This window comes from Equus caballus, chromosome 9 (assembly GCF_041296265.1).
Source record: "Equus caballus isolate H_3958 breed thoroughbred chromosome 9, TB-T2T, whole genome shotgun sequence".
In the NCBI taxonomy this organism is placed as follows: Eukaryota; Metazoa; Chordata; class Mammalia; order Perissodactyla; family Equidae; genus Equus; species Equus caballus.
The window spans coordinates 30,835,100-30,979,278 of NC_091692.1; positions in this window are offsets into that span (position 1 = coordinate 30,835,100).

The window sequence follows — 144,179 nt, forward strand, 5'->3', positions numbered from 1 at the left end:
CAGAAAATTAAGGATAGATCCACCATATGATCCAGCTATTCCACTGCTGGGTATTTATCCAAAGAACTTGAAAACACAAAGGCATAAAGATGCTTGCACCCCTATGCTCATTGCAGCATTATACACAATAGCCAAGACATGGAAGCAACCTAGGTGACCATCAAGGGACAAATGGATAAAGAAGATGTGGTATTTATACACTATGGACTACCACTCAGCCATAAGAAATGATGAAATCCAGCCATTTGTGACAACATGGATGGACCTTGAGGGTATTATGCTGAGTGAAATAAGTCAGAGGGAGAAGGTCAAATACCTTATGATCTCACTCATAAGTAGAAGATAAAAACAACAACAACAGAAAAACACATAGCATTGGAGATTGGACTGGTGGTTACCATTGGGGAAGGGGGAAGGGCAAAAGGGGTGATTAGGCTCACATGTGAGGGGATGGAGAATAATTAGTGTTCGGGTGGTGAACATGATGTAATGTATACAGAATTCAAAATATGATGTACATCTGAAAAAAATAAATATTAAAAAAAATCTGGAAAAAAAAGAATATTGGTTCAGTAAATGAAAGGCATTGACAGCTGGTATAAAAATGCTTTTAAGAAGCAGCCAAATATTTTCAAAAAGTGTTAAAACATGTTGAATTGTTGAGTCTTTAAATGATTTTAACATTAATATTAAAATAAAAACTCAGTCTTAGAATTCACTAACATAAGCTCCCTAATGCGTGGGCATAGAAAGAACTCAAAATCACCAAGTGCATTAAAGCTAGGAAGAAGAAAGCAATTGGGATGATTCTCTACAATAGAAGGTTTCAGGAATTTGTTTCCAGGAAAATATTCTAAAATTAATTAAAGATTATTAAAAAATATAATAAAGGAAGACAATGTTTTGCAGTAAAGAGAACATGCCCTTGGAGCAGGAGACCTATATTTCAATCCTGATTTTGCCGCTGATTGGCTATATGACCTTGAGATAATCTTTCACAACTTTGCATTCATGTTAGACTTCTAGTCAAATAATCAATTTTAAAGAGAATTTCTTCCCTTAGGAGGAAGCAAAGAGTTTCAAGGACGATTCTGAAAGTTCTAAATTCCAGTCACAAGTTTCTTCGTAAGTAAGCTAGGGAATGAGATACGAATTACAGCAAATCCAAACCAATTGCAGTTTGAGCAAAAGAAATGGCCTCAATGGAAACCATAATTGCTATGAAAACCTTCTATTAAGTAAATATGCCACTATGTCAAAATAATACTGCAAGAGGATTTAAATATTTTTCTCTCATCTTTTATTTTGAAATCTCATAGTTAAAAAAAAATTCAAAACATTACCAGATGGATTACTGAATATCCATTCTCTGAAGAAGCTGACATTTCATCAATCTGATGAAAATTTGAGCTCCTATGTATAGTTCTTAACTGAGATAATAACGGGCATTTTAAGAAGAAAGCTTAGCTAGGAAGTTTGATAGAAAGTTTGGCTGTGAAAGAAATTGTTTTTGTACAATTAACTTTCTTCATATTAAAAATGTTCTGTCTGCTAATGTGATTCAGGAACTCCTAACTAAAAAACAACTAATGTTTGCCGAAGTTCTTTGAAAAGACAGTTTTGGATGTGAAAGATAGTTTATTCTAGAAAATGTGCTAATAATGGTTATATACATGTAAAACTCACAAAAACCTAACCATTTGTATAAACAATGTTAACTTTTTTTTAAAAGAACGTATCTAGAAATTACATGATTAAGGAAAAATAGATAAACAAAAATTGAGAAGTTGTATCAGTCAGTATTTTTGGTTGCAAGATCCAGCAATGGATTCTGGCTAACTTCAAAATTTATTGGAAGAACATTTTGTTTGGCTTACAGAATCAAGCATAGGGCAAGGAATGAGGATGAGAAGGAAGACTAGAGCAAGGGAGGTTCGGCAGTAAGGCTCAGAGCCAAGGACAAAGCGCTGGGAACCATCCTGAAGGTCATGAACTCTCTCCTTGCATCTCATCAAACTGCATTCTGTTAAAATACTTAGCAAAATGAGAAAAAAAATTTTGTTTCCCTTCAACCTGCTTTTATGACTTTATTCCAATATTTTTCAGAATACTTGATTAAAGCATGTTCTGGTTGATCCAAAAATCATTAGGTGTTAGCTTCTTTTCTCATCAGTGTCAATGGTGACTATAGCTAACAATATAGTAACTATGGTGGCTATAGTTAACAATACTGTATTATATACTTGAAAGTTACTAAGAGAGTAAATCTTAAATGTTCTCACCACACGCGTGCGTTCACACACACACACACACACAGGTAATTGCATGAGGGGATGGATGTGTTAAGTAACGTTATTATGATAATCATTTTGCAATATATGAGTGTATCAAATCATCATATTGTATACCTTAAAGCTACACATTCTTGTATGTCAACTATATCTTAATAAGGCTAGGGGAAAAAGCTGTAATCTTAAAGAAATGATCCACTCTTTGATACTGTGGTTCTAATAATATTTGCAAATTAGGATGAATATTATTTGAAAAATCAGCCTCTTTTGCTTTGTGTGTTATGTAGATTCCTAACATCACCTAAGAATATGAGTCTCTAGAAAATTGTAGCATAGAATTAAGTAACAATAAGTTTTCTGACTACTGTGCTCCATCTAAAAGAAAACAATCATGTAGGCTCATATTTTCAACACACTCATCTAAAAATAGTTGTGTTCTCAGCAAAACAAAGCATGTTATGGAAATTAATAAACAGAAACCTCATTAAATTGGAGTCAAGAAGCCAAAAGGGGGAGCTCTCAAGCCTTATGATAATTACAGAGTCCAACAGGAAGTAGAAAGACTTCCTTTTCTTGACCAGGAAGAAGCTCAGCCAATGAGAAACTGTCACAATCAGCCAATGAGAAGCCTCAAACTCTTTGCTTACAATAGCCCTCCCAAATTCCTCCTCCTCTTTATAAATCCTCATGGTTACCTGCAGGAAATTCCTTTCGGTAATGCCGAATTCTTGTGGTTTACTGATGTTTTTTATTTAAAAGGTGACAAAGGCAAATATTGTGCTGCGTATACTTTCTCAACTGCTTGATATCATTGAGGCAGCACCTTTTTACTTACTGGGCTCCTTTGGCCCAACAGCCTGAATTATATGCTCTTACTTGGGCTTGTACTTTAGCCAAGGGCAAAACTGCCACTATTTATACTGATAGTAGATATGCTTTCAGAGTAACTCATGATTTTCGAATATTGTGGAAACAACATGGTTATTTTACTTCCAGTGAAAATAAAATTTAAAATGTCCCCTATGTTTAGGAATTATTAGATGCTATTTTAATATTGCCTGCTGCTCTCACTATTCTTAAGATCCCAGGGCATTCTAAAGTTGACTCTCTGGAAGCTAAAGTAAATAACCTTGCTGACATTTATGCAAGGAATGAAGCCATTAAAGGAACCAACAATAGCCAAGCCTCTGTCATGGTCCAAAGGGATATTTCCCCAAATGATAACTTTGAAAAATTGTCTATAGAAGATAAAAAAACTGGTCTCAGAAAAGGAAAAACAAGATTGGAAATTCAATAATTGTTGGTTTAATAAAAAGAGAAAGCTCTGGTTTGGACCAAATAACAACCTGGTCCTACTGGGGACTTTAAAATTCCCATGTATTACAATTGTACGTGCATTAAACTATTGGTCTACAAAATGATAACATTTATAAATCAATATTGGTGGGGAAATATTAACAAGGCCACAAAAAGTACCTACCTCACTTGTCCCACTTGTCGAAAATACAGTTCAGGGAAGCCTGTTTGTATGGTTCCTTGATGTTTTAAACTGTCTAATGGACCATTCAAGATTTGGCAAATGAGTTTCAAACAACTTCCCCTGTCTCATGGATATAAATATATTTTAGTTACAGTTTGTATGTTTTCTCACTGGGTTGAAGCCTTCCTTTGCAGACAGGCTACAACCTCTTCTGTGGCCAAATCATTTTGGAAACGATCATCCCTACCTGAGGAATTCCTCTCAAGCTTCACAGCAACCAAGAAACCTACTTTACCGGTCAGGTACTTCAACAAGTCTGTGCTATTTGGCTGGTTTTACATTTTCACTATGCTTACGACTTTCAGTATTTTGGTTTAGTTGAAAACAGCAATGGCATTATTAAGACTCAGTTGGCAAATTTTGTAGAGACCTTCCAAATATCTTGGCCAAAAGCATTGCCACTAGTCTTTCTAAATCTCAAATACACCCCCTTTGGAACTCATAAACTCTCACTTTTTGAGATAGTCACAGGATACCCAATGCATTTGGCTCCTGCCTCTTTTGACACAGACCCAACAAAAGCAGATATACTCCAATATTGCAAAGACCTAATTCTTTTTGTTAAAAATAACCATGTTTTGATAGAACAATCTTTTCACAGTGCACTCCAGACAGACAAAGACCTTAAGCATCACATCTTGCAACCTAGAGATTTTTCTATTGGAAAAGACACCTCCAGATGGACTTTCTTCAAACTGACTGGAAAGGCCCCTAACAGATACTGCTAACTAAACCTTGTACCACAAAACTACAGGGAATAGACTCTTGTTTTCATGGGACAAACCTAAAGAAAGCACCAAATCCTGACTGGACCTGCACTTCATCTGGTGACATAAAAGTAAAGATTTCCCACAATTGAAGCAGATGACATCTGATGAGACATCTTTCTCAAGATGTCCAGAGCAGGCATGCTAGAAGTTTGTCTGCCAAACCTTTGCTAATGACTTAATGCTTCAGATGATCTCCCATGCCTATAATCTTGATAACATATGGACTTTAGAAAAGAAAAAAGCCTGAGAATTCTCCCTTCTACCCCTCCTTATTACTCAAATGTGGTCATAATAGATTTTAAATCTGTGGAATTTCCCTTTGATGTCAGGCATGACATCCAGGAAAAGGTCCTTCCTGGCACTGAGGGACAAAAGGCCAAGGAAACCAGAAAAAGCTAACTCTTGATTAGTGATGTTTTCAGAGAAAGATCTCAATCAAAGTGGAAAATGTCAAAATTAATAAACAGAAACCTCATTAAACTGAGGTTGGGAGGCCAAAAGGAGGAGCTCTCACACCGTATGGCAATTGCAGAACTCAACAGGAGGAAGAAAGACTTCCCCTTCTTGAGTGGAAAGAAGCTCAGCCAGTGAGAGACTGTCACAATTCAGTCAATGAAAAGCCACTCTGCCTCATACTCTTTGTTTTCATTAGCCCTCACAACGTCCTCTTTTCCTCTTTCCTTCATTGCTGCTAGAGGAATTGCATGTGGTTCACCATTGTTGCAGACCCCAAATTGCAATTGTTTTGCTGATCCAAAATAAACCCATTTTTGCTGGAGAAATAACTAGCTATCTATTTGTCTAGGGTCATTAAGGTTAAACAAACTACATTATACTTCTTGCAAATACAAGAGCCTAATAAGTATCTTGAGGTTTCATTCTCTAGAACTACTCCATTTCATCTGGCATTCTAGGACTTTTAGAGTCCAGAGAACTTCAGTCAGCAGGAAAAAATGTTTACCCTTCCTCACCTTCACTTCAAGTTTCTAGTTTCTTATATCCTTATGGATAGACAGTTCATTCTTATATAAGAGAATTAGTATCCTCACATAAAAGAAGTCTGGGTAATTTTAGCAAATGACCAAATTCCATCAAATTCAGAGATCACTCCTAAAACCCCAATGTTATGTAACACAGAAAGATACTATATTAGTCAGGATTCTTTGGAGAAACAGACTCAATAGATAGATAGATAGGTAGATAGATAGATAGATAGATAGATAGATAGATGGATAGATAAAGAGGAAATTTATTATAGGCATTGGCTCAAATGGTTATGGAAGCAGTGAAGTCCCATGATCTGCTCTCTGCAAGTTGGAGAACCAGGAATGTCAATGGTATAAGTCCAAGTCCAAAGGCAAAAAAATTAGGAGGTGAGGGGGGTGATGACATAAGTCTAGATATGAGTCTGAAGGCCTCAGAGCCAAGAATGTCTGAAGATGACAGAAGAGGGATGTCTCAGCTCAAAGAGAGTAAGTTTGCCCTTCCTCTTCTTTTTTTGCTATATTCAAGCCCTCAGTAGATTGGATGATGCTTACCCCCATTGGTGAAGTTCATCTTTTTTACTCAGTCTACCAATTCAAATGCTAATCTCTTTCAGAGACACCCTCACAGACATACCCAGACATAATGTTTTACCAGCTATCTGTGCATCTCTTAACCCAGTTAAGTTGACATATAAAATTAATCATCACAGATACTCATGTTAAATTTCTATTTGTGCAAGGCATGTGTGTCCCTCATCCATCACAGCTTAAGACTGACCCAGGAGAGCATAATGTGATCACATCAATTGGAGACAAACAAGGTCCCATTGCCATTGCTGAAAAATACTTTTGAAAGTAATCTGAGGAGATAGGCATAGCTACACTCCAGAGGACAGCTTAACACACATGGCATGAGGCCTCTTGAGTGGGTGGGGTGGCTACCTTGGGTACCAGGGGCAGGGAGCACACAGTGTAAGAATGCCCACTCCCCTTGGGTGTTGTCAAGAGGTGGCCTTATGGTGAAACACAGATAGATAGAGTAATGCATGGGCCCATACATGACTCAAACCCCAGGGTAGGAATTGGATCATTACTAGCAAGTAGTCCAGAGATCTAGATTCATCCTCTGTCTGATATGAGAGTCACCTAAAATCAGCATATTATTACTATTCTGGTGGCCCTATCTTGCATGAATATGCAAAAGAAATGCCATACTAGCCAAGGCACCCTCCAGGAACTAGGGCTTAGCAACAGGGTTCCAGACGTCCTCATAGGTATGCTTCCTGAAACTCCTCAAGCATCTGGTCAATCTCCACACAGTAGATTGAAAATCCTTCTAAAGGAGAGAAACAGACAACAGGACCCACACTGGTCCTAGGCTGGGCTTAGTGAGCCTCACAGAGATGGTACTGTAAGTACAGACTAATCCCATATATCAGAGGAATATAATGAAAACACTCTAAAGTGGGAGAGGGGTTTGCATGGGGGTAGGGAAGGGGATCAGAGACTCTCTTGCTTAGGTCTAAGGGTGATATTGGAGGTAGACATCCAACCAAAGCAGTTAGACTCCAGAGAATGTTGTTTTTCCTACTACCCTACTGAGTTATTTGACAAAGAAAATAGTTTCTTGATAAGTGGCTCATTCCCCAGTTTATGTGGGTGGCTGGCTCTGGTTACTTGCAGTATATTTTCTTAAGTGTTCATATCTGTATTCACATTAGAAGCTAGAAAATTTGTTTCTTCCTATTTCTTTGTACTCTGCTTGGAAGTGAATTTTTCTTTTTTATATAAATAATTCTTAAGGTCAATCAGAATGGCAATCAATTCTATTATCTGTATTATGAACCATGAGCAAGCAGAAAGTTTTATATTTTAAGAAACAAACAGCATAAGAAATATTTTACATTTTAGAATATCTAGAATGTAAAAAAGTCCTCAACAAAATATTAGAATATCTAGAATGTTCTGAGGTTTCCATATTGCTCAAAAAACATTGCTCTTAGTGTGGTACAAAGGCCTGTCACAAATGGCCCCAAATCAGTAGAAGTAAGGAAATAATAAAAATCAGAGAAGAAATAAAAGAAAGAGAGACTAAGAAAATAATAGAAAAAATCAATGAAACCAAGAACTGGTTCTTTGAAAAGATAAACAAAATTGACAAACGCTTAGCTAGATTCCCCAACAAAAAAAAGAGAGAAGGCTCAAATAATAAAATCAGAAATGAAAGAGGAGAAATTATAATAGACACTTCAGAAATACAAAAGATTATAAGAGAATACTATGAAAAGCTATATGCCAACAAATTGGATAATCTAGAAGAAATGGATAAATTCTTAGAAACATATAACCTTCCAAAACTGAATCAAGAAGACATAGAGAATTTGAATAGACCAATCACCAGAAAGGAGATCGAAACAGTAATCAAAAACTTTCCCAAAATATAAGTCCAGGATCAGACAACTTTCCTGGTGAATTTTATCAAAGATTCAAAGAAGACTTCATACTTATCCTTGTCAAACTCTTCCGAAAAATTGAAGAGCAGAGGAAGCTCCCTAACTCATTCCACAAAGCCAACATTACACTGACACCAAAGCCAGGCAAGTTCAACACAAACAAAGAAAATTATAGGGCAATATCACTGATGAACATCTAAGCAAAAATCCTCAACAAAATACTAGCAAATTGAATACAAGAATACATTGAAAAGATCACACACCATGATGAAGTGGGATTTCTTCCAGGGGTACAGGGAGGGCTCAACAACCGCAAATCAATCAACATGATACACCACATTAACAAAATGAAAAATAAAAATCACACGATCATATCAATAGATGCAGAGAAAGCATTTGACAAGATACAGCATCCATTTATGAAAAAAATTCTGAATAAAATGGCTATAGAAGGAAAGTAGCTCAACATAATAAAGGCCACATATGATAAACCCACAGCTGATATCATTCTCAATGGAGAAAAACTGAAAGCTGTCCCTCTAAGAACAGGAGATACACAAGGATGCCCACTTTCACCATTGTTATTTAATATAGTATTGAAAGTCTCAGCTAGAGCAATGAGGCAAGAAAAAGGAATAAAAGACATGCAAGCTGGACAGGAAGAAGTAAAACTGTTGCTAATTGCAAATGACATGATTTTATATACAGAAAAACCGAAATAATCCACCAAAAAACTTTTAGAAATAACAAATGAATATGTCCAAGTTGCAGCATACAAAATCAACATAAAAGTCAGTTTTTATACATTAACAACAAAGTAGCAGAAAGAGAAATTAAGAAAAAATGCCATTTATAGTCACAACAAAAAGAATAAAATAACTAGGAATAAATTTAAGCAAAGAGGTGAAAGACTTGTACGCTGAAAATTATAAAACATTGTTGAAAGAAATTGAAGAATATACAAAGAAATGGAAAGATATTCTGTGCTCTTGGATTGGAAGAACTAACATAATTAAAATGTCCAGACTTCCTAAAGCAATCTAAAGATTCAAGGCAATCCCTATCAAAGTTCCAACAACATTTTTCACAGAAATAGAACAAAGAATCCTAAAATTTAGATGGAACAACAAAGACCCTGAATAGCCAAAGGAATCCTGAGAAAAAAGAACACAGCTGGAGTTATCACACTCTCTGATCTCAAAACATACTACAAAACTATAGCAACCAAAATGTCACGGTAGTGGCACAAAAACTGATACACAGATCAATGGAACAGAATCGAGAGCCCAGAAATAAAGCCACACATCTATGGACAGCTAATTTTTAACAAGGGAGACATGAACATACAATGGAAAAAAGAAAGTCTCTTCAATAAATGGTGTCGGGAAAACTGAACAGCCACATTCAAAAGAAAGAAAGTAGACCATTATCTTACAACATACCTGAAAATTGACTCAAAATGGATTAAAGACTTGAATGTAAGACCTGAACCACTAAACTTCTAGAAAAAAACATCGGCAGTACACTCTTCGACATTGGTCTTAGCAGCTTATTTTCAAGTCCCATGTCTGACCAGGCAACGGAAACAATAGAAAAAAATAAACAAATGGGGCTACATCAAAATGAAAACCTTATGCACAGAAAGGAAACCATCAACAAGACAAAAAGACAACCTAATAACTGGGAGAAGATATTTGCAAACCGTATATCTGATAAGGGGTTAATATCCAAAATATACAAAGAACTCAGACGTCTCAACAACAAAAAACTAACAAACCAATTAAAAAATGGGCAAAAGACCTGAGCAGACATTTCTCCTAAGAAGATACACAGTTGGCCAACAGGCAGATGAAAAGATGTTCAACATTAACTATCAGGGAAATGCAAGTCAAAAGTACAATGAGATATCATGTCACTCCTGTCAGAATGGCTATAATTGACAAGTCAGGAAACAATAAGTGCTGGAGAGGCTGTGGAGAGAAGGGAAGCCTCATACACTGTTGGTGGCAGTGCTAACTGGTGCAGCCACTATGGGAAGCAGTATGGAGAAAATTAAGAATAGAACTACCATATGATCCAGCTATTCCACTGCTGGGTATTTTTCCAAAGAACATGAAAACACGAATGCGTAAAGATACCTGCACCTCTATGTTCACTGCAGCATTATTCACAATAGCCAAGACTCAGAAGCAACCTAGATGCCCATCAAGGGATGAATGGATAAAGAAGATGTGCTATATATACACACAATGGAATACTACTCAACCATAAGAAATGGTGAAATCCAGCCATTTGTGACAACATGGATGGATCCTGAGGATATTATGCTAAGCAGAATAAGTCAGAGGGAGAAAGTCAAATACCATATGATCTCACTCATAAGTAGAAGATGAAAACAGTGACAAAGAAACACATAGAGATTGGATTGGTGGTTACCAGAGTGGAAGGGAGGAGGCAGGAGGGGGAAAGAGGTGATTAAGCACATAGATTGTAATTAGTCTTTGGGTGGTGAACATGATATAACCTACACAGAAATAAAAATATATAATGATGTACACCTGAAGTTTATATAATGTTATAAACTCATGTTACTGTGATTTAAAAAAAAAAGATTTTAAGTTTATTGATTTATGAGTTAATAAAAAAGGAGATTATCCCGAGTGGCTTTGACTTAATCAGATGACGGTCCTAAGATGAGAGACTGGACTTTCTCTGAGATCAGAGTTTAACACCTGCTTGTCTCAAAGAAGAAAGCTGTCTTGAGTTCTACGAGCCTAAGAAAATCAATTCTGCCAACAACTAGATGAGCTTGGAAGTGGAATCATCCCCAGCTGAGCCTCCAGATGAAAACATGATTCAGATAACACTTTGTTTCCAGCCTTGTGAGTTGTAGAGGACACAGCTATGTTCTACCCAGGCTGCTGGCACATGGACACTGAGAGATAATAAATACAGGTGTGTTTAGTTTTAAGCAAAAAAAAAATACTGTCATTTGTCACTAATGTAATTCTATATCCATGGCGTTAGCAGTTTTAGCCAAAAGGATTAAGCTCCATGTGTATTAGCTAATAGAGAAGCCCAGTGGAGGAAATGGAGATGACTTATGCTTATGTTATTGTTAATTTCAGGTGTATAATGGAAGATTTGATCTGTCTTGTCAAGTTCTTAATGGCTAATTCCACTGTCTTTATCAAAGAATTCTTAGCACACACAAAGGGAATTTGATCAGACTACCAAAAAATAGTGAAAAGTATTGAAGTATAACAGAAAGAGCATTGGACTTTGAGTCTGATGATGTGGGTATTATTTTAAAAACCTCAGTTTTCTGGGTTATAAAATGAGAGAATTTAACAACATGCTGTCTGTTATCCATTCAAGCTGTGAAATTTTAACTTCTTTGTTGACCTTGTAGTAATCAGAAGCATATTATTCCATTGGCTTCCATGGCCCACAAAGACTGCTATCAAGCTTATCTATAATGCACTAGTTTGTTGGTGTTTGACATTTGCTAGTTGGTTGACATTGGACTACACACATTTATATAACTTTTCTCACAGGTAAGTAAATTATAAAGTATTGCTATCCTTAGTTAAATTACTTAGATAGTGCCAGATCTCCATTTCACCCAGGGCTATGAGTTATACTCAAGCTCATTCTGTGATTAGTTAACATCTATGACATATTGATGACCGATTTCCACAAAATTGGACATATTACATAATGGAAACGTGATTAATTGCATCATTGTTCAGTATGTTTCACTTACGTAAATGATCTTCAAGAATAATCACTCAAAAGTTAATCTTGCTTTGATTGTACCTTCAGCTTCTTTCATAGCTGCATACTGTTGAACTCCTTCAATTCTATTTTGCTAAAAAATGATGATTAAGGTAACTTAATGTACATATCAGCAGTGTGGTGGTTAATTTTGTGTGTCACTTTGGCTAGGCTATGGAGACTAGTTGTTGGTCAAACACTAGGCTAAAAGTTGCTGAGAAGATATTTTGTACATGTGATTACTATCTACAATCACTTGACTTTAAGGAAATTGCCATCCATGATAGGGATGGGCTCCAGCCAATCAGCTGAAGGCCTTAGGCGCAAAAACTGAAGTTTCTGGAAGAAGGAATTTTACTTCAAGACTGTAAAATAGAAAAATTCTGCCTGAGTTTATAGCTTGCCAGCTTGCCCTATCAATTTATACTTGCCATCCCCCACAACTGTGTGAGCTGATCCCTTAAAATAAATCTCTCTCTTTCTCATATGTGTATGTGATATGAGATATACACATTTCTCCAGAGACATAGAAGCCATAGGATATACACATATAAATAAATACGTGTATGAGTGGAATCTATATGTATTATATATATCCTATTGGTTCTATGTCTCTGGAGAATGCTGACTGATACAAGTATTAATGTAAACTCAAATGAAAAACAAAATGCATATATTCAATACATTAAGACTGTGTAATACGATTGATATGTCTGTGAAGAAACCAAGACAGATCAAGAAAGAGTTTAAGTGGCTAATTGTCAAATTAATTTTGTCAAAGTAATCTTCAGGAATTTTTCCTATGAAATTTTCCCACTGCATGGTGACATAGTCGCAAAAGTTATTTCCAACTTTATCACGTAGTTTTCATTTTCTTAGGTTATATTTTCTTAGACATTGGAGACTTTGCAATTATCATCATCTTTTTTTTTTTTTGAATTCTGGTAGAATAGAATAGAATATATGTGATTCTGGTTCAATACATTATAAATGGTGAGTTTAGTTTCGAGCTGAGGTCCTAAATCTTCCTGGCACTCCACTTGTTATCACTAAAGATTTGTGGGAATTTCCTGGACCAGAGTTCATTGATTTCATCCCTGTATGTTGGCAAATTAATAGGGAAATGGATGGATACATTGGTTGCCATCACCCTGGGGTAGGCCTTTGGAAAAACTACACAATGTCCTATTCAGAAGAGAAAATATCACTACTATCAACAGATTATAATGAGATAACTGGCCCACTTTTCATTTGGATTAAATAAAAGACAATGGTTTTTCATATATGCAAAGAGACCTGGCTATCTTTAGATAGACTATTTAGGTGGGAAGAATTACGGTGATTATTCTCTGGAGCAAATACGTTACCCAGCAGTAGTTGTTATCCCACTGTTGACCGTTAGCAGATAGAGATGAGTCTAAAAGCCTTTTGTGCAAATGAAATTTTTTCAGTGACTTGGCATAGGCAGTAGCAGGAGGTAAGAAATACCCAGGCACACAGGTCTGTGTGTGGAGTGAAACCTTGCCTTTGAGTCCATGCTGTCGTCATCTTTCTGGGAGATCCTGGACAAGTTGTCTGTTGAGTTTTATTTTCAGTAAAACCCAGGTTTGGACTAGATGATCTTCCACTTCCTTTCCAGCTATAACATTTCTGTGATTCTCTTTGCATGAGTTTCCCCTCTCTTGTGCTTAGAAAAAAGATTATTCATGTTTTTAACTCCTGAACTTTCCTCCTAAGTTATGCCTTCTCAATGACTAACCACATGCGTAATACACAAAGACTTCTTTATTTGCCATCTATTTTCTTCTTCCAAAGCCTCTTCTTCAAAGTCTTTCAAACATTGTAATTTGAGAGAAACAATTGCAGCAATGGCCGCAACAACTTAAACTCCAGCAAACACTGCTTTTATTCTTATGTATTTATACACCTGGAAAAAATTAATCTGACAGTTGACCACTTAAACTCTCTCTTGATCTGTCTTAGTTTCTTCACAGACATAATAATGCATATATACAATTTTAATGTATTGAATGCATATATTTTGTTTTTCGCTTGAGTTTGCATTAATACTTGTATCAGCCAGCATTCTCCAGATAAACAGAATAGGATATCTATATAGATTTCCCAGCAAGAGTAGACAGCAAGGACTCAAACCCAGAATTTTACTCCTTGTACAGATATAGATATCCTACTGCTTCTATTTGTCTAGTGAAATATGTATATTTCACATGTGTGTATGTGTGTGCATATATTTATCTATTTATTTATTTTAAGGAATCACCTCATGGTATTGTGAGCGCTGGCCAATCTAACATTAATAGGGCAGGCCAGCAACCTGGAAACTTGAACAGATTTTTTTCTCTTTTATAGTCTTGAAGCAGAATTCCTTCTTCCAGAAACCTTTTTTCTGTCCTAGACACTTTTTTTCTTTCTGTTCCAGAAACCTTGTTTACGCCTTATTAGGGAATCAATTTCCATTTTATGACTATGTTGATAACTGAGTGTTGGCCTTATAACTTCCAAGTACTGAATGATCTGTGGCTCACTGACAAATTCATCCACAAGTTCGTTAGGACTTTGATATTTGATTTTATAAAAAATAATTCTTCCTAAATCAATCAACAAATTTAAGGTGACACCAATAAAAATGGTGTTAGGTATTTTTGGAACTCAACAAGCTGTTTTTAAAGTTTATTTGAAAAAATAAACATGCAAGAAGAGGCATAAAACTCCTTAAATAGAAGAGCTACGAGAGGATTAATGCCAATAGATACTAACATTTGTCAAAACCTGTAGTGAAATATATCAATTTCCTATTGCTGTTATTACAAATTACCCAAACTTAGTGACTTAAAACAATAAAAATTTATTGTCTTACAGTTCTGGATGTCAAAAGCCCAAAATGGGCCTCCAGCCTTTTGGAGGCTGTAGGGATGAATCTGTTTTCTTGCCTTTTCGAGTTTCTAGAGGTTGCCTTCATTTGTTGGCTTGTGACCCTTTCCCCCTTCTTAAAGCCAGCAGCAAAGCATCTTCCAATCTCCTCCCTCTTTGATTTCTGCTCTGTCATCTCCTTCTATGACTCTGATGCTCCTACCTCCCTCTTTTCCTTATAAGAACCCTTGTGATCACAGTGGGCCCACCTGCATCATCCAGGTAAATCTCCCCATCTCAAAATCTTCAACTTAGTCACATCTGCAAAATGCCTTTTGCCATATAAGTAACAGATCCACAGATTCTGGGAATTAAGATATGGACATTTTGGGGGAACATTATTCTGTCTACCATGCAAAATCATTTTGATCCTTACATATTGATAAATAAATCAGTGAAATAAATACAAAGCTTAGAAATGTACTAAAAACCATGTGGCACTTTAGGGTGTAATAAATGTGATGCTTAATGTAAAGGGGAGAAACTAGATCATTCAATAAAGTGCTAAAAGAAAAGTCCACCAAAATCGATTCCAAATGGATCAATGATTTAAATAAAAGATAAAAACTTAAAAAACTGTGAGATAATGTGAGGGAAATTATTTTCATGAACTTAGAGACAAGAAGGCTCTTCTATGCAAGACACAAAATACAGAAGCCATTTATAAAGCCACTGAAAATCTAGAGAAAGAAAAATTTGGCATAAAAAGTAAAGTAAAATAATCAACAGAAAATTATTTGTAATATTTTTGAGGACATGCTTTTTTTTTTTTGAGAGAGAGAGAGAGAGATTAGCCCTGAGCTAACATCTGCTGCCAATCCTCCTCTTTTTGACTAAGACTGGCTCTGAACTAACATCCATGCCCATCTCCCTCTACTTCATATGTGGGACGCCTGCCACAGCATGGCTTGACAATCAGCGCACACGTCCGTACCTGGGATCCAAACCGGTGAACTACGAGCCGCCGAAGTGAAACAAGTGAACTTAACTGCTGTGCCACCAGGCTGGCCCCAGAACATACTTATTTTTAATATAAAATATTCATAGAAAAATTAAGAGATAGACAAATGACTCAATTTAAAAAGTAGACAAAGGAATGAAGAGCTCACACAAAAATAAATACAAGTGACTTATAAGCATTTGAAAAGAGGCCATTAAAAAATTGTAATTTAATTAACTCTGAAGTACCACTTTAACCTATAATATTGGCAGAAATGTTTACTGAAGCATTATTTACAATAGTCAAGATGTGGAAACAATCCAGTGTCCATTAACAGACAAGTGGATAAAGAAAATGAGGTGTATACATACAATGGAATATTAAAAATGAAGAAAATTCTACCATTTGAAACAACATGGATGGACTTAGAAGACATTATGCTAAGTGAAATGTCAGTCACAGGAAGACAAATACTGCATGATTCCACTTATTTGATCTATCTAAAATAATAGAAGGAAAAACATAGAAGCAGAAAACAGGTTGGTGGTTGCCAGCAGAGCGGAAGTGGGGGAAATGGAGAATTGATGTACAATAGGTATAAAATTTCAGTTATACGTGATGAATAAGTTCTAGAGATCTGCTGTACAACGTGGTACCTATAGTTAACAATATGGCATTATGCACTCCAAAACTTGTTAAGAGCGTAGAGCTCACGCTGAGTGTTCTTATCACACACAAAAAAGCAAAGGGACACAAAGAATCTTTTGGAGGTTAATGGATATATTTATTTCCATGACTGCGGTGATCGTGGCAATGGTATCACAGGTGCATGCATATGTCTAAACTCATCAAACTGTACATATTAAATATATGCAGTTTTTTGTGTATCAATTATAATTCAATAATGCTAAAGGAAGTATTTTTAAAATACATGCTCTTAGCCAAAAAGTGGATAAACAGAAATTTACATATATTTTTGGCTAGAGGATAAATCAGTACAATCTTTTAGAAGAGAAACTTGTCAGCATCTTTCAAACTAAATTTCAGATACTCTTTTGACTTAGCACTTCAACTATGTTATAAAAGGCTCTTTGGAATTCCTCAAAAGGGGTCTGACTTTCTAAGTGGAATCTTCACCAATCAACAAAGAATTCAGGATTCTCAGAGCTCCACGGTGGCATTCAGAACACTCCTTGGCGACAGACTGGAGGCTTTGAGCAAACTGTAGCTGGTTATCACCATGATGGACAGGCTTGCAGTAGGTTGCACTGTTACGACGCACTCTTAGGAACTGGGCGTTTTGCGGCCACTGTTGGTGCACATGTATCAGATATGTGACATAATCTTGCTTGGCCTGGTATCCCAGTGTGTACACTTTATCAGCTGGGTTTGTGGGGGCCCTGTGGAGCACAGAAAGCTGGTGGTACTGCCAGCAGCTCACCCTGAGAAGAAAGCCCATTACATGGACTGCTTCTTCTTCCATAGCTCCAGGATGTATTTATAAACACTCATCTTGGCTTAGCTGATGGCTGCTGCCAGACAGAAAAGATGTTTTTGACTTTTTGAAGAATGTCCATACTGTTTTCCATGATTGTACCAATTTACACTCCCATCAACTGTGCACCAGAGTTCCCTTTTCTCCACATCCTTGCCAACACTTATCTCTTATCTTTTATCTGTTTGAAAACAGTCTTCCTAACAGGTGTGAGGTGATATCTCATTGTGGTTTTCATTTGCATTTCCCTGATTAGTCATGTGGGCATCTTTTCACATGCCTGTTGTCCATTTGTATGCCTTCTTTGGAAAAATGTCTGATAAGATCCTTTGCCCATGATTCAATGGAGTTGCTTGTTCTTTGTTATTGAGTTGAATGAGTTCCTTATACATTTTTGATATTAACCCCTTATCAGATATATGATTTGCAAATATCTTCTCCCAATCCACTGCTTTCCTTTCCGTTTTATCGATTATTTTCTTTGCTGTGCAGAAGCTTTCTAGTTTAATGCAGTCCCATTTGTTGATTTTTGCTTTTGTTGCTTGTGCTTTTGGTATCATATCCAAAAAAGTCATTGCCAAGGCTAGTGTCACAGAACTTTTTATCCTTCTTTTCTTCTAGGATTTTGACAGTTTCAGGTCTTACATTTGAGATTTTGATCTATTTTGAGTTGATTTTTTTTGTGGTATAAGGTAAGAGTTCAGTTCCATTTTCTTGCGTGGAATTATCCAGTTTTCCCAACATCATTTATTGAAGAGACTATCCTTTCTTGTGTATTTTTGGTATCCTTGTCAAAATCAATTGACTACATATGCATGGGTGTATTTTTAGGCTTTTAGCTCTGTTCCATTGGTCAATGTGCTTATTTTTATGCCAATACCAGATTGTTTTGATTACTATAGCTTTGTAATATCATTTGAAATCAGGAAATGTGATGTCTCCAATTTTGTTCTTTCTCAAGAGTGCTTTGGCTACTCAGGGTACTTTGTGGTTCCACACACATTTTGGGGTTGTTTGACCTATTTCTGTGAAAAATGCCATTGGCATCAGATAAGGATTGCATTGAATTTATAGATTGCTTTGGGTAGTATGGACATTTTAACAATATTAATTCTTCCAATCCATGAACATGGAATGCTTTTCCATTTTTTGTGTCTTCAATTTCTTTCATGAATATTTTCTAGTTTTCAGAGTACAGATTTTTTTATCTCTTTGATTAAATTCTTAAGTGTTTTATTCTTTTTGATGCTGTTGTAAATAAGATTGTTTTCTTACATTTTTTTTTTCAGATAGTTCATTAACATATAGAAATGCAATAGATTTTTCTATGTTGATTTTGTATCCTGAAACTTTATTAAATTCATTTATTAATTCTAACAGGTTTTTTGTGGAGTTATTAGAGTTTTCTCTATATAGGATTGTGCCACCTGTAAACAGAGATAATTTTACTTCTCACTTTCTTATTTGGATGCCTTTTATTTGTTTTTCTTGTCTGATTGCTCTTGCTACTACTCCAGTACTGTGTTGAATGTAAATAATGAGAATGGACATCCTTGCTGTGCACTGGATTGTAGAGGAAAAGTTTTCAGTTTTCCCCCACTGATTATGATGTTAGCTGGGGTTTTTCATAAATAGACAAAAAAGGTCACTTTTCCACATGGCTTTCACTTTTACTGGTAATTTCTTATCTCAGCTTAAACCTATTTTCTGGAAAGGACATTTTTAGCTCTTCTCCCTTCTATGAAGAAAAAAATTGTATTTGTTCTTTATTCAATGAAATACTTTCAGAAAAATATTTGATTAAACTATTTAATATTGATATAACAGGGAAAGTATTAGATGTTATGCTGGAATCTACCTGGTTATTTCCTGAGAAGAGATGAATGGAATTTATGATTAAGACTTTATCTTAGAGAGTATTCAGTTCTGAGCAACAGCAACATTGCAAACCATAACATCTTCAGAATTTAGTCAAAATCAGGAGAATAGGCATGATTCCTGAATATATGATAAATTTTGCCTCATTCTTTTCATTCTACTAAGGAAAAATGTTAAACCGCCTGCACTAAATGCTTCACAACAGAATGACTAAAATAGGACTTTTTCCATTCTTCTTTCCTGATATATCACCCAAGGACTGGCTCTCGATAAACATTTGTGGGATGAATGAATGTATTTGCTCATCTACCTTAAATCCTAGGGTGTGTTATCTGAAAGCAGAGTGAGAAAATGCACAAGGCCAAGAATATATGTGGACAACAAGAAATAGCAGTGGGGTGGAACTGGTACAACTCAAACCAAAACTTCTTCAAGAGAAACTGTGCAATGCAAATTTAAACAGGGATTAAGGACCTGAATGCTTGGAGTTTACATGCAGTGTCTCATTTTATAAATATAGTCAGATCAGCTCACCAAGATTGCAAATATACAGATATAGATATAGAGATATAGAGAGAAACAGATATATGTTATTTTTTTTGCCCAAAAGAACAGACTTACTGACCACATTGAGATGGTTGTAATCAAAAGTTATTACTTAACTCTTTGGACCAAAGAATCTTGTTAATTAGCCAATTTTTCATTTGACGTTCCTTAAATATATTCAAGCAAAGCAAAAAACAAGTGATGGAACCATTTATTAAAAATAAAACAAATTTCTGTTGACCTCAGCAAATGCCATATTAATAGCTTAACAACCCTTAACTATGACAAGGCTATAGTTCAATAAAGAGGCACCTAGACTGGCGTGCCAAGACAAGGCAATGTACCTGCTTGCTTTTAATAGATGTATTCCAGCTGTATATTTACCCGTTTTCTAGCCATTTTTTTTCCAGATATCATCATATCCAGTAACATATCAACTGATGTGGCTATAGTATGTTCATTTGGACTTTATCTGCATAACTCAACCAAATTATTTTTTGGCAATAATATATCTTATTGGTTGAGAATAATTTGAATTAATTATAAATTGTGTATTGAATTGTACAAATGCATCAGGTTTAAGCCTAACATTTTAATGGCCAATAAAACCAAAAATTATTTCCATATTAGTTTAAGGTAATGCTTAACTTTCAGAGAAAAATGTAATAAGTAATTTTGATTATCTCTGAAACAGAAGTATAATTTATATTGTGGTGGAGAGTTTGTCCTTCTTACAATCAGTGCAACTTCAGTTAAATGTCTTTATCTCACATCTATTTTCTTCTCATCACCACCCCATCAAACATCAAAACAAAGATTACACTTATTAGTAGTTTTATTTAAAAGTTCATGAATGCATTTTTTTTCCCAGTGATAATTTCTCTGTAGATCAACAAAAAGATTCAGATTGCAAAATCATCCTCTTTTCCATGGAAGCTACCACCTCTTTTCATAGGTATAATAATGAGAAATTGCCTTGGCAACATCTCTGTGGATTTAGATTAAATTTGTTGGTGTCCTTAGAATGTTAATATTATTACACAGGGCACAGTACATCACAAAAAAATATTTGGTGCTTCTCTTTGTGTCCAGGAATCTACTCTCTCTTAATGAGAAATTTGCGAAAAATGAACTTACTCAAAAATGTACCTTTTTGCTGAGAAGAGAGATTGGTAATAAAATATGAAAGAGCTAGTGTCAAAATAACATTTTAATTATCTCTCCCCTGCAAGACTAAATTATATATTCTGTTCTTTATAGGAATGAAATCTATCCTTATTTTTAAGACGTGTTTTTAAAAATCTGACGCTACTAAAGAATTAATTCTATTTTCCAATGATGCTTAAGACATGGTCATGAATTGCTTTCTTCTCTTGGAAACAACTAAAAAAATATAATAAAACAAGAAGGCTTTTTTAAAAAACTAGAAAATACTTGAAATCCTGAAATAAAATTGGAAAGGTGGTATGTATAGTATGGAAAGATGTGACAACTGCATCATAGATTTTGAAACAAAGTGATGAAGTTTGCACCCAAGAAGAGGGATATACACTAAAGTGAAAACTCAACATCTCTTGTTCGTAAAAATCAGAACAGTGTATTCTTTTGGACATACTTTGGCTCCAAGAAGCAGAGGAAGATTAGGATGCATGTAAACAATCACATAGTCAATTCATGTTTGAAGGAATCATCTGTTTGTCCTGATGAGAAAGGTGAAGGGCATTACAGAGCTGTCTATTTCCATTAGCTATGGAGAATCAAACGTTAAAAGAGAACACCTATAGCCCATGAAAAACTTACCTCATTCAAAGATGAATTGTCAAAAAAGGAAATGCCACAATATCTATTAAAATTATGAGAATTAAAAAAAAGAGAGAGAGAAAGGAACTGGAACATGAGAATGATGAACAAAGAACACTCACCAGAAAAAAGAAATGTCATTGAAGCAAATCCATTGCCATTGAAGCAGGTAAGAATTTGATAAGCCATTTGCAATAAATTTTGTTAAAACCAACAATTTGGAAAAAGCCTCTTTCAAAAAATATCAAAAAGTCAGAAAAGAAATGGCAAAACCACACAAAAAAATAAAATAAGAGTTGGCAGAACTCAGGGAAAATTGGAAGCAAAAAGTGATCACAGAAATAAAGACAAAATTGAAAGCTGTGAATAATAGAGTATAAACACCACAGAAAACAAAGAAGATGGGCACGATTAGAGTGAACAAAATAGAACAAAAGTGAAAAGCTAAATAATCAGAGAGAAAATAATACAGAAGCAAGAGAAGCAAAGGAGACTAAAAATGTACATTATTGGATCCCTCTACTAAAAAAAATAAATCATAAATAATGGAACAGAAAATTGTTGGAAGATATAACTCAATAAAACTTTCAAGCAATAAACAAATACATGAAACATCAGATTTAAAGGAAATGATACAAAGACATGAATCAACAGATTTAAAGGAAATAATCTCTTCCAGGAAAAATTATACCAAGTGTTCTACAATAGGACATGTTGAAGTAAAATTTCTTAACATCAAAAATAAAGAGATAGCTGGAAATCAGGCAAAAACATTATTATGCTCAAAAGAGGAAAAATATTCTCCACAACCCCATTCACTAGAATATTGAAAGAGATGAGCAAAGGATTGAAGAATACAAGATTCCCCAAATTTTATACCCATCTAAACCGTCATTCAAATGTGAAAGTGAGGCACAAAACATTCAATAGTATTAAAAAAGAGAGATAGAGACTATCTCATGCATCCATCTTGAAAGACCATAGAACAAATGTCAGCCCACTAGGGAACAAATGGGAAAACTGTGCTGTTATGCACTGTATAATGACATCTTGGTCAAAGACAGACTGCATATACAAAAGTGGTCGCATAAGATTAGTACCATATAGCCTAGGTGTGTAGTAGGCTATACCATCTAGCTCTGCGTAAGTATGTTCTGTGATGTTAGCATAATGATGAAATTGCCTAACAATGCATTTCTCAGAACATATCCTTTTGTTAGACAACACATGACTATACAGGGGCTGGCAGTAAGCCCTGAATTTCATTAATTGTATATACTAGATTAAAACAAATGGAGAGCTAGAGAATATCATGTAAATGTAAATATCCCAAATCAATATTTTGAAGAGGTAGGGGAAGGCAACGTGGGAGGTGATATAGATATGCTAATTTCATTATTTTTTATAATTGAGGTACAAATGACATTATTTAAATCTGGTAAAATGGAGGACAGAAGTAAAGGAATATTTAGCAGTACAAAACAATTCAATTTAACAGTACAAAAATAATTAAATAAAATGGATAATGGGAAAATATAAAGTACATGTGTTAACCACTTGGAAGAAATGGAGATGATTGTCATAAACCCAACCAACTCTTCTTCCCTACCACACACACACATATCTAAAATATCATCACCAAGTCTTAATAGATACAGGTGCAGAGTGAAACACTACCAAAATCTTTAGGAACTGATGGTTCTAATGCTATTTAAACTATTTTAGAGGACTAAAAGTATATTTTCTAAATTCTTAATGAAATTAGGATAATAATAAACTGGAAATTCAACAAGAAAACATGCACACACATTGCAGATTGAAAATAGAATTCAACAACAAATTTAAAAAATAAAATACCAAGAATAACTAAGCTATATTTCAAAGATGTTGAGATATTTCCATATTAAAAATCTATTAATAATATTTACTATATTATTAAATCAACAGGAAAAATATGTAGAATTCCACATTGAAATATATTTTTAAAATTTAGTATCTACTTTAATTAGAATTTTTTAATAACACGAATATTTGGAAACTTTTAAAATCTGATAATGGATTATTAAATATTGTACATAATGGGGAAACACTAGAAACAATCTCTTTAAAGTCAGAATCAAGATAAAGTTTTTTGCCAACATTTAATATTATTTAGTCTTGCATATTATTTACAAATAAATTAATAACATACTCTAAAATCCCAATAAAATCAAGCAAAAACTTTTGCAAATAACATGACAATCATATAATAAATTTTAAGCAAATACTTTATTTACAATATCTACAAAGGTAACAAAATACTTAGAAATAAACTTAAGGATAAATAAAATACTTAGGGATAAACAACAGATGTGTAAGATCTATAGGAAGAAAAGTGTAAATGTGCCCAAGAGACAAAAATGGAGACTTAAACAAATGAAAAGGCAGACTACGTTTTTGGAGAGAAAGATTCAACTGATAGAGCTCTTATTTCTCCCTAATTAATCTATGAATTTAGCATGGAATTTGACTCCTGTTTCCTCCACTCCCAGCTTCTAGCCCCTAACCTCTCCTGTGCAGGAGGCTACTGATAAGCCTAGGCTGACCATGTGTAGATGGGACCTCAAGCTCTGTTTAGAGACATAGCAAGGAGCCCAGGGGTGATGGTGCGATACTGGGAAGTCTCAGAAAAAGCTTGGTGTTTACTGCTTTGAGAACCCTAAGGGGAAGAAGTTTGCTGTTGACTGGTGTCATTGTGCTAAATCAAAATCAACATGACCTTCAAAGGACCAGGAGGAAAGGGATTGGGAGGCTGAATCTTTCCTACACTGAAGGCTTGCTGACAGGTGTTCCACCAGAGCCTCAGGAGGCTGCAGTCACATGTGTGATACTCCTTTGTCTTTCAGAACCTGTGAAATCCCCATGATCCAGGATGTCCAGCACCCAGACCTGAGCCCAAAAGCCAACAGAAGGAAACCGCTTCTTCTTTTTGTTTTTTCTTTTTTTGAGGAAGATTAGCCCTGAGCTAACATTTGCTGCCAATCCTCCTCTTTTTGATGAGGAAGACTGGCCCTGAGCTAACATCCGTGCCCATCTTCCTCTACTTTATATGTGGGACTCCTACCACCGCTTGCCAAGCAGTGCCATGTCCCCACCCGGGATCCGAACTGGTGAACCCTGGGCAGCCAAAGTGGAATGTGTGCACTTAACCACTGCACCACTGGGCCAGCCCCAGGAAATCGCCTCTTATCTGAGTGGTCCCTGCAGCCAGAGAGAGAAGGCTTAGATTGAACACATACCCTGGAGGGAGGAAGGTACTTTTAAATATAACTGAAATCTCAGAAACCGTAAAAGAAAATACTAATTGATTTGACCCCAGATAACAATGAAGCAATTCTGGTGGTGATGGGGAACACCGTAAAAAATTGAGAAGACTTGAGAAACACAAAATATTTCAGTGAGAAAAGTGAAAGTGTGGAAAATATTTTAATCCTATATCTCAGGCAAAAGACTATAAAAATAGTCCCATGTGGTAGTCCTAAAAATCAATGAAGATCAATAACCCAGTAGAAAACAAGGCAAAAGTAATGACCAATCACAGACATGGGATTAGAAATGGTTCCTCAATATATGAAAAGATGCTCAATTTTTCGATTAAATAATAAGATAAATACATATGAAAATTGCATTGAGATACTATTTCTCACATAGATTGCAAAGATCAAATATTTGGCAACCTGCATTTTTGATAAAAAAGGAAAGGAAGCACTCTCCTTTCCTCCAAGCAGAGGTGGTCCCAGACCAGGATGCTTTTCTGGGGTCATAAGCCAAGGGCTGGACGTCCACTTGTGGGTCCTTGACTGGATGTCCAATGCAGTGAACAGCTGGCACAGCTATAGGCAGTGGCCCTGATGGCACCCAGTGAGCATTCAGAGAGTGTGAACTGTGGCTTCAGCACTCTCAAATTTTAGCAATAGGCTGTGCCATAGCTACTCTATCAATTAAATAGGTAATTCAACCGGGAACCATAAATCAACCAGGAACCTTCATGAGAAAAGTGTGTTTAAAGTTCCAAGCAAGTGACAAAAAATTAGACCAGAAACCATTAATAAATCAGGACCTAGTTCTACTTTATGTGACTTCACAAAGTTTCTCTGCAGCTTCTAGTCACAGAGCACATAAGTAATAAGGCTAAGGGCACATAGTAAAAGACTGAGGCAGGATTCAAACACAGACTTTTTTTTCATGCATATTCCACTATATCTGTGGTTCTCAGAGGACCCACAAACAGAGATCTTAAAAGCACAAATCCCACGCTTCACCCCCTATTTTCCACACCACACTTCAGACACCAAATGCCTGAGTTTTTTCCCCACACCAATTCTCCAACTCTGATACCAGCTGAGTGTCCTACAATTCAATTCAATTCTGACACTAACTATCTGGAATTAGAGCAAACTGCACAGGCTAAGGGCTCAGTCCTACAAGACAACTCCCACTTCAGACACCAATCACAAGTCTTGGGACTCCTTTACTTCTTTATAAATCGGAAGTTCCCACGACCTCCCCTCAGATTTGAATATTTGCTAGAATGGCTCAAAGAACTCAGAAAAAGTGGTTTACTTACTAAAACTGGTTTATTATAAATGATACAACTCAGAAAAGAGATGCCTAGGACAAGGCATAGGGGAAGGAGTCTGGAGTTGCCATGCTCTCTCTGAGCACGCTGCCCTCCCGATACCTCAATGTATTAACTCACTGGAAACTTGGAACCTGTTGTTTAGTGTTTTCATGGAGGTTCCATTATGTAAGCATGATTGATTGAATTACCTCAATCTGTAGTCCCTCTCCCCTTCCTGGAGGAGATTTTGGGGGGAGAGCTGAACGTTCCAAACCTAATCACACAGTTAGCTCTTCTGGCAACCGGCAGCCTTCCCAAAGTTAACCTAGAGCACCCCAGCCACCAATCATCTTGTTAGCAAACAAAAGTCACTCATCACTCCAGAGGTTCCAAGCATTTTAGAAACTCTGTGTCAGGAACTGGGGATAAGACAAAGCATATATTTATTTTCTTTTTAAAATATTTCTATGTTATTTAATTGCAGTGCACTCTTGATGTACCAATATTGCTCAGTTATTTAATCCAAGTTACTGCTATTTGTTTTTTGTGGGGTTTTCTTGCTGAGAAAGTTTTGCCCTGAGCTATCATCTGTTGCCAATCTTCCTTTTTTTTTAAGTATGCTTTTTTTTTTTGTATCTGGGATGCCACCACAGCATGGCTTGATGAGCGGTATGTAGGGCCATGCCAGGGATCCAAACCTGCAAATCCTGGGCTGTCAAAGTGGAGCACACAAATTTAACCACTACCACTGGGCCGGCCCCTAATCTTCCTTTTTTCACTTGAGGAAGATTTACTCTGAGCCAACGTCTTTGCCAATCTTCTTCTATTTTTGTGTGTGGGTCACCACCACAGCATGACCACCAACAAATGGTGTAGGTCCACACCCAGGAACTGAACTCAGGCCACCAAAGAAGAGTGCACTGAACTTAACCACTAGGCCATGGGGACAGCCCAAGTTACTGTTATTTGAAGTAATGCTTGTTCCAGGGTACATTAGAAGGCAAACGCTAGTGATATAGTACACTAATTCGAATTTTTGCATCATATTGGTGGGTTAATTTTTTTCCCCACCTTTACTGAGATAGAATTGACATATAGCATTTTGTGAGATTAAGCTGTACAAGGTAATGATTGGATACAAGTGTATATTGTGAAATGTTTACCGCAATAAGGTTAGTTAACACATCCTTCACTTCACATAATTACTATTTTGTTGTTGTTATGATGAGAACATTAAAGCTCCACTCTCATAGCAACAGTCAAGTATATGATATAGTATTATTGATGATAGTTGCTGCACTGTACACTAGATCCCTAGACTTATTCATCTTATAACTGAAACTTGTACTCTTTGACTCTCCCCATTTCTCCCACCCCTCAGCCTCTGGCAACCACCTTTTTACTGTCTGTTTCTGTGAATTCCATGGTTTTAGATTCCATATATAAGTGAGATCATACAGCATCTATTTCTCTGTCTGACTTTTTGCACTTAGCATGAAGTCCTTAAGGCCCATCTATGTTGTTTTAAATGACAGAATTTCCTTCTTTTTTATGGCTGAATAATATTCCATCATATATATCAATCACATTTTCTTTATCCATTCATTTATCCCAGCAGGGTTCATTTTTCTCCAGATCCTTTCCAGCATTTGTTATCTCTTGTTTTTTGGTAACAGCTGTGCTAACAGGTGTGAGGTGATATCTCATTGTGGTTTTTATATGAATTTCTCTGATGACTACTGATACTGGGCACCTTTTCATATACCTGTTGGGCATTTTTATGTTTTCTTCAAAAAATGTCTGTTTAGGTGCTCTGCCCTTTTTCAAATCCAATTGTTTGGTTTTTTGCTATTAAGTTGTTTTTATTTTTTGAATATTAACCCCTTATCAAATATACGGTTTGAAATTGTTTTTTACTATTCCATAGGTTGCTTTTTCATTTTGTTGATTGCTTCTTTTGTTGTGCAGAAACTTTTTAGCTTGATGTAGTCCCACTTGTGGATTTTTGTTTAATTGCTCGTACTTTTGTTATCCTAGCCAAAAGAATCATTGCCAAGACTGATGTCAAGGATATTTTTATCTGTGTTTCCTTCTAGAAGTTTGACATGTTCAATTCTTATGTTTACATCTGTAATTCATTTTAGTTAACTTTTGTGGGTGGTAAAAGATAGGGGCCCAATTTCATTCTTTTGCATGTGATTATCCAGTTTTCCCATACCATTTATTGAAGAGACTATCCTTTCCCCATTGAGTGTTCTTAGCTCCCTTGTCAAATGTTAATTGACCATATATGTGGGGGGTTATTTCTGGGCTCCTGATTCCGTTCCATTGGTCCATGTGTCTGTTTTAATGCCAGTACCATACTATTTTGATTACTGTGGCTTTGTAATATAGTTTGAAATAAAAACACATAATCCTTCCAGCTTTCTTCCTTTCTCAAGATTGCTTTGGCTATTTGGGGTCTTTTGTGGCTCTGTACGAATTTTAGAACTTTTTTTTTCGATTTCTGTGTAAAATGGCATTGGAATTTTGATAGGGATTGCGTTGAGTCTATAGTGGCTTTGGGTAGTAGGGACGTTTAATAATATCAACCCTTCTGATCTACGAACACAGGATAGCTTTCCATTTATTTATGTCTTCTTCAATTTCTTTCATCAATGTCTTATAGTTTTCAGTGTATAAATCTTCCATTAGCTTAGCTAAATTTATTCCAAAGGACTTTATTGTTTTTGATGCTATCTTAAATGAAATTTTCTTTTTTTTTTTTCAGTTAGTTCACTGCTAGTGTATAGAAATGCAACTGATTTTTCTATGTTGATTTTGTATCCAGAAACTTTACTGAATTCATTTATTAGGTCTAACAATTTTTTGGTAAAGTTTTTAGGGTTTTCTATACATATGATAATGTCATCAAAAAACAGGAATTTTCCTTCTCCCTTTTCAATTTTGATACTGGAGTCTGATACTCTGTTCTCTTGATGACACCACTCTAAATATATATTTCTTGTTGCATCACAACCCCCGTATCATCTTACACAGCAGGTTAGGGGCTGGGATTCTATAATCTTTCAGTATATATAATCTCCAGGTGACTTTGAACAAGTGTATTTAGGGGGACCACTGCACCATCCCACAGTGCCTCTGTCACAAATATCTTATAGTCCCTGATTTCAAAGAGCTGTTCTACTGAAGGAAACATGTGGACTACCTTCTATAGTGGTAAGTACTAACAGTGAGAAGTGCACAGAAGAGAAGTCTTGTTGTATAAAATGAAAAAAATATGACTAGTTGAATAACAATGGCTAGAAAGCTGTAGTTTTATCTCCATGCTTCTTTTCTTTCCTCAAGCCATTGTCATCTATTACATGGTCTACTTACAAAGGTCTAAAATAAAGTCAATAAAAAATATTGGTATTAAATAATTGAGCATCCAATAATTATAATTTTAAATATATAACATTTTTATGGTTTTTTGGCAGTAAGGTAATAGTTTCTTTTTATTATTTGTTTCCCCAGTGTCTGAGTAGATCAATTATTGTGACAGTATTTAAACTAGATTCATGGGATCACATTCCATAGTACCATCTTCCCAAAATACACTGTTACAAGGAAATTTAGATTTCATAGTGTCATTATAAACCCTTTGGCATGGTCAAGAGCATTGTGACAGCATTAGCCATGGAGTCAAATTCTTTGTATCAATGCAAACTTACGAAATATTCAGGATAGGCAAAATTGCAATATTTGCAGATTTAGCTCTCTAAAATTTTTCTAAAATCAAATTAGTTTTAATAGCTCAAGAAAAGATGCCTTCTAATGACTATCTCTCCGGGATATTTAATCTCTGCTATGACACAGAGTGGAGACTGAAATTTACACACTCAATGGGTCAGCTGCTTCAAAAATAATAAACCTCCCCGTGCTCAGGTGATTTGATTTTTCATCCCCAAAATTGTGCTCAGTCATGCCTTATGTCTGAACAAATTGGTAAAATCTTAAAAAAAAGAAAATAATTTAGAATTGGCTTAGTTAATTATTATCTGGAGACCCTTGCATTTTGAATACTCTCTGGTATAGTTTAACCTGCTGGCTTGAATGCTCTTGTAATATGACAAGACAGATAACATTAAATGAATTAACATAAAGATTATTAATACTTATAAAATTGTGATTCATAGAAGAATATACAGGATATTTTCCTCCAAGTATTTTATCACATCTAGAATTGTCTTGATGAATAGTACTCAAAAAAGCATAAAATTAAGTTGTCATATTCATATCATGGTTAATTTCTTATAAAAGAAACAACACATAATGAACAGAAAAGAGAATTTTAAAGTCTGTCATAAAAAGAATTTCAACTAAGTGAAATCAGATTGTTGACCTTAAGCCTCCCCTTTTTTGAGTGTTATACTAATGGAAACATTATTAGGTCTTTTCTGCAGATTTACTATTCTTGGTCATATTGTTCTAGTACATTTTTGTGATAGGGACTATGTAGTAGGTAACAACCTTCTTAAGTATTTTTGTGGACATAATTTGGTGGCTAAATGTCAGGGAAAATTGTTCATAATCACAAACCTCCTCTCCAGTGAGATTAAGTGGATTCATTATTCTTGGCAGAATCACAGTGCTCAGCTACACAGTGGAGTCACTTCAGATGTTGCTTGGAGGCAGGTAGAACTGGTAGTTTCTCACAATTATGCCCATACTCAGCAGCTGGCAGATGTTCACACATGCCTCCTAAGAAAGATATTTTCTTAACAATCCAACTCTCCTCTCCCAGCTATCTGTGCGTGTTGGAGCCCTGGATATCTGTTGGGTTCCGTCCATCTATGAACTACTCATGTCTCTGTACCTACAATGTTAGCAGGAACCAGAATCTCTGGACTACTCATGTCTCTGTACCTACAATGTTAGCAGGAACCAGACTCTCTGGAATAAAGCCTTGAGATGAGAATCATAAAGACAAATGATTAAGGAATGCTGGAAATGCAAAGTTGCATTGTGAAACTCCAGTTTTGAGAGTGAATGTCATAGCTAACTGTATTTCCATTACCACCCATTCTCAGGGGCCTCACTCTACCCTGGGTTATGGTGACAGTAAAAATAAAAACCCATAGACCACAGCCCAGATCGACTTTATCTATTTTTATTTTATCCAATTCCATTAAAAAATATTATTCAGCAATTACAAATTGCAAGTTCCCTGTTGGGAACAGTCTCAATTTCAATTGTATTACCATACTGTCCCCAGAAAACATAAAGATACATTAGAATTTCCCCTGACTTATCTCTCAAATTGCCTCTGAGTCCCAAAGTGAAAATATGCTTTTTGTCAAGACAAGAGCTTCAATTTTTGAATTAGAATCTATGGTCATTGCTATTGGATGGGAACAACAGAAAGTCATAAAGTGACAAAAAGACCAAGAAGACCAAGGCTGCCCTCCCTCAGGCTTTGATTTCTCAACTAGCGTTTAAATTTTGTGTGCGTATGATCAGTGGTTAGTGATCTACAAAGAACCATCTGCTTATTTGAAAACTCTAGATAATAAGAATGCATATATGATCTGTGTTTGTTCTCAGGAAGGGCAAGACAAATCCACATGAAACAACACTTTATATAAGGTACAGACTGATTCATTAAAGATACAGACTGTGAGTAATTTTTTTTGTTCAGAAGAGTGAAAGATATTATGAGGGTTGAAATAAACATTAAGTAGTTAGAATTTCACCCAAATCTCATATCCAACTGTGCCTAAGAAGAGACAGAGGACACCTCATATGGTATTGGAGACAGAACCAGTTTCTGTAACTGATAAGGATTTTTGCTGGTCAGAGCCTCTATAAAAGGAAGGCAGCATGCAAAATCTTCCCTGTGGAGGAAGCTTCATCTTCCGCTCCACTGCCTGAAGCAAAACAGCAGACTCAATGGGATCCTCAATTCACAGAGTTCCCCCTAAAGGCCTGAGATTGGTATACTGATGTTAAGCTTAGCTGAATCCTCTTGGTGAATGCTGTGGCTGTCCAGCACTGTCAAATGGAAAGCAGGCATATTTGCTCTGCTTAGCCTCCTGGACTGTTGCAGGTTAAGGACAGCCCTTTCTGGACTGTGAACTGTGGAAGCGGATTGTGGTTTCCTGTCAAACTGTATGGATCACTCATGCAGATGCCCACAGAAAGGCCTCATTCTCTCAGGAGACCATCTGGAATCAGCTCCTTGAAAGAGTCTAGACCATTATCTATCACCACGTTGCCACCTACGTCTGTCCCTGTACTGCACAGGGAAACAAGCCCCCCACCACAGGCTGAGCTCAAAGGGAAAGACTTGGAGTTTCTGACACAGGCTACCGCTGCATGCCAGACCCTGACAAATGATGCCTATTCACCTCTTCCCTGGGGAAAACACATGACATGGAGCATGTTCCCTGGCCCACTCTGCCCCCTCCCAGGGTTATCTGGGCTCTCTCATCACCTTGACTCTGGCTGTGGATTATATGACTTACCATACTGACCTGATTCTTAAAGTAATCTATGATGGTATTGAATCTTGCCTTATCCTTGTGCTTCTGAAAGACAGTGATGATCAAGAAACCCCCTCTCTTTTATGTTGGAAGAAACAGCCTACTGCAAAGGACTACCCTTCCCTGTATCATCCACTAAGTCTCATGGATATCCTCTTGTTTTCCTATGACAAGGCAGACACAGCTTCTTGAAATGCCCATGTGTTGCCTCATTAATGATTAGCTGAATAGCTTGACCCCCAGCCCAATGCAGATGGACAAAATGCCTACAAACTTGACTTTTTCAATCTTTAGTCAGACATCTCTCCTTCTCTCAGGTCTCTGAATGTTGGTCTATGTTGAGCACTGAACAGAGAACAACCCCTCTTTAATGGCTGACTTCAGGGAAAAACGTTTCCTGAACAATTGTCCATCAGGCCTCCCACTCATCCCACTGGACACTCCCAGTTCTTTCTAGCCTTGCTTACTCTTGCCTAAAAAAGAAAAATCTCTCTTCTATCTGCTCTTTAGATGCTTGCAGATCCTATTGTTGGAGCATTCTCCCTATTGCAATAGGTTCCCTTCTCTCCCTCATTGAAGTCTCCCTTGCCCAAGTCTGGCTTTGCTTTCATTTCACATCTGTGTGGTGTGCTCAGCTTTCTCGACCAGATGTAGTTTGATAATGACGTACCTTTATGGCAGAAACTACTAAATACTGCGCTGATGGTCTGACTACTTACCTCACCTTCTTCTGGTGCACGCATCTTAGTAAGACAGTTCAATGATCAAATGCAGTGGTTGACCCCAGAAAGGAAAAGTCTCCTCTAGGCTTCTTACTGGGTCATGGTCAGTATGAAAGGTGTGGTGGGTGATACAGACTTACTTGGAAAATGCTGAAAATACAGGATTCTCCCTGACTATTACTGGACATGATGTGTTATTCTTTCTCTTAACAACAACTCAAGACCATACAAGTTGTCATGCCTGCAGGATGACAACCTGCCAGAAAAGGAGCTTAGGGAATACAGACTTAATTCTGACAGTTTTTTGTTTTGTTTTACTTTTTTAACAGACTATTTTTTAGAGGAGCTTTAGGTTTACAGAAAAATTGAGTAGAAACTACAGAGTGCCAATGTACTCCCTGCCCCTGTTACTGAACCCAAATACTAGTTCTTTTACTTGTCTCATGGTAGGGCCAATAAAGAAAAAAAATTGAACCACGAGGCTTGTGGCAAGGAAAGAAGCAGAAAAATGAGGAGATGGGAGTTAGAACTCAGATCTACCTCCTCAAAGGAAAAAGGCTAAGGGTTTTTATCCAGGCTTTTAGATAGGGCAGGGAGAGTATGTACTGGGGTTTTACGTAGGGGAGGAGGAGCATGTGGCCTTGCTGGTTGGCACCTTCTCACCACCCTGTGTTTGGCCTTGAAGACTGAATCTTGGCATTTGGACCCTGCATTTCTGAGAAAGACAGCTCACGCATATATTAAGGAAGGACAGAATGATCTGGTTAGCTTTGAACAACAGTTGATGATATACAGCTGCAGTTAGCAAAGCTTACCTCAAAGTTCTTGCTCTAGGGAATATTTTTTAACCTTAGTTCTTGGTTTCAATCTCCCACTGTCAGTTGTTTATTCCACAATCTTGTGGGATTAAGGGCATTGTCTCAAATCTGGCTACTTCCTGCTGAATGGGGGCATCTTAAGGGGGCCATGGAATGGAACAACTTGATCTGTCTGGTAAAATGACTTTTAGTGTTCTATTCAGTATGGGTTTTATAAGGCATTGTAGGAACATATCCTGTAAATTCATGTATCAGTTGCAACAATAGTAGACATCATGACACAGTCAAATACCAACAAAGATGATAGTAATCAGAATTGCCAGTAACTTTTACTCACTAGGTCATCCCTGAACCCCCAAAGCAGGAAGTTCTGATGAAGTCACTGGGTGCTCAGGTATCTTTTGAGTGGCTTACATATATCAAGTTGTCCAGCTTCAGTTTGCAGGGCTTCAGGAACAAGGGTAGTTTCAGTTGTTAATGATTTCAAATGAAAATAACAGAAAAAAATGGAAAATGTTGATGTGGAGATCTGGATATCTGAGGAAACTAGAAGAATTCCAGGATCCAATCCAGTTGACAGATAGAAAACAAAAACTTCGAGGACAATTAACAGAACCAGAATCCAACATACGTAAATAGTTTCTATTGAAACACAATTTTTCTCTCTAAAATCACCCTCATTTTTACCAAAGATAGCCAAATTAAGACTCATTGATTTGAAAAGTAAGTCTAGTTTCCCTTAACTTGGCCCAATTGTTTACATGAGTTCATCAAGAATAGCAACTAATCATATAGGCTCTTTTAAATCTACTTTGCTGGAACTTTTTATAAGGAATATCAGATTGGCATTTAAAGGCCTCTCAAGGGCAGTAAAGTCAAGCTAATGACTTGTCATCAGACTCTGTTTGTGGTACCTACAGATTTTGGTGAATTAATCTCTTCTCTTGAGGTCCCCCAAATATCCTGATGCTCTTGCACCTGCCATGGAAGTGACATCCCTTACTTACCTGCTAAGGTCACTGGGAACCCAGTAAGAAAGGAACCAGGCCAATATTTCCAAGTGGCTTTCCTTCTTAAAGTCAACTTTTGTTCCTCAAAAGCTGTATTGTCATATCTGAGTTTATGTATGTTTCTCTCAAATATGACATTCCAGTCAAAGCACTGGTAATATAACCAGTGTTTCCAGTTATGTCCTATTATAAGGAGAACAGATTCTTATTTAACATATGCAAATAACTACATTGTCATGAATATAGAAACACTCACTAAGAGTTTCCAAATTATGGAGAGATCAGATAGGAGCAAAAAGATAAATGTTTCAATTTTGTTTACAAATTGGTATAAGACATAGTTCCTTAAAAGAAAAGAGAAAAAGATTTCCTCAAATCTGGGAAAAACAAAATATTTAAAAAATCAGCAATATTTTAAACAAAAATTCATAAAAATCCTAATTATCCTCATCAATTTACTCAGTCTCATGATATCAACTTTTGATCTTCTGTTAAGAGTTTTATGAGGGGATCAGTTTTTCCATTACATTTCTACAATTTCTTTTTTTAATGATTTTTTAAAATTTGAATTCATATAGTTTACATCACTGTGAAATTTCAGTTGCACGTCATTTCTTGTCTGTGACCACATAAGTGCTCCCCTTCACCCACTGTGCCCACACCCACGCCTCTTCCCCTGGAAACCACTGAACTGTTTTCTTTGTCCATGTGCTTGTTTATATTCCACATATGAGTGAAATCAGCTGGTGTTTGTCTTTTTCAGTCTTGCTTATTTTGCTTAGCATAATTCTCTCCAGGCCCATCCATATTGTTGCAAATGGAATTATTTTGTCTTTTTTGATGGCTGAGTAGTATTCCACTCTATCTATCTATCTATCTATTTATCTCTCTATCTATCTATCACATCTCCTTTATCTAATCATCAGTCAGTGGGCACTTGGACTGTTTCCATGTCTTGACAATTGTGAATAGTGCTACAATGAATGTAGGGGTAAATATGTTACTTTGGATTGTTGATTCCACATGTTTGGGTAGATACCCAGTAGTGGGATAGCTAGGTCATAGGGTAATTCTATTTTCAGCTTTTTGAGGAATCTCTATACTGTTTTCCATAATGGCTGCACCAGTTTGCATTCCCACCAGCAATGTATGAGGGTTCCCTTCTCGCCACACCCTCTCCAACATTTGCTTTTTAGTGTTAGTGATTATAGCCATTTTAACAGGCATAAGATGGTATCTTAGTGTAGTTTTGATTTGCATTTCCCTGATGATTAATGATGTTGAACATCTTTTCATGTGTTTGTTAGCCATCTGTATATCTTTGGAGAAATGTTTGTTCATATCCTCTACCCATTTATTGAGTGGGCTGTTTGGTTTTTTGTTGTACAGCTGTGTGTGTTCCTTATATATTATGGAGATTAACCTCTTATCAGATACATTATTTGCAAATATTTTCTCCCAATTGGTGGGTTGTCTTTTTGTTTTGATCCTAGTTTCTTTTGCTTTGCAGAAGTTCTTTAGTCTGATGAACTCCCACTTCTTTATGGTTTCTTTTGTTTCCATTGTCTGAGAAGACATGGTATTCAAAAAGATCCCTTTAAGTTCAATGTCAAAGAGTGTATACTACCTATATTATCTTCCAGGAGTTTTATAGTTTCAGGACTTACGTTGAAGTCTTTGATCCATTTTCAGTTTATTTTTGTGAATGGTGTGAGACACTGGTGTACTTTCATTCTTTCGTATGTGGCTGTCCAGTTTTCCCAACACCATTTATTGAAGAGACTGTCATTTCTCCATTGTATGTTTTTGGGACCTCAGTCAAAGATTAGCTGACTGTAGATGTGTGGTTTTATTTCTGGACTTTCAGTTCTGATCCATTGGTCTGTGTGTCTGTTTTTGTACCTGTACCATGCTGTTTTGATCAATATGGCTTTGTAGTATATTTTGAAGTCAGGGATTGTGATGCCTCCAGCTTTGTTATTTTTTCTCAACATTGCTTTAGCAATTTGGCGTCTTTGTTTGCCCCATATGAACTTAGGATTCTTTGTCCTATTTCCATGAAGAATGTCCTTGGGATTCTGATTGGGATTGCATTGAATCTGTAGATTGCTTTGGGTAATACGGACATTTTAAATATGTTTACTCTTCCAACCCACGTGCATGGAATCTCTTTCCACCTCTTCATGTCATTATCTTTTTCTTTCAATAATGTCTTATAGTTATCATTGTATCAGTCCTTCACCTCCTTAGTTAAATTTATTCCTAAGTGCTTTATTCTCTTTGCTGTGATTGTAAATGGAATTGTATTCTTGAGTTCTCTTTCTGTAAGTTCGTTATTGGGGTACAGAAGTGCAACTGATTTTTGTAAGTTGAATTTTTACCCTGCCACTTTACCGTAGCTGTTAATTATTTCTAATAGTTTTCCAATGGATTCTTTAAGGTTTTCCATATATAAGATCATGTCATCTGCAAACAGTGAGAGTTTCACTTCTGCCCTCCCTATTTGGATTCTCTTTATTCCTTTCTCTTGCCTAATTGCTCTGGCCAAAACCTCCAGTACTATGTTGAATAAGAGTGGTGAGAGTGGGCATCCTTGTCTTGTTCCTGTTCTCAGAGGGATGTTGTTCAGCTTTTCCCCACTAAGTATGATTTTGGCTGTGGGTTTGTCATACATGGCTTTTATAATGTTGAGGTAATTTCATTCTATCCCCGTTTTAAGAGTTTTTATCACAAATGGCTGTTGGATCTTGTCAAATGCTTTCTATGCATCTATTGAGATGATCATGTGGGTTTTGTTCCTCATTTTGTTAACGTGATGTATCACACTGATTGATTTGCAGATGTTGAATCTTCCATGTGTCTCTAGTATAAATCCCACTTGATCGTGATGTATGATCCTTTTGATGTATTGCTGTATTCAGGTTGCCAATATTTTCTTGAGGACTTTTGCATCTGTGGTCATCAGTGATATTGGCCTTTAGTTTTCTTTTTTTGTGTTGTCCTTGCTAGGATTTGATATCAGAGTGGTGTTGGCCTCGTAGAATGTGTTAGGAAGCATTCCACCCTCCCCAATTTTTTAGGAATAGCTTCAGAAGGATAGGTATTAAATCTTCTCTGAAAGTTTAGTAGAAATCCCCAGGGAAGCCATCTGGTCCTAGGCTTTTATTCTTTGGGATGGTTTTGATTACTATTTAAATCTCGTTACTTGTGTTGATCTATTCAGATTCTCTATTTCCTCATGATTCATCTTTGGGAGCTTGTAGGAGCCTAAGAATTTATCTATTTCCTCTAGATTGTCCATGTTGTTGGCATATAGTTTTTCATAGTATTCTCTTATACTCCATTGTATTTCTGTGGTGTCCATTTTTATTTCTCCTCTTTCATTTCTAATTTTATTTATCTGGGTTTCTCTCCTTTTTTCATTTTCTTTGTACATCTGGCTAGGATTTTGTCAATTTTATTTATCTTCTCAAACAACCAGACCTTCCTTCATTGATCCTTTCTACTGTCTTTTTTGTTTCAATTTCATTTATTTCTCCTCTGATTTTTATTATTTCTTTCCTTTTGCCTTTGGGCTTTGTTTATTCTTCTTTTTCTAATTCAATTATGTGTAGTTTGAGATTGCTTACTTGGGATTTTTCCTGTTTATTAGGGTGACCCTGTATTGTAATGAATTTCCCTCTTAATACTGCTTTTGCTGTGTTCCATTCAATTTGGTATGATATGTTTTCATTTTAATGTGTCTCCAGATGTTTTTTGACTTATCCTTTAATTTCTTCAATGATCTATTGCTTGTTCAATAGCTTGTTGTTTGGTCTCCACATCTTTGTCTCTTTCTCAAATTTTTTCTTGTAATTAATTTCCAGCTTTACAGCATTGTGATCAGAAATGATGCTTGTTATTATTTTACACTTCTTAAATTTATTTAGGCTTTCCTTGTTTCCCAACACAAGGGCTATCCTTGAGAATGTTCCACGTGCACTTGAGAAAAATGTGTATTCAGCTGTTTTTTGACAGAGTGTTCTATATATATCTATTAAGTCCAACTGGTCTAGCTTTTCATTAATTCCACTGTTTCCTTGTTGATTTTCTGCTTGGATGATCTATCCCTTGAAGGGAGTGGTGTGTTGAGCTCCCCTATTATTATTGTGTTATTATTAATGTCTTCTTTTAGGTCTGTTAATAGTTGCTTTATGTACTTTGGTGCTCCTATGTTGGGTGTATAGATATTTATGTGTTATTTCTTCTTGATGGAATGTCCCTTTGATCATTCTATACTACCCCCTTTGTCTTTCTTTACCTGTCTTATCTTGAAGTCTACTTTGTTGATATAAATATGGCAACACCTGCTTTCTTTTGTATGCCATTAGCTTGGAGTATCATCCTCCCTCCCTTCACCTTGAGCCTATGTTTGTTATTGGAACTGAGATGTGTTTCCTAGACACAGCATATTGTTGGGTATTGTTCTTTAATCCATCTCACCATTCTGTGTCTTTTTATTAGAGAATTCAATCCATTTACATTTAGGGTTATTATGGATATGTGAGGGCTTAATGCTGCCACTTTGTCACTCATTTTGTGGTTCTCCTGCTTTTCTTTTGTTTTTTGTACTGTGTAATTTTGTCTACAAATTGAATTATGTCGTTTTTTATATTGTGATTCTGTGTTTTCTCCTTATTTATTACTTGTATCTTTGCTCTGCTTACTTGTTTAGTGGTTACTGTGAGGTTTGTATTCAAAATCTCATAGATAAGATAATCCCTTTTCTGACGGCCTCTTATTTCCTTAGACAGAATCAATTCAGTCCCTTTCCTCTTTCCCTCCTAAGTTGTTTTTCCTCACATCTTATTCCATCTTGTGCTATGAGTTTGTGGTTAAACGGAGGATTATCTTTGTTTTTGGTGTTTTTTTCCCTTTGTCTTTAAGGCTATACTTGAGTATTTGCTATCTTGCTCTGATTCTGTCTACCTATTTATCTCCTTACTCCATATTTTGTAACTCCTTTCTTCCTTTTTTTTCAGATATGAGGGCCTTCTTGAGGATTTCTTGTGGGATGGGGGTCTTGTGGCTATGAACTCCCTTAGCTTATGTTTGTTTAGGAAAGTTTTTATTTCTCCATCATATCTGAAGGATATTGTTACTGGAGAGAGTATTCTTGGCTGAAAACTTTTGTCCTTCAAAGATTTGAATATGTCATTCCAATCTCTCTTAGCCTGTAAGGTGTATGCAGAGAAATCTACTGAAAGCCTGATAGGGGTTCCTTTGTAGGTTATTTTCTTCTGCCTTCCTGCCCTTAGTATTCTTTGTCATTCACTTTTGCCAGTTTCACTACTATATGCCTTGCAGTAGGTCTTTCTACTTTGACATATTTAGGAAATCTGGTAGCCTCCTCCACATGGATTTCCATCTCCTTCCCTATGTTTGGGAAGTTCTCTGCCATTATTTCTTTGAACAAGCATTCTACTCCATTTTCCTTCTCTTCTTCTTCTGGAACATCTATAATTCTTACTTTGCCTTTCCTAATTGAGTGGGATATTTCTTGGAGACATTCTTTTTTTATTTTTAGTCTTAGTTCTCTCTCCTCCTCTATCTGGAGCACTTCAATATGTCTGTCATCGATTATCCTGATATGCTCCTCTATGATGTCCATTTGAGCTTTCAGGGAATCCATATTTTGTTTTATTTCTTCCATCCCTAATATTTCTGACTGATTCTTCTTGGTGGTTTCAATCACTTTTGTGAAATAGCTCCTGAATTCGTTGAATTGTTCCTCTACATTCTCTTTTAACTTGTTGAGTTTTGCGGTGATAGCTATTTTGGATACTGTGTCATTTAGATTATATATTTTTGTGTCCTCAGGACTGATTTCTGGATACTTGTCATTTTCTCTCTGGTCTGGAGATCTAATATAGTGTTTGATACTGCTAGAGGGAGTGGCTCTGTTTTTTCACATCCTGGTGTTATTTGGTCACAGTAACCAACTATTGCTGCCCAGTGAGGGTCAAGAGCTTTGTATTCTGAGCCTTCTGACTTCAGCCAAGATCTCAGGTGCTGGAGCTGGCATTCAGTGAGTGAGTGGAGGGGCGCATCCTCCTGTGTGCTCTTGGGATTTTCTCCCTCTGCTCTCACTATCTTCTCTCTTGGGATGTTGGCTTGATAAGGTCATCCCCCCATGAAAGCTTTCACCCTGGTAGAGGGCTTTCCTCTAGGCATACAGGGCCGTTGGGGAATCCTTGATGTTCCTGTGAATGAAAGTTCCCTCTCCCATTTCCTTCCCTCTCAGAGACTGCCCAAGTTCCCAGATTTCAGTCTTCAGGGGAGGGAGTGAAGTTTTCTCTTATCACATTCCACCTCCTTCAAGGGGGTTCCAACCTTTCTGCCCTCTGTTTTATGGCTGCATGGGTCTCTCTGACATTTTTTTTTGTTGTTGTGTTGGGATGTCCTCTGTTGGAGTAGGAATGTGCTTTTCATTGTATGTTGGAGGAAGAGATTGCTGGGAAAACTCACTCCACCATGATGCTGACGTCACTCCCCCAGTTCTTCATTTCTTACTAAGCTCAGAATCATAATCTGAAAATTTATCAGAAAGCTGCATTGCAGAGAAAATGCCAGAATCCTTTCCATGAATCTCTCTGAAGATGAAACACTTATAAAAACATCAGAGTAAAACAACAACTGTCTGTAAATGACAAAACATTCAAAAATGGCAGTTGAGAGAGACACTTGGTTATTTTTGTGACATATAACATTTTGGCATAATAAGTAGAATTATAACTGACAACCAGGACAGATCAGAAATTTTGGAATGTTATATAGGTTTTAAAAAAATTTTATTTTTGTTTTTGGGTCAAGAATATTTTCCTTGATGGTGCTGGCCCAGTGGCACAGGGGTTAAGTTCACACATTCTGCTTCAGTGGCCTGGGGTTCACCAGTTCAGATCCCAGGTATAGACATGGCACCACTTGGCAAACCATGCTGTGGTAGGTATCCCACATATAAAATAGAGGAAGATGGGCATGGCTGTTAGCTCAGGGCCAGTCTTCCTCAGCAAAAAGAGGAGGATTGGCCACAGATGTTAGCTCAGAGCTAATCTTCCTCAAAAAAAAAGAAAAAAGTAAAAAAAAAAAGAATATTGTCCCTAAGCTAACATCTGTTGCCAATTTTCCTCAATGTTGTATGTGATACTCATCTCAGTTGTGCTGAGTCTGAAGGATGCTTATAGCAGTAACATGCTCCCACTTAGGTCCCCACTTCTCCAGGGAATGCTGAGTACCTTAGGGTGGCTCCCACCTGGCTGGCTGTGAAGCTCTGCTGCTTGTGTAGTGGCTCTTTTCTTTCTAGAAGGAATTTCTGCCTCTTACCCTTCTGTGATGCATGTCCCTTGTTGTGGGGTTTCTTGATCAGTGTGAAAATGCTTTAGGGACTTACTCCCACAGCCTTAGCACAGGCCCTGCCAGAGAGTATGTGCTCAGTTGCAGGTTTTATAATTACTATAAGGCATGAAAATTCATAACAGATTGATGTATAAATGAGAATGACTGTTATTAACTTAGAGTGGTTAGAAATATTTGCTCTTAATCACCATCTAAGACAATTCTTTTCCTTGAATAGCTAGGAAACTGAATTTATTATCCAAAAGTTGCTAAATGAGCAGGAATATAGAGCAAAAATAATCAGATTGTCTTAAAGATTTATCCATTCAGGGCATTAAAAAATATGGTGAATTATGCTTATCTCATCACAGATGAAACTTGTGACCAGACTGTTCACGCTTCTCAGATCTGAAATCTTTTTGCAGATAGTATTTAATAAGCATTATCTAGGTAATTTACAAAGATATTTCCTTAATCCTAACAATGATGCTGTGTTCAAATGCCTGCGTTACAGAGGAGCAAATGGAGAGTCTGCGATATTAAATAATTGGCCCATGGCCACATCCCTAGTAACATAATATAAATAACATTTGTTATTTTTTGTCTTGGTAATTATAGGCATTCTGACAGGTGTAAGGTGACTTATCATGATAGTTTTGATTTGCATTTCCCTAATAATTAGTGATGTTAAACATTGTTTCATGTGTTTATTGGCCATTTGTACATCTTCTTTGGAAAAATATCTGTTCATATCCTCTGCCCATTTTTTGATCGGGTTCTTTGGTTTTCGGTGGTGAGCTGTATGAGTTCTTTATATGTTTAGGAAATTAACCCCTTATTGGATGTATGATTTGCAAATATTTTCTCCCAGTTGGTGGGTTGTCTTTTTGTTTTGCTCATGGTTTGCCTTGCAGAAGCTTTTTAGTCTGATATAGTCCTATTTGTTAATTTTTTCTTTTGTTTCCCTTACCTGAGTAAAAATGGTATTGGAAAAATACTGCTAAGACTGATGTCAAAGAGTGTACTGCCTATATTTTCTTCTAGGAGTTTTACCGTTCCAAGTCTGACATTCATACTTTAATCTATTTTAAGTTAATTTTTGTGTATGATGCAAGAGAATGGTCTACTTTCATTCTTTTGCCTGTGGCAGTCCAGTTTTCCCAACACCATTTATTGAAGAAAGTTTCCTTTCTCCATTGTATGTTCTTGGATCCTTTGCAGAAGATTAACTGTCCATAGATGTGTGGTTTTATTTCTGGGATTTCAGTTCTGTTCCATTGATCTGTGTGTCTGTTTTGTGCTGTTTTGCTTACTTTGCTTACTATAACTTTGTAGTATATTTTGAAGTCTGGGACTGTGGTGCATCCTGCGTTGTTTTTTCTTCTCAGGATTGCTTTGGCTATTCAAGGTCTTTTGCTGTTCCGTATAACTTTTAGGATTCTTCTATTTCCGTGAAGAATGTCATTGGGATTCCGATAGGGATTGCATTTGAATCTATAGATTGCTTTTTGTAGTATGGACATCTTAACTATGTTTATTCTTCCAATCCATAATTATGGAATATCTTTCCATTTCTTTATATCTTCTATTTCTTTCAATAAAATCTCATAGTTTTGAGTGTATAGGTCTTTCACCTCTTTGGTTAAATTTATTCTGAGATATTTTATTCTTTTTGTGAAAGTGTAAATGGGATTGTATTCTTGAGTTCTCTTTTTATTAGTTTGTTATTAGTGTATAGTAATGCAACTGATTTTTGTAAGTTGTTTTTGTACCCTGCAACTTTTCTGTAGTTGTTGATTATTTCTAATAGTTTTCTGCTGGCTTCTTTAGGATTTTCTGTATATACACAGAATCGTACCACCCACAAACAGCAAGAGTTTTACTTCTTCCTTCCCAATTTGGATACCTTTTATTTCTTTTTCTTGCCTAATTGCTCTGGCCCAAACCTCCAGTACTATGTTAAATGGAGTAGTGAGAACAGGCACCCTTGTCTTGTTCCTGTTCTCAGAGGGATGACTTTCAGTTTTTCACCATTAAGTATGATGTTGGCTGTGGGTTTGTCATATGTGGCCTTTATTATGTTGAGGTAATTTCCTTCTATACCCATTTTATTCAGAGATTTTGTCATAAATGGATGTTGAATCTTATCAAGTTATTTCTCTGCATCTATTGAGATGATCATGTGATTTTTATTCTTCATTTTCTTAATATGAAGTATTGTATTAACTTATTTGCAGATATTGAACCACCCGTGTCCCTGGTATAAATCCCTGGTATAAACTTGATCATGGTGTATGATCCTTTCAGTGTATTACTGTATTCAGTTTACCAACGTTTTGCTGATAAATCTTGCATCTGTAATTCATCAGCAATAGTGGCCTATAATTTTCCTACTTTTGCTGTCCTTGTCTGGCTTTGGTATCAGGATAATGTTGGCCTCATAGAACAAGTTAGGAAGTGTTCCATCTTCTTCAATTTTTGGAATAGTTTGAGAAGGATAGGCATTAAGTCTTCTGTGAATGTTTGCTAGAATTCACCAGGGAATTCTGGTGCTGGACTTCTGGTTTTTGGTAGATTCTTGATTACTGTTTTAATCTTTTTACTTGTGGTTGGCCTATTCTGATTCTCTATTTCTTCTTGATCCCATTTTGGAGGTTATATGAGTCTAAGAATTGACCCATTCCTTCCAGGTACTTCAATTTGTGGGCATATAGGCTTTCATCATATTCTCTTATAATCCTTTGTGTTTCTGCAGTACCCATTGCAATTTCTCCTCTTTGTTTTCTAATTTTATTTATTTGGACCTTCTCTCTTTTTTTGTTAATGAGTCTGGCTAAGGGTTTGTCAATTTTGTTTATCTTCTCAAACAACCAGTTCTTAGTTTCATTGATCCTTTCTACTGTTTTTTTTTAGTTTCTATTTAATTTATTTCTAATTTTTATTATTTCTCTCTTTCTGTTAACTTTGGGCTTTATTTGTTCTTTTTCTAGTTCTGTTAGGTATAGTTTAAGATTACTTATTTGATACTTTTCTTGTTTATTGAGGTGGGCCTGTATTGCTGTAAATTACTCTCTTATAACCTCTTTTGCTACATCCCACAAAAGTTGGAATGTTGTATTTTCATTTTCATTTGTCTCTGGGTATTTTTTAACTTCTTTTATTTCTTCACTGATCCAGTGGTTGTTCAGTGGCACGTTGTTTAGTCGCCACACATTTGTGACTTTCTCAGCTTTTTTCTTGTAGTTGGTTTCTAGTTTCATAGCATTGTGGTCAGAAAAGTTGCTTGATATGATTTCAATCTTCTTAAATTTATTGAAGCTTGCCTTGTTTCCCAAAACATGGTCTATCTTTGAGAATGTTCCATGTCTACTTGAGAAGAATGTGTATTTTACTGTCTTGGGATGGAATGCTCTATATGAACCTCTTAATTCCGCCTCATCAAGGGTTTCATTTAAATCCACTGCTTCCTTCTTCACTTTCTGTCTAGATGATCGATCGATTGATGTAAGTGAGTTGGTGAGGTCCCCTACTATTATTGTGTTGCTGTTAATTTCTCCATTTGGGTCTGTTAATAGTTGCTTCTTATACTTTGGTGTTCCTGTTTTGGGTGTGTATTTATTTATAGTTGTTATGTGCTCTTGGTGGAGAGTCTTTTATCATTATATATAGCTCCTCTTTGGTTCTCATTGTCATTTTTATTTTGAAGTCAGCTGTGTCTGTGTAAGTATGGCAACACCTGTTTTCTTTCATTTGCCATTTGATTGAAGTAATATCTTCCATCCTTTCACTCTGAGTCTATGTTTGTCTTTAGAGCTGAGATGTGTTTCCTAGAGGCAGCATATTTTTGGGTCTTTTTCCCTAATCCATCGAGCTACTCTGTGTCTTTTGATTGGAGAATTCAATCCATTTACATTTAAATTGATTATTGATATTTGAAGGCTTAATACTGCCATTTTGTCTCTTGTTTCCAAGTTATTCTATATTTCCATTGTTCTCATTCTTTGTATTTCTGATTGTCATTTCAGTTTGGCGGTTTTCTGTGAAAGTTTTCTCAGTTTTCTCTTTTTTATGAATTATGGCTCTGCTCTGATTTTTTGTTTAGTGGTTACCATGAGGTTTTTACAAAAGATCTCATAGATGAGATAGTCCATTTTCTGATAGCCTCTTATCTCCATTAACCTAAGCAGGTTTCATCCCTTACCTCTTCCCCTTCAGAAATTTGTTGTCACAAATTGTTCTGTTTTGTATTATGAGCTGTGACTAAATTGAAGTGTTTGTAGTTAATCTTGATGCTTCCTTCCTTTTATGTTTTAAGTTATAATTTAGCTTCTATTACCCTATTCTGAAAGAGAGCTGCAGTTTTCTGATTTTGTCTGTCTATTTATTTACTTGCTCAAAGCTTTGTAGACCTTTGCCTTTTTGTTTCAGGTATGAAAGAATTCTTAATCACTCTTGTAAGGGATGTCTAGTGGTGATGAACTCTCTTAGCTTTTGTTTATCTAGGAAAGCTCTTATTTCTCCATTGTTTCTGAAGGATATTTTTTATGGATAGAGTATTCTTAGGGGGAAATTTTTGTCTTTCAGTATTTTCAATATATCATTCCATTCTTTCCTAGTCTGTAGGGTTTTTGCCAAGAAATCTGCTGAAAACCTGATAGGGGATCCTTTGTAGGTCATCTTCTTCTTTCTTGCTGCCCTTAATATTTTTTCCTTTGCCTTTGACTTTTGCAGTTTTTACTATTATATGCCTTGGAGAAGGTCTTTTAGCATTGATGTAATTAGGAGTTCTATTGGATTCATATATTTGTAAGTCTGGTTACTTGCCTAGGTTTCAGAGTTTCTCAGCTATCGTTTCATTGCACAAGCTCTCTTCTCCTTTCTCTCTATCTTTTCCCTCTCTGATACCTACAATCCTTATGTTGCTTTTCCTAACTGAGTTGGATATTCCTCAAAGAATTCCTTCATTTTTTAAAAAAACTTAGTTCTCTCTCCTTCTTCACCTGCAGTACTTCTATATTTCTTATTCTTTCCCCCATCATGTCAGCTCTATTTTTTAAGGATTCTAGGTTATCTTTTTATCCCATTGACTGTGTTCTTCATATTAGAATTTCTGCTCTTTTTTTTGTTTATAGTTTCAATCTCTTTAGTGACGTATTCCTTCTGTTCATTAATTTCATCCCTGAACTCATTGAACTATCTTTCTCAGTTTTCTTGTAATTCATTGAGTTTCTTTATGATAGCTATTTTAAATTTTCTAACATTTATATTGTAAATTTCTGTGACTTCATGGTTGATTTCTGGAGATTTGTAGTTTTCCTTCTGCTCTGGATTATTGCTGTAGTTTCTCATGGTGTTTGATGAACTAATCTTTTGCCACTGCATTGTGGTAGTGTCAGGTCAGAGATTCCACCTACTACCATTGGGTGGAAGCAAGAGCTGTGTTTCTTATCTCACCCCATCCACTGGAAGTTGTGCAGGTACAGTGGGTGCTCCCAAGAGTCGGGAAAGTGTTCACATGTAGGCTCAGAGCTTCCTCTTCACTCAGGTGCATTCTCACTTGTGGGGCTGCAGAGGTACTATGGGTGCTCAAACCAGTTTGGAAAGCATTTGCAAATGCTTGTAGATCTGCCATCACCTCTTCTTAAGGTTGTGCCAACTCCTGTGCTTGTTGAGCAGGGATTCCTCATGGGCTCAGAGCTTGGGTCCCTCATTGGGACTGGAGCCATATGGTGGGCTCTCCCACTGGCCAAGAACCTTTGCACCTAAGTGTGTTCCCACTTATGGGGCTCAGTGGCACTATGGATACTCACACCAGGCAGGAAAGTATTTGCATATGCTCATAGGTCTGCCACTGCCTCTTCTGGGGATTGCACCAGCTGCTGTGTTTGGTGGGCAGGGCTTCTTTGTGGTATCAGAGCCTGAGCCACTCATTGGGACTGCAGCAATACTATGGGTTCTCCTCCTGACCAGGAAAGCATTTGCACATGGGCCCAGTGCTGCTGCTGCCCCTTCCCACACTTGCACCAAGGCGTATTCCTACTTTCAGGGCCACAATGGCACTATTGTTGCTCACGCCCACTGGGAAAGCATTCAAGTGTGTACATAGGACTTCTAGGGAAGGATAGGGGAGTTCTCACCTATCTCTAACACTTCCTAGGGGTCCAATCCCATCCACCTTCAGGTGTATAGTTGTGTGGTTCTCTCAGGCATCCTGTTGTGCTGTGTGGGTATACTCCACTGGTCAATGATTATCCATTTAGTTTTAGTTCAAAGAGGTAGAGATAAAGGGAACAGATCATTCTGCCATATTGCTGACTCACTCTTCATAAATTATATGTTTTAAGAAAAATAACTTTTTTCAAAAAAGGAATTAGTAAATAGTGGCACTGTTTTATTTTATATTTGTGGAAATCTCTTTAATGCCTGGTATAATGGAAGACAGCCAGGATCTCATATTTGCTTCTGCATTCTACCTGTTGAAATATTTTGTTTTGGTTGAAGTGTATGAAGGAAATACTTAAGAGAATTATAGAACATTGAGGCACCAAGAACTTATTAGTTTTAAGATTGCTTTCCTCTGGAATGGATGCAAACATCAGGTCTAAACATCTCTATGGGAAAAAGCATGGAAAAAAGGGAAAATGTGCCTTGATGAAAAAGAATGAATCCTATGACAAATTTAACTTTTTCACAAATCTTCCTTGAGATTGCCCCACCTCAAATGCTGTCAAGATCATCATCTATTTCTTCTTATTATTATTTTTTGAATATCGCAGTTCTTGTGCACTCTTACTCTTTGCAGCTAACTCTATCATAACACATAGTACTCCAGTAAAATTATTGTTTGCTTATTGTTGTCTCAACCCAGTCGAATTAGACTGTAAATTGGACAAGAACAGGAACTATATCACTCGAATATATAATCTAGCTTCTAGACCAGTGCCAAGCACTGAAAATATACTGTGTAGGCAATTGTTTGAACAAAGTGCTGAATGAATAATGTGTACCTAACTCAAATCAATCTCATCTCTACCTAAAATAAAACCCACTTCGCATTTCCAGCTTCTCAGTTACTCTTATTGCTACACTATTCTCCTACCGAGATGTTCTTAATTGGTCATGGTCCTCCACAGCCAGTTCCACAATCTCTTTCTGTAGTCTCCACAAGGCCCTCTGAGGGAACCTTAGAGACCCTCAATCTATTCTTCTCCATGAACAAATCTACCATCATCCATTTTAAGCAAATAAGTCAATTATCCATGGGATTCTAATAGTAGTAATAATAATATCATACAAAGCAGAATTTTCTGATTTGAGTTTAGATTTCCTCCACAAATGGGATCTTGTGAGAAGAGCTATAAACAAAATGTGCTTTCTTTAAAATAAGATTGCCCTAAATAATTCCATTTGATTAAATAATTCAATTTGATACTAAATCCTTAATGAGTCAGGAGCGTGTTTCATCTCCAGGGCACCCCAGAGTCACTGAGATTGGAGAGCTGCCCATTGATGTCCCCATTGGCCCCACATCCCCTTCAGTTCTTTCCAGGACACCTTGTCATTGCCAGCAGAAAGCTGTCAGCTTTTCCAAGATCTTGTGTGTGTGTGACTTATAGATATGTGAATATAAACACATTCACAATCACACTTTGAAAGGCTTAACTCAGAAAAAAATCAAAATTACTTGTGTAAGTAAAATTATAAAATACAATAAAGCAAAACGACTTTTATCCAAACTGCTTTAATACTTAATGAAAAACTTATGTTCCTCCTTTTATTTTTTGGGGTTTTTTTTTGTCCTGTGTGTATCTGTTCTCTATTTTTGTGATCAATACCTAATCACTCAGATAAACAAAAAGTGAAGGAAAGAACTGGCAATGTGCCAGCAATCCTGGGTGGTAAACATGCCAATTTGAAGATTTCAGCCAATGATAAGTTTTCCTTAGAGTTTTTCATCCTGGTTATTTATCCTCTTCAGAGAGCAGTGGTAGAAATAATGGAGAGAATTTCTATCTGGTTGTGAGCACTCAAGATAATTTTTACTTATTTCTAAGAGCTGTGGAAAATACAAAACTTGAAATATTAAAGGGTAAATATTCATTTCTTCAGTCAATCTCATCAGTCAGCAGTAGCAATTGGTTTGTAATTTGTTTTTTGCCCAGTTGTCTGGAATCCTGCTGTTAGACCTCAGGCTCTGGCCTTCAGTTCCTCTAAAATGTGGCTTTGGCTTTCTCCCTACATCACACAGATAAAGACTTTCAATTTCCTCCTCTGTTTTCCAGTAGAAAGTTGGTCCTCTCTCATTAGAATAACAGCCTGTAGTCCCCTTTACATTTCCCTCCCGTCCTTGACTAATCTTCAGTGCAGACTGCACAGCACAGAAATTACAAGGACTTTTCGGATTTCAGTGTGCCTGATCAAAGGGCAGGAAAGGCTGTTCCTACAGCTCAGCTTGTTAATGGGATTTGGACTCTTCAAGCTGGACAATAATGTAGCACTTTGTAAAATTATCATAGGTAGTACCAGTAATAATAAAAAATAATTTTTGAAAACCAACAAACCACATAAATCTCAATCAAGTTAATTATTGTACAAAAAAGGCACATCAGAAATGAGATCACTGCAAAACGCTTTAGTGTTTTTTACTACACCAGGTTATGAAAGTAAAAAAACAACTGGCAGGCTTTTGGCTACTATGTCTATATATGGTAGACCTCATTGGAGGACTGTGTTTTTTTGTCACTCCTGTCTTTTTTGTCACTGCAGGTGAGTTATAGTGAAGCCATATGAAGAAAAGAAAGACAATCAGGTGGTTAAGAAGCCAGGTTTTCCTTTACGGAGTTCTGTATAAAGTAATATAATCAAGTTTATGTAATCAGAGTAATTCTGCAGACAGCACACCCAGAAAGCCCTGGGAGGTCTTACATAGAGGACAAGAACAGCAACTTGGGAAGAGAAAAAATGAAAGCCCCCATTCAGTAGCGAGGATTCATTAAACCATGACAACATGATCATGTGTTCAAAGATAACATGATTATTTTGTTCACACAACAATACGCCAAACTAAGGACACCTTAAGTCATTCAATGAATGACCAGTGAGGAGGAAGACTACGTAAAGTACTTCATCTTTGACTGAGTTCCATTTATCTCCTGCTGTTAGCTATCCTTTCGATCTCAACTAAACAGCATTTCTTCAGTGAGGCCTTCTCTGACACCTGAAAATCCATCCCCACATTCTTTCTCATATAAAACTTAAATTTGTTTTTGTTATATATTAAATACTGAGTTTATTTACTTCCTATCTCCCCCAAGTGACCTGCAAATTACATGAGAGCACAGGAATCAATAAATATTTATTCTTGAAAGAAAGAATGAATAAATGAGTAGTGAGTAAATACTTTACCTGCTATTTAAAAAAATTAATTGTTTTCATACTCTCTGATCAGATTCCCTTTCCCTCAGTCTTCATAGAAATGACGTTAAAAGTGTCCTGAGAATTCCCAGAAAAAGTAGTCCCCATAAAAATGCCACATGGTTTATAATGAGTATTGGACTGTGCAGAGGCATGAGCTCTAATTCCCACTCTGCGAATAATCCTGATACAACCTTGGGTTTTAACAGCTTCTCTTGGTCTTTGTGATCTCATCTACTACTGTATGGTCAATAATTATGGCAAAAAAAGGCTTAACTAAATAACTTAGATCAATAACTCACATAATTATTTTCCCAGGTCTAACACCCTGCTTTCTATGTTTTTGTATTAATGTGAACGAATGAGCTTCTTGCCAGAGTTCAGCTATTAATTACCCTAAAAGCTGCACATATATTTAATTTTTATAATATGAATTCTAACTCCCTCTGATATTACATTATGTTTCAGAGAAACTGTACACAGTTATATCACTCTTTAATTGGCAGGAATTGCTGATGCTTTAGCTTTAAGTTTGTTGGCCTAAATCTCTGACATTAATGTCAAGTAATTCATAATCAACTGAAGATTAAAAAGGAAATAAAAATGAATTAAAAGAAAAGAAAAGCAGAAGAGGAGCCACAATTAAAGGAATTCTGAATTTCAATGTGTAATATTTATAATGTAAATTTTGTAATATGAATAATGTTTAATTAATTGATTTGGAAGCTTTGGGTTTTCAAGGGCTTTTTTAAAAATCTATCCCACATATAGTATTTATTATGTATTATCTCTATAACCTAGGTATCGTATGGTAATGATTTTTTTATCTTATTGTGCTTATTCACTTGATTGTAAATTCTGTAGCTTCTATAAGCACAAAGAATCCTGTGAGTAATCAATAATTACTTTAATAATAATTTTGTTCTCATTTATGAAAATAATGTTTTAAAAAATTTTGTTTAATAGTATTTTCTGTACAACAATGCACTCTAAAAGTTCATTGATTTGAGGAGAATAGTGGCATGGTTAGCCAAAATTTTCACTGTTTTTCCATGTCAAATTTTTCTAATATTTCTCTTTCTTTGTTGTTGCGCATTTATTTTATTCTAACATTAAAGAAAAGCCCATGAAACTCAAAAAATCATCGATACTCAAAAAATGATTTTTAAAAATTACTTTAAAATTTAATTAGTTTGGGAGGTATCAATGAAACAGTAGAATAAGGACTTCTGAAAATTCTGTGCTGTATAAAAGCAATTAGAAAATGGCCAGTAATTATCAGAAGCCACTTTTTCAGAACTCTAGAAATTAATCAAAGCTTCCAGTAGTCCTAGAAGAATTTATCCAAGAAAGTGATTGACTTTTGTGACATTTTAACTTACCAGATTCAAACACTCCCTCCTCCACCTTCAGAGTAGTCTCAAAGACTAACAGCCACAATCATGATGAAAAACAGCAGTCTGGCAGTCAACAGAGGGTACAGGACATATTTGGAGCTCATTCAAGGCCTCATTAGTCTCCAAATGGTCATATTTTTAACCTGTCTAATGATTCTCTAGAAGATTCTACTTGTAAGCCTGTCTTTTTAATCTGACTCAGAACTTTCCCAGTGAAAAACAGCCTTTTCCCTGGGAGCATTTGTTGAGAGAAGGGGAAAAAAGAGGCAATTGATGAATTTATTGGCTTCTGGAGATGGTGAATGACAATTTGAGCAGACAATAGATGAACCAAAAAGCTTAAAAGGAAAAGGTAGGAAACAAGATGTCCATAGTGGTTTTTAAAATCTCCAACATGTTCCTAGGAATTTAGAAAACTGCTCACATGTATAGGGCTGAGCACATGTCCAGGACTGTGAGCATACTCAAGACACACCCAAGTAGGCCTTAAGATCTCACTTTGGGCTGACCCTGATGCTCTGCACAGGCAAGAAATGAAGGCTAAGGTAGAGTTGTCAACTGCTTGGCTGAGTATTGAAGCTGTATCTCAACAAACACATAGAGATCCGCAGCAAAGACTAGAAGTCTTCTTGTCCTGGGAGTTTAAGGAAATCTCTGTCCATCATTAGTTAACCACTACACTAACTGAGAAGAAACTTCAGTTGATGTGCACAACAAATAACAAAAACTTTACAGTATTAGATCAGATTAGTCACTGAATAAATGAATAACAACAACAATAAACAGCAACAACAACAAAGGTTGGGGAGAGGTGAGAATCTGATTAACAATGTTGCCACATAATATGAAAAATGTCCACTTTTATGAAGGGATGGAAAAAGTCACTCCATGCGAATGGCAATGAAAGGAAGATTGGGGCAGCAACACTTGTATCAGGCAAAACAGATTTTTAAAACAAAAACAGTAACAAGAGACAAAGAAGGACACTGCGTAATATTAAGGGAACTATCCAACCGAAGGATATAACACTTGTAAATATCTATGCACCCAATATAAAAGCACCTAAATATATATAGCAATTATTAACAGATGTACAAAGAGAAATAGAGAGTAACACAGTAATAGTAGGGGAGTATAACACGTCACTTACATCAATGGATAAATCATCCAAACAGTACATTGGTAAGGAATCATTGGCCTTAAATGACACATTTGACCAGATGGACTTAGATATATATAGAACATTCCATCACATTCTTTTCAAATTCATATGGAACATTTTACAGGATAGATCACATATTAGACTACAAAACAAGTCTCAATATATTTAAGAAGACTGAAATATGCCAAGCATCTTTTCTGATGACAATGTTATGAAAGTAGAAATCAACTATCAGAAAAAAGCTGGTAAAGTCACAAATACATGGAGAATAAACAACATGCTACTGAACAACCATTGGATCAATGAATAAATCAAAGGAGAAGTAAAAATAAATCTGCAGACAAATGAAAGTGAAAATACAACATTCCAACTTTTGTGGGATGCAGCAAAAGCAGTTATAGGAGGGAAATTCATAGCAATACAGGGCAACCTCAACAAATAAGAAAAATCTCAAATAAGTAATCCTAAGCTACACCTAACAGAACTAGAAAAAGAAGAACAAACAAAGCCCAAAATCAGGAGTAGAAAGGAAATAATAAAAATCAGATTGGAAATAGAGACTAAGAATACAATAGAAAAAATCAATGAAACCAAGAACTTGTTCTTTGAAAAGATAAATAAAATTGACAAACCTTTAGCTAGACTCACCAAGGAAAAGAAGGCATCTCAAATTAACAAAATCAGAAATGAAAGAGGAAATGTTACAACAGACACCTGAGAAACACAAAGGATTATGAGAGAATAAACTATACACCAACAAAATGGATAATCTAGAAGAAATGAATAAATTCGTAGAATGATACAACATTCCAAAACTGAATCAAGAAGAAATAGAGAATTTGAATAGACCAATAACCAATAAGGATATTGAAACAGTAATCAAAAACCCTCTAAAAAACAAAAGTCCAGGACCAGTTAGCTTCCCTGGTGAATTCTACAAAACATTCAAAGGAGACTTAATACCTATCCTTCTCAAATTCTTCTGAAATATTGAATGGGAGAGGAAGCTTTCTAACTTATTCTACAAGGCCAAAATTACCCTGATACCAAAGACAAGGGCAATACAAAAAAAGAAAATTACAGGCCAATATTGCTGATGAACTAGATGCAAAAGACCTTGACAAACTACTACCTAACCAAATACAACAAAACATTTAAAAAATTATACATCATGATCAAGTGATGCATCCAAGGAGGCAGGGAAGGTTCACCATCTACAAACCAATCAACATGATACACACTAACAAAATGAATAAAAATCACATGATCATCTCAATAGATGCAGAGAAAACATTTCACTACATACAGCATCCATTTATGACAAAAATTCTGAATAAATGGGTGTAGAAGGAAAGTATCTCAACATAATAAAGAACACATATTACAAAACCACAATTAATATCATACTCAATGGTGAAAGAGTGAAAACTATCCCTTTAGGAACAGGACACAGACAAGGATGCCCACGTTTGCCATTCTTATTAACATAGTATTGGAAGTCCTAGCCAGAGCAATCAGGCAAGAAAAAGAAATAAAAGGGATCCAAATTGGAAAGGAAGAAGTAAAACTGCCACTATTTGCAGATGATATGATTTTAAACATAGAAAACTCTAAAGAATCCACGAAAAAAACTATTAGAAATAATAAATGAATACAGTAAAGCTGCAGAATACAAAATCAGCATACAAAAATCAGTTGCATTTCTATAAATTAATGACAAACTAGCAGAAAGAGAAATTAAGACTACAATCCCATTTAAAATTACAACAAAAAGAATGAAACAACTAGGAATAAATTTAACCAAAGAGGTGAAAGACCTATACACTGAAAACTACAAAGCATTGTTGAAAGAAATCAAAGAAGACACGAAGACATGGAGAGATATTCTGTACTCTTGGATTGGGAAAATTAACAAAGTTAAAATGTCTATACTTCCTAAAGAAATCTACAGATTCAATGCAACTCTGATCAAATTTTCAACAATGTTTTTCACAGAAATATAACAAAGAATCTTAAAATTTATATGGGAAAACAAAGACCCCGAATAGCAAAAGGAGTCCTAAGAAAAAAAACAAAGCTGTAAATATCACTCTTTTATTTCAAAATATGTTGAAACACAGCATAGTTAACATTGAAAAACAAAGACAAATAGAGAATCTTGAAAGTAGAAGAGAAAAATAACATCATATGTAAAGAATCCTCAATAAAATTAACAGCTAACTTTCCCTCAGAAACCATGGAGGCCAGAAGGCAATGGGATGACATATTTCAAAATGCTGAAAGAATAAGTGTCAGTCAAAATCCTATATCCAGCAAAATTATTCTTCAAAAATGAAGGCGAAATTGAGACATTCCCAAATAAAAGCAGAGAGTTCATCACTTGTAAACTGTCTTACAAGAAATACTAAGGGATGAAATGAAAGGAGACTAGGCAGTAACTCAAATCCACACAAAGAATATGGATCACCAATAAAGCTAATGACATAGGTAAATATAAAACAACAAAAGACAGTATAAATATATTTTTGTTTGTAACCTTTTTTATTCTCCTATCTGATTTAAAAGACAACTACATAATGTAATAATCAAATAACTGTTGATGAGATTTTACTATATTAAGATGTAATTTGTATGACAGTAATAGCACAAAGGAGGGGGGAAAGAATAGAGTAATATAAAGGAAAGTTTTGGTATTCTGTTTAAATTAAGCTGTTGCTAATCTGAACTATATTTTCATAAATTAAGATGTTAATTGTAATCCTCAGGGAAATCACTAAGAAAAAAGTTAAAGAAAGATAATGAAAGAAATGACAAGAAAATTAAAACAGCATACTAGAAAATATCTATTTAACACAAAATAAGGTAGAAATACAACAATAGAGGAACAAAACAGATATAAGATATATAGACAACAAATAGAATGGCAGATAAAATTCTACCTTATCAATAATTACATTAAATATAAATGGATTAAACACCCTAATTAAAAAATATGTTTTAGCAGACAAATAACAAACATGAGCCAACCATATGCTGTCTACAAGAGACATGCTTTAGAATTAAAGATACAAAAGGATTGAAAGTAAAGGGAAGAAAAAAAGATATACCATGCAAACCTTAACCAAAAGAGAGCTGGAGTAGCTATATTAATAACAGGAAAAATACACATTATGACAAAAATTGTTACTAGAAACAAAAAAGGACATATTATAATCATAAATGGTCAATCAAGAGAGTATACCAGCAGATACAAGCATATATGCACTTAACTGAGCCACCACATACGTGAAGCAAAAACTGGCAGAACTGAAGGGCAAAATAAACAATTTAACAATAATAGTTGAGCCTTTGAATATCCCATTTTCAATAATATAGAAAAAGTAGATGAAGATCAATGAGGAAATAGAAGATGAACAAAATTATAATCCAACTAGACCTACTAGGGATGTATGGAACATTCCATCCAATAATACAATACATATTTTTCTCAAGTGCTCATGGAACATTTTCCATGATAGACCATATGTTAGGCAATAAAACAAATCTCAGTAAATTTTAAAGTGTTGAAATTATATGAAGATAGTTTCTGACCAGAGAGGATTAAGTTAGAAATGAGCAGTAGCAGGAAATTGGAAAGTTCACAAATAGGTGGAAATTAAGTAACACACTCTTAAACAACCAATGAATCAAAGGAAAATCACAAGGAAAACTAGAAAATAGTTTGATATGAATGAAATGAAAACACAATATACCAAAACTTATGTGAAAGTAGTGCTTAGATGGAAATTTATAGCCTAAAATGTCTACACAAAAAGAAAGTTCCCAAATTTGATAACCTAAAATGTCCCCTTAAGACACTACAAAAAGAAGACCAAGTTAAACCAAAGCAAACAGAAAGAAAGAAATAATAAAATTTAGAGAGGAGATAAATGAAATAAAGAATAGAAAATGTTGGAAAAGGCAGCCTTGTGTACCCAGTCTTTAAACCCCTGATAAGGCATGTAAGGAGTCTTAGACCTGGAACACTAGCTTACCAAGAGATAGAGTCCTTACAGCCTGTGTTGGGCTTATTGCCTTGCATAGAAATCTCTTTCCCCGTTTCAGACTTAATGCATGTTTCTTTGCTCTGTTGCAACTCAATGTCCATGGCACTCAAGCATGCCTCTAGCTTTCTGTATTTCAAACCCCACTGGGGAGGGTTTGAAGTCCTTCCAGGGAAGCACAAAGTGGGGTATGTCCAGCTAAATTGCCCTCATCAACTGCAATGTGAATCGTCTGGCTGTAGGGGCACTGACACATTGCAAGGGGCCAGCTCTTGTGCATTATCTCTTCTCTCTTGCTGTAAGTAAACACTGTACCACTTGAGCCTGATATATGTTCTACCTGCTGTAAATGACCTTGAATCATGCACTGGTCTCTTCCCTGGCTAGCACTTATCTGTCTTTTAACCTTGGCTGCACAGCCTTGTCACCCAATGAATGAATGGTGAAACTGAAAAATACTACAGAAGAAATATTTGTATTTTTGAACAGCAACAAATTTGGCAAAAGTTTAGCTACACTGGCCAAGGAAAAAAGAGAAAATATTCAAATTACTAAAATCAGGAATGAAAGAGGAGACATTAATACCCATCTTATAGAAATAAAAAGGATTATAAGGGAAGCTTATGAAAAATTGTATGTTAGGAAATTAGATAACTTAGATGAAATGGTTAAACTCCTATAAAGATATAATCTATTGAAATTGACTAAAAAAAGAAATAGAAAATCTGAACAGACACCTAACAAGTAAAGAGAATAAATTAGTAACGAAAACATTTTGCACTAAGTAAAGCCCAGGGTGAGACAGCTTCATCATTGAATTCTACCAAATGTTTAAAGCAAAATTAATGCCAATCCTTCATAAACTATTCCAAAAAAGAGAAGAGAAGACAACACTTCCCAATTCATTCTATGAGGTTTTGTTACAAAACCAGACAAAGATACCACAAGAAAAAAAAGACTATAAACCAAAATCCCTTGTGAATATGGACAAAAATACTCACCAGAATACCAGCAAAACAAAACTTTTGCATGATAAAATCCTTAACAAACTGAGAACAGAATAGAATTTTCTCAAGATGATAAAGGGTATTTACAAAAACAGTAGCTAGGATTCTGCTCAATGGTGAAAGACTAAAAGTTATCTAACTTCGGGAACAAAACAAGGATGTGCATTCCCACCATTTCTAATCAACACTGTAGTAGAGTTTCTAGTCAGAGCAATTAGGCAAGAAAAAGAAATAACGTGCACCCAGATTGGAGAGGAAGAAGTAAACTATCTCTATTTGTAGATGATATTACCTTATGTAGAGAAAATCCTAAGAAATTGACTACAAACCTATTAAAACTAATAGATGTGTGCAGCAAAGTTGCAGTGTATCAATTGCGTTTTGATACAGTGGTAATGAACAATCTAAAAATCAAATTAGAACAATTCTATTTACAACTGCATCAATAAGAGTAAGATACTTAGGAATTAGTCAGTGCTTAATGGGTAAGGAGTTTAATTTTTCAATGATGAAAATGTTTTAAAACTAGATAGAGGTTGCAGTTGCACAATATTAGAAATGAATTAAATGCTGCTGAATTGTTTACTTTAAAATGAATAATTTTACCTTAATAATGGAATTTCAACTCAATAAAAAAAGAGAAATTCTTAGGAATAAATTTAACCAAGAAGTGTGAGACATGTACAATGAAAACTATAAAATATCATTGAAAGAAATTAAGCAAGGCCTTAATAAATGGAAAGTCATCCTTTGTCATGGTTTGGAAGACAATATTATTAAAATGGAAAAAACAGCCAAATTGACCTACATTTTCAATGTAATCCCTATTAAAATCCCAGCTGACTGTTTTTGCAGAACGACAAGTTAATCCTAAAGTTCATACAGAAATGCAAGTGGCTCAGAACATCCAAAAATCTTAAAGAAGAAAAAGAAAGTTCGGGGACTTATAGGACTCATACTTCTCAATTTCAAAACTTACCATAAATCTACAGTAATCAAAACAGTGTAGTACTGGCATAAAGTTATACACATAGATAAATGTAATAGAGTTTAGATTCTAGAAATGTCAATAGACTTAAGGTCAATTGATTTTCAACAAGGGTGATAAGATCATTTAATGAGAAATGAGAAAGAATAGTCTCCTCAATAAATGATGCTGGGACAACAGCGTACTGACATGAAAAGAATGAAGTTGAATCCCTATCTTACACAATCTTCAAAAAGTAAGTGAAAATGCACCAAAGATCTAAATATAAGAGATAAAAATATAAATCTCTTAGAAGAAGACATAGATGTAAATCTTTATGACCTTGAATTAGGCAATAGTTTCTTAGATATGACAACAAAAGCACAAATAACCAAATAAAAAAGTAGATAAATTGCACTTAATCAAAGTTACGAATTTTTGTGCTGAAAAGGATATTATAGAGAAAGTAAAAAGATGATCCACAGAATGGGAGAATACATCTGATAAGAGTCTTATATCAAGAATATTTAAATAACTTTTACACCTCAAAAATAAAAAGATAAATAACCCAATTTAACAAGCAGGCAAAGGACTTGAAGAGGCAATCGCCAAAGAACATATCTAACTAACTACTAATAAACACATTAAAAGATGCACAACATCATTAGACGCAAAATGCAAGAGAAAACCACAGTGAGATACCATTTAATATTTGCTAGGATGACTATAATCAAAAAGACAGACAATCACAAGTATTGAGAAGGATGTGGAAAACTTTTAACACTGATACATTGCTAGTGAAAATGTAAGATGGTGAAGCTGCTACGGAAAACAGTTTAGCATTTCCTAGAAAAGTTAAACATATGGTTACCATATGACTCAGAAATTCTCCTCCCAGGTGTATATACCCAAGGAGTTCACACAAAAACTTGTATTTGCAATAGCCAAAAAGTAGAAACAACCCAAACGTTCATCTCCACTGAAGAATGGATATATCAAATGTGGTCTAGCTATGAAATGGAATATATTTCAGCTATAAAAAGAAATGAAATATTGATACATGCTCTAAATTCTATGCACCTTGAAAATATTATGCTGAAAAAAATGTGGAAAGCAGAGTGATGTCAGGATTGTGGTGATATAAGACATCCTTTGTTTTCCTTTCCCTCTTCAACAACAAAATTTCAGCATCCATTCATGAACAAAAGTGCCACTGTGGGAGTTTGGGGATCCAATACCACATACCAAGAAACCCTGGAGGAGTCTCACACACTGGAAATTGGGCAATAGGGAAAGAGACTTCAGTATGGGCTTTGGAACTGGGAGGAGACTGTGAACTGTCTGCAGCTCATCTTGGTCACAGTCCAGGCACACCTGGAGGTCATAAACTTGGGGAGACATCCATGGATGAGAAAGCCTTTGTGGAAGTTCAGGTTCCCAGAATAATGGTTCCAGCATTCCATTGGAGTGGAAAAAATGCATTTTGATGCATTGGAGTGAGTAAAAAGAACAATTTGACTTTCCCAGCATCACCTCTCTCTCACTGCAGCATGGGATAGAGCTAAACTAGCTGGCCAATTTTCTCTCCCATGAGGGAAGGAGAGAGTGGTGAGTGCCTGGCTTCCCTAGATGTGGGAGATGCTGCTAAAGAAACTCATTTCTCTTCCCCAGCATCCAGAATATTAAACGTGGGCTCCATGACTGGGGAGAAGGAAGATATTGAGAAAGAGGCAAAATAGAGGGCATTATAGGGATGCAGTTTCCGAAGAATTCATTCTAGACTCCAGAAGAAAGCCCACTTTCTCCACTGGGAAAACCTTGCTCAAGGATCTCCCGAATTTGCCCATGGGATCCCCCAATGCCCTGAGTTCCAAATCCACACCTTCCCTACAACTCTGTGGCCAACTCCCTGTGTGTGATCTTCAGTAAGGCAGGAAGAGTGAACTCAAGCAGACAGGGAGCATGTGCAGTAAACAATCCAGGGTCTGCAGGCAAGGTAGAAACTACAAACTTGAACAGTAGCATAACATTTGGGAAAACAAAGGAGAGGTTATCATCAGTCAGCTTGATGTGTTGTAGGATCCAGAGAAGATATACAAGGTTAAGAAATGTCACAAAAGGGAGAAAGAAGTGTGGAACAAGTGTATCCATACAAGGTCAGAGAAAGCCCCAGAATCTAAAGCGGGTCCAAAGAAAGGCATTTCTCACCCAAAGGTAGTTAGTAAAGATTGGAGGAGATGACTGCTACTTCAAGTGTGTAAAGAGCAATGCAAAACTTCAAGTAACATGAAAAATCAAGGAAACATGACATCACCAAAAGATCAAAATAACTACTTGTAACCAAACCCAAAGGCATGGAGATCTGTATTTACCTGATAAAGAATTCAAAATAGCTGTTTTAAGGAAACTGAATGACTTACAAGAAAACACAGAAAGACAATTCACCAAATCCAGGAAAACAATACACAAACAAAACAAGAAATTTAGCAAAGAGATACAAATCATAAAAAAGAACCAAGCAGAAATTCAGGATCAAGAATTCAATGAATGAAATGAAAAAAAAAAAAAAACCAATAGAGAGTATCAACAGGAAAAGAGATCAAACAGAAGAAAGAAGCAGTGATTTAGAGGATGGGAACTTTGAAATAAACCAATCAGAGGAGAACAAAGAAAAAAGATAAAAAAGAGCAAAACAATCTATGTGATCTATGGGACACCATCATTGGAGTTCCAGAAGGAGAAGAGGGAGAAGGGGGAAAATGATTATTTAAAGAAATCATGACTGAAAACTTTCCAAACCTGGGAGAGATTTAGACATTCAAGCACATGATGCTAATAGATAACTCCATTATTTTAATCAAAAATGATCTTCTTCAGGACATATTTTAATAAAACTGTCAAAAATCAAAGATGAAGATAGAGAATTCTAAAAGCAGCAAGAGAAAAAAAGATTGTAAGCTACAAAGGAACCCCCGTTAGGCTATCAGCAGATTTCTAAGCAAAAACCTTACAGGCCAGAGAGAGTGGAATGATGTATTTGAAGTGATGAAAAAATAAATTGCCAGCCAAGAATACTCTATATGGCAAAGTCATCTTTCAGAAAGGAAGGCAAAATAAAGATTTTTCCAGACGAGCAAAAGCTGAGAGAGTTTATCACCACTAGACCTGCCTTATGAGAGATGCTGAAAGGGGTTCTTCAAGCTGAAGTAAAAGATGCTAATTAGTAATATGAAAATATAAAATACAGTGGGAAAAGTAAATATATAGTCAAATTTGGAAAACTCTAATACTATAATATGATAGTATATTAACCACTTAACTATCATACAAAGGTTAAAGGATAAGAGTATTAAAAATAACCGTAGCTATTATAATTTCTTAACAATTACACAATATAAAAAGAAGTAAATTGTAACATTAAAACATAAAATGGAGGAGAATTAAAGGGTGGAGGTGTGGAAAAGAAGTTAAGCTGCTATCAGAGTAAAATAGACTGTTACGTCCATAGGATGTTTTATGGAAGCCTCCTGTTATCACAAAGGAAAAATTTATAATAAACTTACAAAAGATAAAAAAGAATGAATTCAGAGCATACCACCATGGAAAATCACCAATTTAAAGAAAGGCAGCAAAAGAGGGAATTTATAAAACAACCAGAAAGCAATCAACAAAATGGCATTAGTAAGTCCTTACATATCAATAATTACTCTAAATATGAATGGACTGGATTATCCAATCAAAAGGCACAGAATGGCTGGATGGATAAAAACTAGACCCCCAACTATATGCTGCCTAGAAGAGACTCACTTTAGCTTTAACCATACACATAGGCTCAAAGTGAAGTGATGGAAAAAGATATTTATGCAAGTGGAAAGCAAAAGAGAGCAGGAATAGCTATATTTATTTCAGACAAAAGAGACTTTAAGCCAAAACAGTAATAAGAGGCAAAGAAGGTTAATATAATGAAAAAGGGGTCAACTCATCAACAGGATATAGCAATTGTAAATATATATGTAGCCAACTTTGGAGCTCCTAAATATATTAAGGAAATAACTAACAGATCTGGAGGGAGAAACAGATAACAATACAATAATAGCAGGGATGTTCAAACCCCATTTTCAACAAGGATAGTTTATTCAGACAGATAATCAACAAGAAAACATCGAACTTGAACCATATGTTATTCTAAATGTACCTAAAAGACATATATAGAACATTCTATCCAACAGCAGCAGAATGAACATTCTTTTCAAGTGTACATGAAACATTCTCCAGGATAAACCATACACTAGACCAAAACTCAGGTCTGAGAAAATTTAAGAAGATTGAAATCATACCACATATCTTTGCTGAACACATTACGAAACTAGAAATCAACATGAGAAAAGCTGGGAAATTTACAAGTATGTGGAATTTAACCAAGACACTCCTGAACAATCAATGGGTCAAAGAAGAGATCAAAAGGGAAATGAAAAAAATATCTCAAAACAAATGAAAATGAAAACACCGCATACCAAAACCTGTGGAAAGCTGAAAAGCGTTTCTAAGAGGGAAGTTTATAGCAATAAATGCGTATAAAAGAAAGAAAGATCATGACTAAAACTTTAACTTCACACCTCAAGGAATTAGGAAAAACAGAACAAACTCACCCCAAGTTAGTAGAAGAAAGGAAATAACAATCAGAGCTGAAATAAATGAAATAGACCAGAAGAAGGATAGAAAAGACCAACAAAACTACTGGTTTTTTTTTTTAAAGATAAACAAAATTGACAAATGTCTAACCAGATTAAGAAAAAAGAGTAGATTCAAAAATATAAAATCAGAAATGAAAGAGGAGACATTACAACTGATACCACAAAAATACACAAATCACGGACTACATATGAACAATTATTTCTCAAGAAATTAGATAACCTAGAAGAAATGGATAAATTCCTAGTAACATACAATTTACCAAGACTGAATCTTGAAGAAATAGAAAATAAGAATAGATCAACAACAAGTAAGGAGATTGAAACAGCAATCAAAAACCCCCAACAAAGAAAGCCCAGGAATAGATGGTTTCACTGGTGAGTTCTGCCAAGCATGTAAAAAAAAATTAACATCAATCCTTTTCAAACTCTTTCAAAAAATTGAAAGGAGGAAACATTCCCAGACTTATTTTACAAAGCCAGCATAACTCTGATGACAAAGCCAGATAAAAACACCACAATAACAGAAAACTAAAGACCAATATGGCTGATGAAGATGGATGCAAAAATTCTCAGCAAAATATTAGCAACTGAATTTAATAGCACATTCATCAAGTGGGATTTATTCCTTGGAGAAACGATGTTTTAACATATACAAATCAATAAATGTGGTACACCACATTAATATAATGAAAGACTAAAAATCATATGATCATCACAATGGATGCAGAAAAAGCATTTGACAAAATCCAACATTCTTTCATGATAAAAACACTCAACAGATTAGGTAACATACTTCAACATAATAAAGATCACATATGACGAGCCCACAGCTAATATCATACTTAATGGTGAAAGCTTCTCCTCTAACATCAGCAACAAGACAAGGGTGCCCATACTCACCACTCTTCTTTAACATAGTACTGGAAGTCCTAGCTAGAGCAATCAGGAAAGATAAAGAAATAAAAGGCATCCAAAGCAGAAAGAAATAAATAGAATTTTCTTTATTTGCAGACGATGTGATCTTATATGCAGAAAATCCTAAAGAATCAACCAAAACAGTTAGAACTAATCAATGCATTCAATAAAGTTGAAGCCTATAAAATAAACATGCAGAAATCAGTTATGTTTTTATATAGTAACAATGAAGTATATGAAAAATAAATAAAGAAAACAATTCTGTTCACAGGAGGATCAAAAACAATAAAATTCTTTGGAATACATTTAACTAATGAGGTGAAAGATCTGAATGCTGAAAATGAGGATAATGATGAAAGAAACTGAAGAAGACACAAATGGAAAGGTATTCTGTGTTCATGGATCAGAAGAATTAATATTGTTAAAATGTCCATACTACCCAAAGCAATTTACAGATTCAGTGCAATCCCCATCAAAATTCTAAGGGCATTTTTCACAGAAACAGAAAAAGAATTTTAAAATTTGTATGGAACTATAAAAGACCCCAAATAGCAAAACCAATCTTGAGAAAGAAGAACAAAGATGGAGACATCACACTTAATGATTTCAAACTCTACTGCAAAGCTATAGTAATCAAAACAGTATGGCACTGGCATGAAAATATACATATAGACCAATGGAACAGAATACAGAGATCAGAAATAGACCCTTACGTGTATGGTCAACTAATATTTGACAGGGGAGCCAAGAATACTCAATGTGGAAAGGATAGTATCTTTAATAAATGGTGCTGGGAAAGCTGGATAGCCACATGCAGAAAAATGAAACTGCACCACTATCTTACACCACTCACAGAGATTAACTCAAAATGGATTAAGGACTTAAACATAAAACCTGAAACTATAAAACTCCTAGAAGAAGACACAGGGTAAAAGCTCCTTGTTATGCATCTTAGTAATGATGTTTTGGATATGATGCCAAAAGCACAAGCAACAACGGCAAAATAAATAAGTGGGACTACATCAAAATAAAAAGATTCTGCACAGCAAAAGAAACAATCAACAAAATCAAAAGGCAACTTATGGATTGGGAGAAAATATTTGCAAACCATATGTCTGATGAGATGTTACCATCCAAATCACACAGCTCAATAACAAAAAAAACAAAAAATCTGATTAAAAAATGGGCAGAGGAACTGAATAGACATTTTTCCAAAGAAAAAATACAAATGGCCAACAAATACATAAAGAGATGCTTAACATCACTAATCATCAGGGAAAAGCAAATTAAAACCACAATGAGATATCACCTTACACCTGTTGGAATGGCCATCCTCAAAAAGACAAGTGATAACACTTATTGGTGAGGATGTGGGGAAAAGGGAACCTTTGTGCACCTTTGGTGGGAATGTAAATTGGTTCAGTCACTGTGCAAAACAATATGGAAGTCCCTCAAAAAATTAAAAGTAAGACTACCATACAATCCAGCAATCCCACTTATGGGTATATATCCAAAGGAAGTGAAAACACATATCAAAAATATATCAGCACTCTCATGTTTATTGCTGCGTTATTCACAATAGTCAGAACATGGAAACAATCTAAGAATCTGTCAACAGATGAATGGATAAAAAAGATGTGGTATATATACACAATGGAATATTATTCATCCATGAGAAAGAAGGAAATCCTGCCATTTGTAAAAATGTAGAGGGACTTTGAGGACATTATGCTAAGTGAAATAAGTCAGACACAACAAGACAAATACTGTATAATATTAGTTGTGTGTGGAATCTAAAAATGCCAAACTCATAGAAATAGATTGTAGAATGGTGGTGGTTGCCAGGGGCTCGGGGGTGGGAGAATTGAGGAGATGTCAGTCAAAGGGTACAAACTTCCAACTATAATATGAATAAATTCTGGGGATCTAATGCACAGCTTTGTGATTACAGTAAACAGTAGTATTATATTGTATACTTGAAAATTCTAACAAAGTAGATCTTAAACGTTCTCACCACAAAACAGAAATGGTAATTATGTGATGTGATGGAGGTGTTAGCTAATGCTAAGTGATAATCATATTGCAGTATATAAGTGTATGAAATCAACACATAGTACACCTTAAACTTGCACAATGTTACATGTCAATTATATCTCAATTAAAAAATATGCTAAGTGAACAAAGCCTGGAACAAAAGGCCATCTATTATATGATTCAATTTGTATGAAATCTACAGGATAGGCAAATCTATAGAGACAAAAAGTAGATTAGTGGTTAACAGGGGCTGGAGAGAGAAGAGACTGGAATTGAGTAATGGGTATCTGATTTCGTTTCGGAGTGATGAAAGTGCTTAGGAATTAGGAATTAGGAAAGTGCACAACCCTGTGAACATTCTAAAAACCATTCAGTTGCTCCCTGAAAGCGTGAATTTTAGGGTATGTAAATTATATTTCATTTTAAAAAGGAAAAAATTAAAATGCAAATGCCAAATGGGAAAATACTGCTGTATATATTATATAAATACTCAAAATGGTTAAAAGATACTCTAAAATAAAAAAGACATGCATTTAAATCAATAGAAAACAAAAATCACTAGGTAAAATGAGCATAAAATATAGAGAAAGTAAAAGTAAATACAAATGTCAACAAGCATATGAGAAATTTTCAAACTCATTAATGATCCAAGAAATATAAATGTTAAAAGAGAGTCTTTGCAAACGCTAAGTTTGTGTTGACAAACACACTCTGAAGCAGACCCTCTGAATCTTAGTGATTGCAACTTTTCTGTAGGACAATTAGGCAATATCTATTAAATTTTTAAAGCAGTTATCATATCCAACAGTTCCTTTTCTAGAAATTAAGGAAACAACTAGCTGTGTACATATTCATAATATAAGAATATGTATCACATTATTAGTTAATAGCCCAGACTGGAAATGACATAAATTTTCAACTGTAGGAAATACTGAACTTTGACACATGTATACAACAGTATGTTAAGGAGTCATTTTAAAAAACATGTTTGAGGAATATTTACCGGCATGAGAAAATGCTCAAAGTATATTATTAAATGAAAAAGGATACAGAATTATATAGAATAAACCCAGTTGTGAAGTTAGATGCTTAAGAAATTACCAAAAGAAAATATATGTTTATGATAGTTACTATAAATTGGAATTATGGGTGACATGTTTTACTATAGAATTTTATAAACACAAGTAATATTTTGTTTAGAAAAAGATGCTACTAAAATCCCAGAACTACTTTTTTCTGTGCTTCATTGCCCAATGTGCTCTTGGGCAGCCCATATACAACACGGCTCTGAAGTAGAGAAACTGTGTGTTCTGGACCACCGCATGATGAGTTCCAGTCCATTCCCCAGCCCTTCTCCTTTTATTTACCAAGCCTACCCCTGGGCTAAACTGGTTCAGGTCTGTTTCAGGCATTTCCAAGGTTGACACGTGGGCTATGGAAAGGGCTTCAGCCTGTCTAGCTCACCCTCATTATTTTCTTCCTAGTTATTTCCTGCCTAGTTATTGCCTTCTTTTCTCGAAGTTAATATCAGAGGATCTTCCACACCAATGCCTAACGGTTGTGTTTTTCCCCTGTGTGGTGTCAGCCTTTAGTTTTAGTGTACACCTACATGATTATTTAAAAAATAAATCTGAGTGATAATTCCTTAAAATTGAAAGAGGCGGATAATACTGAAAACCTACTCATTTGCTAAATCTCCCACCTCTATAAATTCTATTATATTCAAATAAAATGCAGTAGACAAAGTTCTTCATAATCTGACCACTGCCTCCTCTCTGGCCTCCCTCCTATCCCTCCAGATTTCAAACTCTGTCAGCCTGTGGAAGTTATTTCAGACATCCCCCACGAGAAGCTCATCCTGATTTCCACGGTGCACTGGCTCAAATCCCTCTGTCGCATTTCCAATCATTTGGTGCCATAAGTAGACCAGATTTTGTGGAGTCTGAATCATGGGGGCTTTGTTTTTTAAAAAGTAACTGAAAGTACAAATATAAAATTAAGCACAAGAAGACTTATTTAGAATGGGAAAATAAATCTTAAATACCACAAACATCACAAAATACAGAAAAACAGCATAACAATTGTATTAATTAACTGGTTGATCCTCTGCTAAAATGCTTTTTGTCTGCATTTGTCTAATCTTTTTTACTGCAGTCTCTTTCCTTGCCTATTTAATACCTAGAATTTTTATTATAATGTTTTCTAAATAAACATTTGATAGTTAGGACGGATAAAATATGAAACTTCCCTCAAGTTAATGCATAGAACATGAAAATTTACATGGAGACATAGTATTGCTATTGATTTATACCCTCAAAAAACACGAGAATTCTGATTAATTTGATTTCATGTAATTCATAAAAGGAAAAATAAGTGTTTGATACATTTATATCAACTGTTCTCTCATTACAATTGTACAATCTGATTCTTGAAAGAGTGTTCCAGAGAGTGGTTTCTGGTTTCTTATATTTCAAAATTCTAGTGTCAGGCATAGTAGGATGCATTTCTGAAACAACACATAAAGCATTGACAAGCTTAAACTAGTTTCGCTTCTTTAAAACGGGTTGTTGGTTAATCAAACCTTGCTCAATAACAGAGACAGCACTGTACATGTGACAGGTAGGAACCCATAGCCATGACCCCGAAACCAAGAATCTTCAGAAATGTTGCCACCTGAGACAGGTGAGAAGCCTCTCAATAAAGAAAATCTGGCTTCCAGCAGCCTGAGTAGCTTGACTATCATATATGGAATGATTCAAAATTAGCCAATAAGCTGACATGGGCCCAGCTGTAGTTTAGTAACCCCTAACTCCTTAAATTTCACCCCAACCTCAGATTGAGGAGAAAGATTTGAGAGCCTTGCCTCCTGTATCCTTGCCAGTTGGCCTCACAATAAAGCCTTTTCTTTTCTCAAAAGCCAGTGCCATACTATTGCATTCTTTGCACATCAGGCAGCAAGCCCTTGCTCAATAACATTTCTATTGCCATACTAACCTGTAATTCCCATCTTCTTCTCCTACATTGGATGTGTCAACTGGTGGGCAATAGGAATATTCCTGGAATATCTCACCATGTATTTGTTTTCTATGGCTGCTGTAACAAATTACCACGAACTTAAAATAATAAACATCTATTCTCTTATAGTTCTGGAGGTCACACATCTGAAAGTCAGTTTTACTGGGCCAAAATAAAGGAGTCAGCAAAGTCACACACCCTCCAGAAATTCTAGGAGAGAAGCCATTCCTTGTCTTCTATTCCTTTCTTGCATCCTGTAGCTTGTGACCTTTCCTTCCATTTTCAAAGCCACCAGCACAGCATTCTGCTTCAGTGGTCACATTGCCTTCTTCTTAAGTGTCAAATCTCCCTGAGATTGCAATTAGGGCCCACCTGGATAGTCCAGGACAACCTCCCTTTCTCAAGATTCTTAGGTTAGTCACATTTGCAGAATCTGTGTTGCCATGTACGGTCACATTCAAAAGTCCCAGGACTTAGGATCTGGATATCTTTGAGCACCATTATTTATCCTACCACACATTCCTTCCCTGAGGTTCTCAGAAATTATTTTCATGGAAAAACTGTAAACCACATAAATATATCTCACTAAGTTCAAGCTAATGTAATCTCCCATTAACGTCTCCTTCTCTGGACCCCCCAAATGCCTATAGTTATTTCAATACTATCTGGAAAAACAGATGTCATAGGGAGAAGTAAAAGTACAAGAGACAGCTGTCTTCATCAACTGTAGTAAAAATATCTTATTTTTCTGAATTAAAAAACAGCAGCAAAACAACCATATGAACACTGTATTAGACCCATCTCAGCACTTAGGAAGCCTAAGTTTTATTAGCTTCAAGATAAATCCACCTCTGCTTGGTCTATACCTCAATCATTACATTTAACACTTTATGTTATAATTGTCTCTCTACTAGTCTGTGCCCCCTAGAAAAACTCTAATATATTTAGTAAGAACCAAGTTAGTGGGAACAGCAATACTCTGGATTTGAATCTGAATAGGAAATCCAGGGTTGCTATAGGACTTTGGAAAAGTTAAACTTTCTAAGCTTCATGTTTTATCTGTAGCATTGTTAAAAGCACCTACCTAATATTATTGCTGAATGATTAAAATGAGATGATGTGTAAAAAGAAAGCTCCTTCCACAAAAAAGTACTCAAATTAAGTACCACAAGTTCTGCAAGGCCATTTCTCATCTTTTTTATGAGATGATTTGAATTGTCTTAAATATACAGAAGATTAGAAGATCAAGGAAACTTAAAAATCTCTCAGGTTTCAATTTATTTAATCTGTAAAATGGGAATAATTGTTCATATTTGCCTAGATATTTTCTGTGAAGATTAATTTGTATAATCTTATAAAGCACTTAGGAGAAAGTTTAGCAAAATAAACACTAGATATTCACACATATTAGGTAATAATTATGACAATAAAAATATACGACTAGTTTTATGCTAAAGCCAAGCTTAGAATCTGGGTGTAGCCCCGGTCAAGAGTTGCATGCTGCCTTGTAGAGGTATCTAAGGTTTTACGAATGAAAAGGAGTCATTCAGGGAGAGTGAAGAATGACTACCCTTCCTCCCTTTATGTGAAGTATAAGCAAAGAGACAGAGAGCTGTTAATATCAGATGAACATAACACGGAGGTGAAGGGATCCCACCTGGAAACAGTAAGTATAGATTTTGAAAACAAAATTTTTGAATGAATATTTTCCAGCCTCTTTCAAATGATTCCAACTACCCATGATATTCTGCTGAAATTAAATAAAAGTGAGATTTTTTTTTCTACCTCAACCATATGATTCATCCGCTACCTCTGATACAACCTTCTCAACAAGGCCCACCCTAACTGACCTCCACCACACCCCTTATCCCCACCTACCCATAGGAGTCCCCTTACTGCGCTCTGTATTTTTACTTAGCATTTATCACTTTCTTATATGCTAGATATTTATTTATGTTTATTTTCTTTCTTCCTCTACTAGAATGTAAGCTCTACAAAAATAGGAATCATTTGTTGTCTTGTTTTATTTTTGTCTCATGATATATTCTTAGCTTCTAGAAAAATGCTTGGCACATAGTAGACATGTGGTAAATATTTGTTGAATGGGTGAACAAAGTTTAACTTCAAAAAGTCGTTTGTTCTCTTCTGATCATGTAGCCATTTTTGGAAAAAAAAAGTAAGAATTCTGTAAGCTTCCAGTTATGAAAATGACAGATTAGATTAAAATGAGTCTCATTTTAACAAATGTCTCAATCAATCAGCAAGCATTGATTGAATCCATATTGGAATAATCACTGTGCTAAGACCTTTATAAGGAGTACAGAAGAATGTTTCAATAAGCTACTTATAATCTAGTTGAGGACACAAAAGCAACACATTTGGGACTATTAGTGCACATTGCCAATTACTATATAGTTGTGTGGCTTGGATAAGTGTATTCATCAAATTCAAAGAACAGGACAATAGTGAGGACAAGAGTAGCAGGGAAAGGCTCCACAGAGGGCTTGAGATTTGATCTGAGCCTAGGAATATGGGTAGAATTTGGATTGGCCCATTATCCTCACTATGATATTATGAAGCAGCAATTCTCACCTTTATTGACAAGGATATGGCAACCCAAAGAGTTAAATAACTAGTCCAAGTCCACACGAATAGTCAGTGGTGAAGCCAGAGTTTGAATCTGTCTCTTTAATACAATATCAGAGAGACTCTGTTGAGAAATAAAGACCCAAAAAAGGTTTCTGAGTGAGTGAGTTCCATGACAAAAGGGATATTTAAGGTGGAATCAGATTAGAGTGAGAGATATTTCCAATATGAGGTTATAAGGGAACTATTTTAAATTATTAAATTGTTTATTGTTATGCATGTTAAAGTTTATTTAATCCAGGAGTTTTTTTCATTGTAAATGATAGCACTGGAAATGGACAAGACTGAGGGACAACGGGGAGAACTTTTTGACTGCCTGGACATAGAGGATGAAGAAGATGACCCTATATTTTAGGCCTAGGTAACTAGAAGAATGATGCTACAGTTGCCAGAGACAGGAAAGTATAGAGATGACACTAGGTGAGAGTGGGGATGGGGAACAAGATAAATTCAGTTAATATTATGGAACTAAAAATATAGTGAAATTCTAGTTCATGGGAACTGGAGTCAGAGATTTCTGAATCAATGTATCACAGCAGAACAGTTGAAGCCACGTTTGTGGCAGGGTTTGCTAGACCACAGGCAATTGAAGTAGTAACGCAACAGAGAAATGGCAAGAAAGGCAATAGTCTCTGTTAAGCCCTCACCAGCTGAGTTTCTGCTAGTTCATGAGTCTCCTACATGGATTGTCAGATCATCATGTGTTGAGGATGGGCTGCTGAGGAAGATGGATGAGCTAGCCATCAACGTTAGACACCACTACAGTAACTACAGTCCACTGAGCCTTGGAGCACTGTCATGCTACACTGTGGAGGCACTGCTTAGTTTACTGTCTGCTGTTACCACAGCAGATCTCCCTCTTTCTGTCCCTATCCCTACTCAACTCCCTCTGGTACCTGAACATGAAGTAGGCCCATCACTGCTGCACATTTAATCATTGTTCATAGTCTTGCTACTGCTGCAAATAACTGCTGCTCAGTTCTTAGGACCATGGATGGGTAGTGGCACTATTGGAATGGTTCTAGTTGTCCATAGTGAGGAAAGGGCTCCTCCTTGTCACAATCCTGGGAGCTCAGTTTGGGGAAGCTTCACTTTTCCCTAGCAAGCTCATGTCTATACTAGAGGAAATGAAATGGCTCCTTTCAAACTGTATCTCCTTCTACTCATGTCTCCAGCAATATCACTTTGGTTACTTGTACCTACAAAATATACAAATCTTCTGCCTTTGTGTGTCCCTTCTAGATGCATTCTTAAAGGGAGCAAGAAAGGCAGAGAGCAGAAGAATGGATCTTAAATAAACCCACAGTTACAGAGACAAAGAAGAAAGAAGAGAAAAGAAACTCTAACTTTCTTAGAAAATTCAAATTAAGCTGTATATTACTTGTATGCCTCCAATAGATGATAAAATCCCTCTTTGGCAGAAGTGTGTTCTCACTTCCTACAGGCTCCACCAGTGTGCCAGATCCCTCTCAGAGCCCATTGCCACTTCTGGCCCATACTCCACTTTACCATTAAGTCAAACCATCCTTTCCATTGCTGTCATCTGCCGATGTTGAGGTTACAGCAACACATTCCTCAAGGACTTTTTAAAATCTTATAAAATTGTACTATTTATAACTATCTTCTCATTTCCATGATCAACTTCAGTGTGATATGGAGATCTCTCCATCACCCTGACTTGAAAGTTCCTGTATGTTATTAACGTCATGCTTTTCACTTCATATTTAGTCCCACTCCCATTGTTATCTTAGCTCAAATTTCTTAAAATGAGAAAAAATAGAGCCTGAAGCAAAAATGTGCTAACATGTTAGTAGAGTATGCAAATCCAGAAAAGGAGGAATGAGCACAAAGGGGAGGCAGGAAAAAAAGATAACAAACACAAGGAGGTAGTGTATTGAGCTGCCATCACTTGGTCACAGGTGCACCTACTTTCTGAATTCACAGGATCGCCTTCCATAAAGTCACATGAACTACTGTACTTCATAAAGTCAAACTGGGAAGGAGAGAGAAGAATTTCTCTTCAAGCCTTCACCTCCCATTATTCAAATGTTTACTCTAAGGAATATTAACTTACCCAGGCTTCCAGTTTGCATATGTGCAGGCACCAAACAGATCCTAGAAAAATAGACTTCATGCAAGAAAAATCCCAGGCAGGATGCAAGAAACACTCAGCGTGGGCATGACGCAGGGCCCATGCAGTCCATCACTGCAACTGTGGTTGGGGCAGAACCAGTGGCCAAGATCTCCTTTCAGGTATCCTAAGCACTAGGCCAATTGCTGAGCAAAGTATGCCTACAAATGTAAAGAAAACAAAACTAGAGATAAAACCTAACTTAACATAACAAAACACACTCTTAAAGAGTCAGCCTCAGAGCAATTGAAACCCAACTCTGTCATCCACACTCTCCTCTGGCTCTGGCCTTCCTTTTTGTTCATATCATCATAAGAGTAAAAGTAATCTTTCCAATTGATGCTTCTGAAAAAAATCTCCAAAGGCAAAGTAAAATGAAGCAATAGGGTGACTTTGTGAATGTCTTTCATACTAGAAATCAAGGTTAGGGTCAGAGACTACAGCTTCATATCAAAACAGACTCCAGTTTATTGCTAGGACTTTAAACTGCCTTCAGAGTAAGCCATCATGTTGTCATCTTCATCAACATCATTTGGAAAAGCCTGCCAATCTAGTAAGGATTTAGCTTAATAAAAGTGTTTGATTTGTGTTCAATTGATGTAAGATAGAGTCTTGCAATCTTTAGTTTGCATAAATTAAGAAAATTGTACTTTCTTGGGGCTTTGAAGGCTCTTGGTCTGTACTTACCCAAATTCCTAGTCCGGTACTGATAATATTGGTGTTAAGGGGAAAAGTAATGTTGATATTATGATTAGTGGTGACAGAAGGGTTATTTGTTTTATATTCTCAAATTGTCATTTTATTTTTACATTATTTATTGATGGAAATATGGTCAGTGATGTGGAGCAGCTTAATTATTTGTAGAAACATAGATTAAACAGCTCTATGATAGCTATTAATGTTGGCAAAATATTATTTTTTGTTATTTCTTAAATAATTATTCATTTGGGTAAGAATTCTGAGAGTGGTGGAAGACCTCCTAGTGATAGTATGATAATAAGAATAAGTATGGTAATAGGGGTGTCTTGTCTCCTATGTATAAGAGTGATAGTGTTGTGGTAGAGGAACTATATATGAATAGTATAAATGCGGTGAGTGTTAATCTAAATTAATAAATTTAGAACTGCTATAGTTGAGTTGTAAATTGTGATAGCTGCTATTCATCCTATGTGGGCAATTGATGAATAGGCTATGATCCTTCGGAGCTGGTTTGGTTAAGTCCTCCTCATCCTCCTACGATAGTCAATATGGTTAGTAGTGTATCTAGACTGACAGATGGAGAAATTTGGTATAGAATTGATATTGACGAAAGTTTTCATCAGTTTAATATGATCAGGCCTGATATTAGTTGGATACCTTGTGTAACTTCAAGTACTCAAAGGTGGAAGGGGAGAGCTCAAGTTTTCTGACAAGGGCTATTGTTATAATGGCAGATACTGTTGGATTAAAGACCTTCATCATAGTTCATGGGCCAGAATATATTATATTAATGATGATGGCCATTATAAGGAGTATTGATGTGGTAGCTTGTGTTAGGAAATATTTCATGGATGCTTCTGTGGCTTGTGGATTGAATTTTTTAATTAAGATTGGAAGAACAGCTAATATATTTATTTCAAAGCCGATTCAAATTATTAGTCAGTGTGAGCTTATTATTATAATCATGGTTCCTGAGATGATATTTAGTATAATGATAGCAAAGATGAGGTGATTTATTAGTCAGTTTCATAGTTTATGTTTATTTTAGTTATAGCTTTTTGCAGCTTAATTAAATTTCAACTTTATTATAATTCTATCTTTAACACACTTTATGTTGTGGTTTCATTAATTTGGGTTAATTGTAAGACCTCAGTTGCTGGCAAGAAATTTACCAACCCTAATAAATATAACTTAGTCAAACTTTTGTTTATGGCTTAATTTTTATCACTGCTGTGCAAGGTGTTGTGAGCTACTTTTGAGTGTGCGTCATGCCCCCTCCTTGCAATCGGTGATGTGGAGGGCATTCTCATTGGGATGTAGGTACTTACATGTGTAATTCCACTGAAAATTAATAAAAAGGCTGGGACCAAACCTATGTGTTTATGGAGTTGATAAACTCATTTAGGCATTTTGGTGTCTTGCTTGAATTATTAAGCTACATTAACAAATTAAGTCCAGGATTTATCTATAGGCTTGAGTTATGCATTGAGAAGGGTTTTACATTTTTTACATAGGTTTTGGCTTATCAGGTGAAAGATTAGTGAAAGTTTTGTTTTCTTAATTAGTGAAAACTTTAATTTTAATTTTGCCGAAAAAATGTTAGATCTAAAGAGATGTCTGTCTACGGTAATTTTATGAATTAAATGGCATGTTAGTATTAGTGGAGAAAAATTTAGAATTTATTGAGTATTTTTTTAATGTCTAGGGTGGAGGATATGGATTTTTTTTTGTTTAATTGATAGTTTTAATTAAATATATTTTATTGGTTTAAAATATTGTCATGAGATGGGAGTTAGGCTTTATGTATATATATTCAATCTTATTTTCGAGGTTTGGTAAGATATTAATAAATATACATGGCGTAAGGTTTAATTGGGGGATAGGGTGATTTGTCAAGCTAGTTATTTGTTTGATCAGTGTGTGTATGTGTACATACATGTGTGTGCATACATTTGTCCCTGTGCATATACATATATGTGCAAAATTGTCCTATGCTCTGTAACCATTGACTGAATAACACCTTATAGTTGATGATGTTGGTTAATAATATTTAATATAAGCTCGCTACAAGTTGCTTGACTGTGTTAAGGCCTCTGACAGCCATAGCTGAGTCACAGCATTCCCTCAAATTAAAAAACACCAAACACATGACACCACAGTTCTGTGTGAGTATGGGCTGATTAGTCATTAGTCCATCAAGATGTCTTATTTAAGGGGAAAGAGTAGGCGATATTAGGTGAGATGGCCCTGAAGTAAGAATCAAATGCCACATGTAATTCAATTTTAGAAACCCCACATGTTACGGGCCCAGAGCAAGAAGAGGGACATGTGTGTGGATGGATTGCTGATTTCCCGAAGCCTGGTGATTAAGCACAACCTATTAGTGTGGTTATGATATGCACGTTGACTAGAAGTTATTTGACTTATTGGGATATGTCTGATTGATACTAATATGTCCTATTAGTAATATTGGTATAAAATGGTAATGTTAACCATTTAGAGTATTGTATGAATATTCATAGGAATAGAATTTTATGTCCTATAAACCACTATACATATTATGCAATATCAGCAGGTTAATGTACATGCTTTTATGCATGGTATAAATAGTTAATGCATGATTATACATTTTATGTGTTATGTATGATAAAGTATTTATATGTATAATGAATGCGGAAGATTACGGAATGCACAAAGTATATAGGGATAAAGTGATTTACAATATATTTTTTAATGCTGACATAGCACATGAGAATAATGTTTCACTGTTCATGTACAAGTTTTTAAAGAGTAGTTTAAGTAGAATTTCAGCTTTGGGTGCTGCTAGTGGCACTGGAACTTCTTCCTTGAGTTTTGGGGAGAAGTATGGCTCTCCTTTTCTGGCTTACAAGGCCACGGTAATAGATGTACTACAAGACTCTTCACTTTAGAAGATTATTTTTGATAATGCTTGTGAGTGGTATAAGAACAAGAATAAGGAAAAAATGTAGGATGGATGCTATTTGACTGATAATAGTAAATGAGTGTTCAACTGGTTGTCCTCCAATTCATATCTGTCAGTAGGTCTGCTGCTAGTAATCAAAATAGGCATTGACTTGAGGGATGGAATATTATGCTTGGTTGTTTTTGTGTATGGAATATTGGAATAATTGCTAAGATTAAGATCAAGAAAATTAGGGTTAGTATACCACCTAATTTATTGGGGATGGATCATAAGATAGCATCGGTGAATAGGAAATACCACTGTGGCTTGATGTGTGGGGAAGAGTTGAGAGGATTAGCTGGAGTATAATTGCCTGCATCTCCTAGAAGATGATCAGATGAAAATAGGGCTAGAATGGATACGACTAGGACTAAGAGTAGAAGTGCTAGGATATTTTTGATTGTGTAATATGGGTGGAATGTGATTTTGTCTATATCAGAGGAAACACCTGGTGGGTTGTTAGATCCTGTTTCACGGAGGGATAACAGGTGAACAATTACTACAGCTGAAAGGATGAACGGGGGGATGAAGTAGAAGGCAAAAAATTGGGTGAGAGTTGCTTTGTCGACTGAGAATCCTCCGCAGATTCACTCAACTAGGCTAGTACCAATATAAGGGAGAGCAGAGAGGAGATTTGTGATGATGTGATGACTGCTGTGCCTCAAAAAGATATTTAGCCTCATGGTAGAATGTAACCTATAAATGCTGTGGCTATTACTATGAATAGTAGAATAATTCCTGTATTTCATATTTCTAAATATATATATATATATATAAGATCCATAGTATAGGCCTTGTCCTACGAGAATAACTAAGCAGATGAAAAATATAGATGATCTGTTAGTGTGAAGATAAAGAATAATCCATTGCTTCTTGGCCTTTTAACCAAGATCAAGTGTAGTATCTCTTCTTATCAGTAAAATAATTCATCCATAATTTACATCTCAGCAGATATGGACTATGGATGAAAAGGTGGTTATTGTGTCTGATGCATAGTGTTATGGCCAGGAATAATCCTGTCAGAATTTCTAAGGCTGAGCAGATTCCGGGGAGGGAACTAAAGTTTCATAGTGGTGAAATATTTGATGGGGCTGGTAAATCAATGAAGAACTGGTTAATAATTTTGATCAGTGGGTGAGATTTTCGGATGTAGGTCATTAGTATTATAATTGAAATACAACAATGTTTTTCATGTCATTGATCATGGTTAGAGTCCATGAGAGAATAATGATGACATATATTGTATTTATTTTAAGTGCTATTTTTGTAAGTTTTTCTTCAAAACCTTCACCTATTTATGGTGGGTTTGGGTTGATTGCAAGTAGTGGTATTGGTTGTGGTATTGTGATGAATTATGGTGGATTTTTTTAGGATTAATGGTTTTAAAAATTTACTTGGGGGAATATTAGTAGTTACACAATGGCTAAGGCTACTGAGCAGTATCCTGAGGTTTGAGTTTCCAATATAACTGTCTTAGTTATGTTCCCGTGGGGGCTATTGATGGAAATTATGGTGGTTTTATATGTTTTGAAAAATGATGAGTTGGCGATTGTGTTCGAGTTTAATGGTTGAGGAGCTGAGTAATTTAAGATATTCGAGATTCTGCTTTTGTTAGTGAGGCGCCTACAAGAATTGCTGCTTTATGTAGTTATGGGATTTGAGTTGCAATTTTGACTGGCTGATCTTTGCATATTGGTGTTCTGATTATTCTAGAGGTTACTCGTGGAAACTAAATAGATATTTAGGATTAAGGTAATGAGGAAAGAGAAAACACATAGTTTAATAGGGCCTTTTTGGTCAGAGATTAGCATGGAGGTTTTTATTTGGAAATAGGAAATTAATTTTGATAATATATTTTCTAGTCAAAGTAAGTCTGATACTAGTGATGCTGATTTTTTGCTGGCTGGTAAGTTTATAAATGGTGGGAAGTGGTGTATAAAAGTTGGGAAATATCCAGGAAGTTTTGAGAATTTGAATAAGTTTGAAGGATGATCAAATTTTAGATGGTATGTTGTAAAGTTAAGTTCAAGTGCCAGGATGAAACTTAGTATAGTCACTACAAGGGCTGTTAATTTTAGATAATAAGGCATAGTTATCTACAGAATTGTTGTTTGAAATAAAAAATCCAGTGGAAATACTTCCAATCAAAACATGTTTAATGGAATCAATTAGGAGATGATTTTTAGTAATTAAAATTAAGGCAGAGAAATGAGGCTGTCCTGGAAGTGCAAAGATGGTTCCAGTACTATAGACCGCTGTTAGAGAAGCGGCAATGAGTAATCAGTAGGGCTCAGGCGTTGGTATAGTGGTTTCAATAATCAGGTCTTTGGAATAAAAGCCTGTGAGGAAGGGCATACCTGTCAGCGCTGGGCTCCCAGTAATGAGTGAAGGTGTGGCGAAAGGTATTGGTTTGAATAGGCTGCCTATTTTTCCAATATCTTGTTCATCATTTAGATTGTGGATAATGGACCTGGAACATATAAATAGTATAGCTTTGAAAAATGCATGTGTGCAGATGTGAAGTATATGAAGATGTAAAAGAATGACAGATATGGTTAGTTAATGCCAATTGTTGTTATTAGTAGGCCTAATTGGCTTGAACTGGAAAAGCAAAAATTTTTTTGATAAAATGTTGTTTAAGAGCACAAATTGCTATAAACAACGTGGTGATAGCTCCTAGGCATACTGTTAATATTTGAATAGCTCTGTTGTTTTCTGTTAGTGTATAAAAATAAATTAATACAAATACACCAGCTGTAACTATGATTGTTGAATGAAGTAAGGCTGAGATTGGTGTAGGGCGTTCTATGGCTGAGGAGAGTCATGGGTGGAGACCAAATTGGGCATATTTACGAGTTGCGGCTAAAAGAAATCCAATTAATGAAAGGTTGATGTGATTGAGATCAAGTATAAAGATTTGTTGGAAGTCTCATGAGTTTATGTTAAATAGGAATCATGCTATTGATATAATGAATTCAATATCTCCAATGCAATTATATAGGATTGCTTGGAGGGCGGCAGTGTTTGTGTCTGTTTGACAATGTCATCATCTGATTAGTAGAAATTATATAATTCCTACTCCTTCTCATCCAATTAAAAGTTGGAAGAGGCTGTTAGCAGTTACTAAAATTAGTACGGTAATAAGGAATATAAATAAATACTTGAAGAATCAGTTAATATTGAGATCTGAATGTTTAAGTCATATTGAAAATTCTGTTATGGGTCACGTAACGAAAAGTGCTCCTGGTATAAATTTCATTGAGAGGTAGTCTAGTTTAAAGCTGAGTGATAGTTGGAGGGTTTGAATAGTTATTCAGGGTCAGTTTGAGATAATTATTTCTTATCCTACATAAATGGATATTGTTGTAGGGATTAGACTGCTGATGAAGGGATATGAAATGATGGTTTTTACATAATATGGATACAGGTCACTCTTTTGCATGTTAGAGGCAGTTATTATGATTTGTAGAACTAGTATAAATATTGAAATTAGTATAAAAGAAGAAAATATGTTTATTACTTTTATTTGGAGTTGCACCAACTTTTTGTTCCTAAGACGATGGATTACTTCCGTCCATTAGACTTTGAAAAAGCTGTATTTTTATAGATGAAGGCGTGAATTAGCAGTTCTTGCAGACTGTCTCAGTAAATAAGTTATAAGTTTCCATTATTAGATTAACAATCTAATGTCTTCATTAAACTATAGTTACAGTATATGGGCCCAAAATAATTTGAGGGGTAAGTGATAAGAGGAGAAGGGGTAATAAATATAATGTTATGAGGGCATTTTCTTGTGTAAATGACGGCTTATTATTAATATATATATACCTGCCTCGTTGTGTCATAATCAATATATAGAAGAAATATAGGATGATGATGATAATGTTAATTCCTATTAAAATAGTGGCAATGTTAGAGCATGAGAATGGTGACATCACTACGAAGAGTTCTCCAATTAGATTAATAGTTGGGGGTAAGGCTAGGGTGGTGAGCTTTTCTAGTAGTCATCATGATACTATTAGTGGAAGGAGTGTTTGTAGTCCACACACTAGAATTATAGTTCGGCTGTGAATTCATTCATACTTTGAATTTGCTAGGCAGAAAAGTATTGAGGATGTTAGACCATGGGCGATTATCAGAGCTCGTGATGGAGACTCTGGAGGCTAAGGGCTCTGAGGTATCAAGTAGTGATAATTCCAGGGCATTTAGGGGGTGAGTGCCTATGGGTAAAGAGCAGCCACGTGGTTCAGTGTTAGGGCTAGGCCTGAATGGCAAAAGACTCAGAAGAGGCTGGAAAAAAAGAACGCTTCTGAGACAATGAAGAGAATTATTCCCTATCGGAGTGCTATTTGGACGATTGGTGTGTGGTGGCCTTGAAATGTACTTTCTTGAATGATATTTCATCATCATCATTGATATGTGGTTAGTACATTGGTTAATAGGCCTAATAAGAATGTTGAATTAAAATGAAATCATCTTACTAGGCCAGATGTTACGAGGGTGAGAGAGCTCCCGTACATGGCAGTGGACTGAGATTCACCATGTGATATGCATGAGTTTGGGGGCCGTTAGGTATTATCACATAGGTAAAGGCTCACTAGGAGGGTGGATATATCAGCTTGGATCAGGGCTGCTGCAAATTCAAGGATGGTAAGTGGGATAAGAATAATAAATGTAATAAAGGCTGTTGTGTGGCTAATATTTATTAAGGCTAGGTTTGCTCCCCCCAAGTAGGTGAATTAGAAGCTGTCTGGCAGTAATATTGCTGTTAATCATACAGCTAGAGCTATTGGTTGGATAAATAGCCTAATGGTTTCAATGACCACTAGTATAGGAATAAGAAAAATAGGTGTTCCTTGGTGTAAGAAGTAGGCTAATGATGCCTTTGTTTTATGGCAGAAACTGTGATTGCTGTTCCTGCTGATAGGGAACAGCTATTCCTAAATTTACTCATAATTGTGTAATAAGTGTAAATGAGAGTGGTAAGAGACCTAGTACTTTTTTTGAGACAAAAAAGTGACATAAGTATTAATGTTTAAGTTTGTCCTTTATAATTATGGATAAATATCATTTGCTTTGATGTGAGTTGGATTAATCATTGTTGAGTAGAAATTAAACAGTTAATTAGTTGACTAGGTGTGAGAAATAGAATTCTTGGGACTATGACAATTAGAATAACAATAGGTGGCCTATGATTGTTGGGCTAGCGAAAGAGGTAAATAAATTTTCATTCATTTTGATTCTCAAGGGGTGGAATATTTTGATGTTTTAATTGTTTTTAGTTCTGGGCTTGAGGGACAGAAGTGTTTTGAAATACTATAAATAATATCGTAATTATCGATGTAATAATGACAAATCATGTTGATGTATCTAGTTGTGGCATATCATTAAGGAGAAGCTTTAACTCTAAGTCTTTAACTTAAAAGTTTAATGCTTTTTAGCGTCTTAATGACTTTATAGGATAGATACATGTCATCTTTCAAAATATTTTAGTGGAACTAATTCAAGGACGATAAGTATAAAACTGATTTGATCCACAAATTTCTGAACATTGCCTGTAATACAGGTTTAGCCATGTAAATACTAGAGTTGTTTGGATTAGGCGTTCTGGGATGGTATCTGTTTTTAGGCCTAGAGAGGGAATGGCTCATGAATGCAGGATGTCTTCCGATGAAAATAGTAACCGGATTGTTATTTCTATAGGTAAAACAACTCCAATGTCAACTTCTAGTAATTGTAATTCTCCTGGTTTTAAGTCTGATGTGGGAGTTATATGGGAGACAAAATTACATCTTCGTGGTCTGTATATTCATACCTTCAGTATCATTGATGACCCATTCGAGAGAGATCCCAGGCAGGAGGCAAAAGATGCTCAGCGTGGGCATGACTCAGGGCCCATGCAGTCCACCACTGCAGCTGTGACTGGGGCAGACCCAATGGCCCAGATGTCCTTTCATGCATCCTAAGCACCTAGGCCAATTGCTAAGCAAAGTATGCCTACAAATGTAAAGAAAACAAAAGCAGAGACAAAACCAAACAACTTTACATGACAAAACACACTCTAAAGAGTCAGCCTCAGAGGAATTGAAATCCAGTTCTGTCATCCACACTCTCCTCTGGCTCTGGCCTTCCCTTTTGCTTGTATCATCATAAGAGTAAAAATAATCTTTCTGATTGATGCTTCTGAAAAAATTCCTAAAAGGAAAAGTAAAATGAAACAATACAGTGACTTTGTGAATGTCTTTCATAGCAGAAATCAAGGTTATGGTCAGGAGACTACAGCTTCATATCAAAACAGACTCAGTTTATTGCTAGGACTTTAAACTGCCTTCAGAGTAAGTTGTCATGTCATCGTTGTTGTCATCATCAACATTATTTGGGAAAGCCTGGTTGCAGGATTGCAGCCTACTTAACAATACAATATTGTGTGTTCACAATGAGAGGATAAGAGAATTAAAGATCACAACATTTTTGGAAACATGGTATAACAAAATTTTTTCTCACTGTACTTAGAAACAACTACAGAGATATAAACATTAAAAAAGATACTTTGGGGGGGGGGGGGGGCCGGCCCAGTGGCGCAGCGGTTAAGTTCGCACGTTCCGCTTCTCGGCGGCCCGGGGTTCGCTGGTTCGGATCCCGGGTGCGGACATGGCACTGCTTGGCAGCCATGCTGTGGTAGGCGTCCCACCTATAAACTAGAGGAAGATGGGCACGGATGTTAGCTCAGAGCCAGGCTTCCTCAGCAAAAAGAGGAGGACTGGCAGTAGTTAGCTGAGGGCTAATCTTCCTCCAAAAAAAAAAAAAAAAACAAACAAACAAACAAAAAAGATACTTTGGTGTTGCTTAGCTGCTTTTGATGAGAAGATTGGACTATGAAATCATGCAGGGCTTGCCAAGGTCACCTGTCTCTCAGAAACTTTTTCCCTTTGGTTTAGACAGTGGGCTGAGGGGGAAAAAACGTCTTTGTCCTCTTGGGAGCACTCTCCATCTGTGCAGCTCTCCCACGTCCCTGGGTTCTGAAATTTCTCTCCTCTTAATTTTCTCATTAGATAAGCATTTTTAGGAAGGAATTTTAAAAATGTAAGCAAAGGAGAATGAATAAAATTCCATGAGAGCAGAGATATGGACTTGTTTGTATAGCATAGGCTCAAGCCAAGCTAAGTTGAGACAGCAGTCCCTAGTTTCTTCTCTAGTCCAGATTTTTTGTGTAAGGTTCGTTGCCTTAAGTATTTCTGGTATGAACTGCATCCCAGCCTTCATAGAAAAAGTAAAACAAAATCAATAAATGATTTCTTATGCTTGTTGGTGTTAGTCAGTTCACTTTGTGATTACAGTATACTGCAGTCATTTTTCTAATGAGAAGACACAAACTGTCTGTCTAATCATGAAGGTTTAAACACACAGTTGCTGCTGTATCAGATGATTTTATTAGTCTCAGATTACAGAGAAAACATAACCTCCATGAATCTCTAGCCTCTTGATTAACTGTCAATCTTTCTACAATAGACCCAAGCCAGGCTGAGTTTAAAGGACTGCAATCAGTACATCTAATCAGTGAATAGCCTTTGGAAGAAAGTCATAACTAGCATTTTGAAGTAAGGCAGGAGCTGTCCTTCTGGGAATAGGTTGCTGGATAGAAAATACATCTTTCTGGTAGTTACAGTAGCACAATAGCTTAGAGGAACAGCTCCCCTAAGGAGAGGTCTAAATCCAACTCTGGCTTAATGATACTTCTTTTTTTGGCAAAGTCAGCTATCTATTATATAATTTGAGTCTCAAAACAGTTCTCTGTAGCTGGGAGGTTATCTCAGTTTCTATGATACAGACAAGGCAAACTAAGACAGAAAACAGCTATTTCACATTAGTCTAACAACTATACCAGGACTAGATTTCAGGTCCCTTCAGTGTTAGCACAGGGCTCTTCCCACACATCAACATTTAATATCCGATGAAAGCTATACTCTGTACAAGCAATATGATGGCCAGTGTGGCCTGTTCTTGTGCTGGCTCAGAAGGACAAAATGAAGGGACAGACTAGGGAATGAAGTCATTTACTCATTCAAAAATTATCGCAAAGCTTTAATGAGAATTTTCTCTGGGTGAGTGCATATTGGATCCTACGTTTAAATCATAAGAGGCTTTCTGCTTCTAAAGAATTAGTCACTCAGTCTGGTAAAAAGAGTCCATCAAACAAGATCACTAACCAAGTTAGTGACTCATGCCAAATGTCAGATGAGAAGTGCAAGAGCACAGGCCACGACTGTGCACGAAAGATTCCTAACAGGGATAGGCTGTGCTGGAGGAAGTGGGCTCTGACATGCCATGAAGGGTGTACAGATTACAGGCAGGTAAGAGAAGCTGCAGATGGGGGTAAGATTTCCAAGATAAGGATAATTTTTCTTAGAAGCTAGAAAGAGAGTAATCTTGGTGGTAAAAATGAGTTGACCAGTTTGATTAAAGCAGTTAATTTAGATTTGAATACAGAATTTTAGGAACCTAAGTGAATCAGGTATTGTTGTCAACCCAGAGTTAATTTTCTGGATAATTTAATCAAATTTCTTTATTCTATGCTGTTCAGTGTCACTACCTAACAAGAAGGTTTAATAAGTCTTTCTCTTGATAATTAATAATGATATACTTAAAACTTACTTAAATGATACCAGCACTGCTTCTCTTGAAAGGAATGTATAGTAGAAAAAAATAAGATATTTGTCACAAGGCATTATAGTAATATGAACTGAAGCGCTTTCAAAATTTTATTTATTCCTAAAGAATTATGTCACATCTTTTTTTAAAAATTCAGAAGTTAATTTTGTGTTTTAAAATGTCTTCTGAGAGTTTCCACATTACTTCCTCACAGACTTATCATGGCAAATGGATGGTTTATATCAAACTAAACAATTTTTTAATTGATTAACAACCTCCCACGATTGACTTTGAGGATCCTCAGGGACCTCAATGTTGGTCAGCACTCAACTAGACGGAATAACTGCATTTATTTTGTATGTTCTACATTTAGTACTTGCATAGGTGAGTAGCTGAACAACTACTGATTGAGTTTTATATGATCCTGTGACACACGTAGAAGGGCCAAACGTGAAGAATTTGTTGATGGGAAACCGGCCAGATGCTGTTGATCAGAGTTTGAAAATTTCATGTGATGTTCACAAGTACTTCTCTCATTATAAATCTAGTTCTTATTTTTTTCTTTTATGTTGGAAAAAGTGCATTTGGAGACCTTTCCAGTAGACATAACTTATTCTTGAATGTTTGCTTTCCCACAAAGGGAATCTGTAGAAATGGGAATTTGTTAGATGGAAATAAATAGCAGACAAACATGATGATTAAAAGGGACTCTCCGCATAGGTGTGTGCAGGCTTGAGGAAAGCAAGCAAGCAATCTGAAGAACTCCGGGCTTCATTGTGAGAGTCTTCATGGTGGGAAAGGGCGAGCAGTGGATGAGGAGAGAGCTGCGCTGCAGCACTGGTCCATCTGAGAGGAGCTCTGGGCTTCGGTGGAGGAGGCAGCCAATGTCAAACCACAGGGCCACTGGGAAGGAACCATGGAAACAAACACCTTGACCTGTCTCCATCTCTCACCTCTGAGCTACTAGTGCCTCTCACTGACAAAACCCAACCAGAAGCTAAGATGCAAGAGTCCCAAGTGAGGTAGCTCAGAGATGCTCTTGAGGAGCAGAGAAGGATGAAGAATGGTGGTCAGTAAATATGGGAAGGCCAAACAGAGAACATTCAAGACAGTCCACTCCTTTGCCCCTCAGTGACCACTCTTGTATTTGGGGTGTTAAAAGTTCTCTATATGGATGAAAATATTGTCCCTAATGAAGGGGTCACACAAATTTCCATATCTTTTGAAGTGCTATTGTGGTGTGATGTCAATTCAGTCACACTCCTGAAACCTAAAATGTTAACAGCCACTAATGATATTCATTATATATGGTGGGGACCATGGAGAAAATAATTTATTAACCTAAGATTTTGCTGCTCTAATCCCTGATTTTGTAATTGGTGATGAGATCTAAGTTCACCATCATAATTGGAATTTTCTGCAACTCATTTTGTCTTCCCTTACTGTCTGCCAGCACCTCAGCTGGAAAGGATTTTTAGTTAGTGAGAATGCAAGTCTGAGTCCTTGGAGGTGCTGTCTTTATTGGGTTACCACAATTCTCATTGAATTTGACAAAGGACTAAACAAGGGGCATCCCTGAGAATCCTTTGGATTCCCCTCACAAAATCTTTCCCTGTTTTGTATCAGCAACCCAACTTCCTCTCCAGGTAACTGATATCAAAATGTCTTTGCACTTTGGGTGCGTGGTAGCAAGGATGCCAAATAGCTAGGAAGCAGTCTCAGCTTCCAATTTAACAGAATCAGGATTGTGTTTCCTGGTGGAAGCATTCCTCCTTGGATATGTGAACCTTCAAACCTACTTGGTCCAAAGTAGTGGGGAAGGAGAGCAAAATATTTTTTTTGTGAGTTATTCGGTGTAATAGTGTAGAGGCCCCTCTTTTCTCCTCCTTGCTTTGTCTCAAACTAGAATATTCTGACTGTAGGAGGGATGAAACCATGGATTAGCCTCTCCTTTAGGGCACATACTGCATCCTGTAAACAATGTCTCAAGCTCACAAGTGTCGTGTCCCAGAGGACAACATAATTGAACTTTCTGCTGCCGATTTCTGCATTCTTTCAAGCCAGCTACTTCTGGGTGATGAGACATGTGGGTAAGATATGTTAATTCTGTGGGCATGAGCCCATTTGAAAAAAAAAGATGATTTGACTAGAGGAAATTTTGACTGAAATATCATGTTGATGAAGAAGGCCTTCTGTAAGCTCACAAATAGAGCTTTAGACAAGGAAAGTAAACTCAAACCTGAGGTATGCTTGCAATCAGCCTGAAACCAGGGAGTCAGTCAGTTCCTCTGGGCAATGGAATCATATTGAAGGCTCAGTAGATCCTCTGCTGTTTGCAGGTTGGCCCTCAGTAGTGGTGATAGTCAGATTAACACCAGTGAGGTGTAGTCCACTCTGAGATGTTGATGGATGCATGGACTCCATCCCTGTCATCAAGATTTCTTTGTGCATGGGTCCAGAGAGCAAACATGAGGGTGGCAGAAAAGGGCTGTCTGACATTCATAGGATGATCATTTCATTCCCCTGACTGCTGAAGCTACCTCTACAGTGCACGTCTGCTGGGTGGCATTTCTTGACTATCCCCACATTCTGTACCCATTCCAAGAGGGCTAGCCACAAATGTTCTCTCCAAATGTCCCTGTTCTTCTCAGATCTCTTGCTTAACCAAACAGCTCATTAGGCACTGTCTATAAATCATTGTAGATCCACACCTCAGACCATCTCTTCTATGTAGAGCGGGTAACCACATGTACTGTCCAAAGTTCTGCTCAATGGGACAATTCCCTTTAATGACTTCCTTTCAGAGACACTTTAGAATGATGCTATAGAAAATTGGACATCCCTTTCTGGCAGGGGTCAGTATATGTTATAGATTTATCCAGAAGTAAGCATCTATTCTTTTCTTTTAATTGGTAATAAGAAGCTTTCCTTGAAATGTTAGGTGTGGAGGGAGAAATTGTGTAGCAGTAGGAGAGGACCACCCACTGGGTGCTGTGGCCTTCATTAAGAATGCAGCAATCTATATCCAAGCAGAGAGGGAACCAAGGCATAAAGACTCTGATGCCTCTTCTCTTGCATCCTCCAATCTGTCAATGCTTCATATTGGCTGACCAGCTGAAAGCGAGAGGAAGCAACTGCCAAGGTTATAGAATGATGCACAGAAGGATAGAAATTGAATCTGCAGGGACCAATGAAGAATATCTAGAGGAAGGAGGGATTTATATTTTCATATATTTCCCCTTCTACTTCTTCTCTTCCTCTTCCTCCTCCTTCTTCTTCTCTCCATCTCTCTGTCTCACACATACACACAACACACACACATATGTACACACACAGGCACATCCATGCATGCATGAGCAGTAAAAGTACCTAGCTAATTTATAAGATAAATGGCATTTGTTGCCTTTTGTGATTGCAAATGGGCTTTTAAAAATTATTAACTGTCCTCTCAAACATGGCTTTTCTGAAAATTGTGTGGGGCTTCTCGTTGTCTAAAAAGGAAACTTGCTTTTCCAAAACATTGCACTTTGGAATAGTCAGAGTCTGAAATGCAGTGCCTAGTCTAGTGATTTGAAATGCCCACGGGAAACATTTATTTTAGGTGGCAGTAATTTCTTTGACAGCTTGTCTCATGGGGAGCCATTATCATCATCAACATATTTTAAAATTCTGGAGCCATTTACATTTGTTTCAGAATCTTTTAATAGAATAATAACTAATTTTGAAGTATTGGGCTAAAGGTTAAGTTGACTCCAGAGGTGATTGATTTTCTACAAAACTAATCAAAGTTTAAAAATCTATTCTTGGTTGTTGACTTTAAGCAAATAGAAGGCAAGTTATTTCTCCAGCAAGAATGGGTTTATTTGAGATCAGCAAAGAATTGCAACTCAGAGTCTGCAACTATAGCAAGTCACCTACAAGTCTTGAGCAGCAAGAGGTGGAGAAACTCTTTTACAGAGAGGAAGAGCATGATGGGAGGGCTATTGTAAACAAAGAGCCCATTGGAAGAGTTGAGAGTTCTGAGTACAGTGGCTTTTCATTGGCCGAATTGTGACAGTCTCTCATTGGCTGAACTTCTTACCGGTGAAGAAGAGGAAGTCTTTCTTCTTCCTATTGGGTTCTGCTATTGAGGTAAGGCATGAGAATTTCCCCTTTTGACCTTCTTCCTCTATTTTAATGAGGTTTCTGTTCATTGATGTCCACAGGTTAACATAAATCACAAGACAGAAGAATGATTTCAAAGGATGGTTCAAAAGAGTATAATGAGACAATAGTGAATAAGTTTAAATTTTGAAGAAATTGCAAGAATTATGCAAAAAGATAAGCCCTTACATTTCAAGTCAATATTTTGATCACTATTCCTAGAAAGCAAATGTAACTGAAGTGGATGCAAACTTTTGGGCAAAACTTTCTCTTTTATTCTATTTTTCCTCAGAGCTCATAGGTTCTAATCAAATTCTTTTCTTAGAAGCAGTTTATAAAAGTATTCAAATAAACAAAACCCAGGAAATTATAAATTGTGCTTATTTTGATATTGTTTGCAATATCAAAGTAACAAAAGGGCATTCATGCCATTCAAAAATAAAGAGCTTAGATTTATAATACCGTGGAAAGCTTGGTTTTACCAGTGTCTAAACCACAGAGTGCTCCCTCTGAGTGGAACTGAGAACTGCAGGACTGGCACAAACCACTCATCAAAACCTTAATGCTGAGAGACTTGACCAGCCTTTAACAGGCTCCTGCAGTTGAAGGCCAAGCCCCTGAGATGACCCAGCCCCCTTATGAGTTCTTGTCTGGAAAAGCTCAGGGCTGTCAAAAGAATTCATTATTTGTTCCCACCAACACCTGCGGATAGGCCCTTGACCTCTCTTTCTTAGAGCATTTACTAAAAAGGGCTTACAATTGTGAATCCTTCCTCTGTCCCTTTGAGATATGTATGTATCTCTTACAACTCAGGAGTATCTCTCAAGGACCTGAACACTATCTCTTTGAAATGTGATCATCAGGAAGGATAAAGCCTCTGTCTCCCAGTCTCTGTGAGAGAATAAAATCCTAACTTCCATCATTGCCAGCCAGCAGACGCAGCTGGTCCAACTGCATTTACACTGACCAACTCTTTGTCATTTTTCACTTCCCTGCCTCTACTGAGGTCTCACTTGCCCACCATCCCCACTTCTTCATTCTCTCTTTAAAACACTCTCTCACCTCCTGCATAAACTAGAATGGAGCTCAGCTCTTTATCCTGTTGGTGGGTACTGAATAAAATGTTTTTGCTACTTTAACTCATGTTCAGCTTTGTTTATCTTTAACAACACCACCTCTAAGCACCAGAGAAGTCCCTTCTGTAACCAGAAGTCATGAAACCTCCTCTGTCAAGAGCTTTGTTAGACAGTTTTCTCCTCTTGTGCTAGCTGCTTCCAGTTTGTCAAACCAGAAGCAAAATCTACAATCAGCCTGAAAGAGATGCAGGTTTGGTTCGTAATCATTTGCATACAGGGATTCTGTGGTCAGTTTGCAAAACAAATGCCGTTTGCAAACAATCATCCAGTTGATTTGGAGGAAAGAAAGAACCTGTACAAGGTCTTTGGAACTATTTTTTGAACAGACAAAAAACAAGTTAATTAGAGAAAAAAAGCCTGAGAGTGAAACCCTTTTAATGTTTTCTTGACCTTGGCACTTTCAAGAAAATAGTCTTCCCATGAGATTTTAAGATGAGTTTTCAGTCTCAGGCAAATGTAGAAAATCATCTCACTTGTCAGGAATAAAGTGAAATATTGTGAAAACAGAAGAAGTGTTATAAAAAACTGGATTTAGGTTAACAAAGTTTCCAAAAAGCTTTGTTGAATACAACCAAACATTTTAAAACTCCTTTCCATCTGCTAAATGTATAAGAGATCTATGGTGTGGGACTAAGAAAACACTATTTTCTACTACAGTAAATCTACTATAGTAATATAGTAAATGTTAGAATATCCAATTTATAATTTGCCAGCCATCATGGAAAAATGGGAGTTTAATGCATTGACTTTTCCATATCCTCATTACAAAATCTAAAAGGTCTTTGTAGAGGGAAAAATGGTTATATTAAGATCCAGCCCTGATGGCCTAGTGGTTAAAGTTTGGCAGTCTCACCACTTTGGTGTCCTGGGTTTGGTTCCTGGTCACAGAACTACACCACCCATCTGTCAGTTGCTATGCTGTGGCAGCAGCTCACATAGAAGAAATGGAAAGACTTACAACCAGGACATACAACCATGTACTGGGGCTTTGGGGAGAAAACAAAAAAGAGGAAGATTGGCAATAGATGTTAGCTCAGGGTGACTCTTTCCCTGCAAAAAAAAAAATGTCATATTAGTTGTCAACCTACAAAAACAGGGACCAGTTTAGGAGGCAGAGTGTTTATTTGAGATCAAAGAATTGCAATCTGGGGAGAAATTCCAGTAGAAACCGAAATAGTGCTCTGATTACAGGAGAGGGGCTCAGGGTTTTTAATGGGGAAAAGGGAGGAAGCTGAGGTGTGTTAAAGAACAGTTCATTGGTGCTAGATGAGGTAAGGCTGGGTTCGTACTTCATAGATTGACTTGAGATTCCATCATCAGGTGAAAGGCTAGACTTGTACCTCATTGATTGGTTAGTGATTCAGTTATCAACAAAGTCTAGTTTCACTAGTCCTTACAAACAAGATGTTTTTGTTCTTCCTTACTTCTCAGAATGTTGGCAGTTTGGTCCAGTTTAGAAGATAAAGAAAACAAGACAGGAAGGGCAATTCCTCTGAAATGGCTGCTCCGGCTCTATTTTAATATCACTCCACTCATGTCCTCTTTCACGTAATCAACTAATAAACCAACAAATCCATAAATAAATATTATTGCAAATCTATTGAGAGTAGTAATACTATTCTGGGAGCTGTAGTGATATGAAAAAGTAACAGAGACATTATAGAAAACAAACGAAAAGAACATCATATCACCAAATTAACTCCTAGTGTGAGTGTAGTGTAGGAGAAGAAAAATAACTTTCCTTCCAGCTTTCTGAGTTCTTAGCTGAGATCCCTATAATAAAAGACAAATTAACAAGAGAAAAACAAACAGAAGTTTGTTAACATGAATACCTCAGGTATACATGGGAGATGCCCGGGGAAAATGAGTAACTTTCCAAGGTAGCTTAGAATTCCAGCTTGTATAACATCTTCAACAAAGAACAACAAAATTGTGCAAAAATGACGGTACAAAGGAAAGCAGTTCTAGACTTCCAAGCACCAAAATGAAGGCTTTTAGTAAAGTTTCTGATGTAGATTCCTCTAATGCTTTCTCCAGGCTGATAGGGTCTAAAGTTGTCTCTAGGGATTAACCTTTGTCCTTCCAGGTAGAGAGGGAAGGAGGGACACCTTTATAAATTTATGTCGTAGGGGAAGGAGAAATTCTCTTCTACCCTTGTAGGTTCTTCTGGCTAGCCTAAGATTTAAACTGACACGAGATAGGCTAACAAGAGAAAATCAAGCAAAGTTTAATAGCATGTATACATGGGAGAAATCCAGAAAAACTGAGTATCTCACCAAAATGGCCAAAGCTACCACCTTAAATGCCATCTTCAGGTAAAGATAAAAGAGGTTGTTTGGTGGTAGTGGTTTGGGACTTCAAAGGGGTGGAAGGGAATTCACATGGAGATGGAAAAGCAAATGTTTGGTAAACAAGTGTTCGTCATGCCACGCAGAGACGGTGGGACATGGAGGGGACTCTGATCTCTAGGCCCCACTGAGTCTCCCCCACTACACTTAGAGCACATTCTTTGTAGATATCTCTGGTGTAGCTCTGTTCCTGTTACAGGCCATTTATGTAAATTCTTTTAGATAGTTAAGGGAGGGATAACAAGAAAAACTTTCTGAGTCTTTTGTTTCTTAAAAATAATCAGCCTAAAATAATTCTTATGTTAAAGAGACACATTTTGGCATGGCAAATTTTGTTCCCCTTCAAGGTCCTGATTTTAGGCAAATAAGAGGAGGGCAGAGAGCTTTTCTTGTGTCTGCTTCTTCTCAGTTGCCTCCAGCTTAAAATAATTCTTATGTCAAAGTGGTACATTTTGGGGTGGCCTAATCTGCTACCCTTCAATAATGAGTTTTAAATATCAGGGAGGTTCTGCAGTGAAATTGTGGCACAACAATTACTAGCACTTGTCCCCCTCCTCAGAAGCATCAATTTGAACAACTGTCTACACATGAAAATACCTTGAAGAGCACCCAAGATTCCAGGTGAGGGATTACAGCACCTGGGTGAATCACGAAAATAAGAAAAGATGCAATGAGGAAGGTAGAAAAGATGGATTCTAGATGGACTACCCCCATCACCCCTCCCCCAAGTCCAGACAACCCAGTGTGGAGAGAGATGCTCATCCGTGGGAAAAGGAGAGTAAAGTGAGCACCCGACTTTACCGTGGACCCTAGAGATATCCTACCCCAGTAACAGGCCGACTCCTATGGCTCTAGGTGGCTCTTGCAGGCTAACTCTAACTCAGGCCCCTGACTCACCAACCCTCTCCACCCAACCCCATCCCTGTATCTGCTGACTTAGGTGATCCCAAGTAGCTGCTGTGGCAACAGCTGGTTCCTGTGGGCTCTGATGGGACATGAAGCACCATCTCCTGACTGGCTCTCATGAAGCCAGGCCCCCAGTTTTCTCCTGGGCCTGCTGTTTTCAACAGCCCAAGGTGTCTCCTGTGGCTCTAAGAGATTTTGTTGGCTCCAGGCTCCCAGAGGGCTCCTGCAAACGTAGGCACCCAGACTACCTTGGCTCCAGCAGCCCCAGGTTGCTCTCATAGCCTCAGGCAGCTCCTATGGCACCAGGCTACCTATGGGATCCCATGAGCCGAGGCTCCCAGACCACCTCAGTGCCAGCCAGGTCCAATGGCATCAACTCCAGGTGAGTACCTGCAAACACAGGATCCCAGATAGGCCCCAGCCGGGTTCACTACCCATACCCAGGCTTTTGACCAACCCCAGCCCCAGGATCTCAGCCCCTGATAGCACGAGGTCAGCCCCCTGTGGACTAGAATCCAAATAAGCTCTCCTGGACCCAGGCTCACAGCCATTTACCGGGTCAATCCCCATGGCCCTAGCATGAAGGCCAACTCTGTGGACCTAGACTCCTGGCCTGACCCAACACCAGACTGACCCCTGCAGACCCAACCTCCAGGCTGGCTCCTGAGACCTCAGATCATAGGCTGACTCTTGTAGCTCTAAGTTCCAGGCTCATACAAGCACCAGGCCAGTCCTCATAGCCTTAGCTTCCAGGCTGGCACTCATGAAACCAGGCTCCTGGTCCATCCCAGTATTGGACATCCCCCATAGACCCAGATGCCAGGCCTACCTCAATGATTCCTGGAGTCTTATTGGCCTCTGTGGACCCAGGATGCAGGTCTACCAATACAGACCCAAGTTTCAGGCCCGCCACCACATACTCAAGCACCAGGCTTGTCCTAGTGAATTCAGCCTCCAGGCCCACCCACACAGATCCAGGCACTAGGCTGATACTTGCGTACCCAAACATAGGGCCTGTCCACCTGCTGACCCAGGCACCAGACCTTCCTACCTAAGGATTCTAGCAGCAAACCCACCCTCAGACACCACTATATGACCCCCCCAGAATCTCTTGGCAGGCTGACTAGTGAAGGGCTTAACCTGCCAAAGCCAGTCTTTCTCAAACTTTTCCAAAAAGTTGAAGAGGAAGTAAAGCTCTCAAATTAATTTTAGGAGGCCAACATTACCCTGATACCAAAGCCAGATAAGGATAGCACAAGGTAAGAAAACTACAGGCTAATATGCCTGATGAATATAGATGCAAAAGTTCTCAATAAAATACTATCTAACTGAATTCAACAGCATGTTTAAGGGATCATACACCATGATTAAGTGGGACTTATCTCTGGGATTTAAGGATGGTTCAACATATACAAATCAATAAATGTGATGCATCACATTAATAAAATGATAGATAAAAATCATGATTCTCTCAATAAATGCCAAAAAAAGCATGTGACAAAATTCAACAATCTTTCATGATAAAAGCTCTCAACAAGTTGGGTATAGAAGGAACCTATTTCAACATAGTAAAGGCCATACATGACAAACCCACAGCTAACATCATACTCAATGGTGAAAGGTTGAAAGATTTACCACCAAGATCAGGAACAAGACAAGGGTGCCCATACTTACCACTCTTATTCAACGTAGTACTAGAAGTCCTAGCCAGAGCAATTAGGCAAAGTCATCTAAATCAGAAAGGAAGTAAAATTGTCTCTTTTCATAGAGACCACATGACTTTACACATAGAAAACCATAAAGACTCTACCAAAAAACTGTTAGAACTAATAAATGAATTCAGTAAAATATAAAATACAAAATCAATATTAAGGAGTTAATATTGGATATGAAATCAATATTAAAAAACTAGTTGGGGGGCTGGCCCCATGGCCGAGTGGTTAAGTTCTCACGCTCCACTGCAGGTGGCCCAGTGTTTCGTTGGTTCGAATCCTGGGCATGGACATTGCACTGCTCATCAAACCACGCTTAGGCAGCGTCCCACATGCCACAACTAGAAGGACCCACAATGAAGAATATACAACTACATTCTGGGGGGCTTTGGGGAGAAAAAGGAAAAAATAAAAATCTTTAAAAAAAACACAAAAAAGCCAGTTGGGTTTTATACACTAACAACAAACTATCTGAAAAAGAAATAAAGAAAACAAACCTATGTAAAATAGCATAAAAATAATGAAATGGGGAGAAATTTGACCAAGGAGGGCAAAACTGTGCACTGAAAATTATAGGACACTGATGAAAGAAATTGAAGAAGTCACAAATAAATGGACAGATATTCTGTGATCATGGATCTGAAGAGTTAATATTATTAAAGTGTTGAATCTTAAAAAATACTACACAAAGAGATCTACTAATATAATGAAACCCTTATCAAAATTCCAATGGCATTTTTAACAGAAATAGAAGAAACAATCCTAAATTCATATGCAACCTCAAAAGACCCTAAATAGTCAAAGCAATCCTAAAAAAGAAGCACAAATCTGGAGGTATCACAATTTCTGATTTCAAACTTTATTTCAAAGCTATAGTAATCACTATATAATGGCATAAAACAGACATAGACCAATGGAAGGAAGTTGAGATCCTGTCTTACACCACTCACAAAATTAACTCAAAATGGATTAAAGACTTAAATACAAGACGTGAAACTGTAAAACTCCTAGAAGAAAACGTAATGAAACAGCTCCTTGACATTGGTTTTGGCAACAATTTTTTAATATATGACAGCAACAGCACTGCAACAAAAGCAAAAACAAACAAGTGGGACTAAATCAAACTAAAAAGCTTCTACACAGCAAAAGAAACAATCAACAAAATGAAAAGGCAACCTATGGAATGGCAGAAAATATTTTCAAACTACTTGTATAAGGGGTTCATATCCAAAATACATAAGAAACTCTTACAAGTCAATAACAAAAGAACGAACAATCCAATTAAAAAATGGGCAAAGGAATTGAATAGAGATTTTTTCAAATAACAACACACAAAGGACCAAGAGGTATAAAAAAAGTGCTCAATATCACTAATCATCAGGGAATTTCAAATCAAAACCACAATGAGATATCACCTCTCCCAGTTAGAAATGGCTATTATTAAAATGACAAGAGATGGGGCCAGCCCCATGGCATAGTGGCTAAGTTTGGCACACTCTGCTTTGGCAGCCCATGTTTATGGGTTCAGATCTCGGACATGGACCTACACCACTTGTCAGCCATTCTGTGGCAGTGACCAAAATACAAAGTAGAGGAAGGTTGGCACAGATTAGCTTACGGCTAATCTTTCTCAAGTGAAAAAAGAGTAAGATTGGAAACAGATGTTATCTCAGGGTGAATCTTCCTCAGCAGAAAAAAAAAAAAAAGGCAAGAAATGAGTGTTGGCGAAATTGTGGAGAAGAAAGAACCCTTGTTCACTGTTGGTGGGAATGCAAATTGGTATACCCATTATGGGCAACCATATGGAGGTTCCTTAAAAAATTAAAAATAAAACTACCATATGGTCCAGCAATCCTACATCTGGGTGTGTATCTGAAGGAAATGAAATCACTGTCTTGAAAAGATATTGTCACCTCCTTGTTCATTTCAGCATTACTTACAATAGCCAAGATATGGAAACAACCTAAGTGCCTATCTACAGATGAATAAAGAAATAGACATATATGTATCATTTGTTATACTCATATATCATTCATCATATTCATCATGTATATATTTCTTTGTGTGTGTATGTGTATATATATATATGCATGAAACTGTGTATATATACAATGAAATTGTCACAGGCAACAGGTGCCTGTGGAGACATGAAGACTAAGAATAATGTGGTATCCTTGATGGGATTCTGGAACAAAAAGAGGATTAGGTAAAAACAAAGGAATTCTGAATAAATTATGGACTTCAGTTAATAATAATTTATCGATATTAGTTGACTAATTGTCACAAAGTTACCATACTAATATAATACAAGGAAAAATTCAGTGTGGGGTAAATGAAAATTCTCTGTACTATCTTCCCAAATTTTCTTTAAATCTAAAGGTGTTCTAAAATAAAAAGTTTATTTTAAAAAATCACCCTATTATATGCCTTCTACAAGAAACCCACTTGAAATATACATGGGCTAGAAGAAGACTACCTTTGCCATATTTCTGTGGTCTGGTTTTGCTAGTTTTACTAAATACTTTGATGTATTTTTAAACAAACAAACAAAAATTACAAAGTGTCCAGTTAAATTTGAATTCCAGGTAACCAACATTTTCTTTTTTTAGTATGTGTATGTTCCATGCAATATTTGGGACACACTTACACTAACAATTATTTGCTGTTTATCTGAAATTCAAATTTAACTGTGATGTCTTATTTTTTGCTAGCAACCCTAGAATCTGAACCTAGGTTCCTACTATGATTCTGCTTTCTCATCCTTAGCACATGGCCTCCATCCTCAAGGTCACCTTGAAGTCAAAAGATAGCCACTGTAGATCAAACATCCACAATCCAGGCAAGAAGGAGGATAGGATGAAAGGGCAAAAAGGGCCCAAAGCGGCCAAATTAACCCTCATTGAAGAATCTTCTGGGAAGATTCTCATGGTGGCTTTACCTTTAATGGAGCCTGGGAAATGTAGACCTTTTTTTGGAGGAAGATTAGCCCTAAGCTAAAATCTGCTGCCAATCCTCTTCTTTTGGCTGAGGACAACTGGTCCTGAGCTAACATCTGTGCCCATCTTCCTCTACTTTATATATGGGCCGCCTGCCACAGCATGGCTTAACAAGTGGTGCGTAGGTCCGCATCTGGGATCTGAACTGGCAAACTCTGGGCCGCTGAAGCGGAATGTGAGAACCTAACCATGTGCCACTGGGCCTGCCTGGAATGTAGATTTTTTAGCTGGGCATATTGCCATCTAGAACAAACCTAGGGATCTATAAAGAAGGAAAGAAGAATGTATATTGGGTAAATACCAGAAGTTTTTACCACACTCCATAAAATATTTGCACCTTCTTTTATACGAAAAATAATGTCTTCAATCACTTATAATTGATGCTTTAGAAGATAAACCACATTTATCTCCTGACTTCTAGTCTGAGAGGCACAGACTATGCAGGCAAATGTATACTTATAATTAGGCTCTGAAATCAGACAGCTTGTCACATCTTGTCTTGACGATTAAAAACTTAACAAGTGCTTTCACCCGTTAAGTAGAGTTTTATCCCTCACAACTCTTACGCTGAGCTTTTTGTCACACATAATGGAGAGACCAGAAAAGGTTTGAGAAATTGCAGAGATTTCTTTACTGAAGTGGAAAAAAAAATGAGTGGGAGAAGAATAAACAAAGAGGGAAAAAACAGGCTTTAGAGAGTTTAGGACTAATTTTTAAATTTGTTTGTATTCTTCATTTTTATTTAGTTTTTTGAGAAGCTCTACAAGGATTCAAAAGAATTTGTGGGAAGAGGAAAGAGAGTTGGAGAAGTGTTGCCATAGACTAAAAATTAGAAACTCTGTCATGTCATATTCTTAAAGAAAACTTCCCCCAACAGGAAATTCCTTTCAATTCATTTGAGTCCTGTAACTGTGGATGTTCTTAATGACATGTGACTCATTACAGAGACTGAGGTATGTGAGGCTCCACATAAAATGTGCCTAGTCCAATCTTTGAAACACAGTAAGTACCCAAAGACAGTAGTTATCATCATTAGCAGAAATCAGGGTTAGGATGAGGAGGCTTCATAACAAAACATGTTCAATTTACTGCTAGGACGTAAACTGCCTTCAGAGTAAGTCATCATCATCATCATCATCGTCATCATTACCTGGAAAAGCCAAATTGCAGAAATGTAACCGAGTTAACAATGCAATGTTGTATGTTCACAATATGAGGGTAAGGGAATTAAAGCTTGCAAAGTTTTTGGAAACATGGTAAGACAAAATGCTTCTTTCTCACTGTATTTAAAAACATCTATGGAGACATAAATGCTAAAACAGATACTTAGGTGCCATTATATTGGCTTTAATAAGAAGATTGGACTATGCAATCACTCAGGACATGCCCAAGGCAGCCCAGGTACCAGCTTTGACCTAGATCCGTCTGACGAAAATCTATGCACTTAACCTACTACAAAACCCCAACTTCCTTGGCTTTGAGGCTATCTTGGCCAGAATTTTCAATCCTCCTTCTCCTATCAGTCTTTATGGTTTTCTGAGGGAAGCTTCACCCCTAACCTCCATCCTATTAACAGGTTGAATTAACAGGTTGTGGATGCTTCCAACTTTTGTTCCTTTCCAGGGTATGGAATAACCAGACAAGTCTTTCCCTGGCTCCCCACTGATAACTCACCTCACTTAAAGCCTTCCCTACATCTATAGGCATTAACAGCATCTTTCAGTTTTATTCTTACAACATATGACATTTTAAATACATCTCCATATAACACCATATGCACATGTAAGCCCCTCCAATTATCCTACTCTTTCCTAAGGTGAAAGTTATTTCATCTACAATATACAATATTTAAGCAACATTTGACATATACCAGGCAGCTTGTGCTAGGTGACAGACATATAATAATGAACAAGAAACTTACCTACCCTTGAGGAATTGGTAGTCTAATGGTGAAATAGGTCTGCAAACAACTTGATACTATTTAAGACAGAATGAAAGAAATGCTATAATAGAGAAAAAAATAAAGGTATTTTTGTGGTGTACAGAAAGGGGTGATTTGTTTCTATCAAATGCAATGTGGAATGAAAATGCAGTATGTTTCAGGGCAATTATTTGGAAAACCAGTTGAATTCACTTAGCTGGTGACTTCCAGCACAAGTGAAATGCACTTACTAGCACAGACAATTTGTACATTGGACAGATTGTCTGGTCACGGGCTAATACCCATCACAAGGCGATTCATGATCAACGACCACCAAGAGCCACTGAAGACTGGGTTCCAAGGAAAAGGCAATTCTATTGATTGCATGTAAAAGAAATACTTTAAAGTATTTTAGAAACTGTGAGTCGGGGCTTTGAAATGTCAATCTTCAAATAAATAGTCATGAGAAAAAACTATCATCACTGTCTCTGACTTGTCAAATCACCTCCTGAGAGGTAAATAGTGTGTTCCAGAAAAGAATGTGTTCATTTTACAAACAATATTCATAGGTAAAGTGTGAAACTGCCTACTGCAGGGTAATTTTAGCAGTCCTCCAGGGCTCTATCTGCCTAACATGATCTCTGCTGCTTCTGAAATCCCACTGAAATTAGAGGTGGGGTTACAACAGCATTTTAAAAAATACATGCTGGTGCCTGAGGAGGAGGCTGAGTGAGAGGGACTCTTGTTGAGAGGAAAGCTTTTTGGAGCATTGTTGTAAGTCTTAACTTCCCCAGTGTCTTCCCTTTATACCAGAGTGCCAAAACTCCTTCCAATGACTGTGTACTTGACCATGAGAGTGGTGGCAACATTTTGGAGTAATGCCAAAGACTTTGTACATACCACATATTATTGTAGAGTAGTCCTTTTTTTTTTTTTTTTGGTGAGGAAGATTGGCCCTGAGCTAACACCTGTTGCCAATCTTCCTCGTTTTGCTTGAGGAAGAAAGGCCCTGAGCTAACAGCTGTGCTGATCTTCCTCTATTTTGTATGTGGGACTCCACCACAGCATGGCTTGATGAGTGGTGTAGGACCGAGCTCAGGATCTGAACCTGTGAATCTCAGGCCACTGAAATGGAGCATTCTGAACTTAGCCACTATGCCACCAGCCAGTCCTGAGTAGTTCTATTTTTAATCTCTCTTGGTTAAATAAATATATGCAATAAAAAATTTAAAAGGCTGCCTACAGAGAGGCACTTCTTCACTTCTGGGGAGAAATAGGAAGTAAGCAAGCACAATAATATGTATATATTATTTTATAGAGTTAGGTTAATGTTGGCTAAGGATAGGCTTTAGGATCAATGTTAGGGTCAAACAAATTTAAAAGTATTTTTATGAAATCAAAATATGCCACCCCGAAATATGCCATTTTGGCATAAGGATTACTTTTAGCTGAAGACATTTGAGAACCAAGAGATGTAGAAAGATACCTTCCTGGAGCTTCCCATATCTGACTAAAGCAGAAACATCTATGAAATGAGGACTGTCATAAATCACCTTTCCAGGGACTTTTTATGGACGTGAAGAAGATAAGAGAGTTGGTGCTGAGACGGACCTGTTCAAACAAACCTTACTCCATTAGTTTCCCCCATATATTTATCTTCCCACAGTTTACCCACTTTGGAAGCCTCAAACCTTTTCCTTTGTCTTGTCACTTCTCCACAAATTTGTAGTTCTTTGTTAAGATGCTATATAAACTCAAGTCCTAACCACCCTTTTGAGTTAATCATCACTTACTTTTCCTGTGTGTATGTACAATGTATGCATTAATAAACTACCATTTGTTTTTCTCTTGTTAATCCATCTTTTGCCAGTTTAATTTGCAGGGACCCAGCTGAAGAACCTAGGAGGGTAAAAGGAGAAAAGTTTTTCTTCCGCTACACTTTCGTTTTATTTTTACCTTTAATTCTTTTCCTTTCATTTATTTTAATTTGTTTAAACTATTTTATTTAGGTCATATTGGCTTTTAACATTGTATAATCTCAGGTGTACATTATTATTTATCAGTTTCTGCATAGACTGCATTGTGTACACCACCAATAGTCTAGTCTTTAGACATCACTATACATATGTGCCCCTTTACCCCTGTCACCCTCCCTCCGCCCCCTTCACCTCTGGTAACCACTAATCTATTCTCTTTGTATGTTTGTTTATCTTCCACATATGAGTGAAATCATAGAGTGTTTGTCTTCCTCGGTCTCACTTATTTCGATGAGCATAATGCCCTCAGGGTCAATCCATGTTGTCATAAATGGCACGAATTTGTCTTTTTTTTTTTTTTTTTTTTTTGAGGAAGATCAGCCCTGAGCTAAGCACTGCCAGTCCTCCTCTTTTTGCTGAGGAAGACTGGCCCTGAGAGAACATCCATGCCCATCTTCCTCTACTTGCTACGTAGGATGCCTACCACAGCATGGAGTGCCAAGCGGCTCCATGTCCGCACCCGGGATACGAACCGGTGAACCCCGGGCCACCAAGAAGCGGAATGTGTGAACTTAACCACTGTGCCACCGGGCAGGCCCCTGTCGTTTTTTTATAACTGAGTGGTATTCCATTGTATAAATATACCACATTGTCTTTATCCATTAATCCATTGATGGGCACTTGAGTTGCTGTCACGTCTTGGCTATTGTGAATAATGCTGAGATGAATATAAGGGTGCATAAGTCACTTTGAATTGTTGATTTTAAGTTCTTTGGATAAATACCCAGTAGCGGGATAGCTGGGTCGTATGGTATTTCTATTTTTAATTTTTTGAGAAATCTCCATACTGTTTTCCATAGTGGCTGCACCAGTTTGCATTCCCACCAGCAGTGTGTGAGCATTACCTTTTCTCCACATTGTCTCCAACATTTGTTATTTCTTGTCTTGTTAATTATAGCCATTCTGATGGGTGTGATGTGATATCTCATTGTAGTTTTGAATTGCATTTCCCTAATAATTGGCGATGTTGAACATTTTTTTCATGTGCCTGTTGGCCATCTGTACATCTTCTCTGGAAAAATGTCTGCTCATATCCTCTGCTCATTTTTTGATGGACTTGTTTGTTTTTTTTCTTGTTGAGTTATATGAGTTCTTCACATATTTTTGAAATTAATCCCTTGTCGGACATATGATTCGCAAATATTTTCTCCCAGTTGGTGGGTTGTCTTTCCATTTTGTTCATGGTTTCCTTTGCCTTGCAGAAGCTTTTTAGTCTGATGCAGTCCAATTTGTTTATTTTTTCTTTTGTCCCCTTGTCTGAGTAAAAATGGTATGTGAAAAGATACCGCTAAGACCAATATCAGAGTGTACTGCCTATATTTTCTTGTAGGAGTTTTACCATTTCAGCTCTTACATTCAAGTCTTTAATCTACTTTAAGTTAATATTTGTTTATGGTGCACGAGAATGGTCCACTTTCATTCATTTACATGTGGCTGTCCAGTTTTCCCAACACCATTTATTGAAGAGACTTTTCTTCATTGTATGTTCTTAGCTCCTTTGTCAAAGATTAGCTGTCCATAGATGTGTGGTTTTATTTCTGGGCTTTCAATTCTGTTCCATTGATCTGTGTGTCTGTTTTGATCACTATGGCTTTGCAGCACATTTTGACGTCAGGGATTGTGATGCCTCCAGCTTTGTCCTTTTTTCTCAGGATTACTTTGGCTATTCAGGGTCTTTTCCCTACAAATTTTAAGAATGTTTGCCTATTTCCTTGAAGAATGTCGTTGGGATTCTGACTAGATTGCATTCAATCTATAGATTGCTTTAAGTAATATAGAACATTTTAACTATATTTATTCTTCCAATCCATGAGCATGGGATATCTTTCCATCTCTTCATACCTTCTTCAATTTCTTTCAATAACGTCTTATAGTTTTCAGTTTATAGGTTTTTCACCTCCTTCTTTAAATTTATTCCTAGGTGTTTCATTCTTTTTGTTGTAATTATAAATGGGATTTTATTCTTGACTTCTCTTTCTGCTAGTTCATTATTAATGTATAGAAATGCAACTAAATTTTGTATGCTGTTTTTGTACCCTGAAACTTGGCTGTAGTTTTTGACTATTTCTAATAGTTTTCTGGTGGATTCTTTAGTGGTTTCTATATATAGAATCATGTCATCCACAAAAAGTGAGAGTTTTATTTCTTCTTTTCCAATTAGCATATTTTTTATTTCTTTTACTTGCCTAATTGCTCTGGCCTAAATTTCCAGTACTATGCTGAATAAGAGTGGTGAGTGTGGGCACCCTTGTCTTGTTCCTGTTCTCAGAGGGATGGCTTTCAGTTTTTCAAGTATGCTATTGGCTCTGGGTTTGTTATAGATGACCTTTATTATGTTGAGGTACTTTCTTTCTATATCCATTTTGTTGAGAGTTTTTATCATAAATGGATGCTGGATCTTGTGAAATGCTTTCTCTGCATCTATTGAGATGATCATGTGATCTTTATGCTTCATTTTGTTAATGTGGTGTATCACATTGACTGATTTTCAGATGTTGAACGATCCCTGCATCTCTGAAATAAATCCCACTTGATCATGGTGTATGATCCTTTTAATGTATTGTTGTATTTGGTTTGCTAATATTCTATTGTGGATTTTTGCATCTATTTTCATCAGTGATATTGGCTTGTAATTTTCCTTTTTTGTTTTATCCTTGTCTCATTTTAATATCAGGGTAATTTTGGCCTCAGAATGAGTTAGGAAGCATCCATCCTCTTCAATATTTTGGAACAGTCTGAGAAGGATAGGTATTAAATCTTCTTTGAATATTCAGTACAATTCTCCAGAGAAGCCATGTGGTCCTGAACTTTTGTTTTGAAGGAGGTTTTTGATTACTCTTTCAATCTCTTTACTTGTGATTGGTCTATTCAGACTCTCTATTTCTTCTTGATCCAATTTTGGGAGGTTGTATTATTCTAAGAATTTATCCATTTGTTCTAGGTCACCCAATTTGTGGGCATATAACTTTTCATAGTATTCTCTTATGATCCTTTGTATTTCTGTGGTATCCATAGTAATTTCTCCTCTTTCATTTCTTATTTTATTTATTTGAGTCTTCTCTCTTTTCCTTAGTGAATCTCACTAATGGCTTGTCAATTTTGTTTCTCTTCTTAAAGAACCAGCTGTCAGTTTCATTGTTTTCTCTACTGATTTTTTATTCCCTGTTTCCTTTATTTCTGCTCTGATTTTTATGATTTCCCTCCTTCTGCTCTCTTTGGGCTTTGTTTGTTCTCCTTTTCTGGTTCTTTTAGGTGTAGTTTAAGATTACTTATTTGAGACTTTTCTTGTTTGCTGATGTAGGCCTGTACTGCTATAAATTCCCCTCTTAATTCTACTTTTGCTGCATCCCATAAGAGTTGGTATGTTGTGTTTTCATTTTAATTTGTCTCCAGGTAGTTTTTGATTTCTCTAGATTCCTTCATTGATCCAATCGTTGTTCAGTATCATATTGTTTAGTTTCTACATTTTTGTGACTTTTCCAGCTTTTTTCCTTTAGTTGATTTCTAATTTCATAACATTGTGGTTGGAAAAGATATTGATATGATTTCAGTCTTCTTAAATTTATTGAGGCTTGCTTTGTTTCCCAGTATATGGTCTATCTTTGAGAATGTTCCATGTGCACTTGAGAAGAATGTGTATTCTGCTGTTTTTGGATGTAATGTTCTATAAATATGTATTAGGTCTATCTGATCCAGTGTTTCATTTAAGGCTACTGTTTCCTTGTTGCCTTTCTGTCTGGATGGTCTATCCATTGATGTATGTAGGGTGTTTGGCCCCGCACTATTATTGTGTTGCTGTTCTCTCTTTAGGCTTCCTTTTATGTTATAGTTAAATGTTTGCTTTCCTATTTTGATAGAGAGTGGCAATTTTCTTCTTTTGTCTTTCTATTTATCTCCTTGCTCAAAGCTCTGTAATCGTTTGTCTTTTTGTTTCAGGTGGAGGCTTCCCTTTCTCATTTCTTGTCAGGCAGGTCTAGTGGCTGCAAACTCTCAGCTTTTGTTTATCTGGGAACACTTTTATTTTTCTGTCTTATCTGAAGGATAATCTTGCTGGATAGAGTATTCTTGGCTGAAAGTTTTTGTCGTTCAGTATTTTAAATATTTCATTCCATTCTCTCCTAGATGGTAAGATTACTGCTGAGAAATCCACAGAAAGCCAGATGGGGGTTCCTTTATAGGTTATTTTCTTCTTGCTTACTGCCTTTAATATTGTTTCTTTATCATTGACTTTTGCCAGGTTTAATATTATATGCCTTGGTGAAGGTCTTTTTGCATTGATGTAATTAGGAGTTCAATTGGCTTCATGTATTCATATGTCTGGTTCTTTCCCCAAGTTTGGGAAGTTCTCAGCTATTATTTCTTTAAACAGGCTCTCTGCTCCTTTCTCCATCTCTTCTCCCTCTGGGATATCTATAAACCTTATGTTACTCTTCCTAATTGAGTTGGATGTTTCTTTAAGAATTTCTTCATTTTTTAAAAGTTTTAGTTCTTTCTCCTCCTCCACCTGAAGCATTTCTAGGTTTCTATCTTTGAGGTCATTAATTTTCTGCTACATAAGGTCTAATTATTTTTTACACTTTCTACATTATTTTTTATCTCATTAATTGTGTTCTTCATATCCAGCATTTCTGTTTGGTTTAGATTGTAGTCTTCTGTGACTTCAGGTTTGGTTTCTGGAGAGTCGCCATTTTCCTTCTGCTCTGCAGCATTACTGTAGTTCCTCATGTCGTTCAATGAATTGATCCTCTGCTGGCACACTTGTGTTAGTAATCACCTTTTCTTATTTGGATACAGCTTTGGTTACTTTGGTTCTGGTCACCTGGGTCTCGTGTTCTCCACTGGCTTTCTGTGGGCATGGATGTTGCTGTCCTGAGCACCACTTTTGCTGCTGTTCTCAGGTTGTCTTGGGGTGCTGGTTGTACCACTGGCAGGGGTGCTGTGTTCATGGGTGTCACTATTGACAGCTAGGGGTTGGGCACTCAGGTACTTGTATACAGCCCCTGCTGCTGGTGGAGCTGGTGTTGGGGTTGCTGCTACTGGGGGTAGGTCATTGGTTCTGCTATGGTTCCTGTTGCTTCTAGTTACAGATCTCCCTTGCCACCATTGTGGGGCCAGGGGCTATTTTTTCTTTTCCCGCTCCATCTGCTCAAAATTGTGCCAGTCGGCCACTGTGCATTCACACAGGCCGGGCCACAGCCACTTGACAGGACACTTTGCACATGTTGAGGCACTGCTGCTCCTCAGGGAGCATTCTTGTGGGCAGGGCCACTGTGGCACAGTGGGTGTTCCCATGGGCCAGGCTACCACCACTCTGAAAGTTTTCTTGTGTGTTCCAGACTTCTGTTACCTCCACTCACAGTTTTGCTGACTGCTGTATGAGGATCTGTGTCCTGGATCACTGCTGCTGGGGAGGGGGAGGGTCCACTTCCCTAGTTCCACTGCTTCTTAGTGGTCCAGTCAACCTACCTTCAGAGGTATAGCTGTATGGATCTCTCAGTCATGCTGTTGTGCTGTGTAGGGAATCCTCTGTTGGTTAACGGCTGTCCATTTAGTTGTAACTTAGAGGGGAGAGACAAAGGGAACAATTCACTCTAGCCATGATGCTGATGTCACTCCTACACTTTTTGATCATCCAAAAATTTATGTTTCCCTGGGTTTCAAGTTTGTAAAATCATTGTTTGGCTTGCTTATTTTTAAAAAATTTATTATTTTTCCTTTGAATTTTTAAATTGAATGCTTGAGTATATTTATCAAACAGATTTGTGTATATTGAAAACTCGTAGTTTTCTCATGTTATTCTGAAAATATTTAATGACTAAAATCCTGACATCTAGATCTGTTGTATTGCTTTCATATTTATTTTAATGTTTTATTCTATGCCAGCCAGCATGTCCTGACACTGCAACTGCACAGTCTTGAGTTTCTTTCCTCCACTTGTATTTAATAACCTATTTGAGAGAAAGTTGTACAACATCCTCAATTGGGGTGACAGCCAACTCCAGAAACATGAATCTTTCAAACTAAAATGTTTTCCAATGCTGTATAAATATCTGTTTTACAAACTAATAAATTGGAAAGGAGATCAGAGTAATGCATATGAATATATTATATATCTTTCATTATAATGTTGAAATACTAATTCATTTAGTGCTGTATACTGTAAAAGGAGGCGGACACAGGATAAATTTTCCTCTGACATAGATCAAAAAGTACTCTTTCAATAAAATTCTTAAAGCAAACCATAGTAAATTCCCACTTTTATGGAAAGAACATTTTTAGACAGCAATCTTAACTCTAATTAATTGTGCAAAGCAATGAATTTACTATGTTTAAACCTTTAGTCATTAGGAAGTTTCAAAATGCCCCATACTTATAAGAATTACAGTCTAATGGTCAGAACTTAAATACCAAGGGCCTTGGATGTTTAGTTCTTGTTTTGCTCTGATCTATTACACCACTATGAATCATGAGTTCACCTACTTTAATAATTTTGCTTAATAACAACAATAACAATAAAATTACCTCTTGCCTGAGATATTCTTTCTCTTCTAAACCTACTTCTCTATGCTTCCAACTATTAAATTTATCTTTCAGAATTCTCACAGGGCTTTTCTATTCTAGTGAGCAAATGCTTCAAATTCATCAAACTCTTACCTAGACCTTCCATTCTTATCACCTCCTTTGGGATAGGAAATAGAAACACACAGCGGATTTTGGCATTAAATGTGCATATTAAAAGGAAGAATTATTAAGAATTATTAAGTTCTCAGTGGGATAAATACTTACTGATGTTTGGAATGAAGGAAAGATTAACTAGTAAGTTTTGGGGGAGAAAAAGGTGTGATGATGTTGGATGATTTAATGTTGGGCATGAGCCCATTATCGTGTATTTGTTTTATTATTAGGATATTTTTTCAGATATACAGAAATACAATATAATAGATACAAATTAGCTATACCTGGACTTAACAAATATAACTTTTTACCATATTTGATTTAAATTTTTAAGATGTAAATATTATCTAAATAATTAAATCCTAACCCTACATTTCTTTTCTCTCCCTACCTATAGGTTACGGCCATCCTAAAGTTAGGTTACATCTTTCTTATGCACGTTTTTAAACCTTTGTTCTATATTTATATATATTCATATTACATACAGCTTAATTTTTCTAAATAATTGGTATCATACTGCACATTCTCACAGTACTAACTTTTATTTACATAATATTATGTTTTCAAGATTCATACATGTTGGTACCAGTAAACTAATTCATTCATACCAAATGCAATGAGTATATTTATTCTTCCATTTCCTTATTGATGGGCATTTATGTTATTTCTATTTTTAGACTGTACGAATGGTGCTGCAATGAATATATAGCATTTGCCATCCTTTTACTTTCACCTTTTCTATGTAATTGTTTTTGTGTGACTTTCTTGTAATAAGTATATAGCTGGATTTTCCAATTTACCCAATATAAGAATGGCCTTTAATTAGTAAGTTTAATTTCTTTACATTATTGTACATAGAGATGTATTCTGATTTTTCTACCATTTTAATTTGTGTTTTCTACTTAACATATATTAAATCCTCTTTTCTTCTCCTGCTTTTAATTGGCTTGGTCAAATTTTCGCTATTCCTGCTTTTCCCCCTATGATTTGGAAGGTATAAATTATGTTTCTATATTTATAATTGACACCTGTAACATTTAACATGCATGTTTAATTTAACAAATTCTACAGTCAATCAATATCACAACCCTTATTCTTAATGAACATCCACTTCAGATGTGACCACGGAAGACAATGGAGAAGGAAGAACTTCCCAGATGATGGATCCAGGGGACACATTAGACAAAGGAATATATCACAGAGAGCAGACCTAGAGCCTCATTAAGGAACTTTTTTCCTGCCAGGACAGAGGGTAGCCACACCACCTGCCTAGGAGCATTCCATTATCACTATGAACCAAGGACTGCCCTTTGTTCTTTCTGAGGCCTTTTACTATGTAAAACTTCTTGTTTCCCTTATCTTGTCCTTGCTCTGCTGTTGCACACACCTTGTCCTTTATTTCATAGGTACCAGAAACCACATGAGGATCTAACAAAGAAGACTGCACATCACACAGAGATCCTAGAGTTTTAGCTGAATGCAGTAGTACGATGGAATTTGCGTTGTTTCTCTTAAAGAAGAGGGTGAGTGTTTTATATATGTGAAATAAAGCGTATAAATGGATATTGGGTGCTCTTTAGAGTGGAGACTGTTAGCTGCTCACCAAGCTCCACATCCCCTTCTTCCTGGACACACAAATAGGTTCTGTGGTTGGATGTGGTCAAGTGATTGAATTTTGTATATTGGGATATGAGCTCAAGTGATATGTGCAAATTCTAATAGTGGCTCAGAACATTCTTCTTTCTGTGCTCCTCCCTGCTCTTTTAACTGTGTGCGAGTTCCTGAATCAAGGCATGGAAGAAAGTTATTCCCCAAGAGGTAATACAGCCTTGGACAGCAACCACACTTGGAACATTAGACATTTTTTGATTTATCACTGCATTATAGCCAACCTAAAACAATCTTCCCATTTAATTCAAACATATTTGTCCTTTAACTAAATTTATTCTTCAATCACTTTTATTAATGTATAATTTACATAAAATGAAATGCACCCACTTAAGTGTACAGTTTAATTTTCACAAATATATACCATTCTGTAATCACCACGACAATCAAGATATAAATATTCCCCTCACCCCAACCCCAAATATTACCTCATGTCGCTTTACATTCAACGTTATTTCCCCACCCTCTAACAAACACTGACCTGCACTATAGTTTTTAAAATCACTACTGTTTTGATTTTTCTAGAATTTCATGTAAATGAAATCATGCAGAATGTAGAGTTTTTATGTCTGGCTTATTTCATTTGGTATACAGCATTTGAGATATTCATCCATGTCGTTTAGTGTATCAGTGCTTCATTCATTTATGTTACTGAATAATATCCCATTGTATGGATATACCAAAATTTGCTTATTTACCACTTAATTGACACTTGTTTTATTTCCAGTTTTTTACTATTATTTACAAAATTGCTATAAATGTTCTGTTACAAGTCATTGCAGGAACATGTATTTTCATTTTTCTTGAGTAAATAAGAGTGTATTGGTGGATTGTATGGTAAATGAGTGGTTTACATTATAAGAAATAACTTCAGTTTCAAAATAACTAAACCATTTTTCCAAATTGAATGCATAAAATAGATCCATAGATCCAAGAAGCTCAACTGGTGCCAAGCAGAATAAACATAAATAAAATAAAATCAAAATTAATTTTAAGTTTAAAGATTTTATTTGTCAGTACATTAAAAATGTTGTTCGATTGTATTCTGGCTTGGATTGCTTCTGATGAGAAACTGGCTGTTCTTCTCTTTATTCTGCTAGACAAAATGTGTCTGTTTCTCTGGCTACTGTTAATATTTTCTCTTCATCACAGGTTTTCAGCAATTTGATTATGATGTGCCTTGGTGATTTTAGCAGTTATTTTTTCAAATAACTTTTGCCCCCTCCACACTCATACACACATGCACACTCTCCTCTCTTTGTGAGACCCCCAACCACATGTGTGTTGGGCTGTTTGTATTGTCCCACAGGTTACTGATCTTCAGTTCATAACTTTAAATGGTTTTTTCTTCTCTACACTTCATTTTAGATATATTCTATTGCTACTTCTTCAAGATCACTGATCTTTTGTTCTAATCTGCTATTAATGTCATCCACTGTCTTTTTCATTTCTAGAAGTTCCATTTGGATATTTTACATTTTCCATTTCTGTTTCTACCATGTTGGTGTGTTCCTTTAGCTTGTTGAACATATACTTATCAGATTTATAAAACTGTTACCAAAATCAAGTGGGTTTGCCTCCAGGCAAGTTAAATAAGACTCTACACCAGAAGTAGTTGTCTCACAGAGTAAAGTATATTTGTAGCAAATACAAGACCATGCGAAATCATTTCCAAAGTCATGGCGTCCCCAAACAAAGGAAAGTAGGGACATTTATATCAGATGAGGAATGAATATTCAAAAGGGAGAGGTGGGTATTTGCTTGTGCAGCCTCAGTTGGAAAACTTACTTCCACACACACTGCAGGTGATGGTAATTAGGGCCTGAGCTCCTCCTGGAGAGATCTTAGCATTAGAAATAAGGCAAAGGTCATAAGTGTAGCTCTTGTGGTGAGGCTTGGTCTGGTTCAAGGTGGTTGGTGATTGCATCTCCTTAACATAACAAAAGGAAAAAAAGAATTTGGAAAAACAGTTAAATACTTCCAAACCCACCCTTGAGTTCCTGGGGCCATTAGTTGGTGACAGACCCAGTTTTAACATCTTCATCTACTAGTCCCAAAATCTTTATTTATGAATCTGCTTTTGATTATTGATTTTTCTCCTAGTTATGGATTAGATTTTCCTGCTTCTTTGCATACTTGCTAACTTTAGATAAAATGCATATATTGTGAATTGAATGTTTTTGAGTGCTAGACTTTTTGACATTTTTTTAAAGATTGTTAAAATTTATTCTGGCATGCAGGTAGGTTACTTAGGGAATAGTTAGACTCTTTTGAGGCTTGTTTTTAGCCTTTGTTTAGACATATCAGAGCAGTCTAAACTAGTCCAGAATTAATTAATCCGAATACCAAGTGCTGTGGACTGAACCATGTCTCACCACCACCACCCTCCCCCCAAAACAACTCATATATTGAAGCCTAAACCCCGCTCTGACTGTATTTGGAGTTAGGGCTTTTAGGAAATGATTATGGCTAAATGAGATCAGAAGGATGAAGTCCTAATCCAATAGGATTAGTGACCTTATAAGAAGAGGAAAAGAGAGATCTCTTCCCACGCACACGCACTGAGGAAAGGCCATGCAAGGCCACAGCATGAAGGTGACCATCTGCAAGCCAGGAGGAGAGCTCTCACAAGAAGTCAAACCTTGTTGAACCTTGATCTTGGACTTCCAGACTCCAGAATTGTGAGAAAGTTAATGTCTGTTACTTAAGCCATCCGGTCTATGGTATTTGTTATGTCAGCCTAAGCTGACTAGTAAACTAAGGCGATACTCTTCTGAGAATTCTGCTCAATGCCCATGCCACGTTTTACAAAGTTTACTCACTCCAGCTGCTATAAACATGAACTATTCCCAGTTCTCTGTGATCTCTGAGAGCTCTCAGACCTAATATTGTTTAGTGGTTCTTTCAATACTTGCCAAAGACTCAAGAGGATCCCTCTGTAGCTCTCCAGAGCTTCCCCTCTTTTTAGCTCTCACCTATCCCAAACTCTCCCTCTCAAGTTCTAGCTACCTCAGCCTCCTTGAACTCTGATCTCTTTCTCCTCAACTCTGCAAAACTTCCAGTCTCTGCCTGGGTTTCCTTTCCATGCACTGAGGCCTGGAAATGCCTCCAGCCAGTAATCTGGAGCTGTTACAGGGCTAAACATTTTTTATTTATTTATTTTTTTATCTTTCTTTTTTTTAGGAAGATTAGCCCTGAGCTAACTGCTGCCAATCCTCCTCTTTTTGCTGAGGAAGACTGTCCCTAAGCTAACATCTGTGCCTATCTTCCTCTACTTTAATGTGGGACGCCTACCACAGCATGGCTTTTGCCAAGTGGTGCCATGTTCGCACCAGGGATCCAAACCGGTGAACCCCGGGCCACCGAGAAGCGGAACGTGGGAACTTAACCACTGCGCCACTGGGCCAGCCCCTTGCTTGTCTCCCTTCTCTCAGTCCTGTACTGCCTCTTGTTCAAAGTCTGAAGACACTTATTTCATATTTTTGTATGGTTTTCTAGGTGTTGGTGGAGAGAAGGCAAGTCCCACAGCGTTTAATTTTTTATGGGTAAAGTTGAATTTTAAAATTTTCCCTGTAAAAGTCCTGAGCGCTTTTAGTAAAGTTAATTAATAGTTTTCATTGCTAACATTGATAGTATTCTCCTTATTTTTGTATTGAATAGTTAGTTATTAATATATGGTGTGTATTATAGGGCTTTCAGTCTGTACCAAACAACTAGAATCAAGGGCTCAACTTGGGACAGTCTGTGAGGTTTACTGTGGAACAGAGGGAAGACAAGTAATGTAATTAAAATAGTAAAACCTTTCAAGACCTTTCTAAATACCACGAAATGAAAACATCTTCTAATGTTCAAAGTCCAAAGGGATCAAGTTTGCTATAAAATAAAATTTATTATAAAATGGAATATTTATTTCCAATTGCTGTGGAACAATAATAAGAGAAAAAAAATCTATTCTTTGTTTTCTCTAACCCTCTTAGAATTTTCTATTTGTTACCAACTACTTTAGTTGATTAAACATTATTAAAGTTAAATGTATAATGCTGTATTTATGGAAAGTATGTACCAACTTTTAAATTTCTTAGTTTATTCAATGTCCAGATCAATTCTATTGCAACACTCAAGCCACAAAAATCTTTTCTGAGGGTCTATTGACCCTTGGCTACACGATTTTAAATTACCACTGGGTGGAAACCTGTGCCTCACTGCCTGCCGTGTCTCTCAGCAGGCCAATCAACTGCAGAAAGAAGCCACTTGTCCTTCTGGTGGTGGAATGTCACACTGGTCTTGCTCACAGCAGGAGCAGATGGTCACCCAAATGTCATATACCCCTTTTTGGAAGTTTCTGCCAGACACTGACTTCAGATTCACAATAAAGCCACAGTACAATTTAAAACAGCTGCACATTTCACATAAGACCTTGTAGGAATAATGCCAAAACCTTTTTGACTTAATCATAGATTGAATACATGTTTAGCCTGGCCAGCATGTAGAGTTCTGCAGTATGAAATGGACCCTTCAGCTTCTAATCGTTCAAGGGTCTGCCAATGAAGTCCTGATAGATGAGGATAGGAACTAAACTTATACTGGAAAGGAATTGATCAGTGCACAAACTCTGTTACTTCAAAGTAGTATCTGTTTGTGTTTTAAAACAAATTAATAAGAACGTTGTCTAGGCCTATCGGGGCAAGTGTTCTGATTTATTAGAATATTTGCAAATAAAATTTTGCATTACCTAAAAGTATATGACTCAAATAGTTATGCTGCCTGTTTTAATGCTTTTGTCTTTTCTTCTTACTTTGTGATCTGCAAACGGATATCAGACTGTTATGAAATTACATGACATGAGTATTTTTTTGGGTGGCGGGAGGCAGATTGGCCCTGAGCCAACACCTATTGCCAATCTTCCTCTTTTTACTCAAGGAAGATTGCCATTGAGCTAACATCTGTGCTAATCTTCCTTTACTTTATGTGGGATGCTGCCACAGCGTGGCTTGATAAGCGGTGCTAGGTCTGCGCCCAGGAACTGGGCCTGCGAACACTGGGCCGCCAAAGCACAGAGGGTGAATTTAACCACTACACCACCGGGCCAGACCCAACAACAAGTATTTTTAAATGATACATGACATCTTAAAAGATAATGTTCATTTTTTATTCCCTTCCACCACCCAGTGGTTTTGTTTCTTTAAAAAACAAAGATTTCATTTTTTAATCATTGAAATATATAAAATGTGCTGTAAATTCATAAAATTTATTACATATGTATATCCATAATCATGCTTCTTTCATGAAGTTGGCCTCAGAGTGAATAGTTCAGCAGAATGCAGAGAATATAAAAATGCTTGTAGCAAATGATAATCATTTTTCTTTTCTCCTGAATGGAGCTATTACAACCATCTTTGGTTTCCTTAGGAATCACGTGGAAACTTACTTTGTGACTGAGAGTCAAATATGTAACAGGAATATAACCTCTACCTTCTCTAGCTATGAAATACAATCCAAACTACCACTGCTCCCCAGTAGGCATTTTACTAGGAAAATTTAAGTACTTTTTGTACAGAGGTGAAGTTGGGTTTCTTGTCAGGGCAAATTATTCATAGAAAAATAGGTGAATTCATAGTGATTTAATTAAGAACTCTGAAATAGGAAAGAGAATAACAAATTGAATAAGAGAAGTTGGTCTTGGTATGCACCTAAGGGTCATGCATAGTTGACATTGGGTTACAATCGGAGCAATCCAGAGATAAGTTAAAACAAAATTTGGGAATGACAACCTCAGAAAGGAAAATACACATGCAGACATCCCTGGCCAGTTGCAGTCTGTCCATGAGCCGTCTACATCACACTGCGCCTCCCCACCTTCCCTTTCACTACACCGTACTCCTATCCTCCACCTTGGTCCTCACTAAGCTGACTCTGACTCCCACATGGGCCCCTCACCCCAACCACTTCATATTATGGCCTCCCTAAGAGAAGCCAAGAGGATGGGTGGAGGGGAAGCACCTCACAGAACCCATAAAGCCACCTGCCTCTCACTCCAGGTTACTTGAAGATCTTCCAATATCACGTAACTGAGTATTTAATATGTGCAGTGCTCCATTTGGGTTACTTCAGGCTCTGTTTTCATGTGTCCTTAGACAAATTGCTCCTTCACATTTGCCCTCAGTGAACTCCCTCCTCTGTGCTCTGAAAGCATGTGCCATGTCAGGTCATGGCCATTTGTTCCTGTTTGTCTACGCTTGGAGGCTGTGAATGCTTCAGATGCAGTGTCTTCCTTCCTTAAGGAGTCTTTTATCCAATGGGAGAGAAAGAGAGAAAAAAGTAAGAACAATTTGCATCCCTGATGAATGTTTAGTATCTTAATCTAGGGTTGTGCTTAGTTCTAGCAAGCTCGTCTACATACAATTCCCTGAAAATGGAAGGTGCTCCTTTAAAGACTTGCATAATTTTTAAGTCTCCAAAGATATAGTAAACTTTAAGATTTTACTACTTATAATTTTTCAAAGAATATTTTTGTTCACCTATTATATTTGAGCATTGCTTGGGGCTCTAGAGATGCCACAATGAACAATTTAAAGTTACTGCCAACTAGTTTCTATTCTAATGCACCCTTCGTTTTCTTGGGTATCATGTATTTGATGGTTGGTCTGAAATAATTTCACTCACCACTAATATGTCAGAGATTCCTTTTCTATGAAAACATTATAAACTATTTTAACAACTTATATCAGAAACACTCAAAATGAAAAAAATTACGTGTTACCTTTTATGTTATCCTGTTAGTTTTATCCATTCCTTACATTACACTGTGAAACTCTAACGGACTCTAATATAGACTCAGAAAAGTAGAGAAGCACATATCAAAAATTTATTTGAATTTCTGGACATTTCAACTATACATCACTTTTTTGCAGTCAGGTAGAAAATGTAAGCAGGAATTACAAATAGGATTAAAAATAGAGACACAGAGCACATTCCTCTGATAGTCAAGGACTATGAATTGTAGGTTTTCTACCTATGAAACTTGCCCTACTCCTACTTCAGAGAAATGTTGTGAGACTCAGCAGATTAATAATCAGAAATATTTGGGATTGTTTTGACTAAACGGATAAATCATAACAACAGGAATCTGGGGTCACACATGCTCCTACTTCCTGGTCTGCATGCCCCTACTTCCTCACACCCCATCTCACCACTCCATGTACATTACATTACTCTTTGGAGGGAAAGCTTATTTGCCTATGGCTATAGTACCAATATAATGTTCTTTTTCTCAGGTAATGAGAATTAAGATAGTTTTTTTGCTTCCAAACCTGTCCATTTAAATTGTGCTAATTAATCACATACTTAGAATAATACAAGATTTTAGTTTTAGCTTTACATATGGCACAGTTTATTGATGGGTCATTCAGAGGAGACTAACACTTATAATAGTTATTTACGAGATTTATTATGTAGTATAGATTGTACTTTATCAATTGGAAAGAAAATCTGCTTGATACATAATTTAAATAACTTTCTAATGCTTAAAGTTAAAATCATTACCTAATGTTAAATGAACGTTTATAAATTGACAATGTTTGATAATCAGGTTGTCAAGCAAGTCTCTGAACTCCTGAAAAGGAGGTAGTCAGCATAAGCAAGCACACTCTGGGAAAGTTTAAATGGCACCCAAAAGACAGTTTGAGCAACAATCTAAATAATTCAAGCTAAAAATAAGTGGATTTTATTCTGTTTCATTTTTTCCTGGTCCCAGGTTCTCCCGTGGAGTATGAAGACTATGTAATTAAAAACCATTCATGGAAGAAGCATTTCTGACCATTCCAGGGCACCTGTGCGCCTGGTTTTGAGGCACCAACCTAAGGTCCTTCACAGTCTCTGTCCTCAGGAAGATTGCTGTGTGATGATGAGAATGACAAGCAAACAAACACTTGCCATTCAAAAGGAAATGCTTTTAGGGGAAATAATTTCAAATAAGGCTTTCAGAGATGGAGATGCTGCAATATTATTGTTATACTGACTTTATTCTCAAAAACATTGACTTTCCTTATTTCTCCCACTAGAGAATATTCCATAATCAGGACTCTCCACACTTTCCTTTTGCACAAACTCTGCCCCATCTTTTAGAAAGGTCTATGGAGCCTCAGCAATCACTCCTTTAATCCCATTATTACATCTTCAGAGTGGGCAATAACTTGACCTTGCCTGATTGTCTCAGCAGATGTGGGTGCTGAGCTTTCATCCACTCCCATAGTTTAATTTACTCAAGCCAGAGACCATGGCTTCTATTTCCTTATTGCTCCCAATGTGCCTAGCACATTTCATGACCCATTAAATATTTGTAGAATTACTGAGTGATAACTAAAGAAGATTCTACAGAATTTGCAACAAGTCTATACAAAAATCAGTAGATGATAGATTGTATTTATATTACCCAGCATTTTTCCAATTCTCTTTCATTGCGTGAAGCTTTGCTGTCTATCGACTCCATCTAATCATCACTGTGGCTCATGGCAGATAAATGCTGAAACTGAAATTTGAATGATTCCATCAATGTTTTTAGGTCTGTAACAAAACCCAGGAGGGAAAATTCTCTAGTTTCCAAGAAACTCATTATTGAATTGAGTCCTTATTCTGGCTTTTGTTCTGTGTTGAAACTTTAGCAAGTCAGACGGATATGGATTTGAATCTTGAAGTCTTTCTTTACTTTTCATTGTTGCTGCACTGCATAGGCTTAGTGATCTAGAAGATAACAACAAAACTGTAGTTTCTAAAAGTTTTAAAATTATTGGATAATTTCTTTCTGAATATGTCTATATAGGAAAAGTAAAATGAGTAGTTGAAGGCATCATCTAGATGGTCTGAGTCATTACATAGCCTCTCTATTGGCAAAGAAGACATTTTATTTATTGTTTAGAACTTGATCAGCTCTGATGAATTATATTCTACACACAGATGCTTATTCAGATCACTTATCAGCCCTCTCTTTACTTAATTTTGGTTTTCATTAAACCTAATATGTCAAGAGTATCTCCCGCAGTCATTTCCAGCGATCAATGGGAGAAAGCTCTCTCCACCTCATTACTCTCAGTGTGCCCATCTCTCAAAGTGTACCTTTGTAAGTGCTGTTGAAGGCCCTGGCCAGCTGTCGTACTCTCAGAGAGACCAGAGGTTGCTTGTATCTCAGCGCTTTATAATCATCCAGGCCTGGAGAGGTGCTGATAATACCACTGATAATTTCTCAAATTGGGGCTTCTGAGAGTATCTTATTCACCTTAGTATTCTAAGCACCTAGCAAAGGTCCTGGCACAAAGTAGATGCTTAGTACATAAACAAAAGAGAGAGAGATTTGAGCTATATGTGTGATATGAAGCCATTCAAGCTGCTCAGCAATAATTTTATAAAATCTACTTAATGCAACGAGAAATCTGGAAGGTGCTGTTAAGTGTACTGTCTGTGGGTGACCTGTTAGGAGGACTGGTTTGGCTTTGGCAAGAGACTTTGTAGAGCTTCCACAGCATCAATGTGGGGACATAGTTATTAAATAACCCCACAAATAGTTAAAATATGTATTTTAAAATAAAGACAAATTGTCTACTGGCAAGAATTAAACATGAAACAATAAGGAGTCTATGTAGAATTACACAAGAGCCATCAGTGTTGTGTTTTCTGCTTAAACTTCCCACCAATGAGAAAGATTTAAACATTTAAAGAGGTTGAATTGCATTGATCATGAGAAAGTGCATTAAAGAAAAAAAACGATGTTTCATTTGTAGTTCCCAGTGCAACATGTGTCCTTAAAGATCAAATATCAGGAAACATCCTAAAGCGTCTGTGAAGTGTACGCTCATGTCACCCCGGTTACAGTTAATGGGCTGGGACCTAGGACAAGACCTTGCTTTGGGCCTCAGCGTTTGTCTCCGAGGAGCTTCAGCTGAGACAATGTCAGAAGTAGAGGCCCCCTTGGTCTTAGGGACCCAGACTGCCAGGACTCACGTTCCCCTTCTTCTCCCCTGCTGGGCTGTTATCAGGATAGTAAAGCTGCATAGTGTTGTGTTAAATACACCTCACACCCCTCGGGCCTCTAGAACACAGGGATGATGGGGAAGCACAGAGAGTGCGTATGGGTAAGTTCTGCCATCCCTCCTGCACCCTTACCTTTCAGCCTGCAGGGCCTGGACCCAGAGGGCTGGTATGTACAGACCCAAGACTCCAACCCTCCCTTTGCTTCAAGATCCCCAGGAAACTCTCCTGTCTCCATGGACCAAGCTCTCCAAAGTAAAATAAATTAAATATCTATTACGTGGTGGACTTTTTACATTGAGTACTAATCTTCATGACAGTCCAATTATAACAATATTATAATCATCCCAATTTTGTAAATAAGTAAAATGAGACCAAAGATCACAGAACTGATAAATGGTAGACTTGGTCTTTAAATGCACTGTGCTGCCTTCTTCTATACTGCTTGCATGGATGCTTCCTGCCCCATATTAATTACAAACAAGTTTTTGTTTAAAATACCAGGTTTTGAAATACAGCAAATCCCAGAGATCAGAGGATATTCTCTGAAAGTTAACCCTAAGGATTGTGTAGCTGAACAAAAAGTAACTCAAGAAAACAAATTTTACTCTTCTCCTCTGGAAAAGCCAAACATATTAAAAATAACTAAGAAATAGATGTGTACATTACTAAAAAGTCACAGCTTGTTTTTCAATTTTGACTTTACTGATTCCTCTATGACGTGAAGTCTATATCAATGACTCTTTCCAGCAAATGCAGATATGTTCAGAAATGTGTATTAGGCTATTCACAAGCTTAATTCTATTATCACATTTTTCTCCCAACTCAGGAAACCAACGTCCTGGAGTTTTGTTTGAGTACTTGTCTATAATCCTGTTCCATTTAGAAAGATCTTTTAAAAGATATGAGTTGAATAGAAATTTAGCACCTTTTTGCTTCAATGGTTTTGTCAAGAAGAAGAGTCATATGAGTGACCCTGAGACCATGTCCCTGTTCTAAGTTTCCAGAAGGAGGTGAAGAAGCAACTTCAGTGAAGGCCCCACAGCTAGCAGCATGGAGAGTGCTTCTCAGCTGTGGGGTCCTGGTGCACTGGTGTGGGGGTCCCAAGGGAGACACAGCGGAATTACTAGGATGCTCTAGGAATCCCCCTCAGCCTTTATATAGCAAAGAATCACCTCATCTGTACAGCAGCCCTCAGCAAGAAAGGATGCTAACCAGAGTGTGAGATACTGAAGCACATGAGCATGCTCACCATCAGATGTGGTACAGAAAAACCAAGAACCAGTCCCTTACTATACCATACATTCCTGCTAGAAGTCACCCTTTGTTTCTATCAGTGGTCTCCTTTTGTAAATTTCCTGCTATTTTATCATCTGAATGAAACCTATTGTTGGTATGTCATCATACGTATATGATATTAAAAGTGCAAAATAGAAATACCAAATAAAAACAAAAACATGTTATAAAATAGAAACATCCATTGTTTGCATTTTAGGAACAAAATAACAAAAAGATTAAGCACATTCTCCCCTTTTTATTGGCATAATGTTTGTGCTATTAATTTTTCCTGGTCATTTGAAAGGCAATGGCATATGGTAATAAGACATAAGCTCTAATCCTCCTTCTCTATTACCTTAGGTGACCTTAGGCAAGTCACACTCCTAGCAATACTGAGGAGAATGGACTGGGGCATTTATTTCTAAGGGCCTTTCTATCTTAACATTTGATGATTGCGTAACTACCACAATATGTGTGTTTATCTGTTTGTATATTTAATGGGTAACTAAGAGGTTCTAGACGTATCAGTTAAGTCGTGTCTGATCTTGAAATTCAAATTAATTTTCCTGATAATCAGTAGCAAATTCAGGGACAGCCAAATTTTCCAATTCAAACTATCTCCTGCCGCGTCCCCACCTCACCACCCCCCACCACAACTCAAGGCTGCTAAATCCACTTAATTATCTATGACTCATATCCCCTGTTGCATGATAAAATATTTCTACTATAATATTCCACATGTAAAAGGCCTTACTTAGCATTTTAAAGATATCTTAGAACAGAAATTCTCCTGATTGAGAAACATTGTATTAGATCATACTTAAAAAACATGATTAAAGTGGGAAAATGATGAAATTTGTAAGGGGATCAATAGGGGAAACACTGCATTTGATTCTCTTTATCAAGGACAACAGGCAAATTTTGGTTCTGGTATCCAAGAGCAACATGTGGTGGGCAAAGGCAACTGACCGAGACAGCTCTTCTAATTCCCCATTCTCTTCTATGACTTTAATTCACAAAGACAGTTCCTGTCATATAAACACAGATCGTAGACGAAGTCTCCTCCTTTGCTTTGAAATCACATAGTCACCCCAGTGCTCCTTTATTAAGGAAGGTGTAAGGGCCTGTTATGTCCCACACAGACATTCTAAGAACACCAACATTGTTGTTAATGTTGTTCAATGTTAACTTATGGAAACATCTTAAAGACTCACTTTAATTTTACCTGTTTGAAAAATACAAAAGCAAACTTTAGAAAGGGTCATATGACTACAAATAAACCTAAATGGGTAAGCTTATGGAGGATTGATGAAACAGCTCAGAGTGCATGTTGCGCATGTGTGTGGATGTGTAAGCGTGGGAGGTAGGCTTCCATGGATTGAGGAGAGGGGAAAGGCATGCCCAGTACTGTGGTCTTGTGTCTCAGGGATTTGACAGGAGAGCAACGAAAAGAACAATTACAAGGAAGGAAAAGAAGCAACTTGAAGTCAACAAGGGTCCGAGAGCCTTAGGCAAGTTCCTCACAAATATTGCACCTAGACGTCCTCAGTTCTAAATGGTGACAATGGCATCTCATTGGATGGTTGTGAGGAGAGGAGATGATATATGTACAGGCACTTCTCATGAGCTTCTCATGGTGCTTGAACAGTGTCGGCTCCAGAAATCTGAGTTCCCTAGTCTCTTCCCTTTGGTGAAATCTATCAGCATTTTGGTTCTGACAGTCCAGTTTTAGAGTGAACAAGGAAGGCTAGATTCAACTGAGGATTTCCACAAATGCCTGAGCTGCTTGCAGGTCCCAGAACTGTGGGAAGTCAAGAGCCCAAGGGGGACCACTTCTGGTTCCCCTAGATATTAGAGCTCATGGGCAGGAGGTTGTGCTTCAAGGGCAATGAAGCCTGAAGGAAACATTCCGCACACCTTCAGCTATCAAGAGCAAATCAACTGACACTAAGAGACCAGGCTACTTATTTTAGAATTATAGATATTCATAAACCGGAAGACAACTGCCTTCCCTTGGCAAACTTAAGATTTATGCTCTTAAAAACCACCATGATAGGGGGGCTGGCCCCGTGGCCGAGTGGTTAAGTTCGCGCGCTCCGCTGTAGGCAGCCCAGTGCTTCGTTGGTTCGAATCCTGGGTGCGGACATGGCACTGCTCATCAAACCACGCTGAGGCAGCATCCCACATGCCACAACTAGAAGGACCCACAACGAAGAATATACAACTATGTACGGAGGGCTTTGGGGATAAAAAGGAAAAAATAAAATCTTTAAAAAAAAATTAAAAATAAAAAAATTAAAAAAAAAACCCCACCATGATAGGAGGAGAATTAATGATTTGGGGAAAAATAACCTTAAGGGATATAAGTCTTAAGTGGACATAAGAAAGTCCTTATACATCAAGGAAACAAAGTGATAAGTGCAACACACAGAACAAAAAGAACATCAACAACATTTTGCAAATTTGAAAACAATAATGATGAGTATTGTATAATTAATTTCCATTTAACATCTCTTGCTAATTAGAAATTTTGAAGGATCACCAGTCCTCAAAATGTCATTAAGGCAGACAACGTGAATACTAAGAACATTCTTTGACCTTCCTTCCATTGCATTAGAATATTCTGACTCATTTGTTGACTTCCACTTTCCAAATCTCACTATGACTTCAAAGCTGCACAATAACTTGAATGTTTGAAAAAGATGGAGTTTTGGGTAATTTTTATTTAACAAATACCATAGTGACCCAGGGGATGTGCCTCTATTTTGCCCCCTCTCAATCCATTCTTCCCTCACTCTACCTTTGAATCACTTAGGAAACTTAGAGATAAACCCTCCAGAACCTCTCAGCGCCCTCCCTCCTCCCTAATGCATGTGGAATACAATTCAAGTTTTACCTTCCTGAGCCATTGTTCTCTTTCCAAAAGCCACACTTGAAAAACCCTCTACTTCTGCTCTGTCATTCACCACATTTTTACAAAATTCTTTTCTTTCCAACCTAGTTTTCCTCTAATTCTAATTAGACTAGGATCAATGTATTAAGAAGACACAAATTTGAATTGTGATTCTCATGAATGTAAAAAAGATAATGCATCCTTGATGTAAGAAAAGAGATGGGGGGAATTAGAGGCTTGACATAAGAAGTTGAGCTCATGAAAATCTTAAACTAGGTTCCTGTTGGCAGTGATATCCCTCATAGAGGTGAGATGGACCCTATATAAATTTCTTAAATAAAGTCATTTCTATTACCATGTAACTCTCTGATGCTAGGGATATTTAGCTTTTTTGACATTTTAATACTCCAAACCTATTTATTCAACAAGATTTATGAGCAACTACTCTGTACCCAGAAGTACACTGGGCTTTATTAAGAGATAAAGTATGAGAAAGAGACAGTGTTCATGCCCTGGAAGATTTTGATCTATTTCCAAAGACTAGACACTACCAAAAAATCAGAAAGTAATTACTAAGACAGACCATATAATCAGGTACATAGTGACGTGGAATCACAAACCCTGAAGAGTGGAGGAGCTCATAGCAATCACTGGGCACTCACTGTCTTCTTCACATTGATGCCAACACAGAGGGTGCAAACAACTTGCCCAAGGAAACAAAGCCACTTGGTGGCAGAATTCAGACTCAAAATTGACCTCAAGATTTTCATTCCAGCACTTGACTGCTGAAAAGTTCTAAATAGTTTGCTGTATTCTAATCCAGCAGTTACCAATCGGGAAAAATAGCTTTAAGGGATCAAGGTCACAAGTGGAACTTAGTGGACATCAGAGTGCCCAGTGCATTCTTTAAACAAAAACAATAAACACAGCACACCAAATAAAAGGAAAGTCGACTATATTTTGCACACTTTAAAACAATAATTAACAAGTATCACATAATTAATTTTGGCCCCCAGAAAAGGGCATTTCTCACTTCCTTTCAATATAAAATCTCACTTCAATATAAAATTTCAATCTAGTAGTTAGAATTGATACCAATGCTAACTAGATAAATCAAACTATACTGGAACTATGTCTGGACTGGCAAGTTAGATAGTTATTTATCCTTCCTACAGTTCAGGGAGGACAATTTAGATCTCTTCCTTATGGGACATTAAAAAAAATAGTGATTTATAGGTATAAATAAAGTTCTGCTCTTCCATTCATTGTTCTGAGGAAGAATATGAAGTGGGCAACCACATGGAACTATGAGGATTGACACATAATTAACCAGAATTTTTAATTATCTTGGTCTTTTCACCTTCCTCCAACAAGCTAGCAAATAAATCTGACAGACATAGAAGTGCATATGAAACAAAGCAGAGAGAGGGCACTAGGGAGAGTCATAGAAGGCTTCTTGGAGGAGATATTCAATAGTTGGGGATCACAGAAGAAGAAACTTTCACCAAAAATAGGAGAAAATGTTTGCAAATCATATGACTGATAAGGGTCCAGAATATTAAAAAAATTTCACAACGCAACAATGAAAAGACAATCACATTAAAAATAGGCAAATGATTTAATATTTGTTGGACATTTCTCCAATGAAGATATACAAATGGCCAAGAGGCAAATGAAAAGATGCTCAAAATCATTAGTCTTTAGAGAAATGCAAATCAAAACCATAATGGATATCACATCACACTCACAAAGATGGCTACAATTTTTTTAAATGGAAAATAAATGGTAGTGAGGATACAGAGAAATCAGATCTCTTGTACATAGGACTGTAAAAATGGCACACTACTATTCACAATAGCTAAAAGGCTGAAACAGCCCAAATGTTCATTAACCCATGAATGGATAAACAAATTGTGGTACATCCATACAACGGACAATTACTAAGCCATAAAAAGGAATGGAGTACTAATACATGCTACAACATGGATGAATATCAAAAACATTATGCTAAGTGAAAGAAGATAGACACAAAAGGTCATGTATTATATAAGTTCTTTTACATGAAGTATCTAGAATAGGTAAATCCATAGAGATAGAATTCAGATTGGTGGTTGCAAGAAAAGCAACTGATTAGTGGGTAAGTGGTTCCCACTTGGCGTGATGAAAATGTTTTGGAACTAGATAGAATCAGTTGTGGAACATTGCGAATATACTAAATGCCACTGAATCATTCACTTTAAAATGGTTAATTTTATGTTTTGTGAATTTCATCCCAATTAAAAACATCAAAAAAAGAGTAATGGCTCATCCAGTGTTTTAAAGTTTCAAAATATTCATCTCAACAGCTTTGTCACTCAAAGTTTCTCATTAACTATATGAAAACTAGGGGCTATGAAGTCAACTATAATTTTAACCAAGGATGACTAAAAGTATTCAATGCTTATTTATATTAAGTTCCATAGCTAAAAACTTTAATAATGTTAATAATGATAATGAAGTTGCCAATAATCTAGTACTTACTAGATAATGTACTTATCTGCTTAAATATCTGTCTCTTCCTCTAAGCCATAAGTTCTTTGGTAGAAGGAACCAAATCATAATTATCTTGCATCCTAAAACTTAAGCTGGCATGTCCCAAGCATTTAGTTAGTTTATTAAAGGAATGAATGATTTTCCTTATAGCATCTAGAATTAGAAATTCCATGTGATGAGTTCATATATTATTTTTGCCTTGAGTAGGATTAAAATTGAATAAAAATGTAAGTAGAAATAAATCCTAGTTATTCATAATGTTCTTCTAGATCAGGTACAATTAGCATTTATCTTGAGATGTTTCTGAATTTACTATGAAAAAGTTACTTTGATATATTTTCCTAATTTTGCCCAAATAGTCACCTCATTTTAATCAATGACTGCGTGGCTTAAGATACACCATATCAGATTCACTAAAATCGATCTTTTATTTGAAACTGAAAATTTGAAATATAGGGAGAATGAATTCCAACATTGAGATTAAAAACTTTGAAAAAATATTCAAAGAACTTTATGAGATAGAATACATTATTATTTTCAGTATCCTCTACTGAATCTATGTGGTAAAAGTCAAATTTGTTTAAAAGCAACAAGGGAAAATTGAAACTTCCAATGCAATGTAAGTATATATAAATATATTTATATTTATAAAGAACCATATGACCTTCCAAGTTAAATGAACTATTGTATCTAAAGCAGCTGGTTAGTAGTTGAATATATAAACTTTTCTTTCCTTAAGGTTAAGGAAACACATCATTTTCCAGTTGGAAAACCTACCTCAGATATGTTTTTGACAGACAGTGGGCTGATGGAATGAAGTTTTTTCCATAATACCTTGGTAGCCTTACTTTTTTCCCTAAAGATGCTTATTTACACTAGATATATATTCAATACCTAAGACATTTTCCAGCATTTACAGAAATTTTTTTTCTAGGAACTTTACCTAACAAAATAGCTCTGTTAAATCATTCCCCAAATATGTATTGATTATCTAAAGAAGAATTAATTTTTTTGCACTGACAATTCAGAGCTACTTTCCCAAAATTGCTAGACATGAACCAGATTCAGAAATAAATTCTCTGAGAACGTGTAATGTTAACTCAGTTAATAATCTTAATGCAATACATGGGAATTCCTGTTAGACCATTTTTGCCATTAGAGTTTATTGCTTTTGGATTAGGCAGAGAAGTAGAGTAAAGCTGGGTAAAGTAGACCACTTGTTACTGGAAAGAGAATTGTAAAAATCAGGTTGCTTTCAATGCTGCCTCCCATTTTCTTTTCTTTTCCTCACCTCTGAGTTTTGTCCCAAAACTTAAGAAGAGATGGGATCAACATCACTGGTTGCATGCTGGAGAAATACACTGATAGATACTCAGCAGGGCAGAATTTGTGCATTTGCTAGCTCATGTCTGTCTTAGGTTGAGTTTCTGGGGAAACCAATTCTAAGATTTGAGTGCAGGAGGTTTACTGGGGATTTGCCTCACGGTCAGTGCCTGTAGGTGGTGAGGAAAGCAGGACTGGGCAGAAGGAGATGTTGAAGTGTGATACAGCTGCAACAGAGGCCTCGGCCTCCCCTAGGCAGTGGGGAAGGGGATAAAGCTCTCAACTGAGGTCTTAGCAAGTTATTGACAACCTCTACCCCATTTTCTGACAGTCTAGGATTATAAGAATATTCATGGCGTAGTCCTGGCTGAGTTTCATTCTTTCTTCTGCAAAACAGAGAGACTGGACAATATTAGTAGTTCCAAAATTGATTTACCTTTCAGAATCATCCAAGGGTGCTCATTAAAGACAAAGATTTCCTGAGTGACATGTAGAGATTCTGACCTGATAGACATGAGGGGCAGGGGAGAAGAGCGGAAGGGCCTGGAACAGTTAGTTTTAACAAATGCCTTGGGTGAATCTGAAGTGTTCTTTCAAGCTAACATCCTAACATTCTCCAACTCTTGGAAATTTAGCATACAAAGCATCATAGGCATGCAAGAAAATAGCAACAGGCATATAAGAAAATAGGAACTGTTTAATCAAATATCATTGGATAACATTGTCTTTGAAGTTTTAACTTCCACTTGTTTCACATATCACACAGCTATGGGAGAGAAAATATTACCTTCTTGTACACACATACATCGTATTCACACAAACATATATGACACATTATGAAAGTCATGTAAAAATAACATGAGCTTTTATTTCTGTGAAAGTTAGATAAAAATTCTGAGATCTGAATGTTTTCAAATCCTCTGAAAGAGAGTCAATAATTTCTCAGTCTAATTTTGAACATGAGCCATTTTTGTTACATCTTATCTGTTTCATATTACAATGGAAAGTTGTCAGAATTACGGCACTTTATTTCTGCACTTACAAAGTAATTCAGACAAGAAGAGTGGCAGGTTTCTCCATCTCTGTCACCACGATTTTGCACTTACCTACAAGTGACAGGAGATAGTTTGTCAAGAAAATGGAAGAATCTTAGGCCTTGGCACCATCCCTCTAACAGATATTTCATTTACGCAGGGGAATAGATGAGACCATTTCCCACTCAAAACAATCACCTTCATGAGCTGAACCAATTATCCTCTGAAAAAGAAATAATTCTCCAAATAATTCACTTTTAAATTGAGCTACCTTAGAAAGCCTACAAAACATTGGAAAAAAAAAATAACCCTCATACTTACCCTTTTGGAGAATTCTCTGAAGAGTTTATAACTGTGCACAAACTAACTTACACCGAGGCACGTAATTATTTTAAGGGGCAAGCTGACCTACCTCAGAACTCATTAAACTTCTTTCTTTTCAGTCTGTGCTCTTCCTTGTTAGGGAAGAGGTTTGTAGCCTTTGAGACTTGTTATCAGATATTACTAATTATTTTCTACCCAAGACTTTGCCCACAAAGACCTTCCTCCCCTGCTCCCAGTTATAGGGTCTCCTAGGCTGTTGCCTTATGTATTGGCTCCACACAAGATGCACCCAGGGACCACATCTTCTTGGTACCATGTAGCGGGTACTCAGCTGCTAGCTATGCCTGGAAGACTGAGCAAGGTATGCCCACAAAGGAAGTCCTGAGGCTGCTGGAGGCTGTCTGGACCTGCTTCATTCTCACCTGGTACCCAGTGACCTTTAGTTTCATTAATAACTAAATTCCTATCATGCTGATGTTAAACTTTCTCTTGAACTGTTGTTTGTTGCTCACTCAGCTTTGATACCTTCTCCTGTGCTAATCCTGGCCATATCTGACCCTCGCCTTGCCAAAGCTCTACTTTTGTTTCTTAAACTCTCCAGAACAGTGATGCATTGGGTCAGCCCAATGTTACACCTTGCTCATGCACTTCTTGTTTTCAGTTGCTCAATTTTAAAATTAACTGAGAAATAAGAGAGATTTTGCTACAAACAAATTTTTACATATCACCAAGCTTTGTAAACACTGTTACTTTAGAAAGGAAAAAGAAAAACCGAAAAACAAAAAGTCAAAGACAAAGCAAATTAAACCACTCATGCATAATGAAAGTTTACCCAATGTATAATACACAGCTTATTTCCTACTTCAGAATTATTCATTGGGGGAACCACTACTAAGTTAGTGTTCTGCTGGAGACAATGCCAAGCTGCTTCTCCAGGGTGGGATGAATCTACCATCCCTCCACATGCATCGAGGCCTGGGATTTGGTGCCCTCCCAGCATTTGATCCCTACAAGCCCAGCTCTGGATGCCCTTCTCCTCTCCTGCCCTGGAGTTAGCAGATCTCAGCCTCTAGGTTTCCTCTGCTTTCCTACCTGTGCTATCTACTTATACAGATTTCGCAATTCTTCAACCTCCTCCCATAGCACTTTTTCAAGTAGCCCTGCAGATTTTTGGTGAGAAGCAACCTATAGAAAACGTAGGGGGTTGGAATAATCCCTTAGCCATTAATATAAATTTTAAGGAGTAAAGTTTAAATGAATACAGTGACTTATTTCTCATTCCCCATTAGAGTTTTAAGGCTACGCTCAAAAAAATAAGAATAGAAGGGAATTTCCTCAACTGATAAAGGGCATCTATGAAAAATCCAAAGCTATCATCCTATTTAATGTTGAAATACTCTATTCTTTCCCTTAAACATCAGAAATAAGACAGATATGCTTGCTCTAGCCATTGTTATTCAACAATGTGCTGGAGGTTCTGGCCAGGACAATTAGGCAAGAAAAAAAACCAAAAAGCATCCAGATTGGAATGGAAGAAGTGAAACTATCTCTACTTGCAGATGACATAATCTTATATATAGAAAATCTTAACGTATACACTAAAAAACTATTAGAACTAATAAATGAGTTCAGCACGGCTATAGGATATGTGTCAATATACAAAAATCAACTGTATTTCTATACAGTAGCAAAGCACAAACCAAAAATAAAACTAAGAAAGAAAATTTCACTTAAAATAACATCTAGAACAAACTCTTTAAGAATAAATTTTTAAAAAGAAGTGTAAAACTTATGCTCTGAAAAGTGCAAAGTGTTGTTGAAAAAGTTAAAGCATATCTAAAAAAATGGAGAGACATCCCACATTCATGAATCAAAAGACTTTATATTGTTAAGATGACAAATTGATCTGTAGATTTAATGAAATCCCTGTCAAAATCCTGAATGGCTTCTTTCCAGAGACAGACAAGCTGATCACAACGTTCAAATGGAAATTCAAGGGACCCCAAATAGTCAAACAATGTTGAAAAAGAAGAAAATTTCAAGACTCACACTTCCCAATTGTAAAGCTCACTACAAAGTAGCGGTAAGCAAAACTATGTGGTGCTGGTGTAAGGATCGACATATGGACCAATGAAATAGAATTGTGAGTCTAAAAACAAACCCCACATTTACATTTACACTTGATTGATTTTCAACAAGAGTGCCAGAACAATTCAATGGGGAAAGAATAATCTTTTCAACAAATGGCTCTGGATAATTGAATATCCACATGCAAAAGGATTACATGTGACCCCTGCCTCATACTATTTACAAAAATTAACTCAAAATGGATCAAAAAACTAAATGTAAAACCTAATACTACAAAGCCTTAGAAGAAATCATGGACTTAAATATCAGTGGATTTGGACTAGGCAATGATTTCCTGGATATGATGCCAAAAGCACGAGCAACAAAAGAAAAAATAGATAAATTAGATATTATCAAAATCAAAACCTTTGACATACAAATAACCCTGTCAAAAAATGAAGAGATGGGGCTGGCCTGGTGGTGTAGTGGTTGGGTTCAGGACACTTTGCTTCAGCAGCCCAGGTTCTCAGGTTTGGATCCCAGGCACAGACCTATACCATTCGGCAAGCCATGCTGTGGCAGTGACCCACACACAAAATAGAAGAAAGATTGGCAAAGACATTAGCTCAGGGCCAATCTCCCTCACCAAAAAAAAAAAAAACAAAAAACTGAAAAGACAACCCACAGAATGGGAGAAAAATTTTGCAAGTCACATATCTGATAAGGGACTTGTATCTAGAATATATAAAGAACACCTACAATGCAATAATAAAAGAGACAAATAATACAATTTTTAAATGGACAAAGGATCTGAATAGGCATTTCTACAAAGAAGATATACAAATGACCAATAAGTACATGAAAAGATCCTTAACATCATTAGTCATTAGGGAAATGCAAATCAAAACCACAATGAGGGGCCAGCCCAGTGGTGTAGTGGGTAAGTTCACGTGCTCCACTTCAGCAGCCCAGAGTTTGCAGGTTTGGATCCCAGGCACAGACCTAGCACTGCTCATCAAGCCACACTATGGCAGCATTCCACACAAAGTAGAGGAAAATTGGCACAGATGTTAGCTTGGTGACAATCTTCCTCGAGCAAAAAGAGAAAGATTGGCAAGAGATGTTAGCTCAGGATCTCTTCCTCAGAAACAAAACCCCACAATACGATACCATCTCACATCCACCAAGATGGCTATCATCAAAAAGACAAATGCTAACAAGTGTTTGTGAGGATGTGGAGAAACTGGGACCCTCATTCAACACTGATAGGAATATAAATGGTGCAGCCGGTTTAGAAAACAGTCTGGAAGCTCCTCAAAATGTTAAATATAGAGTTATCATATGACCCAGCAATTCAACTCTTGGGTATATGCCCAAAAGAAATGAAAAAATATGTTCACACAAAAACCTGTACACAAATGTTCACGGCAGCATTATGCACAATAGCCAAAAAGTAGAAACAACCTAAATGTCCATGAACAGATGGATGGGTGAATAAAATGTAAAATGTGATGCATACATATAATTAACTATTATTCAGCAATAAATAGAAAAGAAGTACTGATACTAAAACATGGACAAATCTTGAAAACATTACACTGAATGAAAAAAGCCAATCACAAAAGACCAAATATCATATGATTCCATTTACATGAAATTCTCAGAATAGGCAAACTTTTTGAGACAGACTGTAGATTAATTGTCACCTAGGGCCGTGGAGATAAGGGGATTGGGCTGGGAGGTGATGGCTAAAGAGTATGGGGCTTCATTAGGGGTGATGACAGTGGTCTAAAATTTACTCTGGTGCTGGATGTACAACTCTGTGAATATACTAAAAATTACCGAATTGTATGGTATAGGAGTTATCCCTCAATAAAACTGTTACGAAAAAAGATTTTTAAGAATAGACAGACAAGTTAAGGAAATTGGTTAAATGATTAAATAAAATGTTAAATTCTTGAGCCACATAATACAATAAGGTAGATTTCTCTCATCTCCTTACGAACTCTAAAGATTCATGTTGAAAATAATTAAAGATGTTAAAGATAGGAAAAGGTGTGGAAGAGATAAACTAGGCCTTGCTTTTTTGTTATGACAAGAAATGAATAATACCAAAAAAAAAAGAATATTTGTTCCCCATATGAAAAAAAAATTTTGCTCATGACTTTTTTGTTGTTAACTTTTACATGATGCCAAAATTCTCTGGTCAAAATGCACAGTTTATATGTAAATTGTCTCAATATGTTAGAGGAGAATATTAGTGAAATTTTTACAAATGCAATAAGCTTCTAAAATAAATTCCTGAAATGAGGTTAAAAGAAACAGCTTATTAAAAATCTACACAGGAGTCCCATTGCCAGGAAGCAGAATGCACACCAATCTGTTTCCTTCTGACTGTTTCCTACTCTGCAATGCAATTCCAAATCTCATTTTGTCATTTCTCCTCCTCTGTAGACAGCTAATGGTGGTCCTCTGCTGATAGCTGAACCGAATCGTGGCTGTTTGTGTAGGTATGCCACTCTGGAAATAGTCCTTCTCTGGATTATGTCATTGGGAAAAAGACTGAATAGGAATAGAGGCTGTTGACACCCTTCTCGACATTGACTGGGAAACACTGATTAACAATATTTAATTAATTCATATAATTGTACTAATATTCACCTGTGGCCCTCAATACATATCAAAATGATTGAATTATATGCAAGAATATCAAGGGGGACCTAGTCAAAAGGCTTGCTGATGCTAGATAGTAGATCTGTCAATCAATGTGTCCAAGTCAATAAACTTAAAGCAGTGATGAGATCAGCTGGACATGACTTTTTGCGAGTGAATACTTCGCAACTTTTCCTCTGCCTCAGTTTCCCCTTGTTCCTTACTTAGAGTGTTCTTCTAACGTTCACCACCCGTATGTGCAGTCCTGAGCAAATCCTGATAGAGGCAGGAAGCCTTACCTGCTGTCCTCTCACTAATACAGCCCAAATATTCTTTGCTGCCAACCAGACCTAACAGCCCCTGAGCATCAAATACAGAGTCAATCCATGAGTCACCCTCCCTATCTCCTGCCCATTCCCAATGCCGGCTCAGGCCAGGGGTGAGCCTCTGCCTGTTTCCCTTCACTACTCTCAGGAATCATAACTAGTTCAGCCACTCCTATCTGGTACATCCTTGCCCAGGAACTCTTGCAACCTGTCTGACTTATGTCACTTAACATAACGCCCTCAAGTTCCATCCATGGTGTTGCAAAATGCAGAATTTCCTTCTTTTTTGTGGTTGAGTAATGTTCCGTTGTATACATATACCAACTGTTCTTTATCCATTCATACATTGATGGATACTTAGGTTGTTTCTGTGTCTTGGCTATTATAAATAATGCTGCAATGACCATGGAAGTGTACTTCTCTTCAAGATAGTGACTTCATTTTCCTTCAGATATTACTCAGAAGTAGGATTGATGGAATATATGGTGGTTCTATTTTTAATTTTTTTGAGGAAACTCCATACGGTTTTCCAGAATGTCTGCACCAATTTACATTCCCACCAACAGTGCACCAGGGTTCCCTTTTCTCTACATCCTTGCCAGCATCTGTTATCTCTTGTTTTTTTGATAATAGCCATTCTAACAGGTGCGAGGTGATATCTCATTGTGGTTTTGATTTGAATTTCTCTGATAATTAGTGATGTTGAGCAGCTTTTCATGTACTTGTTGGACATTTCTGTGTCCTCTTTTGAGAAATGTTGAAGGTCCTCTGCCCATTTTTTAACCAAATTTTTATTTTTGCTATTGAGTTTATGAGTTCCTTTTATATGTTAGAAATTAACCCAGTATCAGATATGTGGTATGCAAATACTTTCTCCCATTTCATAGGTTAGCTTTTCATTTTGCTGATTGCTTCCTATGCTGTGGAGAAGACTTTTAGTTGGATGAAGTCCCACTTGTTTATTTTTGCTTTTGGTGCTTCTACTTTTTGTGTCAGATCCAAAACATCAATGCCAAGACCAATTTCAAGGAGGTTTTTCCACGTGCTTTTTTTCCAGTGGTTTTACAGTTTGGAGTGTTACCTTTAAGTCTTTAATCTATTTTGTGTTAATATCTATGAGTGGCATAAGATATGGGTCCAAATTCACTCTTTTGCATTGATTATCTATTGTTCCCAACACCGTTTACTGAAGAGATTATACTTTCCCACTGTGTATTCTTGGCTCCCTTGTCAAATGTTAGTTGACTGTCTATACTTGGGTTTATTTCTGGGCTCTCTAGTCCCTTTGTGTGTCTGTTTTAATGACAGTACCATACCGTTTTGATGACTACAGCTTTGTAGTATTGTTTAAAATCAGGAAGTGTGATGGCTCCAGATTTGTTCTTTTTTCCTCAGGATTACTATGACTATTTAAAGTCTTTTGTGGTTCTATAAAAAATTTAGGATTTTTTTTTTTTCCATTTCTATTAAAATGTTATTGGAATTTTAATATTGGCCTATAATTTTCTTTTCTTCTTGAGTTATTATCTAGCTTTGGTATCAGGATAATGCTAGCCTTGTGAAGCAAGTTTAGGAGTAATCCCCCATCTTCAATTTTTTGGAAGAATTTGAGAAAGACTGGTGTTAATTTTTTGTTAAATGGTAAAATTCTCAAATGAAACTGTCTGGTCCTGGGCTTTTCTGTGTTGGAAGGGTTTTGATTACTATTTCAATCTCCTTATTGGTCTGTTCAAATTTTCTATTTCTTCCTAATGGAGCCTTTGTAGGTTGTATGTTTCTATGAATTTAGCTATTTCATAAAGGATATCATATTTGTTGTTGAATAATTGTTCACAGTAGTCTTTTATGATCCTCTGTATTTCTGTTGTGTCAGTTGTAATGTCTCCTGTACTATTTCTGATTTTATTTTTTTGAGTCTACTCTTAATTTTTCTTCGTCTAGCTAAGGGTTTGTCAATTTTGTTTATCTTTTCAAAAAAACCCTCAGTTTCATTTATCTTTTCTGTTGTTTTTCTGGTCTCTATTTCATTTATTTCAGCTCAGATCTTTGTTATTACCTTTGTTCTGCTAACTTTGAGCTAAGCCTGTTCTTTTGTTCTAGTTCCTTCAGGTGTAAACCTAATTGCTATTTGTGATCTTTCTTTTACTTAATGTAAGCATCTATCTTCACAAACTTCACCTTTAATACTGCTTTTCTTGCATCTCATAAGTTTTGTTTCCATTTTTGTTTGTTTCAAGATAATTTTTTATTTACCTTTTGATTTCTTCATTGACCCACTGGTTGCTCAGGAGTGTCATGTTTAATTTCCACACGTTTACAAATTTTTCAGTTTCTTCTGTTATTGATTTCTAATTTCATACAATTCTTGTTGGAAAAGATACTGGATATGATTCCAATCCTCTCACATTTACTAAGGCTTGATTTGTGAACTATCATATGATCTATCCTGGAATATGTCCCGTGTGCATTTGCGAAGAATGCAAGTTCTGCTGCCGCTGAATGGAATGCTCTGTACATGTCTGTTAAGTTCATTTGGTCTAAGGTATAGCTCCATTCCAGTTTTTCTTATTGATTCTCTGTCTGGATGATGTATCCATTATTGAAATTGGGGTATTGAAGTTCCCTAATATGATTGTATTGCTGTCTCTCTAATAACCTTTTTTGTTTCTTGTTAGAGGTTTTGAGTTAAAGTCTATTTTGCCTGGCATGAATATAGCCCCCCTGCTCGTTTGGCTTTCCGTTTGCGTGGAATATCTCTTACCATCCCTTCATTTGGACCTTGTGTGTGGTCTTAAAGCTGTAGTGAGTCTCTTGTAGGAAGTATAAGGTCATCTTTTTAATCCATTCAGCCACTCTATGCCTTTTGGTCAAAGAATTTAATCCATTTACATTTAAAGTAATTATGGGTAAGTAAGGACTTACGAATGCCATCTTATTGTTTTCTGGCTGCTTTGTAGTTCCCTTGTTCCTTTCTTCCTCTTTTGCTGTCTTCCTTTGTGAATTGGTGATTTTGCATAGTAGTATGCCTTGATCTTCTTTGCTCTATCTTGTGTTGTCTACCATAGGTTTTTGCTTTGTGGTCACTCTGAAGCTTACATAAAGTATCTTATACACATAACATTTCATTTTAAGCTGATAACAACCTAAAACAATTGTAGACAAAAATGTTACCCTTCTACATTCCCTCTATATTTTATGTTTTTGATGTTATAATTTATGCTATTTTTATTGTGTATCCATTAACAAATTATTGAAGCTACATTATTTTTAATAATTTTGTCCTTAAACCCTTATATTGGATTTAAGTAACTATATCTCCATATTATAGTTCTAGAGTATTCTGAATTTCACTTTTATTGCTGTGTTTTATATTTTCATGCAGCTTCCTGTTACCAGTTAGCATTATTTCACTTCAGTTTGAAGAACTCCTTTTAGCATTTCTTGTAACACGCCTAGCATTGATGAACTCATTCAGCTTTTGCATCTTTGAAAAAGTCTTTTTCTTTCCTTCGTACTTGAAAGGAACTTTGCCAGGTAAAGTATTCTTGGTTGACATTTTTTTTCTTTCTGCACTTGGAATATATCGTCCCACTCTCTTCTAGCCTGCAAGATTTCTCCTGAGAAATCAGGTGATAGCTTTTGGGGCCTCCCTTATATACAGGAAAATTTTTTTTCTTTCATTGCTTTTCAAATTCTCTCTTTGTGTTTCATTTTAGACAATTTTATTATGACATGCTTTGAAGAAGATTGTTTTGTGTTGAAAAGTTGGGGTGACCTATTACCTTCATGAATGTAAATGTCCAAATTCCTTGCCTGTTTTCAGAAGTTCTCAGTCATTTTGTCCTTAAATAAACTTTCCACTCCTTTCTCCCTCTCACCTCTCTCTGTAACTCCAATAATGTGGAGATTGTTTCTTTTAATGATATCCCATAATTTATGTAGGCCTTCTTCACTCTTTTTCATTCGTTTTTCTTTTTGCTCCTCTGACTGGATGATTTCAAATGACCTCTCTTCTGGGTCACTAATTCTTTTTTCCAATTGGTCAAGTTACTGTTGAAATCCTCTACTGAATTCTTCAACTATAAGATTTCCGTTTTTTTTTTTTTAACACTTTGTATTTCTTTGTTGAACTTCTCATTTGGTTCATGCATTGTTTTCTTAATTTTTTTAAGTTGTCTAATTGTGTTTTCTTGTAGTTCACTTTAAGAGGATTATTTTGAATGTTTTGTCAGATAATTCATAGATCTCCATTTCTTTAGGATCAGTAATTGGAGATTTATTGGTTCCTCTGGTGAAATCACGTTTTATTAATTATTCATGATCCTGTGGCCTTGTATTGTTGTCTGCACATTTGAGTAAATAGACACTTCTTCTAGTCTTTATGGACTGGCTTTTGCAGGCAAACCTCTTCACCAGTCAGCTTTCTCAGAGATTCTGGGTGGACTATCTGGGTGAAGTCTGTGAGTAGGCTTGCTGCTAGAGACCTTGGGCAGACAGGTCTGGTGCCCGACCTATCACCTATCAGCAGGTGGATAGACATGGTATTTGCATATATAGGGACCACCTTTGTGCCTGTGTCTACAGAGGTAGGCCTGGAGTCTTGTTTTACTAGGGTGGGCCTGACACTTGAGTCTGTGGTGATAGACGTGGGATGTGTCTGCGTGGGTGGTTTTGGATCCTGGGTCCACAGGGGCCAAAAAGGCACCAGGGACCATTGAAGTGGGCCTGCTATCTGGGTCTGTAGGGGCTGGGCTGGTAGTTGGATGGGTCAGGAGCCTGGTTTAATGGGAGCTGACCTGGAGGCTAGCCAGCCTGGCACTAGGGCAAGCCTAGGACCTGGTGCTACAGGAGTCAGTCTGTCACATGGGACATACAGATTCAGGGGCCAAACTCAAGGTTAGGGCCATGAGGGCTGGCCTGGTGCTGGAGGGACCCAGGAGCCTACGTCCACAGAAGCCAGCCTGAAATATGGATCTGTCGGGGCCAGCGTGGCACAGGTTTGAGCCGTGGGCCTGGGCCTTGAGAGTCAGCCTGTTGCTGGGGAGAGTCAAAAGCCTAGGTCCATAGTATTTGGCCTGGAGCTGGTCCTGGCCAGGATGCTGGGTTTGTGGGTCCCATCTGAAGCATGGGTTTATGGGGGTTGATTGAGAGACTTGGCCACAGAAGCCACCCAGGTCCATGGGAGCCAGCTGGCACTGGGGTGTGCTGAGACCCTGATTTCCCTGGAACCTGCCAGGAGCCCAGTGTCACAGTTGCCACTAAGGGCTGCAGGAATCAACCAACACCAGGGTAAGTGGAAGCCCACCAGAAGCATTGTGCAAAGTATGATGCCTGGAGCCATGCAAGCTGCCCAGGGCCTCTGGGGTGAGTTGGGGACCTGGAGTCACAGGTGTGCTCAGTGATCCACTTAGGGCTGCAGGAGGAGTCAGCCTGGTGCTGTAGCAGGTCGGTGTTGGGGTCCACAGTGAAGTTGGGCACTCACTTCACTCTTCTCCCATGGAAAAGGTGTATCTCTCCACCCTGGGCTACCTGGGCTTGGGAGGAGAGTGACGGGATAGTGTGAATCTATCTTTGCCCTCCTAAATATACCTGTTTATTTCTACGCTTCACCCAAGTACTGTAATTCCTCACCTGGAAACCTTGGATCTTGAAAAAGTATTTTAATGCAAGGATAGTTATCCAAATTGTTGTTTCTGAGGTGGGGATGAGCACTAGAAATTTCTATGTCACCATTTTGCTGACATCACACATTTAACTTATTATTTAACTTGCTGGATTATCACTAGAAATAACTGTTGCCTTCCTGCAAGTCGGACTGTAGAAGAGGAAAAAGCTTTTCCTCTACCCTCTTAGATTCAGTGGCTAGGGCATGAAAATTAAACTAAAAATAGGCAAATTAACAGAAGAAAATGTTTATTTTGCATAAAGAAAGAGGCTTCACAGAACAGAAGTAAAAACCCAAAGAGATGGTTAGACTT